Source organism: Poromitra crassiceps (assembly GCF_964638095.1).
Source record: "Poromitra crassiceps genome assembly, chromosome: 11".
Lineage (NCBI taxonomy): Eukaryota > Metazoa > Chordata > Actinopteri > Beryciformes > Melamphaidae > Poromitra > Poromitra crassiceps.
The window spans coordinates 31,378,679-31,522,857 of NC_139643.1; the positions used below are offsets into that span (position 1 = coordinate 31,378,679).

At 43.9% G+C, this 144,179-nt stretch overlaps 4 protein-coding genes and 1 pseudogene across 6 annotated transcripts in view; 1 reads left to right on the forward strand and 4 right to left on the reverse strand.

Annotated features, from left to right (window-relative positions):
- Positions 1-19,430: 19,430 nt before the first annotated feature.
- LOC310785400 (retinoic acid receptor beta-like) lies at positions 19,431-93,043 on the forward strand (the record flags this gene model as incomplete). Its single annotated transcript, XM_083646455.1, has 8 exons — positions 19,431-19,605; positions 29,778-29,926; positions 45,338-45,479; positions 66,286-66,446; positions 76,228-76,404; positions 82,988-83,192; positions 91,578-91,736; positions 92,646-93,043. 8 exons carry the CDS (start codon positions 19,431-19,433, stop codon positions 92,927-92,929), a joined length of 1,452 nt encoding a protein of 483 aa, XP_083502581.1. The 3' UTR covers positions 92,930-93,043.
- On the reverse strand, positions 55,017-55,229 carry LOC310785402 (26S proteasome complex subunit SEM1; the record flags this gene model as incomplete). The annotated part of the gene is made up of 1 exon (XM_083646457.1): positions 55,017-55,229. The coding sequence occupies one exon, from the start codon at positions 55,227-55,229 to the stop codon at positions 55,017-55,019; it is 213 nt and encodes a 70-aa protein (XP_083502583.1).
- Positions 93,044-98,197: 5,154 nt separating the features above from the next.
- top2b (DNA topoisomerase II beta) lies at positions 98,198-127,633 on the reverse strand. The gene is made up of 36 exons (XM_083646259.1): positions 127,131-127,633; positions 125,617-125,832; positions 122,700-122,793; positions 119,440-119,503; positions 118,415-118,560; positions 118,222-118,319; positions 117,437-117,649; positions 116,846-117,019; positions 116,174-116,275; positions 115,901-116,038; positions 115,650-115,788; positions 115,113-115,270; positions 114,847-114,972; positions 114,645-114,755; positions 114,022-114,127; positions 113,798-113,907; positions 113,143-113,235; positions 112,481-112,595; positions 111,760-111,881; positions 110,973-111,121; positions 109,516-109,747; positions 109,262-109,396; positions 108,829-109,029; positions 108,467-108,662; positions 108,263-108,354; positions 107,937-108,098; positions 107,731-107,814; positions 105,367-105,561; positions 105,119-105,245; positions 104,251-104,409; positions 103,260-103,485; positions 103,058-103,143; positions 100,786-100,881; positions 100,406-100,534; positions 100,221-100,309; positions 98,198-98,673 (listed from the first exon to the last, which is right to left on the reverse strand). Exons 1-36 carry the CDS (start codon positions 127,170-127,172, stop codon positions 98,500-98,502), a joined length of 4,899 nt encoding a protein of 1,632 aa, XP_083502385.1. The 5' UTR covers positions 127,173-127,633; the 3' UTR covers positions 98,198-98,499.
- Positions 127,634-127,904: 271 nt separating this feature from the next.
- The window catches only part of ngly1 (N-glycanase 1), an 18,365-nt gene continuing 2,090 nt past the window's right edge, over positions 127,905-144,179 (reverse strand). Inside the window, exons 2-12 of one of the 2 annotated variants that reach the window (XM_083645631.1) lie at positions 140,581-140,695; positions 139,769-139,984; positions 138,053-138,215; positions 137,683-137,902; positions 137,275-137,396; positions 135,844-135,989; positions 133,780-133,890; positions 132,530-132,715; positions 131,845-132,021; positions 129,898-130,075; positions 127,905-129,236 (exon numbers count right to left, since the gene is read on the reverse strand). In XM_083645631.1, the coding sequence (XP_083501757.1) occupies positions 129,007-129,236; positions 129,898-130,075; positions 131,845-132,021; positions 132,530-132,715; positions 133,780-133,890; positions 135,844-135,989; positions 137,275-137,396; positions 137,683-137,902; positions 138,053-138,215; positions 139,769-139,984; positions 140,581-140,695 (1,864 nt within the window). In that variant the 3' untranslated portion in view covers positions 127,905-129,006. Of the gene's footprint in view, positions 129,237-129,879; positions 130,076-131,844; positions 132,022-132,529; positions 132,716-133,779; positions 133,891-135,843; positions 135,990-137,274; positions 137,397-137,682; positions 137,903-138,052; positions 138,216-139,768; positions 139,985-140,580; positions 140,696-144,179 lie in introns of both variants that reach the window. The other variant, XM_083645632.1, reaches the window with a different exon arrangement.
- On the reverse strand, positions 142,844-143,794 carry LOC310785697 (aquaporin-3 pseudogene; annotated as a pseudogene). Its single transcript has one exon. The product of its transcript is annotated as an aquaporin-3 pseudogene (transcript).

Sequence of the window (144,179 nt, forward strand, 5' to 3'; positions counted from 1 at the left end):
TTCTATAATTCTGACAAAATCAAGATGCTTAACCGTGATGTAGTTAGCCGTGCTACGCCGCCCTAGGGCTTTCTGATTGAATTAGGCGTCTGTGTTCTGCCATTTGGTACCAGGCTGAAGTATTCCCAACACTTAATGGGGGGCAAAAGTTATTTACTGTTTTCAAGGCAGGGATTTAAAAAAATGAACACTGCCACCCGCTGTTCATAAATTCAGCAATTAGGAGTCCTCCCCGCTTTCTTACGGCCGGTCTAACTGTTTGCTTTTCCCCGAACATACAATGGCGTGTACACAAGACATCGTAAACATCAGTATTCAGAGTTTTTTTTAGGCGTACTGTATGCCTTGCTGTTTGACTGCTCCTTCACAGTGAGTTGATCTCTTCATTTGTAAGACTTGTACTCAAACCAACTGTTGTGGAAAAATAAATGAAATGCCTTGTCTGACACAACCAACAGGTTTAATATGGTAACGGCACAGACAAGGCTGGTATCGAACCCCGGGGTCTGCCATTTACAAGCGCAACACGGTCGTTAACCATCAGACCAAAGGGCCAATCCCGTTGGCCAAGGACCAACGTTCTCACTTTATACATCGAGACACTGGATCGCTACAATATGTACTGGTAACTTTACTTTTACAGTAAAGTGCATTGTGATGCATTACAAGCAGGCCAATAGAAGCGTAAATAATCTTTTATTGCAATATAGTCATCAGACAAACATTGAAAATTATATTCAATTATCAAGTGTGGTCTGCGTTGGCGAGAGACCGAATTTCAAGCATGAAGGCCTCCATATACTCATATCTGATCAGCTCGTGACGTCAGTCAAGTATGACGTCAGTTATGACGTCAGTTATGACGTCAGTTGACGTCAGTTCATCCTAGTACATATAGCGAGGGTTTTACGTCACCTTCCTCTTTGGCTGGATCATAGCAGCAGCTGGCATCACGGCTGTTCGTCTCCATTGAAGCTGTCGTTTTGCCCCACCCACCTCCCCAGTCCATCACCAACGAGTCTTGACTCCTGAAGAATTCCGCATGGGGGGGGGGGGATTCTCTATCCTAGCCTATACAGATGCCCTCCTCTCTCACCACAAGATGAGGGTCATCTTACAATGGAGTCATACGCCAAAGTAGTTGCCATGCCATTTGCTGAATAAAGCTGCTTGTTAAATCTTAACCAACTGGTCTCTCATGATTGACGTATAGTGTTGTCTTATAAAGTATCCAACATCCTAATTTTCTGAAAAGATTGTTTATTACATCATGCTTTGAGTATAATCTCACTACTATAATAAGGCGAGGGGTTCACACTAGGAATGAGTGTGTGAAGCACACGATATTTCTGGGTTAATAATGGCGATGTGCTTATAATGCGCTTATGAAATCTTATGAGCAACACTTCAAATAAAGTGTTATGTAGCACGCGATTGCCTGCTGTGTATCTTATGTCGTTCGTTCCTGTGTTTCGGTGTCCGTGTGAGAGTATGTTTGTCTGTCTGTGTGTGTGTGTGTGTGTGTGTGTGTGTGTGTGTGTGTGTGTGTGTGTGTGTGCGCACGTCTGAGATGGCCATCAATAGACTGAGAGTGCGGAGGGAGAGATTAGGCGACTTTGTGCACTAATCCCTGTGAAATCAGCGGCCCCGGGGGGTGAGGTGGGGAGATAACGGAGCACCTCTCTGATCAGACGGGCTGAGGCTCACCCTGCGAAGCCGCCTGAATGCCCGGTAATCCCTGCCCGAGCCACGGAGAAGCCCTGGCTGACTGATGGGCAGCTCAGCTCCGCCAGGCTCAGCTCCGGCAGGCTCTTCCCCTCTAAAACACAGCTCATCACAGCCAGGACTGCAAGAGACTACAGGTGGGTTAAGGAGGCGAGAGCCCAGGTGATGATTAGTGTGGGGAGCCGAGGAGAAAGTTGACTCTGCTGCCAGATAATCATTGTTATCGTAGCGTTTTGTCTCACAGTAGGCTGCTCCTCTCTTCCTGGATGGATGCTCGTTACCAGCTGCGACAGCATGTAGCTCGTCTGTTTTCACCTTGTGTGCGTGTGCGTGTCTGTGTGTGTGTTTGTGTGTGTGTGTGTTTGTGTGTGTGTGTGTGTGTGTGTGTGTGTGTGTGTGTGTGTCCTGGAGACACCTTATTGTAGCGGGAACTACCACATGAAGCGGTTTTGAGTAATTTTTTGCCAAGTGTTTATGTCTGTCTGTCTGGTTGTCTGTCTCTCTGTCTGTCTGTGGACAAATTTTGTCAACGCAATAGCGTCAAAACCGTGCAAGATGCAGTCATGACACTTTACGTGTGTGTAGTTGAGATCGCAATGAAGGCCAATTTCAAAGAGGGGTGTGGTCTGACCAAGGGGGCCGGAGGTAGGGGGGTAGGAAGCAGGGAAGGAGGCATCACCCCCCCCCCCCCCCCCCCCCCCCCCCCCTGCCATTTTATGCCCCTGTCTCACATTCATTTTATGTCGCGGATAAATGTATCCCAGTTTCAATGATTCCCGTCCGTCCACTGAACCAGTGCAATCTAAATAGCATTAAACCCAGGTGCCCATGTGCACAGATAGGCCCCAGATGGTGCTCAAGCACCTGCTCTTTTGGTCTCGGACTAGATAAGGGCCCTTTTTGCAAGACATGTTTTTCGAATGATTTTTTCTCATTTCATATTTTAGTTTTAAAATGTCGCCTGTGGCGTCAATTCTCAATTAAAAGTGTGTTGTAATGCCCGACAACTGCATTTGAGCTCTAGTCCTGCGAGACCGCATGAGCCCGTGCCCCTCCCTCTTCGACTGTCCTTGTCACATGACCACATGGTAACGATAGTGTTTGCCCTAAGCCTCGGCAGTGTTTGTCACTGTTGTGGAATTAAACCACTTTGAAAACATCTCAATACAGCCACAGCCTAACTGAGGCAATAGGCTAGTCAGCCATTAAGCGTATTAGCTTAAAGGCCCAGACAGACCAGACCGACGTTAAAGAACTAGCGACATTGAATGCCGACTATTGCGTCACCTCGCGTCGCCTGTGTCTGGGACTATGTAGACTATGTATTATTATTATGACATCATCAGGGTCTGTCATGAATCTCTGATTTCATCACAATTCTCCAGTGACATCACGGATGTCTATGATTGCTGATGCTGTCACAATGGCTCTATATGAGTGTGAAGGCATAAAAAACTCTTGGTGTAGTTGACCATGCGAGGATGGCTAGGCATATTGAATACATCTGGCACACTTAATCTGTTTGGCCAAACTCACTTCTCTTATGTCATGTGTTCCATTGCACCACACACACCATACACACACCGACGGCATCGCGGCTGGTGTGATCCTATCGCAAGATGGTCTCTAGTTTAAAGTGGTGATTAATTAGAGCTGGGCTAGCGATTTTATTTTAGTCACAAATAAATAAATGTCCATTCTGCTACGTTCTATCACTGATTACCATTACAATACTGATCTAACCTATATCCTGTGAATGTTCCTTTTGCTGTTCTAAATACATGTATCTTTGGTGGGGAAAATAATGAAGTGATGCATTTGACTTTCAAGTTTGTTTGGAAGAACTGGGTAGTTAGCATGAGCAGTGATAGCCAGCATGTATGGACAAAGAAAAGAGCGCCACCTACAGAAACTCAAACTCATCAACAGAAAAAATTTGATTGACAGGTGATCTCACTCTGGGAAGTGCAGTGCAGAAACACCACGGCAATGAGTGGAGACACTCAAAAATGGAGACAAAATACAAAGAAAACAGGCAAGAAGAAGTCTAGCAGATTACCACTGTAACTAATTGTGTTTGAGAGGAAAACGAGAGGACGTTGGGTATACTGTAGTGTAGACTAATGATAATATGTTTGTATTGTCTGCAGCATATGGCGATGAATACAAAAAAGCACACGCTCACACTCACTCACACTGTGGATATGATTGAAAATGAAAACGATCTGTCACACAATGTTTTGCAGGAGACAGAAAAGTAAACAATGGAGGCAGTCACATTAAAACACTTAGACTGAAGTGTAATTACTGCATCTCCATCGACCCAAATTTCCAGCAGGGGAGCCATCGCTGAAGGTACTTAGGCTGTTAACAGTAAATGAGCTCACTTTATTGCCTTCTACTTTGTAATGGGGCTCCCCTACGTACCTCTGGCCAACGCTACACGTCCTTAACCAATGGAGATCAACCTGCACAGTCAATGTTTATTAGATATTGTCTTCTGCAGAGCAGACAATCATGTGCACTTGGCTTGAAATGGTTGTTTATTACTTCTGCTGATCTGAGTCTCACGTCTTCCACAGGCCTGCCAAATACAGAATTTCATGAAGTTAGTTGGCTTCAATACAGTGCTGCTGTGGAGGGATCTGCAAAGCCATGTACAGTGGCAGCCATCTTCAGTTGGTACTCCCAGCTGAAGGCCTTTCAGCTGCCAGTCGGCTGCCAGCCGGCTGCCATACCAAAGAACTGAACTTTGTTACACCATGAGGGACATTGTTTTAGAGAAACTAATGCTACCTATTATTATTAGGAGGTTAAATTGGTTTAAGTTATGTTAAGTTTCTGTTTTATCTTTCTTTAATCTCGGCAGGCAGCCGAATGGTCATGCAGGTGCCAATTGAACATTGCTGCATCTGTATGGGGTTGATATTAGTCTTTTACTTTAACATTATTAAAGCATTACTACATTAAGTTTAGACATGGTATAATTACGGTAAACAAGCTCGAGGGATTAGCAGCCGCTAGCCTATAGGCTACTAGTCTTTGCACTGCATTTGACATTGCCACCATTTTGGATTTTGCAGGAAGGATAGGAACTTTTACTTTACAAGTAAGACGCAACTTTATTCCAGTTGTTGTTACTGTGTCGTTTCACTTCACATTAGCTTACGTGGTCAGAATGAATATTTGCTGCTCTCTTCCTCTTCAGAAGAAATGAGTTGGAGGATGGTATGTATGTGGGCATAGGAATAGTTCACCCAACAATATGTCATATGTAACATCAGTGAAGTTTTGGAACTGTAAAGAATCAGTTCCCAGAGTCCACTAAAGTTGTTTTGGAGATGGCTGTGATGGGGCTGTGCTACAGTAGCTAACTCAATGTGTTACAAACTTCAATATACTGTATAATACAAACAATATATAAACAAAGATATTTTTGCTGGTTAAACATTTTACATTTTTAATACATCTATATAGAGCTTGAAAAGTAGTTTTGCCTTACAAATGTGGAGTTTGGGCAATGCTAACGAAACATTTTGGCAGGTTGTATGCCTATGAACACATATAGTAGAGCGAGGCAGCCCCTCTTTTTATGGGGAAACACCGAAGGCTACTTGAAATGTTTTTCAAAGGCTATTGTGTTTTTGAGAGCTAAGAAACCACAATGTTACTTTATTGAATATAAGATAACGGAATGAGAAGTACAGTAAGTCAAGTTTATTATAGCACCTTTCACAGAGCAAAGTCACAAAGTGCTTCACAGAGAATTGCCACTTCTCTTCAGAATTTTGCAAAATGCCTTTGAGCAAGGCACTTGCTGGTAGCTGCTAGCTGCTCCTTGGCCGACCACAAAATATTGAGGCTGTACTCAGCAGCTCCTAGATGTAAGCATACTGTAATGTATTATGAAGGTATGTGGAAGCATGTTACAGACAAAAACACCATTTGCTCAGTCAGTCCGCCCTGCTGTGTAAAGGTGTAAAAGAAAACTTGAACATATATGAAAACTTTCAGTAAAGACTTCCTGTATTTCTACTCTATAGGACTGCACAGTTGAATAATGCATAAGTGTCCTACTTCTCTGCATCTATTTGAATGCTACTATCCTCAGCCAGTCCTTGTCCTGGATACAGCCTCATGAATTGCTCATTTTTTTCGTTGTATTTGCTAATTAACGAGAACATTTGCATTTGAATTTCGTGATTCATGGAACCGACGGCGGTTTGACCGGGTAAAAATGGCTGAGGATTGAAATTATCCATCTAGATTAACATTAATTCAAGAAAGCAGCTGGAAAGCCAGCCGCGGCACGGCCATAAATCATGCAATTCAAATGGTTACATGGTTAACAAGCAATTACAAGTGTAAACAACACAGAGTTGTTTTCGCATTACCACAGTTGCTATGGTTTCAAGTAGCTGCATTGTATGTCATTTCAATGTACAGTTTTCAGTGCAATGAATGGATGATCTCTGCTTTAATAAACTATATTCATGAGTGAATTGGATTGTCTGCGCATTCATAAGACCTTCACTATTCCCCCAAACCTGCATTATGAGCTCTTTCTAACATTCAACAGATATTTTCTATAGAATCATCAAACATCAGAAAATGAAATTCAGTTCAATATCATGTCATCAACTATACAGTTGCCTAGAGCTGCAACAATTAGTTCAAGGTTCAAGGTTCAAGGATATTTATTGTCATTCCAAAACATGAGACATGGAAGGGAACGAAATACGAACTCAAGGTCCTGGTGGATCAACTATACCTAGGATATAATAAAATCAGCTATCAGTACTAAAAGGAGAACAATATAAAAACAACATAGAAACAATATAAAAACAACATAGTACCTGATGTAAGAGCAAGGGAGACATTTAAGGTGCAATGTGTTGGCTCAACATAGGAGCCACTTGAAGTACATTTTGTTACGCTCACAGCTGGCGGCATTAAAGTGCAAAGAATGTGGCAGCAGTTCATTACACGAGCAGCAGTTTAGATATATACATATATAGATATAATACATACTATGTACTGTATATAAAAGATTCAAGATTTTTATTGTCACTCCGTAGTACAAGTATCACGTGTGAAATTCTTGTGCTGTAGGCTCCGTTACAACATAGTGCAAATAACAGTATAACAGTGCAAAAACAGGGCATATAGATGCAGTAAAACAAGAGAACAACAAGCAATAACAGTAAACTTTTCCTTTTCGATAGTATATGTATATAATTAGATACATGAAAATAAGGTAAAACATTATAAGAAGTAGCAGCAGTACATTACATGAGCAGCAGTTTAGATATATACATATATAGATATAATACATACTATTGTACTATATATAAAAAATAATATATATGTATATAATTAGATACGTGAAAACTCTCTGGGGGGAAACTCTCCAGCCTCTTAAACGTGAATATTCTCTGGTTTCTTTAGTCTTCTATGACAGTAAACTGATTCTCTTTGGGTTGTGGACTAGTTGGTCAGGACAAAATAAGACATTTGAGGATGTCATCTTGGGCTTTGGGGGAAAAGTGATCGACATTTTTCACCATTTTGTGACATTTTATAGACCAAACAACTAATGATTAGTCTGAAAAATAATCAACAGATTAATTGATAATGAAAATGATCGTTAGTTGCAGCTCTACAGGTGGGAAGGAACATGTATGGTGCCTTATGAGCACCACTAAAAAGATCTGTAAGGTTCCCATGTCTTTTCATATTCATACTACATAAGGCTGCCTTTTATGTGCTGGCTGCTTTGCTCAATCACAGTTTGCATCATTCCAAAAGCATCTGTAGTTTGGGGCGGAAATAGCTGCCCATAAGAGATCAGAGTGATATTGGGGGCGCTGAGTCTGTGTGCGCTATTATTGTTGAATTGTATTATTGTCTTGAGGTCCTTTGCTGAGTGAGAAGGAAGGGGACACAGAGAGCTCCCAGCGGGGTCAGGGGGTCACGGGGGAACTGGTGAATAGCAGGGCTGGAAACGGGCTTCCTATTTGAAATCAGTGACTAAAGCACGCAGACACAATCTGTAGAGACTTTACAACATAGTCTTATTGAATCTCAATGAGCAGCGACTCTGAAACACAGATTTTAAAATAGGTTTTGCTGCTGGCCCTTTCCACAGCAGTACATTGCTTTGCATCTGCGGCTGCTCTCTACTTCTCCAAACTGGGAGCGCGCTGTTGTAGGTAATACACATAGGTAATACTGTATCGATAAGTACCTCAACCCCACGTCAAATAATCCAAACTATCCCCCAAATATAGACCCTTGAGATGGGTCTGATGCACAGTTCAGTTCCTAATGCAACCCCAGTCAAGACCCCTCCACACACTGGTCACCGTGGAGATCAGAGTGATTCAGAGAAATGATAAGTAAGTAATAGACTAGTAGTAATGATAGTAATTATGTCATATTACAATAAATAATAAATGGTAAGTAAGTATGTATTCAGTTGAGCATGAAGAGCTTACACTTTGTCCATCCTTAAATTATAGATAATTTCATCTCTCTCTCTCTCTCTCTCTCTCTCTCTCTCTCTCTCTCTCTCTTCTCTCTCTCTCTCTCTCTCTCTAAAAAAAAGACAAAAATGTGGGCATAGCCGTAGGGAGCAAAGACAGTGACAGGTTAACCTGCACTTGACCCATGTGTGCCACAGTTTGATTGACAGCAAACACAGCCCCGTGATGACAAGCCTTCCCTGCTTTCTTCACAGCCATTGGATAAAAGCCAGATTTGAGAAACGCCTCCGTCCTGCAGTGGCTTGACTTTTGAAAACTAGAGCCAATCAAAATGCGGGACATCGTCTCAATGTGTGGGATGCGGGACAAGAGATAAAAATGCTGTCCAGTGCCACACAAAGCGGGACACCTGGTCACCTGGGTTAGTTGTAACAACACTTGGGGTAAAAAAGTAACACTTAAAATCATAAACTGGATCCAAACCATTCCAACTACAATTTTTTGTTTATTCATGGTGAACAAATAAAGCAACACACAGACCTTTTGGCACCATCTTCTATTAACTTACAGCTGTGTAATGGTGTTGGCAGCAGTCTCACCTGTGTGTGTGTGTGTGTGTGTGTGTGTGTGCGTGTGCGTGTGCGTGTGCGTGTGCATGCGTGCGTGCGAGTGTGAGTGAGAGAGAGAGAGCGAGAGAGAATGTGCATCTCTTCCTCTTGACAATAGGTTAGGTTAACACTATGGCTGTCCTGGTTATTCCAGGACTGCATCACGTCAACTTACAGCGATAGTTGAAGCTGCACAGCTAGCTGATGTGGAACTTATCAGCATACTTCTCTGTATGTGTTAGCAGCCGCGACAGCGTGTGGCGGGGATTGTTTCCACCTTGTGAGTCTGTGTGTCATCATGGCAAAATGTGGTCCTGGAGACACCTATTCTAGTCGGAACTACCACAGAAGCTGTTTTGAGTACTTTGCCAAGGCGGGTATTTATATGTCTGTGGACATCAGATTTTGTCAATGTGAGTGTCACAACTGTGCGAGATGCAGTCATGAATCTTTACACGTGTGTAGTTGAGATCATGACGACGGCTGAGCTCGAAAATTTTTGGGTGTGATCCGCGCAAGGGTAGGGGGTAGGAAGCAGGCTAGGGGCATTTGGTGCCACTCCACCCCCGCTACTCTCCCCGCCCCAATGTACGCCCCGGGAACCATGTGTATAATTCCGATCACATTGAAGGTGGAGTTTGAAAATGGGTGTGTTAATGTTCCTCCTTGGTGGCAACTAAGAGTTTGAGCTTAAAGGAACGCTCTGCCAATTTTCAACCAGCTTTGTATCATTACAAAATCAGTAGTATATTACAGAACAGTTTTGTAGACATTTATTTAGTTTGACAGTTATTGAGAGTTAATTTGAGTTAGGTTGATGGACCAGTGATGTCATTCATGCACAAATGACATCATTGGTCCACAACTTTATTCAAATCAACTCTCAATAACTCAAACTAAATGAATGTCTGCAAACTGTTTACTGTTTTCAGATATGTGTGAAATATGTGCAAAAATAAATCAGCATTGTTTTTCGGTGAAGTATCCCTTTAAGTTAAGGTTTGAGTCTTGTTAAATAAGAAAAACTTTCTCTGAAATTGAAAACTTCACTCCCAGTAGAAAACAGTTGGGAATTGAACCCGGGTCGTTGCAGTTGAAGGTAAATGTATCCGGCTGTTCTCTACTGCCTGTTTCTAGTTGTGTCTCCTTCATGTACAGTAATCCGTTCCTGGTGGGAAAACCACCAGGTAAAAGCTATACAGTATATTGTGTGGGAGGAAATGTACTGGAGCGATGATAAATAGATTTTTTCTTTCCGCCTTTTGGGTTTGTTTGGTTTGTGATTTTCAGAATAAAGTGTCATGTTTGTGTGCCTCTTCAGATGTAGTTCTCCCTTATTTAAGCTTTGTTCACCACCACCTTCTTCAAGTGTGAGGAAGAAGGGCCTCTTTTGAATGAGGCAGAGGCTGAGAATAATGCATAACACCTTATGAAAAGCCCTCTTTCTTCTATATTCTCTGCTACAGTTGGAGGGTAATATCACATTTGCACTCTCAAAGCAAAGCGCTTCATCCATCGTGAGGGAATCTTCATTTGACGATGACCGGGCGACTTTTTGTTGGCGGATTCATATGAGCCACTGATGAACGCTGGTTCTGCTTTCATACTGTGAAAGCTGTGAAAACACTTAAATACTGTTAAATAGGAACCGAAAGCAACAAGTTGATGATCCTCCGCCTGCTCACACCTCTCGATTAAGTGTTTATTCCATAGAAGCTTACACTATATAGTTTATATCTATACATTTCATTTTGTTTGATAAAAAAAGACTGAAATGGGCCGGTATTTAAATCCATAAAATCAGTTTTAAATATGATGATGCAAATGACGAAGTACAGAAATGAATCCTAATCTTAATTTGTTTCTCTGTGTATCGCGTTGCTGCACAAAGACATAATTCTGACACACGCTTTTTCTTGGCACAATGCACACACACAAAAAAAACGAGTGGAAAATAATATCTGCTTTCCTTTCGCCACGCGGCTTCAATTAAATTACCAATAGGCTAAGTGCAAGTGTAACTAAATATAGCGCTGTGAACGCGGTTTGACCCGCAGAGGAGCGCGGCGAGCACCAAATTCAGCGCTCCCCCTCATAAATATGCCATGGAAAGTTTGCTCATGAAAAAGAGATAGGGGATAAAAGGGGCACCTGAAGCCGCAGATTGTGAAGTCATGTGCCCGCGTCGAAGCGTTTTTAAGCTCCCCCCCCCCCACGTTCCCGCGGGCCCTAAAATATACTGGAGGGGGGGGGGGGGGGGGATGGAGCATAGCAGCGCTGCCTGTGTGGCGTTCTAGAACCTGTCAAGCTTTATCCGGCCTTATTAAATGATCAGCTGTACTGTGTATTGTCACAGCCCGGTGGGCCTTGGCAGCGGCGGGCCCAGAGCTAGCGGAGCACTGATGCCAAAAAGCGGCTTATCTTGATGGATGGGTTCATTATCACCTTCTAATTACAGGTGGATTTTCAGGTGGATTCATTACCTGTGCCGGCTGGCTTGTGTATGTGTGTGTATGTGTGTGTGTGTGTGTCTGTTTCTGTGTGTGTGTGTGTGTGTGTGTGTGTGTGTGTGTGTGTGTGTGTGTGTGTGTGTGTGTGTGTGTGTGTGTGTGTGTGTAGGTGTGTGTGTGTGTGTGTGTGTGTGTGTGTGTGTGTGTGTGAGGGGTTACTGTTACAGCGGGTGAACTGCAGGGGGTCAGGTGCTGTGTGCAGGGCGGGCGCGGGGGTGGGGGGGTCCAGGGGTTCCTTTTTCAGCTCGGCTGTAGGCTCCCTGCAATATTCATGAGCTCCATGGGGATCAGTCTCCTCTCCAGCTCTCCCTCTTAAACCGCCTCCCTCACTACATCAAACACAATCACAAGTGTCTGTCTAGCCGTGTTTCCGTCAATGAATTTTGATGCACATTTTGAAGTATCGCGTTAGGAAAGGTTGATGGAAATGGCAAAATTCGCGGGGGAAAGAGAAACAACTTCCTCTATTTTTGGAAACACCTTTTCCGAATACGTGATCAGCTGAACCCTGCAGCGTGTGCGGTCTGCTGCGCTGCAATGCAACCGACCCAAACGGCCTGATAATCCTGCAGCAGATCAAATGTTCTGGATCCTAAAGTGTTGCACCCAAAGGCTCTCACTCTGTCCCTTAAATGCCTTTTGCACTGACAGTAGCCCTGTTCGGAATGGGTCCCCATGACAGAAATAGTGGTTATTTTGATTCACTATATAGTCCATGATAAAATACCCACAATGCACAGCGATTTCTAGTGAACAGCGAATGTACCCTACATTTTCACCGGTATACCACAATGCAATGCGGTTGTCTTTTCAGAAGGATAAGAAGAAAGTCGCTAGCTCGTGAGCTAACAAGCTTGTGAGCTACTTGGCCAGCACAGCTTGCTATTAGGAGACAGCACCATAGTTGACAAAACCACACATTCACCTAATTTGAATTTTACACAATTTATTTGGGATTTAGCAGTCAAAACATGCAACATCAACACTACCTGAGGACATTTCAATCTGCTGAAGAGCTCGGTTTGTGTTTGTTTATGTGATACTAGCCTACTGGGCACGGATTGCAAGTTGCGTCACACGAATACCCGAAATACCCCTATACTAATTCTACGCGTACCCCAGTTTGGAAACTACTGCACTAGACGGACAGTTTTTCTTATCTTTTTGTTTGTTTCTTTGTTTGTTTTTTAAGCTGATACTGGGATTTTTACACTGAAGCTGTCAGTAGCTCATACTGTAGTTTGTGCTAAAAAGCCAATATCAGCCTGATATATCGCTCTAGCCCTTCTCTGTATCTCTGTACCTCCCACCCCCTTTCTGCTTCATCATATCTAAGTCACAAACATGCAACAACATGTAATCAGTGCCGAAGTCCCTTGGTACCATGTGCACACATAAAAGAGAAGAAGCGCTATAAAGGAATCCTTTTCATGGCTTAGGTACATATAGCATTAAACAGTGTTGTTCTCTGCACCATCACTGGATCTCTACAATTAAAGGAACTCGTGTCCTGTTTATTAGTGATCACACAGTCGGTGTACACCACTGTAACAAGATGTACTCCCTCCCTCAAACATTCATGGAAGTAGACGTAACTCAGCGGTAGCATGATAGCATGATAGCGGTAGCATGATAAATTGCTCCCCGAGCAACTCTGCCAACCAGGATGATCTTCTTCCTTTCTTTCTTGTTTAAAACATAATGAGCTCAAAACGCAGCATGGTGTTTGGCTCTGACTGTCTGATGTGTTACTAGATCCAAAGGTAAGTGTGGGTCGACCTGTTTGGGTTTTTGAAGGCCGATACAGATGTTTTTGGATTGAAGCTGCTGTTTTGTTTTTTAGAGGGACCTGGGCGCAGACGGGACCTCCGCTTGGAGGTGCCTCAGCACCGGAAGTTGGTCTTCTTTGTGGACAAGAAGATGATCAACTCCCGCTGCTGAGAGACCTTCGTGCGGAGGTTTTGTCTGCGCCCAGGTCTTCTTATTTTGTGTCTATTTAATTTTTTGCATTTTCATGCCAGAAAAAAATCCATAACATTTCAAGGATTCAGTGTTTTCCACCAGTTTTATAAAAGCCTCTGAAACAATATTTAGATCATCATGGGACACTTATGTTCATTCACACTAAGAATGAACATCGCGTTACTTGCTCGAGTTTGACCGTGCAAATTATTCACGAGTTGAAAAACTTCAACTCGAGCGAATGAGGCGAATTTCGCATAATTTGTGCTGCGAAATTTCACTTAATTTGCCTCTTTTGCGCCACCCACAGCCTGCTCGCATGTTTGCCTTGACTTTTTATGTAATCTCGCCGCACAACATTTGCGAAATTGTGTTTGGTGTGAACGCCCAATAAGACTCTCCATTGGGACACTAAAACTCTCCACTGAAACCCCATTGGTAGTTGAATGAAATGCTTGTATAATGGCTTCACTTCATAAAGCTCCAGTCTAGACTGTAGAGTGACAGTAGGAGAAAGAAAGTAGGGAAAGTAAAAGACTGACAGACAGAGAGAGAGAGAGAGAGAGAGACAGCGACGAAAGTGAGAAGGTGGAGGAGGGTTACATGAACCGCAGTCACTTTGGATTTTTTCTGAACTGAATTTCCACAGCCTTAAATCCATGGAACATTTGACTTTGCATATTTACATTTAAGGTTGTATGTGAACAAAGAGAACATGCATAGGCAGGTATTTCTTGAGGTTTCCTCAATATAATATTGATGTACTATTTATTTATTATGACCTTAAAGCTTCAGTTAAACATATTAAAATGTGTGTGTTCTTGTGTGTGCTCCTGCGTGTATGCGCGCACACACTGCTGATATACAATACGAGGCATCTCGCGCGCCTCGCCCACCCTGCAGCTCGCCAAGCTGGCCCTGCAGCTTGCATACGCAGCTCGGCTGCTGCACGGCCTCGCCCGCCCTGCAGCTCGACCACTGTGCAGGCTCACTTGCTCCCTCGACCGCCCTGCAGCTCGCCCGCTGTGCGGGCTCACTTGCTCTTATGACATCACTGATGACCACTGCACGTCGCAGCCTCGCCTGCTCTATGACATCGTAATTAGGGCAATCACCTAATTAAAAAATCCGGCTCCGTCAGGTCACCTGCACAGCACAGGGGCCCAAGCCATCGTCTCCGTCTGGTTCCTCCCGATTCTCCGTACTTATACTCCCATCACTTATATAGCCTCACACTGATGACATCACTGATGACATCATCACTGAACTATATCCTCAGCTTTAGGGCAGTCAGCCTTAGGGGAATTAGGGCAATAAATCTGCCATAATTAAAAAATCTGATCACCCACACGGGTGCTTTTTACACACCCTGAAGGTTGCATGTAAGATGGCATAGCTGTGGCCGAACACAGAACTTGAAACAAACAGTGGGCAGAGCCCACATACTCAATTTTATAGATAGATAGATAGATAGATAGATAGATAGATAGATAGATAGATAGATAGATAGATAGATAGATAGAGTGATAGATTGATAGATTGATAGATTGATAGATAGATAGATAGATAGATAGATAGATAGATAGATAGATAGATTTGGTCACAGGCTTTAAGATTTGAATCTAAGAGCTCAAAATGAACTCCAAACTACCTTAACTTGACTTTAAGTAGTGGATTATAATGATGAATTCATTGAGTTTGCAGCTCTAAAATAACAAGTCATTAGTAGCTTATGTCATTGTAGATTGGCATGCAATGTCAACACCATCAAATATGAAGTTTCCTCACACATTCCAATTTTTTCCCTGCAGCATCGGCAACTGAAGCTGCTAAGAATTCATTTTTCAGTTGCCTCCAAAGCCCTCCATATAAAGATATATTGAATAAAAAGTGTAGGAGTGACCACAGTTTGTTTTTAAGAGACATAAAACTGAGGCAGCATGCTTGAGAAGAATGCAGCTTCAGCAGCAGTTAACAGCAGTTGCCATGTGGGCTTCAACTATGAAGAGTTTGGGATGTAGCAATCTGGGAAGCCAGAGTCTATCAGTCTGACAAGTACAACTAATAAGACTCTGCAACAGACAGAAGATATTTCGGGGTTCTCGTGTTGAGCGGATATGTCCGCCCCAAGACTTCCGCTAACGTCATTGTTTACAGTCCGGCATCTCATATGCAGCTACTGTATATACGATCATTATTAGCCAAAACGCTGTCTGGACCTAAAACACCTATCTATCAGCTCCAACTCCGTTCTCACGTCAATTGTACTGTAAACAATCTACGTAAAAATGTAAAAACACACATGGAAGTGGAAGTCTTAGCATGGACATATCCGCTCAACTCTGTCCCAGACTCTTCTAGCCATCAGACTGATAGACACTGGGTACCCAGATTATGGATGGAGTCCAAGTGATGGCAGCTTTAGTAATACATGAAAGGTTCAAGTGAATACTAAGTAACAGATGGAAGTAGAGGTTAGTGAAAGGAGGTAGGAAATTATGCTTTGTTCTTTCCACTGGTGTGTCTGAACTAAACAAAAATACAGTAAACGTGAAGTCAAAGCACATGTGGACAGTTTTATGCATGTCGACATATATTATGGGAAAATTGTATATGGGAACATTTTAATTAATCTTGTTTCAATTTTGTGTCCTAGTTGTCCCCTCCCGGAAGTGATGTTGCACACACACACACACACACACACACACACACACACACACACACACACACACACACACACACACACACACACACACACACACACACACACACACACACACACACAAGGAGGCATTGTGACATCACTGATGATGTCATCAGTGATGTCATAAGACTGATGATCTCATCAGTGATGTCATAACGGGGCACCCCCCACGAATTATGTCATCAGTGATGTCATAAGGGGGCAGACACACACACACACACACACACACACACACACAAACACGCACAATGAGGCATTGTGTGTAAAGGTACGAATTGTGAAGCAATTTACATGTACTAGAAATTGACCGCGTGATGCGCGCTCCTCTCTACCCTACCGTGCGTCACCGTCTTCCTCCTTCCCCTCCTCCTCCTCGCTCATTTCTGCCATCCATCGTCATACGCAGCTTGGCGGCTGCGCCGCCTCGCAGTATATAAACAGCAGTGCTGTTGTCTGTGTGAGTTCCGACTTTGTTGAACTCACCATTACACTTATGGGTGCTTCTTCCGGTCCAACATTGTTGAGTTTTCGAGTCACTATATTGTCCGTTGTTGGTTTCTCCATGAGGGCTCGCCCGCTTCATGGTCTTGCAGACCCAACTCACGTGCTTCCCCAGCCACGCCCCCTTTTGGCTCACATACTGTACGCTGGCTCAGTCTGCTAACAACCAGGCACACACACATGCATGACGTTCAGGGGCGTAGTTTACGGTTAGAGTGCACCTATGGCACACACACACGTGACACCTACCATGACAATTCCAGCTCTAAAACAAAATTTAAGACGGTAGTCCAGCCTTAGCAATCCACTGAGCAAACAGCATGGAGTGACAGCCCCTGCACACCACAGCAAATTTTTTCGCATGTAGCTGCTGGGAGTCGCTGCTACCCATTCATTTTGTATTGATATGTCGCTCATCGCCTTTTAAATCATGCTGGGATACCTGGAGGCGGACGACAGCGACAAGTGGAGGGGCACAACGCTGAAGAAGTCCTCTTGACTGAAACGTCCGTTGCTTCTTTTTTTTTTTTTTTTCCCCCAGATTTTTTATCCCATTTTTATCCCCCTTAGTGCTAATTTACTTTTATTTATCCTGGTTGCTACTCCACCCTCTGCCGATCTGGGGAGAGCCGAAACTGGCTCCATGCTTCCTCCGAGACATGGGCAGTTAGCCAGCCGCTTCTTTTCACCTGACACGGGAAGCTTCACTGGTAGGACATAGCACGTGGGAGGTTCACGCTATTCCAACCGGTTCCCCTCCCTCCGAACAGGCGCCCTTAACGACCAGAGGAGGCACCACATTAGCAACCAGGATATTGCATGTTTTTGGTGAAGGGGGTTCCTATATGAAGGAAGCCCCCGGGAGGCACGGGGAGAACATGCAAACTCCACACAGAAAGGCCCTTTTGACGACCCCCACCCGGGCGGTGGGCACTCGAGGACATGCGGACGGGCACGCATTCCTTCAGCGTTCACAGCGTCCCAGGTGAGAATCGAACCCAAGACCTTCGAGCTGTGAGGCGACAGCGCTTACCACTGCACCACCGTACCCCCCTTAAAAAAGTCCGTTGCTGTCTGTCCCAGATGATTCATTAAAACTTATGAAAGGACATTTAGTGTACTGGCCTCCTTTCTTTTTCAATTATTAGTCTACTTTGGCACTGCACCTGAGTTTTTCTCATTGGAGGGAATGTGCTCGCTGTTGGTGAGTTTTGTAAGGGACAGGCAAGACTTTATTATTTATTTATTTATTTATTTATTTATTTATTTATTTATTTATTTATTTATTTATTTATTTATTTATTTATTTGGAAAGAAAAACAATGTTTTGCAATATTGAAGGTTTCTTGTCTTCTGCAACCCGTGTTTGCATCATACTGTCATTATGGAGTCAATAGTCAGATGTAGGCCAAAGTTACATGGCTGGCTGCCTTATCAGCTGCAGACTGGCTCAACTTGTATTGTCTTGAGTTTCCTCTGTGGTCTGATCCACAACACACACTGCAGCTCCTGGATCTAAAACCTATAGCATTCTTCCATTTATCATATATATATATATATATATATATATATATAATCACATGTTCAGAGTAGTTTTGATTTGCATGAACTTGAAAGGTACATAAACCCTCTATTTCACAAATAAAGAGATGCATCAAGTGAGTTTACAGTAGTTGGGTTTCCCCTGCCCAGAAGTGTCAGTTGCATGGCGCTGCTCTCTACACGTCCGAGCTTTGAGTCCAAATGTGATCTGGTATCTTTAATCATTATGAATGGAAAGAAAAGATAAAACACAAATTTGCAAACCATAAAAAGGGGTCAATGCTCCTCTAAGCTGACAGTTTGGTGAAATAATAAATTATTACACTGACCACTGCAATAATAATTAGTATAATAATCAGTTATATTCAGGCATTGCTCCACTTTATCCCCATGAAATGTTTTCTGTTCCTTCAAGCAAGTTTGCTGACTTTGTCATGGTTTAGTTTAGTTATGGTTTAGTATTACCATTAACAAACAAATAAATAAATAAATGAAATGATATTTGTAAACCCATGCCAGACCCATGCTCCTATATTGGGCATAGCACCTTGCGTAAATGCAGCAGGCAGTTGGAGCTGTAAGTTAACACTTCTCCACACAAACAGCATAGGGGGGAAAGGGCTTCAAATTCTGGCGAGCTGTCGTGTATTATGTTATTTCCATGGAGAAAAAGGAAAAAATTAAAACTCTATTTTATTCTTCTCTCTCTCCCTCTCCCTCTCTCTCTCTCTCTCCTCCTGTCCTGCGCTTCTTGCCTCCGCCTTGTTGCGCGCTGCGGAGCTGCAGTGATGTCAGCCCGCCTGGGTCATTTGAAGGTCAGCCGCCTCGGAAGGGTTCATACAAAGTTCACTCGCATATATTAGGGAATCCAATCTTTCATTCTCCGTGGCAAAACTAGTTGGAAATGAGCTGAGCAGGAGGAAGGATAGCCCATTCGTCATCGAGGAGGGGAACATGTGCTTTTAAACGCCTTGTCCGTGTTATTTTGTATTTTGTTAGATATTAGAAAGAGAGATACTCCAGATCAGGCGGGCTTCACCAGCTGAGGACTGCTCTCTCTGCTGCTGGTTATGGATATTATGGAGAAATCCCACACGAATACCAGCGCATTAAGTGGACACGGTGCGGGGAAATGGCAAGAAGCGACCGCTTGAGCGACGGAGCTGCGAGCGGTTTTGTCCCGACATAATTCACATGATTCCGGTGCGGGACGGCGGAGAAGAGGGAGACGCAGCAGAAGAGTGAGATCTCTGCCGTGCCAAGAAGGAGAGGAGGAGGGGGAGGCAGCGGGGGAGTTTGATGGAGTTGTGTGAAGCGCTTATGTCTTATGGCGATTCGGATCCATAACGCAGGACTATAGAGGCTATTTGGAGAGGGAGAAAATACCCACACCATGTTTGACTGTATGGACGTGCTGGCCGCCGTGAGCCCGGGACAGATGCTGGATTTCTACACGGTGTCCGGCAGCCCGAGCTCGTGCATGCTGCAGGAGAAAGCGCTCAAAGCCTGCATCTCCGGACTGCACGCGCACGCGCACCGGGACTGGCACCACCGCAGGAGCGCGCACTGTAAGGTCCCCACGCCGCTTCTCATTGCGTTTAAACCCGGTCTGTGTGTGTGTGTGTGCGTGTGTGTGTGTGTGTGTGTGTGTGTGTGAGAGAGAGAGAGAGAGAGAGAGATGAGTTCAGTGCCCCCACCCTCCCTCCCTCCAGGTCGGGCCAGCGCAGGTCCATGGTGTTGCATGTTCACAAAGTGTAACAGAGGGAAAGTGGCACGTTGTGCTCTGGCTCATTGGATCAGTATAATGTGTAATAAGCAGAGTATTAAAGGCAGCTAATTGGCCCATTAGACGCTTTACTTGTAGTGCTGCTCATAATAAGGCATCATAAGCGCTTTATAAGCACATTGTGACTGCATGCAAATTATTATAATCAGAGAAAACTGTGCAAAAGAGTGATTGGGTTGAATATTTTACAGGGCAACGTTAGGCTATTGGCTATTGACATCATATTAAATTGAATGTAGCTATATATTTTTTGATGGTGATGATTGGCTATATTGTACCAACGGTTTATCTCTGCCTTTATATGCGTTTAATCTGTAATGCCTCACAACTTCAGGTAATGTAGGCTATGCCTACAAGTTCAACAGCTCTTCCCACTTTACACCCTCAGTAGGCTGTGGAAGCATGCAGCCTCTAACCTTGTGAAACTCTCAAAAAAAAGTTCCCTCCAAAAGTCATAATTCATTCCTACTGTGGGGGTCATAAATCAGCAGCATGTGGAAACAGCCCTGGCCTGGCTGATATATGGGATCGTCAAATAGTGATTGTCTGCCAAAAAGCGATTGTCTGCCGAAAAGTGATTGCTGCTGTATCACCCAGTTTATATATGTATACAGCTGCATTACCTGGATCAAACAGTCATAACCATTGACATGATCAAATACTTCACTTTATATCCGTGGTAATAGCAAAGGTAAGCCTATGTCTTTGTGAAACTTTAACGTCTCTTGTAACACAATAATCACAATTGGGGCCAAAGAAGTGTTTGCAGTTTAGGCAATAGCCCCATAGATAGTTTAGCTCATTGTTTCCAATCTTTAGGTTTTGTCTGATAACCTTGTTTAGGCCTATCTGGAAACTAGACTATAATAAACATCATTTACGGATGGCTGGGTTATATAAAATAAAGGAATGATCTCTTTTGCAATTCTCCTTATGACTGCATTATTTTTCCTGCTCAGATGTGACATATAGATTATAACCAATCCAGTCCTCTTTTTTTTTACGAGTTTAAATATCTGAAATCTGACAGCAATCACTTTTTGGCGGACAATCACTTTCTGGCACTCCAGCGGCCTGGCTGGAGGAATGTGGAGGGGGCGGCTGCACATGACAGCGTGGGCGGCCTGTCCTGACGAGCTGCCTGGAGGCCAGCGCGCTCTGACACTCATTTAGATAAATGACCAGCGGACTTTTCAACAAGGTTAGCGCGGGCTGCAGTCGGAACATGTCAAACCCTCTGCCTTTTCAATTGCCATGCAGTGCCAAGGCTATTAGATCCACAGCTCTGAGCTCTCATATGTTTTTATAGTCCCCGCCGCCCCACCCCTCCAAGACTAATTGGCTTCACTGATGAGCTACAATCTTTGAAGGATTTGAAGCACTGTATCCATACGTTATCCATCAAATGCATTGTGATATACAGTATATTTACCATCAGCTTATAATTCCATTAGAAGCAGAGATAAATTTATCTGATCATCACTCAAACACCCCCAAAATTACACTTGAAATCCTGCTCATAAGAGATAATAAGAAATCAAAATATGCCAAAAACAAATGTGGTGCTTTATGGAGCAACTGTATGATTATGACATGATATTGAATTTAATGTAATCTTCTGGTGTTTGTCTTGTGATTATATTGTGAGCAAAGTTGATCTGTGCTTCCAATGGGGTTATAATCTGCTGGTAATGCCTTAAAATACCCTGCAATTTAATATCATGCCATTAACTCTACAGCTGCCCCCATAACACCCCCCCCCCCCCCCTACATTTATTGCATGCTCTGATTATAATAATGCCCTGACGCCGTGCGTATGATCGGAGGCCAGTGTCAGAGTCTTAACTGGGTGTAAATGCATAGCTTATGGAGATGGTGTGCGTGGAGGCAGGCTCGGTGTCAGAGGTGGAGGCAGGCTCGGTGTCAGAGGTGGAGGCAGGCTCGGTGTCAGAGGTGGAGGCAGGCTCGGTGTCAGAGGTGGAGGCAGGCTCGGTGTCAGAGGTGGAGGCAGGCTCGGTGTCAGAGGTGGAGGCAGGCTCGGTGTCAGAGGTGGAGGCAGGATCGGTGTCAGAGGTGGAGGCAGGCTCGGTGTCAGAGGTGGAGGCAGGCTCGGTGTCAGAGGTGGAGGCAGGCTCGGTGTCAGAGGTGGAGGCAGGCTCGGTGTCAGAGGTGGAGGCAGGCTCGGTGTCAGAGGTGGAGGCAGGCTCGGTGTCAGAGGTGGAGGCAGGCTCGGTGTCAGAGGTGCAGGCAGGCTCGGTGTCACAGGTGGAGGCAGGCTCGGTGTCAGAGGTGGAGGCAGGCTCGGTGTCAGAGGTGGAGGCAGGCTCGGTGTCAGAGGTGGAGTGTTTGTTTTGCCCCACGTCGCCCCGCCGCCTACATGATTTACTCTGATCCCATAATGAGCGTGCTCCGGCTCTCCTTTCCCTGCAAGTATTTGCTCAAAGGCACGCTGGCTGTCAAGTGGCTCTTATCAGCGGCAGAGGGGGAAGAGTGGAGACGCTGTACTGTAGCTGCTGTTCCCCTGGAACCTTTTAGCTTTCTGAAGCATTCCTCCATTAGCCTGTCAATCAGCTTTTATATAGGGAGACATCAGAGAACGACAATAGGTCCTGCAGTAGCAAGCATTTAGAATGTCATATATAACTTATAATAGTGTATATAGCCTATAGCAATATTATAATAGGCTAATTATGAGAGTAACAGTTATGAGTGAAACATTATTATGTAGACTATTATTAGTACCACTACCAAGTAAGATTACATTTTGCAACCTCTCTTTTGAAGTTTTCTATTTATATAGTATACTGACTTTATATGAAAAATTGCATTTTCACTATTTAAAAAAGCACTCAGTCAGCAGCACACATCATTTGTAAAAAAAAAAAATGGTATGAAAAAGTGTTTATGCCATTTCTTGATTAACCGTGTTCCTTGTCCATACCGATTTCAGTCGGGAGTTTTTAAAAGACCATTACGCCCTCGCTCACTGTAGAGATAGAGATCCTGAACGCCATCATGACCTTATTCCAGTCACTGTAGGATTCAATTAAAAATGCCCCTCGCTGCACCGGGTGAAGAAAGCCCACATCTTCCCAGGGCATTGAACAAAGTGTTTCATGTACATTGGTTAACCAACCAAAGGTAATGCGCTAATCTTCAGTATTAAAGCCACCCATCAAATTACATAATTAGCACACCAAGGTGCCTTTGATTTGCGGCGCAAATTAGGAAATCAGTGCCCTTTAACACATGTGCTCACATTGGCCTTATGAGATGGGATTCGTCAGCTGCTCAATGGATCGGAATAAGACACTGTTGATTTTCCTCACAGTTATTTGTAGCCAGGAAACTGCATGTCGGCCTTTTGCACCGTCACCCCAATCTCCCCCCTCGCCCCTTTCCCTGTTTGAATAAGGCACTGTTTAACTCCGCCTTTGATTTGAAAAGCCTCACCCAGGGTCATAGAAATGTTGCTTTATTCACTTATTTATTCGGGATAATGGAAGTCTCCGGGGTGCTAATTAGCCGCATTGACATTGAGCGCTCCGTTAAGGCACTTCCTCTTCTGGTTTTAGGTGTTAATTAAGAAGGATCGAGGACCTCCTTTTGTCGATGCTAAAATGGGCTTTGCAGCGGAGGAGTCGCTGTCCACGCCGCCCACGCCGTGCGATGATGATGATGCCATCTGAGGGAACAAATTGACACCATATTAAAAGCGAGAACAGCCTTCAATTCCTCTCTTCAAAAAACATCTAGAAACGGTGGAACAAACAAGCCCGAAGGTGATTGTGTTGTGAGTTGAAAAGGGAGCGCTTGATTCGTCAGCGTGATATGTGCAGGCGCTGTCTGTTATGGGATAATTGGGGGCCTTTTTTTTTTGTCTTCAAGGCTCAAGCGGCTGTGATATGGACATGAAAGACCATTAGCACAGCTTGCACAGCCAGATAATTTAGAAATGAAAGCAGGATGGGGGGAAATAAAAGCGATGTACAACATTGGATATGAAAGGGGCGCTGCGTGATGCCCGGCCCGCGCTTAACGGACATGATTAGGGGGGGGAGTGTTAGGGGGTCCGGCTCTGACCGAGCGGGGAAGAGATGGCCAGTGTCTCTCGTCCGTCTGATGTGACATTTGACTCAGTCATGTAATTGTTGAGTAATGCTGCCAGTGAATGACTTCTTCATTCAAAGCTAATGTATCCCGCAGTGTCACTCCTGGTGAATAGGTGAGGTGGGTCACCCTGCCTTAAAGGATGTCATTAGTCTGGCTTTCAATGGAAAGTTTGACTGTGTCCAGTCAGACTGATGGTCGACTCTCTAAACGCTGTCTCAGAGCAGCGAGGAGAATGTGGTCACGGTCACGTCCCCGCTCAGGAACCTCGAAAGCAAACGCAAACAGCCTTCCTCTGAGGGCTCGGCAATATGGTTGAAATCAATATCACATGTGGAAATATGGAAAAACCTGGTTGAACTGAATGGTAATGTTATGTAAGGTCAATGTAAAATTTCGGGTGTAACGGTTCACAAAATAAAGGGTTCAGTTCGATATAACACAGTGGTGTCATGCTTTGGTACATTTTTGATACAGCAAAAAAGTAGAAATGCCAGAGAAATTTCCTTGATTTTAAATATTTTAATGGATTTTTAAAAAGTGAAGTATGAAACATTTTTAGGGGCTGTTATTTTTTTATTTTGTTTTTCATTGTTTTCCCCCAGAATGTATTCTTGTCAGGGTGAAAAACCCTCTGAAATAGCATTTAGACGTGACGGGGTACTCTCCAGTCAGACGTTCTTGTAGGGTTAACAGTAAGAAGATCAAATGTCATGTCTGCTTTCCCAGACCTTTTTTTCAGCTTTTTTGTTTGTATCTGGTCAGGAAGGAACCTCATATCGGTGGACGACATGATAGGCTGACCAAAAACTTGGGGCAACATGTTATTTGGATAGTCCGCCCACAGAGTATTTGTAATACTTGTTGTTGACATTCGACAATTCAACTTTTTTGCTTTGTCTGTAGATGTTTCATTATCTATTGAGACAATGTGACAATTCATAAGCATACCTACATATTCCCAGAATAATTTAGTAGCTCCAGGTCATGAGAATCAGGTGTGTGGAACGAGACGCAAACAGAATCTGTTAAACATCTACAGACAAAGCGCAACAGTTTGAATTGTTGAATGTCAACTAATAAAGCTGTTAAAAATGTTACAAATACTTTGTAGACTCTCTGGAAGTGGACAAAGTGTTACCACATTTTGTGTCATCGTTAATTTCTCCACCTTGTCACCAGAATGTACTGGATCAATCAGCAGGTTTTGGATGTTTGAGTAGCAGATGATATTGGGTGAGGAGGACTTCTTGCCTTTCTGAAGCCATCATCTCCTGATGAGAAGCAGACCGCCGGGCCCTTCCCACCCGTCTCTGTCTACCGTTCCTACGCCAGACATGGAGTCCAACGACTGGACCTCATTGTTATTCCTTCCCTTTGGAGTGTTTAAAGGGCTTATAAATATCCTCCTCAATAAAACGAGTACGCGAGAGCGGGCCGCCAAGCTGGTTCTAATTTGCTGCACTTTGGGTGAACCTTGACCGTTTCCTATATGTGAGCTATGCCGCAGAGAACCTGGAGGGAAAACACTTCCAGACTGGGTGAAGCTTCAGCTGAGAAGTGGAGGGGGGGACTGGGAGTCATATTCTCCCATAATCCTCCCCGGCTATGCCCACCGCTCCACACCCAAACTACCAGAGCTTTTTTTTCCTTCTCTCGTAATGCAAACCAAATACACAAATACCCCAAGGGTCTTCAGGAAATGCCTCCCTCTCTCTCTCTCTCTCTCTCTCTCTCTCTCTCTCTCTCTCTCTGGCTCTCTCTCTCTCTCCCTCTCTCTCTCTCTATCTCTCTCTCTCTCTATCTCTCTCTCTCTCTCTCTCTGGCTCTCTCTCTCTCTCTCTCTGGCTCTCTCTCTCTCTCTCTCTCTCTCTGTCTCTCTCTCTGTGTCTTACTTCATTACTTACTTTTATCTCATTCCTCCTTTTTCTTGCCAACTGTAACAACTTGTCAGGTTTGATTTCAATTGACTTATGTGACTGGGGCTAACTTGATTGTTGGATTGAGTTGAATTGGCTGATTTAAATTGCTCGATTGATTTAATCTCTTGATTATGGCGCCAATCTAATTCGGTCAATTAAATATATCCTTCGTGCATTAAAACGATTGGAATCCAATTCATTTTCATTTAAATCGTTATGAGTAGAAGTCAGTCTGACTTTGAATTCACCTGTCTTTTTCGAAAGATTCAAAGCAAAGAAGCAGCTTTGTCCTAATTTGTGATGCTGTTGTGATATCATTGTGTTAAATTGCCTTTGTGCAGCAAAACAGATTTCGCTTCAGGTCCTTTGCCATCTGTGTGTCCTGCGGACCATGTGGGCAGAGGGAAAGGAGCTTTACATGTCACTGATTTTCAGACGGGGGTAACTGGATAGAAGGAGGCAGAGGGAACGGACAATTTGGTGGTGCAGCTCTGTATCGGCAACAGATAGCGCCTGTGTGTGCACTAGAATTTGACTGAGGAGCTGATATGTTGTCACCATATACTACAATAACTCTGCCATCTTGTGCCAGGAAATTACAGTATTCAGTGTGTCAGTGTCACCCCAAATTAAATTAAATTAAACACTGAAACAGAAATTTGCGGTGGTGGAGGGGGGGGGGGGGGGTCATGCGTACTTTAATTAGTAAAATTTGAATCAATTCATTAATTCAGGTTAAGGGCTTCCCAGAGCAGACCACTGTAGCATTCTACAGTAATGGAATATTATGTCATCAATCAAACTACATTATATCCAGCATATCAGAGGTAGATGATGTTCCAGGGTTCCCACGGGTCCTTGAAAGTTTGTGAATTTAAAAGTCCAGACAGTATCGGCCCTGTATATCGCTCTCACCCGGGGGTGTCTGTGAGTGAGCTCAGTCCTGGCGCACCGGGCCAATCAGCTCGGCCTGTGTTTTCTCTGGTCTTTCCCCCCTCTCAGTCAGACATCAGCCTCCAGCAGGGAGTGTGTGCTTTCCTGTTTGACCCCAGCAGCAGGTTCATCCAGAGGCTACGGGTTCAGCAGCCCCACAGCCAAAACCCCATCTTTCCCCCCACCGCCGGCTCTTCAGCCAGACTCGCCGCACGCTTGTCTGTCACCGGGCCTTTATTCCTCTAACGGGCCCGCCGCTGTGTATGTTAACATGCGGGGACGTCGACTCAAGGTTTAATCACGCAGAAAATGGAAAAAGGCTCCCGTGCACCCGATCGGGCCTATATGGCTCACGCAGGTGCACATCGTCGCCCCCCCCCCACGCTAAGGAGTGTAATGCATCTACGTTAATGCGTCCCCATCTGTCTGCAGGTGGTCACGCTGCCTCCCAGACGCAGCCATGAGTTTCAAATAGGCGGTGAGGCCGAAATGTTGGCGCTGCTGCCTCTCTCCACAATGTGCAGCTATCCAGCCGTCACAAATGCTCCGAAAGGCATATCAGCAACAAACGTATTTGTCTCTCTCGATGTGTATTAAAGTGTGCCGCGCCACCTGGGGAAGGGTAATACACATTGTTTTTGCGGCCCACTGGTCATACGTCCTCATCATGGTCGTACGGTGGAACACCTTGTCTCACTCGCGCCACGTTTTTCCATACATGAAATCCCTCCCTGTTATTGCGCGGTGTCCCTGGCGTGCTCGCGTGGGTATAGGGGAGGCAGGGGTACGTTGAGCCCCGCCCCGCGCGGGTAAGATGAGCCGCCCCTTGTGTCTAGGCAACCGTACGCACAAAATGAGTCACGTGATCACAGATTGAGGAAGAATAATTTACTTCCCGGAATCTGTGATGGAGGAGAGCACATGGTGCCAGGTCAAAAACATCGATTTATGCCGTTAGGTGATTTAATTGTAGTGAAGATATGATTTCTTGTATCGAAATGGAAGAGCAGTAGTAGATACGTTCAAGGCTGAGGTGAGTCATGAACGTAGCATAAATGTGGGCCTGATTAGCCATGTGAAGCAGCTGTCAATATGATGGTTATTAGGTCAAATGTTCAAGTTAAACCAAAAGATCAACTTTTTTCAATGTCTCATACTTCTGAAGTATACGTAGCAATGATTGTACTGTATCGTAAGTAAACGTGTATTTAAAAAGTGTCTCATTTGACCCCATCCTCCCCTATAAGATGGCTTTTCGTGCCACAGTGTCGGCATGCCTATCGTGTGGTATATGACCGTACACCTGCTTTATGCGTAAGCTGCTTCAGACTGTTTACTGCCAGACCATTTTGTGTATTTTTGGAGCAATGAGATGATGATGAGTGACCCGACTTAAACGGAAACAAATGGCTGTCTGTGCGCATCAATGAAACCAGGTTGCCCTGACGGGAAATAGTCGCTTGGAGAAAGGAGAAACAATCACAGCTGAATTCCCCTCCCTAAATGTGTTCACTCTCAAATGGAGGCCAGGAGCAGACCACTGACCAGTAACCAACTGACCACTAACTGACCAATGACCAGTAAACTCTCTAAATCCTAATACAGCTTCCATTATGTCAGCTTTATAGAGTGCTCAGCTCCAGTGACATGCCAGCTGCGTGTCTACTGTATGTGTCCATGTCTATTTAAACATTATGCATAGGTTTTAATCAATCAAATCAATACTGTCATCGTTGCGTAACCAGTCACAGATATTTCTTCTTGCTGCCCAAAAATGCTATTCAAAGACAGAATAGATTCATAAATCATCACATTATAATAATATAATTAACCTTGCCTTACTTCCTTGTAGAGGTTGCGTTCAGACTTTCTTGTCGTCTGTCATTTTGACAGACAGGGTCATACAAATTCTGTCATAATCTCTTATTACCTGTGTTAAAATGACAGACAGCGTTCAGATTTGTATGTCATTGTAAAAAAGAAAATCGCTGAAAGACGGAAAATATTTGGTTAACGCGACCACTGCTTCCTGGTCCCATTCTGGAGCGATAGTATTTATCTTCATGTGTGAAGTGGACTTCTTAAGCCTTCCCTTGAATTTGCCAAATGCAGTAGGGCAGATTCTACACACGCAAAATGTCATACCGGGTGAAACCTCCAGGCAGATTAGATTAAAGCACCAGGGAATTCCGTGCGAGGACGAGGGTCCAGTGATTATAAGAGCTTGTCCCTTAGCATCAGTAACTGAGTTTACTCTGATGAAGTACGGAAGAATGTAATCCAATCACAGGAGAGGCTGGAAAGACTGCTCGCCATTTTCTATGCAGATGGGTTGTGTGCATGCGGGTAATAATGGTCGGGCCTGCGGGTATATTGAAAGTTGAGTGCGTTTTCACTTAAAGGTGTTATGTGTTGCATTTTTAAACATTGTATATCATTGTGAAATTAGGTGTCATACCCTGGTGTAATTACTGAGAACAAATGACACCGTGGTTGAGGCGGTTGGCAACCTCTATCTAACACCAGTGGTGTTAGTGCTAGTGTTTTTCCAAATCAAGACTACATCTCCCATAAGCCCCATTGCTTCCTGCCCCCCCCCCCTCCCCACATAGGATCAACATGTTGGAAGAGATTTTTCCATCTGCCTTTCACTCCTTCCACCTACTGCCTTTGAAACTTTGAAAGCTATTAGCTCTGTTTACTCTGGATGAACAGCGCCCTCTTCCTGTTTTGTGCCATAAAGCAAGAACATTTCCCGCCAAATACGACCCGGTGGAGAAACAATGTAAAATGCATTATTGAGGCTGGTAGAAACCGCCAATCTTCTATCTAGGTGATGGTCCTATTTGTTTACAGTAATGATAGGGGCCTACTCATTTCTCAAAATGAAAATGGTAATTATTTATTCATGGTAAAAATCCTAGGTGGATTCTCAGAAATGCTTCTTGCTTGGTCCTCATCTTCTGATTCTCGTCTGCATTCCCTGCAGCCATCGAAACGCAGAGCACCAGTTCTGAAGAGCTGGTCCCGAGCCCGCCGTCCCCGCTGCCCCCTCCCAGAGTCTACAAGCCCTGCTTCGTCTGCCAGGACAAGTCCTCCGGGTACCACTATGGTGTCAGCGCCTGCGAGGGCTGCAAGGTAAGCCTCTTGTACCACGCCGGACAAAGTGACGCTGCGGCGTTTCCTCTCTGACACCGAGACAAAAGCTGTTTCCACTCCCAACATCGTTTAGAGCCGTTAGTGCTGAACCCCGGAGCGCTCGTTCCCCCTTCGTCGGGTTCATTTGGCCGAATGAGAACACGGCAGTCCAAACCGAGGGGGCCGAGACCTTGTAGAGAGGAATGTGTCTCGGTACATATCCAAACCAGGCCTAAGGCTTCGTCCGGACTGAGATTCCGATTTGCGCGTTGAGGATTCAACGTGCCGCGAGTTATGGGTTTAAGGTTTTAGCCTGGAAGTGAAGGAAATGCCTGCTGTTACGTGGTCTTTTGTTGATAAATGGTGGTTTTCTTGAAATCTTTGCCATGTGAAATGCAATTGAAGCATTGTGTGAAAATGCCGCAAAGCAACGATTCAGACCAAAGCAAACAGACTGGAGTTTTGAAAACGGCCTAATTCAACCACACGTCACACATGGTACCGTCCTGAAAGAACCAGATGTCAAAATCGGCCTTCCTCGCGGCCTTTTGAAATCCACCCTCTTCTCCGAAACACATCCTCCCCGGATTTCGTAACTACTAAACACCTTTTGTTTCCAGGGGAATTCTGGATCGCTGTGTTATCCCCCCCAGACGTATAATTCCCTCCCCAGCTCGCGGTCAGAGTTTTCTCACAGATAGACTCTGTCGGTCTGCGGGTTTGAGCTGATCGGCGATCCTCGCTACTCCCTGGCTCTGTAATTGAAGTGATGGTATGCCAGGAATCCTTTGGAGTTTTTTTTTGGCCCAGAGGGAGGTGGTGATCAGCTCACTCACTGGGGTTTGGGTCAAACTAAGTTCTCCACGGACTCCCAGGCTCACTATGCGCCAATATAAGCCTCATTTTAAAGGCCTGTCATGACCTCTGACCTCCCTGCTGTCGTCTCGGTTTTAAAGGAGGCGCGCTTTAAAATACCCAGTCAGACTTTAGGCTACATTATAATGTACGGAAAAGACTATGTTCAGAAATTCAGACAACATATCAAAATTGCGTTGTATCTACAGAGAGAGGGAAGTGGAGAATCATCGTCATGGTTTTATTACATGGCGATGGGACTAAACATCATAAGTGCAGATTGTGCTGCCTTAATGACAGATGCGGGGGATGAACAAATGAAATGACTATCTGAGTGATTCGGAGAACATGGGCAACGTGGCACCATTTAATTCCATATCTCCTCTCAGGCCGCAAAGTGCTGATGTAAAAATAGTTCAATTCATGGTAGAATAGCCTTGATTTTTCTGACATCTTGACTCAGGAGGATTAAGCGCCGGATTATAGTTTTTTTCCTGTGTTGTATTTCTGTCTCCATGGCGAAGGCATTGTCCTACGGTGTGAGGGGCAAGCCCCGTCTATTGGATAGATGCAGCCAAGCGTGCTCTACAGCTGTAGGCTTTTAGCCAGCAAGAAGAGCCTTTTACTGCCCAGTGAATGTGCCAATTACACCCGCAAATAGACTCATACTAGAGAGAGAGAGAGAGAGAGAGAGAGAGAGAGAGAGTGTGTGTGTGTGTGTGTGTGTGTGTGTGTGTGTGTGTGTGTGTGTGTGTGTGTGTGTGTGTGTGTGTGTGTGTGTGTGTGTGTATGTGTGTGTGTGTGCGTGCGTGCGTGTGTGTGTGTGTGTGTGTGTATGAATTGTTTTTGAAGGGTGCCTGGACGACCGTCTTAAGCGTCCATTCAAAAACGTAAACACTCGCACAATGCACGTTCACATGCGTGCTCACGTGCACGCTCACACACGAGCAAATCCATAAAATCACACTCCCAGATCCGGTTGCTCAGAGAAAATTAATGCTTTTTAACACTGGGATATTGTCATTGCTGTTGGGTGAACATTTTATTTATGGGATATTTAAATGTTCTCAAAGCACAAAGGAATGCGTGCGTGCCTGTCTCACAGGCTGGGAGCCGCCATGGCACCTTTTGTCTCCACTCTCACGTCCTTGCGTGTTAGAACCCGGGGGGGAGGGGCCTAGGCTAAATCTCCCCCACACATCTCCCCCACACACATCTCCCCCACACACATCTCGGTGCACACGTCCCGTGCTCAAACACACACAGCCACTGATAGAAGCGTCTGCACCGCTTAAAAAAAAGAAGAATGAAACTGTCCTTTCTTTTAATATATTCACTAGTGTTTACATATTCATATAACAAAATATTCTGGGGGTCTTGAAAGATTAGTGAAAATGAGATAGCTGTGATAGCCGATTGCGTTCTGCCGCAAACTGGCTGCCGTGCATCACTCAGGTGGGTGCTACACATGGTGGTGCATGAGTTGAGTTCCCTCCCCTGATATGTGAAGCGCTTTGAGTGTCTAGAAAGGCACTATATAAATCCAATCAATTATTATTATTATTATTATTATTATTATTATTATTATTATTATTATTATTATTATTATTATTATTATTATTATTATTATTATTATTATTATAAAATAAAAACTCTGGAGGTGAAAGAGTGTTTGATTGTTAGCGAAACTCCTGGTCTGTTCCATGACCCAGTATGAGTGAATTTGATACATGGGTAGAACTGATTTGAATTGGTAATATGGCAACATGACATATGGCCGTCCATAAGCACATGCATATGCAATGGATGACAGTTTCATCTGTGTCGAACCAAAGTCAAGAAACCTTCCAAAGTCAAGGCAGCCCAATGCCTCCCGTTCATTTGACGTCTTTCGCAGTGTCCTTCCTTCCTCAAAGAACGATAAAAACAACGCAACGTCTCCGGCACGGCGGGATCTTTTCAGAGATGTTCTCTTGTACAAACACGCAAGGGCAAATGTATCATATTTATTATGGCCTCTGGCGCTTGCAAAGAGCTTTTACATTCTTTTGAAACACGTTTTCTTGTTTTTTTACCATGACATTGATCAAAACAGTCGTCAGCAGGCAGCACCGGGCTGAGGTGAAGCTTGTTATGAAGGAGAAGCAGAGCTCTGATGTTCTGCCTTAGTTCCTGTCTGATAAAGCCAAACGATCCCAGCTGATCCTGAGAGGGCGTTTGAAAAGAGAAGAGGCACTCGGCTGCAGCCGGTCGGTCAGACCGAGTGGATGTTCAGGGTTCCCACGGGGTTCCTTTACAAAACAAGATATTTAAGAAATTTACAAAAATGAGTAAAGGCGCAAAATGAAATGGAGGAAGAAATAGGAAAGAAAGAGACATTTTGGTAGGCTACTTTTAACAGCATAGAAGGTAGATGAAATGATGGCTTGTCAAAATAACACTGATAAGACTTCATCCTCTATGTGTTTTGGAAAATGGTATCTTAACCCTGTTTTGCATAAGCCCAAAATGCCACTACATTGTCCGTAAAGAAAGACCGAAGGCTGGACCCATCAGCATGTCGTCACCAACTGACAGGCCTGTAGCACTGAGACAAAGCCCCTCCCCCTCCTCTCACTCGCTGGCTCCTGAGGCGCTGAGTCGCTGACACAGTGGGATTAGTTTGATAGAACTGGTTTGACAAGCGGGAGAGCACAACCTCTTTGAATAAAACGCAATTCAAAGCTCTCACATTGTGTTTACGGCCTGAGCAAAAGCCACTCCCCTTTTTTAACGCCTCCACCCCCCCCCAAATGCCTATACTCTCTCTGTCTATCACATACCTACACGCATCTAAACTTCAGTATCATAGATAGATATTTTGTGCAAAAATATAAATATAATTTGAAGTTATTTTGATACTTTTCGCTACGTTCCACTGTCTACATGTAGTCTGCCACCAACACAGCACAGTTGAGAAGTGTTCAGACATTCAAGCCTCTCTCTCTTTAATTGTTGTCTGTAAAGTCTGTTAGTTCTTATTATAAAAAAATATCAGTGTTGTAACAGTAATTAACATTGATCCATTGATCTCAAACTATGCCGTGTTGGGTCCTAGAATTTGAGAGAATTGGGCCTGGAAAGTCCTTGAAAAGTCATTGAATTTGATGTTTAAGAAGGTCTGGGAACCTTGGGTTGTTTGCCTTAGGATGATGCTTCGGATGACCATCACACTTTGTAGTTACCGCTCCAGGCACGTCAGACAAAGATCGCCCGGTCAGCTGCTTGGCCCAGCGCCATCCCATTCCCCCAGCCTCACATCGCATACGTTTTCTCTCGTGTGGCTTCAATAGCTTTATTTACCCCCCGCTGTCCGGCGGTGATGTAGGGCGATGATGAAGAGGCTGACAGTTTACCGCCGAGATAGCGAGAGCAGAGAGAGCGCGCCGCGCGCGCACACACACACGGCTCGGCCGGGGCCTTTCTCTGCCTCCGTTCTGCCTGTCACAGCGATGTATACAGCTCCCCCCCCCCGGTGCCAACGCGCCGGTCCAGAATGCCATTTGTCAACGTTGTACGACATGAAAGAAGCCCGTCCGCTAATAGAGAGAGAGGAAGCAAATGCAGAGGGGTCGGCGCCGCTCGCCCCTCGCAGAGGTGTGACGTGGAAATGGATATGATTGTTATGCCTCTGCATCCGTCTCCTCTTCCCTTTGGTGGAATCAACTGGTGGTGATGCTGTTTCATCTCTTTTTTTTCATTGATCGTTAGACGGCCAGTCGGGAAGGTGAAAAGTAAACGGTTGATTTGCGGGAGTGTCTGTTTGGACAGATCGCTAAAGTTTTCCGGGCGTTTGAAGCGAAGAGAATAGTGTGTGAAGTGTCCTTTCACATTTTGCAGTGGGAAGTGATTTGCTCTTAATGAGTGAAGCGTGTGTCAGGGGAGTTTGGAAACTCACCTGCTGAAACGTGCGCGCTGGCGCTAATCATGGCATCTTGTGCTAACGGTGGCAGGTGAGCCGTCACTAAGAGGGGTCTCAAATTAGGGTTCGGCGGGCGTATCGGCCCGTCGGTGTCATCCTTGCATTCCTTGTTTGTGTTTTGCACTTTGTCTGCTATTACGGTAGTGAATGTTGCCACAAAATATCAGCCTTCAAACAGACATATCCATCGTAACCCTGATTTAAAATATCGTACCTCACGCTTTACTTTACAGTGACTTACTTAGTAGATATTTCATTTTCCAGGCAAGATGTTGCATTTGTAGACCTCCCATAGATTTGTCCTAATGTAGTGATGACCGAAGTCATCGGATGGCTGCACTCTATTTGTTCTACTTCCCACCAAAAGAATGCAGTCAGACAAGAGTTTCTGACTGCTGTGTTGTTAGTGAGGTGGACGAAGAACAGACGTCTTCTGTCAGCCAGGTGACATTACACACACACACACACACACACACACACACACACACACACACACACACACACACACACACACACACACACACTCTCTCTCTCTCTCTCTCTCTCTCTCTCTCTCTCTCTCTCATCCACACATACTGCTACTACTACTACTACTACTACTACTACTAGGCTGCTACTATATGTATGAGGCCCTTGATTGGCTACAATGATTCCCTCACCATAACCCTTAAGGTCCTTACACATCAAGAGCGATGCGAATATACGGCACGAAATTGCGATGCGAGTTTTGACCCACCTGTCAATCACAGCCACAGATCTGTACACGTTGGAAGCGAATTTCTGAAAAATCGACCGTGGTTCGAAAAAATAAACACCGCAATAACACTCAGCGAAACTTCGCCGTTGGTATGCATGGTTGCATTGACTGATATAGGTTCGGAAAATATTATTGACTTGCGAATTAATCGCACGAAAAAAACGCTCCCGATGTGTAAGGACCTTTACCCTGAACTAATCTGAATGATAGAGCAATGGGCCTTCGGACTTCAAATGGCCGTTTGTTTTCAGGATAACAGGCTGTTGGACAAATGGGCTTTTTTTAACTGACTATTGGGGTTTTGGAATGATGGACCCGTCTCTCTCTCTCTCTCTCTCTCTCTCTCTCTCTCTCTCTCTCTCTCTCTCTCTCTCTCTCTCTCTCTCTCTATCTCTCTCTCTCTCTCTCAGGTGTTAAACGTGGTACATGCTAGTTATTACTGTATTTCAGCTGATGTTAGCTTATCTCTCTGGCAATCAACTTTGGGTTTCAATCAGAATCAGCTTTATTGGCCAAGCATGTATACATACAAGGAATTTGACTCCGGTTTGCATTGCTCTCAAAGTAGGGATGCATCCATAGATAGCTATTCCCCCTGTGTGAAATCGAAAAATAACTGACTAACCTTCACTTGACCCAGGTGTGCCACAGTTTGATTGACAGCAAACACAGCCCCGCCATGACAAGTCTTCCCCGCTTTCTTCACAGCCATTGGATAAAAGCCGGATTTGAGAAACGCCTCCGTCCTGCAGTGGCTTGACTTTTGAAAACTAGAGCCAATCAAAACGCGGGACATCGTCTCAATATGTGGGGCGCGGGACAAGAGATAAAAATGCTGTGCAGTGCCGCAGAAAGTGGGACACCTGGTCACCCTACGCTAGAAAGATTTGCGGCTCAGAAATAAACACAATTCAGCACAGTCAGACTGCTCAGGAGCAGGTCCGTAGCTGTGGTGCACGTGCGCTGTGTGTGTGTGTTGATGTGTGTGTGTATTGGTGTGCGTGTCAGCAGAACGGCAGGCTCTCATCGGACAGGCAGGGAGGGAGCTATCGGTGGCCGCCGATCGCCCCGGGGCCCCCGCCGGGTCCGGGGTCCGAAAGAAAGACGAGTGCTGAATGGCGAGCGGCAGACCCTGAAGAATAGGGCCACAGTGGGGCGTTTGTGGACGGCTGGGTGATCCGAAACCTCCTCATTCTCTCTCTCTCTCTCTCTCTCTCTCTCTCTCTCTCTCTCTCTCTCTCTCTCTCTCTCTCTCTCTCTCTCAGCTATTCAGAGCTGGTTGGGCGAGTCGCACAGCTCCCTCTTTAAGGCCTCTGACTCGCTATCTCTCCTTTTTCTTCCTCTTCTTGTTCTCTCCCTCCTTTTCCTTTTCCCCTGCCCTGTCCCCACATTCGCCTCTCAGCCTCTCGGGCCGGTCCATCTGTGCACTTCAGGTGCTTGGATGGACAGATAAGCACTGATTGAGTTTCTCTGCTGCTTGTTGTGGGGGTGGGGGGGGTTGGGTGGGTGGCCGGGGGGTTGGGTGGGTGGTTGTGGGGGGGGGGGGGGGGGGTGTCGGTGTAGAGACACGGAAAAAAGGGGGGAGAAAAAAGAGTGGAGGTCTGTAGGAGAGTTGGCTCTCATTATCCGTCTTGTAGCTGTTGACTGTGGCTCTGTGCGTCCGTCCCTGTTTGTGCCTTATCTGTTGCGGTTTCACGTTGCCGCGGTAACAAAGCGGGCCTTTGTGTGGCCACTGTTCCTTTCTTGTCCTGTTATTCTGCGTTCTCAATGGCGCCCAACCCCGGTTACAACAGGTGAGGCCAGGTGAGCTGCTGTCCCCGGTGAAAACCTTGTAGTTCCAAAATGCCAACTTTGCAGCAACTGAGAAAAGCAGCCCTGGTTTAACCTTCCATGAAATCAGATTGCACAGATACGCGGTCCCCGATGTGTCCGCTTCAGAAAGTGTGTAGACTGCAACATCGAAAACATTGTAAATATTTCAGGAGCTAAGAGAGGAGTCTTTTTTTTGTTGCTTTAGACACACATCCAAATGCCCTAGGATGGGTGCCGGATCAAAATGCTTACAAAGTTGAAAAGGGAAGGATCCGCACACCAAATAGGTCTTTGAAGGATTTTATTTGCTGCATGACGTTTTGAGCAAGGCTCCTCCTTAGACGCTCTCTCCTTCAACTTCCAAGCACTACAGTAAGGGTCATAACACAGATGAGATTATCTTGCTGAACATGAAGTTCGCAGTTTCGCGTTTACTGAGCTAACAACTCAAGTGAGAAGTAGGGTTATTTTCCCATTGAGTTATCTGCAATGATATTTCTTTTTGCAGCCATAGACTGTATAAACGGGTGAGTGATATAAGAATTCAGCCTCCTTACAGTTGTAATGAAGGCGGAAATGACAAATTAGTTATAGAGACCAAAACCGTTTTTGATCCAGGCTGTGCACACGTTTATTTCTGCTGTAAAGTCATTTTAACATGGGGGTAGTCTCGCTTGCCAGACTATCTCCCTGCACCGGGAGAGAGTCTGGCTGTTAATACCTCCACTCTGGGCTAGCAGGGAAAAAGGCTCTGTTACCTTTACAACCGTCCACCGAGAGTACCAAGCAGGCCTGCTTTATTGCACAATCCAAATCTTCATCAAAACTTGCCATTTTCAGCGTATAGCAACGAGCTAGCATTGTTGTTTTGTCACAGCGGCGGAGGCATTTAAGATCGGGAAATCCATAAATGGTCACAGCCGGAGCCGATCGGAGCAATCCGCTTGCTTACTGAAATAGTCGGCAAATGGCAGAGCTTATACCAGCAGCCTGCTTCAATGCAGTCAGACTAACATGGTGGGTGAATGGGGATTGACTCGCTTTTGCAGACAGCCTCAAGTGGCCATTTGAGGAACCGCAGTTTTTGGTACTTCCATGTTGGCCTCATTTTACCAACACCAACACAGGTTGTCACCTGGTCCCCCCCCCCCCCCCCCCCCTGCCGCTGATCTCTGTCCCGTCTCTCCAGTGAGCTGCAGGTGTAAGTAATAGCCTGGGCTGGATAAATATCAGCCCTCCTCCTACTCTCTACTCTCTACTCTACTGCTCCTGGTTTCTCTGGAACCCCCCAGGGTCTCCAGTGTCCTCTCCACTTTCCACGGCGGCGATAAGATGTCGACACGATTAAGAGCGAAAGCTAATCCACCTCTCTGCCTCTCTCTCCCCTCCCCTCGGCCGCGGTGAATGCCCGGGCAACACAAAACGTTGGCGGCGGGGTCGAGAGAGCCGGACGACCGGCCCATGGCAGCAACAGAAACAGGCAGAGAGAGAGAGAGAGAGAGAGAGAGAGAGAGGGGAGTGAGAAAGAGGAGGAGGCCGGGCGGACAAGGGGTTGGATTGTGGCTAAATAATTAATAGGCGGCACTTTCGTTTTTTAATCTGTAAATGAGACGGCCTAAGATGCCGGGGCCGTCGCGGTGACACCCTATCCCCGGCCCATTAAGATAACAAGATGGTGGATAATGATCTGGGTTAAGGTGCAGTTTATCAGTCCGGGGGGAAGTGGCCTGGTCTCCCAGGTGGCTGGCCCGATGTCCCCTGATGCCCCTACATTACATCTCAACACAGCCTTATCTACAGTGCAGGGCAACGGCATGCTGCAGAGAGGCTGCAGAGAGGCTGCAGAGAGGCGCAGCAAGAGCAGGCCTGCAGGGGGGGATAAAAAGGTGGATGAAGCGTGGCCGCCAGTCGGTGATCGTAATTCAAACAACCGCCTGAAAGAAGCAATACTGAACCCCCCCTCCCCCCCAGAAAAGTATGAATCTATGCTTTAAAAAACAAACTCTATCCTAATTTAACTTGCATCACTACTTGCTATGATGTATACTCTGAATTTCGGGCATACATTTTTAAATGAAAAAGTTCAGTAAACTCATTGTTTGATATATCACTTTGCAGATATTGGTCATTTATAAAAAAATGTAAAAATCAGATATCGGCCAGTCATTGTCGTCCACCTCTGATATGATGCAGTCTAGAGCTGAACAATTCATCGAGGGGGAAAATAAATCAAAATCACAATATGAACTACTGTATTTCCAAATAGCAGAGGATCTAATTAATTGCATAAGAGAGAGGCGTCCTTTACCTTAAACAATCATAAAAGTTCAAAAAAATTGATGACAAGAAAACTTGATATGAATTGCAGTTTAAATCGCCACTACAATATTCTGTCAAATAATCACAATGAAATAGTTTCTCAACATCTTTCAGCCCTAATGCAGTATGTTTGCTTACATTGTTATCATAGAATACTCAAGTGGTTGTCTATGGGAAGTCCTTAACCTGAATTGATTCTAATTTTGATTGGATTTCACACAAGTTTTGTTGATTATTATCAATTATTACGGTTTTTCAGAGGCTTTTGCATCTTACCAAGAGTCAAATTTAAAAGCAAAGTCTGAATTGTATTTTTTGGCATGAAAATGTTCAGCTTTAAAGATATTGAAATTCAGCACAAAATATCAGCCATCTGCAGCTTTGATGTAAACATTTCAGCATCAGTTGAACCCCACTCCATCCCCCAAACAGAAATGTGGCTAAATAGAGTTTAGGTGGGTTTACCCTCCGCTCCGCTGCGTGCCTGGGTATGCGGCCTGAATCCAGATTGATTCGCAGCATATCCCCAAAGCTAAAACATTATGATCCTATCATTTATTTAGTCCAGCAGCTCCCCCGCTGCACTGAGCCTAGGTAAACACCTTTGTACAACACTCAGCTCAAGGGTGTCCTTTGGTTGCACATTTATAAGCCTCGAATGAGTCGACCCGCAGGACAAGCACTGGAAAATATCACAGCCCTCTACAGTCTCAGGTCAAGAGGAGAGGAGATGAAGAGCTGAAGAAGGAGGGAGAGAGAGAGAGAGAGACACACACACACACACACACACACACACACACACACACAGGGATTTAAGGAAAACAGAGGATTTGCGAAGGGGGAAAGAGATGCGGGAATGACCCAGAGACGGCGATGGAGAGCAGATGCGGTAGTTGTGTGCGTGTGTCGCGGTGTCTTCTCAGACAGTGATGGCGTCTCCCTGGAGGCTCGTAGAGACGAAGCTCTCGGAGTCGCGGCATCTGTTCGCTGCTGCCGCTGACAAACGACTGGGGATGCTCAGTGTTACACAAACAGCCCTTTCCACACACACACACACACACACACACACACACACACACACACACACACACACACACACACGCATGCATGCATATTAGGTTGAAACCTTCCCCGCCAAGCTTTATTCCTATAGGAAGGGATAAGGAAGGAATTCCAAAGAAGAGCAACGTGGACAGCATTGTACGTTTCTGCAATCCATGCATACGTAGAATATCACGTTTCTGAACCAAAAATTTTGCATATGATGTTTTTAGATACATCTATATCAACGTTATACGTTAGTCTGCTGTTGAAATAGTGCTGTGGATGGAGGCCGTAAATACTTCTTGAGTCACATTTAAAGTTTTTGTTAGTTAAGCCGAACCCAAACTATAATCCTATAGGACGAATCAGCGTGACATCATTAGACACCCAGAAATGCGGAACCCCGCGGCAGTTAATAGTATGAGTTGTGCCAAACAAACGTTAATATCTCAAAAACTATACATGACATCGCTTATATTTTGACATTCTGAGTGAGAGCAGAAGTAGCTTAAGAGTTTGATGTATAATATATGCATGTCGTGTTAAAGTTGTGTGAACTGTCGCAGTTTTTAAAATGTAAACAGAGTTAACTGGCTAGAGTCAGACAATCAAGCCTCGCGCCACTTGGGCTCCATAGGGTTCCATTGCCTTTGCCACCCAGTGACGCGGTTTGTTTACCAAAATGCTGCTCGGCTGATCCCTCGTATAACCTTAACCAAGTTGTTTTACTTGCTTAAACATAACCAAAGTTGTTAAAGTTGTTTTATTTGCGTTTAACGTTGGAAAGGCAGCGATCCCAAATTTACGTTGAGATTGTAGGTTTGCAGAAACGTAACATTTTACAAACATAAAAAGCGACGTTTTGTTTAAAATTGACGTTGAGATTGTACATATCCATGGATTGCAGAAGCGTACAACGCTGACATTTTATTCTGGCGATTGGGTTGAGGTGGGCGGGCAAAGTGAATGAGCAACACTGTTCCCTCCCTCAACACCTAATGTCAAGATGCCCTTTAGCAAGGCACTGACCCTCCAACTGTTCCAGGAGAGCTGCTTAGTGACCAGCAGCAGAAGACTGTGGTGGTACTGGGCAGCTCCCAGTGTGAATATGCGTAACTTAACATGAAGCAGGAGGGTGCTGGAAAAGCGCATGGAGCTGGAGAAATAAATGCTTATGTATCTATAATGTGAGCGAGGAAAGTTTAAATGGGGGAGCGTTGAATTCTCCACAAACCTCTTGCAAAAAAAAATAGCTGAAGCTCACAAAATGTAAATCTGCCTCAGGAAACACTATGCAATAAATGCACAACACATCCTGTAGCACCACCACCCTCTCCTCCTACCACACACACACACACACACACACACACACAGACACACACAGACACACACACACACACACACACACACACACACGCACACGCACACGCACACACACACACACACACACGCACACACACACACACACGCACACACACACACAGAGCACAGCACCAACCGCCGCCCGCACACGGATTCCCAAGGCTAGCTGACCTCAGGCACGCTCTCAGGTTGGAATGGCGTAAGCACCACAGTAGCCTTGAGTTCTGCACCCAACCTGAACGCACTTATACACCGGCTGATGGCGGAGCGCGCCAGCCGCGCACACATCCATCACACCTCAGAGGTATAATGTCTAAGAACCCACTCGGCTTACATCAGCCAGGATAAAGGCCTCTATTAACAAAATGAATAATACCGAGCGAGGGGAGGTGACCTCGGGACCCGGTCACGTGCCGCCGAAGGCTGAGGCGCGATTGGCCGCTTCGGCTAGCAGCCGCGCTACCGAGGGGGGCGGTCCGGCGCTTGACGGATGCTCGAGGCCGAGGCGAGATGGGCTACAGAGTCAGCCGTTTCAGTTCTGTGATCTAATCTGTTAGCCATCACGCACCCTGCTCCGCTAATGAAAAGGCAAGGTCCCATCCGTCACAGGCGGCTATGGTAAATGGAATTTTAAACCCCCCCCCCCCCCCCCCCCTCTCGCTCTGAATGACGCTCCTCAGGCACGGAGGCAAACGCTCGCAAACACGCGCAGAGGGGATGGATGATGGACGATGATTGCGAAAGACCCCAGAGCAACAGCAAATTAATATCGAGAAAAGATCTGAGAAGACTCTCGCCTCCATCCCCACAAAACGCTTCTCCGCTTTCAGTCACTCTCAGATAGAAAATGTGGCGGGCGCTTGTCACAAACGCCTCCGCCTCTCCGTGCGAAGGCTTTCAAGGAGGATTCATTTTCTCGCTCAAGCAGGCAGGCCAGTGTCACGTCGTCACCGCGAGGTGTGCTTCAAGATTAAGTAGGCTTCTAACGGGTGCTTTCGAGGGGGTCATTTCTGGTTCCAATACTGTGGATACAATACTGTGCAGTGTACACACAGAGGTATTGAAGTAGTGATGACATTTCAAGCCCCCCTGACCTTTGCCCTCCTCATTTTGTGCTTGTAAATGCAGTGCTGCAGGAATGAGTCCTAGAACCAGGAAATGCGTTCCCTCGTCTTAAAGTCAACAGGTTTTTTTAATGGGTTTTTGCTTAGATGCCTGAAAGAAAAGGTTTGTGGTTAACAACACAACAGTTTATGGTACTTGAAGGTTTTGTTCAGCAAGATAATCTTCACAAATTAACACCACTTTTATTATTTTGTTGTTGTTGTGTGAAGCGTTTCTTGGCTATCGCGTTTTCTGATGATTGCATTTACACTTCGAAAATCAAAAACGTGGTGTTCATTTGTGAAGATTACCTTGCTGAACACAAAGATCTAAGTATCAAAAACCGCATAAAAGTATCACTAAACCACAGACCTTATTTCAGGGATCTAAACAGAACCCCGTTCAAAAATCCCATTGACTTTGAGACGAGGGAACCCGGCGCAATGCTAACTTCCAGGTTGACCTACAAAAATGCGTCATCCCTGCGGCACTCTATTGTAGTGATCTAGAAATTGCAGCTTATTTTACTGCACTCATTGTGAATCACCCTGCATAACAGCAGCAGCTTAACGTCTAAAATCTAAATGTCAGAGATCTTCCGCTGTCAATTCTTCCGCTGTCAAGAAGTTGCAACGTGTGAATGTGTAGCTACCTCTCTAGACACACTGCTCTGATTACAGTTAGTTAAGTGGCTCTGTTAACAATACAACATTGAATGAATCCAATTATGATCCTTCAGCGCTGTAGCGCTGAATTACAATGAAATGATTCTTTTGAATGAAAATAGATCAATAGAATCAAGTGGCTTTGGTGTATAAGGCTCAATGTCACCTTGTCAAATACAGACCTGGTATTCCCCATCGGCCATGGAACCAAAGCCTTCAGATATTCTTCTCCATACTACAGTAGCAGCTTCGTTCTTTGATACCCTGAGGTTCTTCACTGACTGTAGTGCTCCTGTAACCCACTGCTAAGCCTGTTTCTGAGCTTGAATCTAGCATTTGAAGATTCCACAGTGTTCCCAATAGGGACTTAGGGGGTCTCTCTCTCTCTCTCTCTCTCTCTCTCTCTCTCTCTCTCTCTCTCTCTCTCTCTCTCTCTCTCTCTCTCTCTCTCTCTCTCTCTCAGCCCTCTCTCAACAAAACATCTACCACATTGTTATACTGAATGTCGTGACATTATGATATCCAGCGGCAGGAGAGTTTCAATGTAGCAGTGCAAAATAGCCAGCTCCACAAGATTGCAGGCAAAGGTCGGCGGGAGGGCACTGTACAATGTTCAGCAGAAGACTAAAATGTGTCTTCCATTCTCTTCTGTTTCTCTTTTCATCATCCAACCCTCTCTAGGTGTGTTTCCATCCACCTGTTTTTATGCACATTTTGAAGTATTGCATTAGAAAAGTTTGATGGAAACTGCAAAATTAGAAAAAACGTTTCTCAATTTCGCAAAAAAGTTTTTACCCTTTGTTCTGCAGAGCTGCCAGCTTGTCCAGTCTGCTGCGATATGTTCTGCTGGTGGAAGCGACTGGCGCCGGGCCGGCCCAAGAAACGGCCCAAATCAATCCTGCTGCAGCAGATCATAAGTTGTTCTGGGGCCATATTACAGAAACGTCCCATGTTAAGTCCTAAGTTAGGATAGGACTAGTTTAAGATAGACTTTGGAAGTTAGGACGTTTCTGTAATATGGCCCCTGGATCCTAAAGTGTTGCACCCAAAGGCTCTGACTCGTCCCTAAAACGCCGTTTGCACGGCGACTCCCACAACATCTGTTTTGTGCGTCTCGTTTCTCAGATAAATGGCGACCGTCATACAATGGGCATTTCTCTTGTGAGATTGGCCGTAATATTTACTCATCAGTGCCAGAAAGAAAGAAGTAGGGCCACCAGCAGATTACATGACATAGTAATTACTACTTCTCTTATGGCAAGTAACCATTGCTCCCTCCATCTTGTTTTCAACCCCCCCAACACACACACACACACACACACACACACACACATACCTACGGTATGTAAACAGCTGTTTATGGAAACGCACCTAATTCGAATTTTAAGATTGTCGACTTTTCAAAAGTTCGCTTAGAAATTGCGCAAAACCTGAATGTAAAACCCAGCTAATGTGTCTTCCATTCTCTTCTGTTTCTCGTTTCATGATCTCGTTTCTCCCCCCCCCCCCCGTCTCTGTCTTCGTCTCCTCAGGGTTTTTTCCGCCGAAGCATCCAGAAGAACATGGTGTACACATGTCACCGGGACAAGAACTGCATTATCAACAAGGTGACAAGGAACCGCTGTCAGTACTGCCGCCTGCAGAAGTGCTTCGGAGTGGGAATGTCCAAAGAGTGTGAGTTTGGATCTGCATTTCTGTCATTAAATATTCTCTTGGAATTCAGTCTCCTACGATAGTCTAGATGCTGCAATTGTTTTGGCATGAAAAAATGAAGAACCTCTGCATCAGTTTCTTTCTTTCTTGTTTGGGTTTAAGATATACCACCTTTTGAGACACAAAAATCCAAAAACCTTCCCTCTCCAAAATCCATCCAGTGGTGTCCAGCAGTCTGATCTCCAAAAGAATTGTAAAATAGCAACGTTTTTGGACCAACGTTGCTTTGTTACAATTTCGGCTCCGAAATTGTTAAATGGTAACGTACGTTTATACAGGGGTGGGCGAGGTTTCCGGAGATTTTCGGTTTTCTAACCTCTCCCAGACCCTAACGCTAAACGTAAACCTCTCCCCAGACTCTAAACCTAACCTCTCCCCAGACCCTAACCTTAAACCTAAAATCTCCGGAAACCACGCCCGCCCCTGTATGAACTTACGTTACCATTTTACAATTTTGGAGCCGAAATTGTAACATAGCAACGTTGGTCCAAAAACGTTGCCATTTTACAATTGTCTGTGAGACTGTGTTGGTCTGAGACATCACTTATGACGAACGGATGAATAAACAAATTAAAGGACATGAATTAGAACATTCAAATCTCCCACCCACAATATGTTGTTGATCCCTATGATACCAGACACCGTGGACTTAGGAGAGTCTCTTGGTGCTGTCAAGGCGCTCATGTTGCCTCTGCTCCATTGTTATCCGTAGGAACCGTTTGCATTTCACAGGTTATTGGCGCCCTTTGATTGCATCAGCACTTATGTCTCAGGTCGGCTTCATGCTCCATTAACCCCTGAGGGGGGGAGGACCATTCCTTTTCCTTATGCTGTTTTACACCTCAGCAGTGGACTCATGGACAAGATGATGTCTTGATATCCTTGGGCTAACCCCCCCCATGCCGACCCCCGTCCCCCCCAGTGGGCCCCTGATGAGACGGGACAATTCACTTTCCTGTATTCATGGGTGGAGGTGATGAGGTTGTGTGTCTCTCTCTCTCTCTCTGTCTCTCTCTCTCTCTCTCTGTCTCTCTCTCTCTCTCTGTCTCTGTAAAGGCTATATAGAGCCTTTGCAGTTGCGTCACGAATCTCCTAGCAACCAGCTGACGCCATCATGGAAGTTCATTGAAGAATAGAGACTGTAATGCGTCCATTTCAGCCTCTTTACTAATAAGTTATTAGAACGAATGGGTTGCCAATTCGGCTGGCTGGAATGAGATTTTCATGTCAAGGGCTGTCAGGTGCATGTTCACCCAAATAATTGTTTATTTAGTCTATTCCCATGCAACTGATGATTGGCTGTTAATTCTGAAAGAGAGCATGGAAAAGTGAAATGTGTTCTTAGAGGTTATTATAGCCTACCCTCTAATCAAGAGAACATGCTCTGAATTTCCACAGAGAAGGAAACAAACAGCAGGGCTGTGTGACACAGTCTGTCCTGGCTGTCTATCAGCTAATCTGATCTCACCATGTAGGGGAAACATAGCGCCTCCTACTGGATGTGCTCTTTGTTCAGACTGAGTCTTGCTCTATTTTAAATGACCATTTAAACTGTGGCGTGACATTTGTCTGAACGAAGTAGGAAGCCTGAAAGTGTGTCTCACCTGTGTGAGAGTTGGTAGCCCTGGTGGTATAACAATGCATTGTCTTTATTCGTGCTTTGCCTGTTCTCCAATCAACAGTTTTATATCAGCCAAGGTTGTTCTTTTCAGGAAGAAAAGGGCTTATTTTAGTCCTCTCCAGAGTGTAGATCCATCCTGGCTTCACATTACAGCCTGTTGTTTTCTTAGTCAAACACCAGCCAGTCACGACCTGCTTGGCGCTGCTCATTAAATGTTTGTAGCGGTCACCTCTCACTGAGCACTTCAGAAATCCTAACCTGCCAAAGCAGCAGGTGGATGTCTGATTGACAGGTGTTCATTTCAAGCCCTGGTTACAGTGTGCATAGAGAGGCTGCGTGTGTTACACCTGGTTACAGCATGCATAGAGAGGCTGTGTGTTGTTGTGGTTGTTACAGTGTACATAGCCGCGACACGCAACTCTAAATGGATTCTCCTTTAGAGTTGCGCACGGCTTGCCCTTCTCCGTGGAAGTCAGACCCAAAACAAGCTCGTACGGGCTTCAAACATGCACGAATCACAAAGACAAAAGTACTCACACGTAGCCACGGGTGTCTTCCCTCATTACAGTTACAGTGTGCATAGAGATGCTGTGTATGTTGTTGTGGTTGTTACAGTGTGCTTAGAGATGCTGTGTATCTTGTTGTGGTTGTTACAGTGTGCTTAGAGATGCTGTGTATGTTGTTGTGGTTGTTACAGTGTGCTTAGATAGGCTGTGTATGTTGTTGTGGCTGTTACATGATTATGGGAGCACAGTGTGACAGTCAGAAGATAGAGGAAAGATCTGCTTGTGGACGCACGGGGAGACTCGTGCTATCATGTGCCTTGGAGATAACTAAGCCAACACAAAGGACGGATTGTTTTGTGTGTGTGTGTGTGTGTGTGTGTGTGTGTGTGTGTGTGTGTGTGAGAGAGAGAGCACGTGCGTGCATTCATGCGTGTGTGTGTGTGTGTGTGTGTGTGTGTGCGCGCGCACGCACGCGTGTGTGTGTGCGTGCTGCACCAGCAGGTGTGTGCCTGAATGCATTGTTACACAAGTTATCTCTCTGTATCTTCTCAGTGGTGAGCGATCATGAGGCTCATAACATCAGGGGTACTGATATCATGCAAAATGAAGCTGGTGAAACCGCACAGGAGGTGTGCTTAGGGACGGTTTAGCTGATCGTGTGTGTGTGTGTGTGTGTGTGTGTGTGTGTGTGGTCTTGTTCCATGGATCTCGGCCAGTAAGTGAAGTCATGAGAATCGGTAACACTTTATTTGTATAGTCCGACTCCGCCTACAGAGAGTCGACAGAGTATTTGCAACATTTCAACAGCTAATTATGGTGGTTGACATTAGTTAAATTGTAACTGTTTGGGTCTGTAGATGTTTTAAAAGCTTATTCATTGAGAGATTCAACAAACACATTCTGTTTGCTTCCCATGCCACACACCTGCACCTAGTGTAATTATATGAAGGGATGTTCATGAATTGTCATATATATTCTATAGCAGTGATTTCCAACCTGTGGTCCGCGGCCCCCTGGTGGGCCGCGAAGGTATTGCAAGTGGGCCGCCAAATCATTTCCAAAAAAGTATGATTTTTGAGAAGAAAAAAAAATCCAAAAAAAAAAAAATTTCAATTTTTTTTTTGAAAGATTTTGAAAAATCATACTTGAAAAAGTATGATTTTTGTTTCTTTGATGTTATTGCTTTTGCTTGAATTGAAGTTTCATCTTTACATCATCTTTATATTGGGTTTGTGTTTATTTGTAACCCTATCGATTTAATGGGCTTTCTTCTGATATTTGGATTTTGTTTGGATCTGATATTGGATGTCAAATTGTTATGAGAATGCATTTTTCCATTGTTGAAGGATACCGTTATTTATTAATCATTTGTTAATTAGCCTGTTACAGACAGCCCCTTGCTTGTCATTTCTGACATCTGTGTGGTGCTGATGGACAGCTCCTTGAATGATTGGTGTGTGTGTGTGTGTGTGTGTGTGTGTGTGTGTGTGTGTGTGTGTGTGTGTGTCTGTGTGTGTGTGTGTGTGCGTGTGTGTGTGTGTGTGTGTATGTGTGTGTGTGTGTGGACAGCTCCTTGAAAACTGTAATACTGAAGGTGTTGCAACATGTTACAGGTGCTGTGTTAGTGACTGTGGAGCTTCCAACATGTTTCTCCTGTATTCAGTTCAGTCCTTTATGTTCAATTTTCAATAAAAAAAGTGCTCTGAGAACGCATTATATGGCCTTTGTATTTATGGGGTCGGCGGTGGGCCGCGAACATTTTTGAGACATAAAAGTGGGCCCTGAGTTGGAAAAGGTTGGGAACCACTGTTCTATAGATAATCTGTTGAACATCTGTTAAACAGTTGAATTGTTGAATGTTAACTAATTAGCTGTTGAAATGTTACAAATACTGTAGATTCTCTGTAGGCGGGCTACATAAAGTACTACTCTACTCCTCTTTATACTGCCCCCCTGTGGGTCAAGTTTAAGCAGGCTAGCATTCAAAAGCTCCAGGTTGCTTATAATGACTGCCTGAGGATCCTTCTTAGGAAGCCAAGGTGTTGCAGCGCCAGTGAAATGTTTTGTGGAGCAGGAGTGAGCACCTTTCATGCCCTACTGAGAAACCTGATGTATACGTTTATCTGTCGTCTGAATATGTCTCAGAATATGCTGATTATGTTGCTGTCTCAACCCAATCTCAGTGACACGAGATACATGTCTTCCATCTGGAAACACTGGTACAGTGCCTTATTGTAGAATTGTTGAGTTGAGCTCTTATTGTGTTGTTTACCTGTTTTATATGTATTGTGTGTGTTTTTATTGGACCTTGTGTCTGACAAACAAAGTGATGATGATGATGATAAAGTTACCTGAGAATCATATGGAGCAAAGAAAAGAGTTTGACCAATATGGAGTTTGACCGATATGGGTTTTTGAAGGCCGATACCAATGCTGGGTTTTTTGTATTGAGGCTTATATATGAAATCTGACCATTGTCATGCTTATCATGAGCCATCATGATAAGAGTAGGCACAATAATGTTAATTCCACTACAGGAGAGACTTGATGTTGTCTGAAATTTGGTTGGGGCGAATTTACCCATGTATCAGTATCGGCATCAGCAATCGGCCAAAAGAGTTAGAAATGATATTCAATATCGGGGAAAAAAATCGGCACATACACACACACACACAAACAAACACACACACACACACACACACACACACACACCCCTGCAGACCGCAGCAGACATCCCTGTCCACAGTGATTAACTCTGGGCCGTTTTGCTCTGGTTGGGAAGCTTCCCACTCTGGCTGTGAGTTAAGTGTGTACCGCCATCGTTCCCCCCCTCCTGCTGCAAGGTCATATTTTCACAATGCAGGTGTCCCATCTGACAGCCGCCCCCCCCCCTTCCCCCTTCCCCCTCCCCCCTCCCCCCACCAGGACCCATTACGCTGAAGAGAATTATCGCTGTTGCCCGATACCCACCTGGATAGCGTTAGGCGCTGCCACGTTAAGTGCCGTGGAACGCAGCCCGGGCTGTTGCCACGTGGCTCCAGATAGATGCCGTTTATTTACCGCTGCATCTGTTTGCTCGCCGAGACGGCAGCGAGCCGGCGACACACAGATGGCGCGGGCGGTGAGTCCTCCTGAAAAACGCCCGGCGCCATTGGCAGCTTATACATGACGAGGGCCAGAGGCAGCAGCCGTGAGGAGAGAAACAGAGCGCGCGACAAAAGAGTCGATGGCGGGACATTGCTCATTGGCTAAATGAGGAGTCGCCGAGTGTTAAAGGGCGCTTGTTGTGATCCCCGCTCTGCAGAGCCTTCCTCCCTGGGCTGGACGCTCTGCAGAGCACTTCAGCATCGCTCCCTCCAGGCCACAGGAGCCGCCTGGGTGAACTGCTGTCATGCAGGGAATGCACTGGCCCCAGCTACAGCACAAGCCAGAGGTTTCAGCTGGGAGTTTGACATCGACATTGTGCAATCTTAGATGACGGACCAAAATTTTATGAAATCTAATCCCAGGGACCCATATTGGAGGATTCATGTTGACAAGGAAGTATCCTTGTTTCCTTGTTCGCAAGATATCTCAAAAAGCTGTGAATGGACTTGGCTGGACAGATAGTTCTTGGCCCACGAATCTGTTCATTCGATTTGGGTGGCGATTTTAGATTTATTTATTTTCTTCTTTTTTGCCGTAGCAATTATGTTGCAATCAAGTCCTGATTGAGAAAGTCAGACATCTGGGACTTCCAAGTCGGTTGCTAAACAGTTTGCTAAACAGCATTGTTTGTTTGGCGTTATTTGTTTAGAAATAGGGGTGGAATTTCTGGAATATAATGGAATTTGGAGAGGTGTACCGGTATGTATGTATTCCAGACAGGGAAAGTTGAGGAATTTGATCAATTCTCCGGGGAAATCGTGACATTTTACAGATGGGGTCACTTTCCAGGAATAGAGCAGAAGGTATTTTCCAATTTATTTCCCACGTTCTTTCCGTTCACTGATGGTTTTCAGGCCAAATGGAGTGGACACAAGACTGCTCGCCCCTTTAGCAAAAACAACAGGAACAAACCGGGAAGGAACCGCATTTATGTAGATCCGGGAAAGCGCTCCGGAGTTAGTTCTGGATAAGTCGTGGAATTTTGACACGCAACGCTGCGCATGGACGCACGCCCACCCACCGGCTGGGAGAACAGAACAGAAACATGTGTGGGTATATTTCATTTGGAAGTCGGGAGTAGTTATCTCAGCCACTACATTATGATGAGATAGAGTCCCTGCTCGGGATGGATTCCCTCCGCCCCTTTCGCGGGTATTAAAAACCCATCTATTTCCATGGCCTCTTGTCCGATGCATCATTTGGATGTATCTGCTCATGCTAGCAGTAATTTGCTTGGAGTGCAGGGTAATTGATTGCCCTGGGGGGTGGGGGGTGGGAGTAGGGCTGGACGGGGGGGGACAGTCACCATGTTCCTCTCTTCCTAAATCACATCTCCTGGCTCGCCGGCCTCCGGAAAGACCGCAACCCCCTTTGCCAGACACAGTTTGTCACCGCGCTGTGACAAATGACACACACACACACATACGCACGAACAGATTGCGGACCATCCCCCTTCTAAAATATTATGCGTACCACCCCCCCCTTACCGTGAAGTGGTGTTTGTGTGTTTGTGTGTGTCTACAGTGAGAGGATCACACGCTGCCTGGCTTAGCCCGGACTCCATCACCATGGCTGCTCTCTCACAGTGGAGCTGGACTTTTCTCTGTCTCAGTTCACTCTGCACCTCAAAGTGTCCCAATAGCCTGTATGCACGCAACACTTTTGTATTTGACAGGCCAGGCACCCCCCCACTTACGGTCCTATAGTAACGCTGGTCATATCGTAGCTAAAAAAAAATCACACCGATAAACGCCTAAGCGGTGCAGACGTCATCAGCCAATCAGTGTCTGTCATAAATCACTGATGACATCACAATTGCTTAAGTGACAGTATATGACAGCACTGATTATGTCACAATGTCTATGACATCATCAGTGGGACATCATCTGTTGGTATGACATCATCAGCCACCACTGGCGCCCACTTGATGTGGGGCATGACATCATCAGTGGGTATGACATCATCAGTCGGGGGTGTTTGCATGCTCAGTGAATGGATTGTGTTTGTTTGGCTGAGGCATGACATCAGTCATATCCACAGGACAGGCATACACATACATACATACAGACGGTGCTTGGCCACCAATCCACAATTGTGGGGCTGGGGCCCACAGGACAGATGGTCCGTGCCATAACGGAAGGATGGGGGGGGGGGACATTATTTTTTGTCTATTTTATTCCAATTTGTCGAGGGTTAATTACGTTATGTCATCATGAGCTCTAAAATCTTGAAGATCATCAACTTCAGATCAGATCTCCGAAATGACACTTTAAGACGTTTTGAGCTCATAGCATAACGCAATTAACCGTCAAAACACAGAATGCAGCTCAAAGTGCTAGTAGTGTAGTGTATGTAGTTTAGGCCTTTTTTTTTTAGCTGTGACCAGTCACTGTCTAGCTCTATAAGTCACTCTGTTGGTTGGTAGGTAGGTCGGTCGGTCGGTCCACAAAATCAATGTCCATCGATGTCACACTCTGATTGACATCACAACTTCAGTAGGGGTTTTGGGGCGGTGGGGGGGACACATTTCTCAATGGAGTGGATGACATCACAATGGAGTGGATGGTGTCACCACAAAAAGGGCATTTCATAAATTTGCATATCTGGTCACAGCTAAATTGCGAATTTGCGCTTGTTTAGTTACGATATGAGCAACCACTAAGTGGGGCGGCTGGCTTGGGCTAAACACGGAAGTGTTGCGTGCATAGAGCCAATTCAGATGTTTTCCGCCCTCACATTTGACACAGATCTGATGTTTTCCAATCAAGTGTGACTGTGAACAGCAAAAAGCTGCAGTCTTTTCAGTTCTGATTTGAGCCACATAGAAATGTGCTACATCTGATCCTGTGGCAGGTGACCTACATGTGACTTGTATTTGACTTGCATGTTCAGATTGTAATTGGTCACCGTTGCCATGACAATAAGTAAATCTTACATCATTCACCTGAGACTGAGTTGCTATCATTTAAACACTATGGCAGCTTTGCTGAGCCAGCATTAGCATCGAGGACAAGACAACAATGGGAAAAAAAGACAAATAGCGACTTGATTGGTTCTTAGGAGACACCTCAATTCAGTCAAAACTGCTGGCACACACTGTAACTGAGACTTGATGCGTTTTCTTATTGTTACTCTATGCACACGTCTTTCAACGTTGCTGTTCATTGCAGTTCTTTAATAACAATCAGATATGTTTCATCTAAGGTTCCGTTCGCACCAACTTAGATGGCAAAGTTAGATGGCAACGTTTTCTCTGGTGTTTCCACTGGTTTCCACTTTTACTTAATCCTAAGGAGGGTTTGATCCACAAGTGATGAGATGTATAGTTTTTGAGATATTAACATTGGTTTTAACCCTATAGAGAGCATTGCATAGGATAGGCTAAAAATATTTCCACCTTTCACAAAAGTGTCTTTTGAACAGAAAATGATATACATTCTGATTTCTGTTGAATTTAATAAATGAATGTATTTAAAACAGTTGTTAAAAATACAAATTACATAAAAATCCATACATAGTTTTAAAATTCTCGAGGAATAAAACACAATAAAGTTCATGACTTGTTTCCATTGTGGTCCTAAAAAGAAATTGCCCACACCATGCTGGGCAGCCAATACAGTTCTAAGTTTTTCTCTAATTTGAACATAAAATGGTGAAAAAGGTCTTTCTGAGAGAATAGTTTTTTCATAATTTTATAGGTTTTCTGTTCATTTGAAAGATTTACTAAAAGTAAGTATAACATGATTTATACTATCTGAAAGTACACATTATCCTTTCTAACATGATGATGTATAAACTTTTATTGTATGATATTGTCTGAGGACACAGCAATATTTCTTACAAACAAGCGCATATTCGCTATATGCCAGGTGTTACTGATGGCATCGTCATCTGTCATCTGGCTGCCTGGCAAAAATATTGCAGGCCACTGATGACGTCATTGTCCTCAGGGTTGTGTGAGTCACTCGAGCAATTGTGATGTCATTGATGTCATCAGTGAGTAATGTCATCAGTGAGTGATGTCTTTAGTGATGTCACTCAAGCATGTTGAGGGTTCTCAGGCAGTTCCCTTCCTTCAGACAGAGCCAGATGTACGCCGGCAGCCAGCTAGCTGCCTGGCAAAAAAATGAACGTCAATCTCTGTCTGCCATGTGTGGTCGGCCAATAATAGTCAAACGAACGTCCATCATCCAACATTGAATAATGAAAAGGCACCATCAGTTGCTATGACGTCTCCATTTTGTAACCGTGTTTTTCCAGCTCCGCTCTGAGTTGATTTGAGAAATCATCCTCTACATTGTCATCATCCCAGTTGTCTTCCCACACATGGGCATCCTCATCTTCATCCAGGCCCTTCCAGTCCTCGGCTGGGAATTCCTCAAACTCATCGTCCTCCTCCAGTAACCCCAGGTCCACTGTCTGTTTCCTGTCTGACATGCTGCTGCTGGCTTGGCTGTGTTCTGGCACAGGGGCATGGCTTAAGAAAGGTCAATCAGTGATGTCACTTGGGCAATTGTGATGTCATCAGTGATGTCACTCGAGCATTTGTAATGTAATCAGTGATGTCACTCAAGCAATTGTGATGTCATCAGTAAAAAAAAATCGAAAATTGATTCCCTCCCCCCACGTTGTTGTTGTTGTTGGGTTTTTTTTGCGGCAACTGAAATGTTTTATGATCACTCATGATTCAGTAGGTCACAGGTTGGCTTGGTTCCAGCCTTAAAACTTGTTATATAAGGATTTTTCGAAATGTCTAGTAGTGATCAAGTTTGGTTTGCTCTGAACAAGCGTAGTTTGCTAACAAACTATTAGTATTTAGTGATCCTAAAACACACCCGGCTCAGATGTAAATGTTTTGTTTCTCTGTACGAGAGATCTCTCAGCTTATCAATCACTAGTTCACCCTCTGCTTTATCGGCTGCTGCCTTCAGGCTTTGCAGCGTTTCTTTATCAAGCAGCTGATAGAGGAGTCCACCGGCTCTGTCCTGTGTTATTCAGAGCCCTCCCACTGCCCCCACACTCACATTATAAAGCCGTATGACACACCAGCCAAGGGTCAACTCATTTCTCCTTTCACCACTTTGACATCTTTTCAGATTGTTGTTGCCAGGCATGCAGCGTGGAATCCCATTCAAATTGTTTGCACCACTCAGAAAACATTCCATTCCTACTGAGCAGTGCTCATAAATGCTTTTTTCTCTATTTCACTAGTTAACAACTGCATCCCATTATAGGGCTGGGCAATATTATATTGATATCATAATATGAGACTAGATATCGTCTTAGATTTTGGAATGGTAATATCGTAATATAGATTTTGGATGGTAATATCGTGATATGGGATAAGTGTTGTCTTTTCCTGGTTTTGAAGGCTGCACCACAGTAGAGTGATGTAATTTTCTGAAATGTAATACCATACTTTTCTAGCTGTCTAGCTGTTCTATTATTTGCCTTTACAAACTTAGTCATTATATCCACATTACTGATGATTATTAATTTCATTGTGTAAATATTTTGTGAAAGCTCAGCACCAAAAGTCATCCATATAATCACAATATCAATAGAGGTATTTTGGTAATAATGATAATTTGATTTTGTTCATATCGCCCAGCCCTATCTTGTTAGTGCTTGTGACATCTCACTTGTGGCTTTGACATACAACTGAACACTTAGCCCACTTTGTAGAAAATAGCGAGATATATATAGTGTGTCTCCATTCAGCTAAATAAACAGAGATATGATTTTTGGTCCATATCGCCCCAGCACTACTAAGATATTAATTAACTCCATCACCTTTACTAAATATACAGTAGCTGATGTAGTGGAAGGTCTCTCCACACATCCGTTCAGAGACAAGTACTCACATGCGATGCACACACAGGTCAGGGATCTAGGTCAAAATACTATATGGAGTGATTAACGTCAGCACACGCCCCCCTGCTGCCCTTCGACAGCAACTAATCAGCATAAGGGCACCGCAGACCAAAACACCCAGTGTAATTCTCTGACATAGATAACCCTCTTGACCCTCCATTCATGGGGATTTGCCTGCATTTGGAGGTTTAATGCGAGTAGCTGGAGCATGGGACGTGGAGAGAGGATATTAACAGCAATGCAGACAAAATAAACTTGTATTTGTACAGCATTTGGCCTCGCTGGTTCACACTACTACACTAGACCAGGCTGTGTGCCTATTCTGTTCAGCCAGGAAAAGTGCAAATAGGATGTATTGACACTGGCCTTTATATATATATATATATTGTGTCAAATACTATGTCAAACATCACAGTATTTCCTCACGTTTCGCACCTATTTAAATTATTTTTATTGTTATTTTCTTCCTTTTTTATCTAACTTGTGCCCCTGTGATGTTGTTGCTTTTATTAATCTCCAGTATTTCAGACAAATTATTAGTTATAGGTAATCAGAGTCTTTTAACTGGTGGGTTACGCAACGCATCACATGTGATTTTTGATCACGCATTCCAAAGAAAGCAGTGATGTGCGTGCGTTACTAAAATAGGTCAAACTTATTGAGCTAGGCACAAGCTTTAAAAAGCAGAATGACCTAATGTCTCTGTTTTGGCCTATTCATATTACAAGATGAAAACTAAGTAGACCTATGTTATAAACTATTAACCAGGGAACCGCACTGGGAACCCAGAGCGGATTAAAAGACATTTAGTGTATATAATCAAATCAATTATGTAACACATCATCATGACATTCCAAGCATAAATAAGACCAGCACATTAACAAAATACACAATAAGCGTGTGTGTGTTGGGAAGGTTCCCGGTTTAGAGAATGTATTTGATATAAAGCTAAAAATAGTCAGCAGTGTGGAAGCAGGAGGACAATCCAGGCACTCCAAAAGGAAAAATCAAACCGAGGAAGGTTGTCGTTCCTTCCTTGGTTAGATTTTTTGCTTTGGACCAGCTCAAGCTTCGGTCATGTGCTGGCTTGTACTTTTATAGGATGCCTTGGAATCCAATCCAAAAATGTGATAGTGTAGCGTGTACAGTAGGTGATCCGATGTGCACCATCGTTTCACAACTAGATCGATTGTGCTAAGTCTACATTGGGTGGTTACGACATTATGGCCTATAGGAGGCAGTATATACAGTATTGCTCTGTAAGCCTCGGTTCACACCAGGCGCTCTTCAGAAGCAGCGCTTAACAGAAGCTGAGTGCCGTGCTAAACTGGTCACAGCAGAAGCACTCTCTTTTCCTCAGCGCCTCGCTCGGCGCTGCCCTCCACCCCGCTCACAACCTACATTGACTTCATGCCTGCAGCGTGCTACACGCTTGAAAAATAGAAGAGAAGCTGAAACTATTGCTGCAGCGTAGCTTCAGCGTGGCGTGGCGTGTGGCTGGTGTGAACAGTCTCGCCTGTTGACAAGGACGCTGAAATGAAACTGCCATAGCGATGCGTAGCTTCAGCGTGGCTTCGGTGTATGGTGTGAATGAGGGCTAAGGCAGTTTACCAGTCAGGGTAAAGACATTACATATTAACAAGAACACTTCACCCCATCAGGGATTGAACCAACACTCAGACTGTCAGGAGGTGAAGGATAAACCAGCTGCTTATTCTGCTGAGCTCCTATCATCTCATCTTCATCATCTTATTTCTACAAGGGTTCACACTACTGACAACACTAACTTGAGTGATGGGGTCAGAACCAGCAACCTTCTGCATGACAAGCATCCACTTATCTCTCTGCGCTATAGCCAAACACTTCTTCCATTTCGCTCACCAGAGCTCAAACTAATGATTGGCTGTATTATTGCATCTCTGAGCAACAACCACATTGCTTGTGCCTTACATCAGCTCATAATTGTTGTTGCATGATGTGAACATGAAACGACTTGAGGCTTGACATTCAGCTGTACAAACAATGTTTTTTTTCTGAACATGAATCCTTACAGTTAGCTTTGCCCTCTAAGCACTTGTGTGCTTTACATGCACTCTAGTTTCATAGCGAGTTTCCAGTAGGCTCAACACCAATCACAGTTGTAATACCTGCTGCTTTTATAGAAACTTCTGGAATTGCTGGACTAGAAAGACGACCACATAAGGACTCAAACCCTCTCCCCTGATCCAAAGTCAAGATTCAATATATCTATTATCACTCCGTTGTACAAGTACACACCTGTGCAATTCTTATGCTAGGGGCTCCATTACAAGAACAAGTGCAAAACACATCAGCGGCTGCAGGTATATTATGTGTCATGTGACGCCCCTCACACACATAGGAACCAATGTGTCCCACATAGGGACTCCTGTGAAATTAGGTGGAAGGCCAGTATGGTGGGTCTTTGGAACAGGCTGCTGGGTTTACCACCCAACAGGGTGGCTAGCCATATCTTCTTTTGGGATTTGTTTGTTGATGGGGAATGGGTCTCTGAACTGTATGACTTACTACAGGAATGTGGTCTGGAAGACCATTATTTCCAAAGAAAAACTGTGAATGTGGAGGAGTTTAAAAATCGAATCCGGGTTAAATGTCTACAATCCTGGGCTGAAGAAATTTGGCAAAAGCCAAAATTAAGAACATATTGTTTATTTAAAAAAGATTATAAATGTGAAAAATATGTTTTGTATAATTTGTCAAAAAGTCAGAGATCACTCTGTGCACAGATAAGATGTGGCATCCTACCATTACATATTGAAACAGGAAGATACAGAGGGGTAGCTGAGGAGGATAGAATATGTGAATATTGTGAGTTGAATGAGGTGGAAAATGAAATTCATTTCATTTTATATTGTCCTTTGTATCATGACTTGAGAGAAACAATGTTTAAAAGAGTCCATACTCCTGAGCTAAATATGATAGATAGTGAGAACGGAGTAATACTCGAATTTCTTTTTGATAATATTTTTGCATTCTCTGAATTTCTTTCTAAAGCATGGGACAGGAGGAGAAGGTTGACGTATAACTGATAAAGTAGAGTTTATTTTCTATTTATTTTTTCGTTTTATTTTCGTATTCAGTGCTGGTATGTATGAATGTATATGTATGTATATGTATAGGCATATTAATGGTCCCTATTCTCCCACAGGCCTTCGGCGCTAAAACGGGCCTTAAACGCAAAAAAACGTGCCTTGCGCCTGTTTCGGGAAAATAGCAATAGGCTTTAGGCTGCCAAATGCGCTTTAGGCCGAATGGGCGTGGCGGAGTCCCTGAATGCGCCGAAGTGGGCGTGGCGGCGCTAAATACCGGCGTACTACTATCTTCCAGCCATCTTCCGACCTGGCCGACTTTTAGCGCTTTGCGCTTTTGAAAAGCTGGCCTAAAGCAGGATTCTGTGCACCGGGGACAGGAAAGTGAATGGAGAATACAATATATAGAAAAAAATACTTTAGAATACAATAGAATATAAGATTGCAACCCTTCTCAGGCTTTTTGGGTGAAGCTGTAATGCAGTTTCATAAATTTAGTTTAGGCTATCATAATAATCCCCATTTATGTGTAATATAGCTCTACGTTTTATTACCCCCCCCCCCCCCCCCGAAATTAGCTAGGCTACTAATATTACTAATATTCCTAATTAATATGTATTATTATTTCATTCAGATAATTGACATTATAGGCATGTATATCGTTTAATGTGAGAGAAAGGGAGAGAGAAAGAAAGAGAGAGAGAAACTGGATCAACTGTTGTGTAGCGCTTCTTCAAACCCCACTCTTCATTACAGCTATTCATTACAGAATTGTCTGTTGTATTTATTTTTTCTGTGTGCAAAGCATAGAAAGTTATAATTATTTCCAAATGTTTCCCCCGTCTGTGGCAGCGGAGCTGTCCGAGGTGCTGAACAAGCGCAGCGCATAGACGGCCACCTGGGGCGGCTCGGTCCAGGACTGGGCGCGGGGTGTCGGCGGGGTAATTCTCCTCCCCAAACAGTGCGCGATGGTACATTTGAACCTGAATGGATAGATGAATAAACAACTTAAGTAAAGAGTTGTTTTGTAGCTATTCAAAATGAATGGTGGACAGATATATCACCTGATTCGCCAGCACCATCTTCTCCTCAGCTGTGAATTTAGTGGATCGGTTTTGGTCTGCCATATTGATCACACTGCGCCAGCTGCTGCCAATCTGGCTTTTAAAGCCCCTCTGATTGATTACTGAAGATTTTATTGAGAATGAACATATTTGTCAGAGCCTGTGGGCAGGGGGTGGGGGGGACGCATATATAGGCGAAATAAAATACTATTACTCAATAATAAAATCCTGTAAATTAAATAGAATTAAGTTATCAGATCCAGTAAAAGTGATAGGTGTCATTCAGAGGATGTTGCATCGTGCAGTGGGGGAGGAGAGATAAAACGATATCATTCTGGCCATCTAATCTCATGACATCCAGCCATAGGCAATATTTTTTTCTATCAGATGCATTTAGAAATTATTTTCACTTTGGTCTTGCTATAGTGTAGCGTATTTACATGCTTGCAGTATTTTAACTGCAGTTATTGGTTTGAGAAGCATAATAATATGGAATAATAGCCTATATATGGAGATAGACAGACCGGATGAAGGGAGGGGGGGGCGGCGGAGCCCTTGGCTTTGTCTGGTTTTACCGGATTTGTCCAGGAATTGGAGCTTAAAAGGCAAGCGTGTGTCTCTTCCCTGCAATTCTCCAATGAGCGGACAATGCATAATTTTACGCTTAAAAGGCGTGGTTATAATGGTTGAGGCTGAGTTTAGCGCCGATACCAAGATATCAAGTGCGCCTTTCCACGCCCACTGCTTTGCGCTGCGGCTGGCGTTCGGCCTAGAAACTGCGCGGCTGCAACGATAGAGCCCAATGTAAGTCTGCATGTATATATACTCTCTAATTTGGGCTGCACTGAAAGCTTCTGGTTGGGTAACATACCAGAATGTTATGTTTTGTTAAATATTGAATGTTGATGTGTCTGATAATCCCATGTGGGATGGGTCATGTAATTGTCCTGACACGAAAATAAAATATTCATTCATTCATTCATTCATAGGAAGTGTCGCGCTGCGGCTGCGTACACCACCCATGTGTTTTGCACTTTAGGCTACTGCAGTTGCATAACATGTGATATAGGCTATATGTACACATACAGTGTGACCTGTGCAAAAGTTTTTGTTTTATTTTTTGGAAAACAGCAAAATGGCACAGCATAAGAAAAAATGACGTCAGCCTTCTATTGAATACCTTACCTATGGATTCGTACCTTCTCCCACCAATGTGTTTACTGTGTGAGCGACCAAGCACAGGGCTCACACTAATTTTGAAAACAATTTAGCTTATTTCCATGGAAAGTAATCCTTCTGCTTTGTTCCAGTAGTCTCAGACTTTTTCTTAAGCTGCTGTTGTTTTCCATTGGAACAATTAGCCTATTTCTTGTTTGGCATTTCGGATTGGTTTGAATATCACATTTCTTACCGTCTCTGATTGGCTGCTCTTTGTGAGCAATAACGACATCTAATTAAAGTTTGAATGTCAAATTTGCATTTGTTTAACACTCATAAATGTAATTTCTATTCACATGGTTATTTTGCTACTTGGGAAACTAATGATATACCAACTGTCCAGTTCAAATCAATCTGTTATTTGGCATTCAGTGATATGCTTTTTAAGGATATAACACAGAATAATAATGATACTAATAATATTAATGAAAGGGCGTCCGGGTAGTGTAGCAGTAGCAGGTTCGTATCCACGTGTTACCTCCGGCTTGGCCGGGCGTCCATACAGGCACGATTGGCTGTGCCTAAGTGTGGGAAGCCGGATTGGGGGTATGTGTCCTGGTCGCTGCACTAGCGCCTCCTCTGGTCGGTCGGGGCGCCTGGTCGGGTTGGAAGGGAACTGGTGGGAATAGCATGAGCCTCCACGTGCTACGTCCTACCGGTGAAGCTCCCCCTGTCAGGTGAAAAGAAGCCGCTGGCTGCTGCACATGTGTCGGAGGAAGCATGGTGCTAGTCTACGGCTCTCCCCAGATCGGCAGAGGGTGGGGCAGCATGGGGATAAATTGACCAAGTATAATTGGGGAGAAAATGGGGAAAAATCAGGAAAATAAATAATAATAATGATAATATCATAAGAATATAAATATATACAGTATATATTATACATATATAGGCCTAATCTAAACATAATACATAATATAAATAATAGACCTAATAGTAATCATCATAATTATAATCATAATAATAAACAGGATAATGATCAACATTCATATTCAGTGAAGACAATTAGCCTTATCTTTGTTGGGGGCGGTAAGGGACCTGGATAATGGATGGGGGGGGGGGGGGGGGGGGGTACTGGCCCAAAAAAGGTTGGGAGCCACTGCTTTAGCTGAGGACTGAGCATCTTAGCCTCCTCTCTGTTTTCAAGCCCCCTCCCTCTGTCAGAGTTGGTGTGTCAATGCACTTTCTGCTGAGTTTCCATCCAGCCGCTCTGCAAACAGTGGTCAGCTTTGATAGACTACCTCTCCCAATGTGAGAGTCAAGACGAGGTGTCATAAGCTCCGACATGCTTCTCCATTCTTTAAGTAGGCCAGTGTTTACAAATCCTTCATTATATATGTATATATATATATATATATATATATATATATATATATATATATATATATATATATATATATATATATATATATATATATATATATATATATATATATCCCCCTCTATTTCTATATCTTCTTCAAAGGGGCTTTTTTGTAAACTAGGGCAGAGGATGTGACTGTTGTGTTGTCAGCCAATGAAGGTCCCATGGGTGTCTTGGCTCCTTATATGGTAAAGGGGGGCAGGTGATCAGAGACGTGTGATGCGGGGATGAACATGCTGCGTATTGAGTAATCAACCTGGTGGGCTCTGTTCGGAACCCCCGCCGCGACACACTTCAAAAATCTGCTCTTAACGAAGCGGAGGCCTCGGCGGGCGCGGGTCTCTCCAGGCACGCTCTGCACACAACAAACACAACAACAACCTGGGCTTTGTTTTAGCTCGGGCTCGGGCCTGCTCTGCACCTCCCTCCTCAGGGCTTATACACCTCTTCTTTTGGGATATGTGACGTTATTATTCACAGTCAAATATGGAACAGCTCATGTCTGTGCAATTTGGTGTATTTTAATAGGGTTAGTCTAGGGATGCACGATGATATTGACGTGTCATCTGTATCGGTCAATAAAGGCTTTAAAATGGATGAACATTTCTGTCGATATGACAGGCAGATCAAATGACACTTAACTGATGCTGCTAACCCTAACCCAGGGAGAGCATCATCTAATTCCAAGCCTACACCTGGTGTGGCTTTATCGCCTGGTTTGTAAACTAATCTATTTAAGATGGCGGCTCTCTGATCATTTCAGAAGCAGTCTTGAGGAAGAGCTGGTGCTCGAAACGTAAATTAAACTTCAAACAGGACCTCTTTTGGTGTGCGGATCCTTCTTTCTCTTTCACTGGAGAGTTCTCATGATCTACTGTAAATGCTGTTCCCAAGGTTTTTCCACCCTGACGACAAGGAAAAAACAAAAAACAAAAACAAGCAGAAACAATGAACGTCATTCTTTGGAATGTTTTGGCATGTAAAGTCAAATCTAAAAGTAAAGTGAAATATTGGCACTGGCCTTCAATGTCCTGACTTCCAAGAGAGGGAATAATGAGCCACTAGTCCTCTGTTGTTATGTTCCTCTGTCCTTCCTTCCTTCTTCTGTGGTGTTCTGCTCCACAACAGAAAGGAGACACCTTGACTTCTTCTGTGGTGTTCTGCTCCACAGAAAGGAGACACCTTGCTTGACTGCTTCTCTGGTGTTCTGCTCCACAGAAAGGAAAGGAGACACCTTGACTTCGTCTGTGGTGTTCTGCTCCACAGAAAGGAGACACCTTGACTTCTTCTGTGGTGTTCTGCTCCACAGATAGGAGACACCTTGACTTCTTCTGTGGTGCCCTACTCCACAGAAAGTGCGACTGTGGAGGCGACATCTTTAGTGCTCACCACTCATTGCTGTGGTGTCTCTCCACTGCACTTACCACATATCACCTGTCAATCAAACAGTGTGGGCGGAGCTTGTATTATCCGTTGATGCAGTTTGAGGTTCTGTACTGTCATTTATTTATGAAAATGTCTCCGATTATTATTACTTAAAGTTCACGCCTCAACTTTCCAACTTCTCCCAGCACTCAGAGGATCCATATTTAAAAAAGAAATATCCAAATAACGAGTGCCAAAATAGCCTTGAGAAGAGAAATTGATCACGATAACTCAGCTCGGTCCAAAACAGCCTGTGAGATGCATATAATATAAAACAAATGCTTTCTCATAGCCATGTTGTCAAGTGGAGCAAGGATTTCAAGATGTATCTGTCATGCGCACGCGCACACACACACACACGCACACGCACGCACACACACACACACACACACACACACACACACACGCACACACACACACACCGTAGATTGTGCAGATAGACGTGGTACAGGGTGTGAACACTGGGACTGGACTCTAAAAGATTGAACGTGGCTGGACTGGAGGGTCCTCAGGGTTTTGGGGAGCCCTCTCGTATGAAGCAAGATCTCCCGGCCGCAGTGAGGGAATGTCCCACCTTCCCCACTTTTAAACTCAAAATCAAGGAATGGCTCAAATCGACACAACAGTGCCCCCATAACTAATAGCCTTTTTATTATTTTATTATCTTATCTGTTTGTGAGTATTGCTTTTGTTTCTGTGTATGTATTGTTATCCCTTGTGTATGTATTTTTATCCCTTGTGCATTTTTACTATATTGCTTTTTTATTCCAGTTTTCTGTATTTATCTTGTAGTTTTTAGTTGTTTATGTCCCGAGGACTGCGGGTGAAAATTAGCTTCAGCTAACCCCGGCACTTTCACCGTTGTCCCGTATGGATGATTCTGTACGTGTATAACTGTCTTTTAATGTGCATTGTCCTGTCCAAATAAACAATAAAGTAAAGTAAGTAAAGTAAGATACAAATTATGTTTTTCTCCCTTTTGAGACTCATGGCGCTACACCTGTCAGAGAATGGCTCTAACATTTGACTTTCTCTCCTCATATCTAATTAGCTTGCCAAATGCTCTCTAGAGCAGTGCTATGCAACCTTGCCCCACTCGGCCACATTGACAAAAAAAATCTTTGCAAGAGCCACAATCCAAAAAAAGTCCCTTTCCTCCTTTTATTTGTTTAGATTTTTTATTTTATTTTATTTTATTTTATTTTATTTTATTTTATTTTAAGTAGGACTTAAAAGAGCCACAACTACCCATAAAGGGGCCACATGTGGCTCTAGAGCCTTGGGTTGAGTATCACTGCTCTAGGGTGTTCTATTAGAGACACTGCTCCACCTCTAGAAGATAAAGCGGAAGGACGCTTACGCCTTTTATTGTACTTCAGTCAAGCAACACCAGCATGTCCCGTGATGACGAATCCGTCCGTTTGAAATGGCCGTCATTGTTGACAGTGACACTAATCCTAATCCTCCCGTTTCTCCTCCTTCAGCTGTTCGGAATGACCGGAATAAGAAGAAAAAGGAGAGCCCAAAGCCGGAGCTGGCAGAGAGCTATGAGCTGACAGCTGAGCTGGAGGCCATCATCGAAAAGATCCGCAAGGCCCATCAGGAGACCTTCCCTTCCCTCTGCCAGCTTGGCAAATACACCACGGTGAGTCCACTGTCCTACGGCGCCAGTCAACCATCTTCGAATATCACGTGTGAGTCCTTTTGTCTCATAAACATAGATGAGCCACAGCGCTGCTTTGGCTCTGTGACCCCCTCGCTGCTCGTTTGATCCGGTCTTACAGGCTAGCTGTGAGCACAGAGTCCACAGATATAATCAATGTGCTGTACTGTACTGTAAATCCCCCTCTAATGCAGCTTGAGTGCTCAGATGACCATTGCTGGCTGTCCAGGCGAAGCCCCGCCCACAGGTCTTCTGTTTCCTCTCTCCATAGCTGTTGATTGGACATTAAGTGTGATGACAAGACAGTAGAAAAGCAGGCTTCATATGGTCATACCAGCTCCCTCCAGGATGTTGGCGGTATTTGTTTACCCCAGTGTTTTTTTACACGTTGCGACAGAGTGAGGGGAAATTAAAAGCAGGTGTCAGAAACGGAAGACGCCGCCGCCGCCAACATCAAAACCTTCATCAGGGAAATGTCTCCGAGTTGGAGGCAGCTGCCCATCAGTCTTGTGGGGGGAGCGGAGCGCGTGCGCCTACCTCCTCGATTTTTTGACATCTTTGAAAAGTGGAATAAATGCGGCTAATCCGACGTGCGTCATTATCTGCTTCTGCGACATCAATCAGAAGCGGCGGCGCCGATGTGCGACGGGAGCCGAGCTTAGCATTGTGAGCGCCCGTCACTGAGGGCTTTATTCCCCCCCTGTCATCTCTCAGTCAAGGCTGAGCTGGAAGCTCCAGCGCTCCCAAGTCCCCCAACTCCCCTCCAGCGGCCGGGCCCTATGCTAAACTAGCAACCGTGAAAGGCCAGACAGGCGGTGGCCCGATACTGTTAGCTCGGCTCAGGGCCTCCAACCAGAGATGCAGGACGGAGTCACTGAAGCCACTTGACATCAGCTGGACGCATCAGCGGCTCGCCTCTGCTCAGGCAGTCTCTAAAAGCACGAGCCTGTACTGAAGCACCTGCAGCGACAGCAGGTCTCCCCCCCCCCCCCCCACCCCCTCCCCCCATCTGTCCCGAGGGACGATCCCGCCCTCGTCACGTCTCGGTCTGAAAGTCAAAGGGAGAGTCTACTCTTGATCGCGTACGCCGATTGACACGCCGATGCTGGAAACGCACCTGGTTGAAGGTGAGTTCTGTGATGCTTTGACAGGCGAGGTGCTTATGTGAGAGAGAGAGAGAGAGAGCCGCGGGAGGGACGGCTGACGGCTTGATAGCAGGTTGCGATGGCGCCGCTTTGATTGACACGCAGGCGCGGCAGCATTGTGTGCAGGGAGCCAGCCGGCAGTGTTTCATGTGTTTGTTTATAAGCTGACTTATGTATAGATTACAGCCAGCGGGATGAGCCCTGATTGACACCTGCTCTCCACAAACAGTCGTCTATCCCATGAGCGTTTGAGAGTGGAGGGAGGCGGGGAGGAGCCGGAGAGGGGGGGACCCTCCACTTGTGTGGCGGATGGGGAAATCTCATGACACCTGTCAGTGTCAACCATGTTAGATGCTGCTTACAGTAGGGGAAAAACACACTAATATGGAATATGATCTCTCTTGTTGCGGTGATGGAAGTCGTTGGCTCACTCAGTAAACGGAGCTGAGATCCGTCAGCGATGCTAATACGGAACAAATTGGAGCAGCCATTAGCTAGCGATCCACTTTGCCGCTATCGTTTAAATGTAAGCTCGTGTCTCAGTTCCCTCAGAGCTCGCTGTTTTTCCCCTTTTCAGTCCCGACAAAAGCGCCCAATCACTGTGACCCCTTCCCCCACCTCGCCCTCCCTCCCTCCGCCCTCCCTCTCCCGCTAGATTTGACAAAATAAACATTTACGCTTGAAGCGCAAAGCCGCAGCTGAGAATAGTCGAACACACAACAACAAAAAATATTGCTCCCCGGTTCTGATATAAGCCACTGAGTGTTTGCTGTTTGTCGGAGTGGCAGTCAGGCCTGAGATAAAGGCTTAATCTGGATCAGTGGTAATTATGCTTGCTCACAGCCTGTGAGAAGTTCCTCATTATTACAGACGATTGGATCCTGATGTGCCTTTTGAGCCCTCCTCGTCAGGAACACAAGAGGAGCTCCCGCGCCCCTAGATTAGGTTAAAGCTCCAATTATGCGGTGAAATATTCAAATCCTAGTCTGCCGTGATTTAGGAGTTCATTGGCGGGTTAGCGGAAATAGCTCCGGGTGAGCGAGAGGGCTTAGCTCCGACAATGAATAACGCCTCATTGACAGTGATGGTGATGAAAAACGACGGCGGCACTTTAGCGAAAAGACAAAATAAAACATCGGGGCTCGGGCGGCCCTCGGCCCAAGGAGGCGGGGCCACCCGGAGGATCTGAGGCGCATTACGGCCGCGCTCCACCGCTGCCGCCATTTGTCACAGGTGCTGGCCAGTGTCGCTCCTTACTATGCATCTACACACACAGACACACACACACACACACACACACACACACACATGCTGATGTACTGCTCATTTCTACACTGGTAGCTTATTTCGTAGCTTATTTTCTAACGTTGCGACTTGTCTAATTTGTTTGGATAAATGTTCCTAAATGGAATTAGAATTCCCCGGCAACTTCCTTCTTTCGCTTTATTGAATTACGGGACTGGCATAATTGACTGAGATTGCAGTGTGTGTGTGTGTGTGTGTGTGGGGGATGGGGGGGGGGGGGGGGAGGGGGGCAGTCAAACTCCGAATTATCTCACCCTCCTCTCCCGACTCCCCCGTCTTCTCCCTCTCCCCTGCCTCTCTCTCTGCGCCCAGAGGGAAGAACAAGACAAGTGGCTTTAATATCAGCCATGCACTCACCCCACCCCCCAACATATGTGCAAACACACACACACACACACCTACACACACACACACGCACACGCACACACACACACACACACACACACACACACACACACACAGACTGCCGCCACCTCCTCCTCACCATCAAAACGGACGTCAATCAGCTGAATGTGCGTCCGTAGTGCCGTAGTGTCGACTGTGGCTCGTTGTCTGTGATTTAAGCACCGCCCTAATGTGCCTCTCACTTAACCCCGGATCATATTTAATGATCTCTCTCTCTCTCTCTGTCTGTGTCTCCCTATCTCTCTCTCTCTCTCTCTCTCTCTCTCTCTCTCTCTCTCTGTCTCTCTCTGCGTCCCCCTATGTCTCTCTCTCTCCCTGGTGGCCAGACAATAGATTGTTTGCTCCTGACAGTGTCCAGCAGCCCCGGCCGGCACTAACTGCTGAACAATAACAACCCTGCAGGATTGATGCTCTGTGAAGCAGACGGCTGGCCTGTCCGTCTCACACTCAGTTCAGCCAGCTGTCTGCGGCTGGAGGGAGCGCTCTCGACTGGCTTTAGTCTTTGATTGATGCAGAAGTTCGCCCATATATCGGGCTGCTATTGGGCTCTTTGTTTTTTCGTCAAACAATTGTCTTTCAGAGGCTTTTCCACCCTGATAACAATACAATTCTGGGGGAAAACCCGGAATACTTGCAATTGTTTTGGCATGAAAACAATCTATTTTTAAAGACTTGGTGTAAAACAGGATTGCCCTTGCCTCTTTGATCATAAAAGAGTTGGATGGTTTATACCTAAACATGGTCAAAGGATCAAAATGCACGCTCGCTAACTAAATCCAAAGCCAGCCTCTAAACGAGCCGTTTGGACTTCCATAACTCTGTGGCGTCACAAAGGTTCGCTCATTATCATTTTTGTAAGAATAAATATCAACTAACAACAACGATGACTAGCAAAGTGTTTGTTCAAAGAGGTTGAGCGGTTGTCATTGTTTATTACCGGAGAGTTTTCCCTACCTGTAGCTGCCATGCCGCGGTGTCTCACATTTCACTCTTGAAACTGTTAGCCAATCACAGAGTAATATAGAAGACATCAAGACAGAAGATAAAACACTGTGAAGTGGACAATATGGGACCTTTAAATAATATTGAACATCGGGACAAGATGTCAGCTCAGCTATCGGCAACTTCAAACCAAAAATATCATTAGTTTCTGGCTTTGAAAACCCATACAGGGGAGAGTGTATTGCGAAATAAATATAGATAAAGAAAGTGTCTGTTGGCCCACACTGGTTGCTTCGGGGGACTGAACTCATTACAGGAGTGTTTAGCTGAGGACCACGAGTTTGTTTGGAGAGCAGGAGACACAATGCAGTCTGTGTCATTTTTGCACTTATGATCTGGGAGAAAAGCACACACACACACACACACACACACACACACACACACACACACACACACACACACACACACACACACACACACACACACACACACACACACACACACACACACACACACACACACACACACACACACACACACACAGGCTATGGAACAGTCAATTCCAGTTGCACAGAGGCCTTGTTTGCCACTCTCCTGAGGCTTGTGAATGCTAGTGTGTACGCTCTTAACAAAAAGGCTTCTGTGTAGGACTAGAAAATAGCTTGTACCATAGCAAACAAAAATAAATTAAAGGAATTAATGTATGCTTTTCATGCACATCTTTATATAACTAGCTTCAATTAGATTCTACTTAACTGTGATGTTTATCTGAGAAAGATTCATTTCGGCTTAAAAAAGCAAATAAAAAGGTGGATAAACCAAATTAAGACTCAACTCAACTTCACCCCTGCATAACCTCTGTGGTACTGTAAGAAATTACGTTTTAAAGGCCCTTTTTAAGAACCACATGGGCTTATTCTGATTCATCAGAATCTTCATTGTGGTTCTATTTTTATAATCTTTTTTCTGATTGCCCACTTGGTCAATTCCCCGTGCTGTCAACCGCCTCTACACTACCCAGGCTGTTTCTCACTCAACTAGCCAATCAAAGTTGTGAAACTATAAATGGCAGATTTAGAAAAAGAATAGCAGGTTTCTGTGTTAGGTGGAAGACTAGTGGATCCACGCGCAGACACTTGCCAGGCTTGACACACTTGACACTTGTAGGCTGTTGCTGATCTTAAGCTGAACTTAAAGGAACACTCCACCCATTTTCAACCAGCTTTGTATCATTAGAACATCAGTAGTATATCAGAAAACTGTATATGGTTTTGAAGTCTGTCATTTAATTTGACAGTTATTGAGTGTTAAAGTGTGAACCAGTGATGTCACTGGTCCACACTTTAACACTCAATAACTGTCAAATTAAATGACAGACTTCAAAACCGTTTACAAGTCTGTCATTTAATTTGACAGTTATTGAGTGTTAAAGTGTGGACCAGTCACTGGTCCACACTTTAACACTCAATAACTGTCAAATTAAATGACAGACTTCAAAACCATTTACAGTTTTCTGATATACTACTGATGTTCTAATGATACAAAGCTGGTTGAAAATGGGCGGAGTGTTCCTTTAAGGTCTGACAGCGGGAAGCTGGCAGAACTCTTCTTTATAGTCTTCGATAGTGACATCACCTTCCAGTGTAACATCATCAGTGACATCATAAGTAATGTGTGACATCATCAATGATGACATCGTCTTCAATGATGACAACATCACTGTGGCATCCTTGACATCAGCAGCAGCAGCAGCAGCAGCAGCAGCAACAGCAGCCGTGACATCATCTAACATTCTGCTGGCTAAATTGATGATGACAATCCAATTTTACTTCAAATCTCAGTTTTCCTTGACATCACACCTAACATTACCTTCCGGGTCAATGAGATGAACATTCATTTGACTATTTAACATGATTTTGCAGACATGAACCAAATCGTGAGATATATTGATATAGAGAAAATCCTTATGATTATCATGATATTGATTCAACCATATCGCCCAGCCTTAATATTTCCTTCTTACAACACTTTCCTAAGGACCCGTGGATTCACTCCCCTGACCGAAACAGCCTCCTTTTTCAATGTGTAGTAGGGCTTCAGCTATGTGTTGGTGTGTAACATCTCCTCTGTGAGTGAGTGTTTTCAGCGTGTGGTAGGGCTTCAGCTATGTGTTGGTGTGTAACATCTCCTCTGTGAGTGAGTGTTTTCAGTGTGTGGTAGGGCTTCAGCTATGTGTTGGTGTGTAACATCTCCTCTGTGAGTGAGTGTTTTCAGCGTGTGGTAGGGCTTCAGCTATGTGTTGGTGTGTAACATCTCCTCTGTGAGTGAGTGTTTTCAGCGTGTGGTAGGGCTTCAGCTATGTGTTGGTGTGTAACATCTCCTCTGTGAGTGAGTGTTTTCAGTGTGTAGTAGGGCTTCAGCTATGTGTTGATGTGTAACATCTCCTCTGTGAGTGAGTGTTTTCAGTGTGTAGTAGGGCTTCAGCTATGTGTTGGTGTGTAACATCTCCTCTGTGAGTGAGTGTTTTCAGCGTGTGGTAGGGCTTCAGCTATGTGTTGTTGTGTAACATCTCCTCTGTGAGTGAGTGTTTTCAGCGTGTGGTAGGGCTTCAGCTATGTGTTGGTGTGTAACATCTCCTCTGTGAGTGAGTGTTTTCAGCGTGTAGTATGGCTTCAGCTATGTGTTGGTGTGTAACATCTCCTCTGTGAGTGAGTGTTTTCAGCGTGTAGTAGGGCTTCAGCTATGTGTTGGTGTGTAACATCTCCTCTGTGAGTGAGTGTTTTCAGCGTGTGGTAGGGCTTCAGCTATGTGTTGGTGTGTAACGTCTCCTCTGTGAGTGAGTGTTTTCAGCGTGTGGTAGGGCTTCAGCTATGTGTTGGTGTGTAACATCTCCTCTGTGAGTGAGTGTTTTCAGCGTGTGGTAGGGCTTCAGCTATGTGTTGGTGTGTAACATCTCCTCTGTGAGTGAGTGTTTTCAGCGTGTGGTAGGGCTTCAGCTATGTGTTGGTGTGTAACATCTCCTCTGTGAGTGAGTGTTTTCAGCGTGTGGTAGGGCTTCAGCTATGTGTTGGTGTGTAACATCTCCTCTGTGAGTGAGTGTTTTCAGCGTGTGGTAGGGCTTCAGCTATGTGTTGGTGTGTAACATCTCCTCTGTGAGTGAGTGTTTTCAGCGTGTAGTAGGGCTTCAGCTATGTGTTGGTGTGTAACATCTCCTCTGTGAGTGAGTGTTTTCACCGTGTGGTAGGGCTTCAGCTATGTGTTGGTGTGTAACATCTCCTCTGTGAGTGAGTGTTTTCAGCGTGTGGTAGGGCTTCAGCTATGTGTTGGTGTGTAACATCTCCTCTGTGAGTGAGTGAGTGTGTGTGTGTCATGTCCTGGCCACATGGGGAGGCCCTCTCATCCACAACAGATGGGCCATTCCATGTAAACCATTGGAAAACAAACAAATGATCATGAGATGTTCCATCCCTGGTATCAGCGAGTGCACCGTGGCCCACACAATCTCCTGTTACATCCACCCAATTCCCCAACTGCTGCTCATTCTCCCTCTCTCTCTATCTGCCTCTATCTCTCTCTATCACGCAATCTCTTACTCTGATGACCCTCTTCTTCTCCTGGCTGCTGCTTTTGTTTTCAAGCTTAAAGCTGCTCAGTATTCTTGCACCACTAAAACGATTTTTAGTTACAAATAGGCTATATCATTTTGTTACAGATAGGCTATATCATTTTGTTACAGATAGGCTATATCATTTTGTTACAGATAGGCTATATCATTTTGTTACAGATAGGCTATTTAATTTAGTTACAGATAGGCTATATCATTTAGTTACAGATAGGCTATAGCATTTTGTTACAGATAGGCTATATCATTTTGTTACAGATAGGCTATATCATTTTGTTACAGATAGGCTATATCATTTTGTTACAGATAGGCTATTTAATTTAGTTACAGATAGGCTATATCATTTTGTCGATATATCTGGCCAATATCTGCCTTTTATTAAAGGGGACCTATTATGCTTTTTCATATTCAATGTGGCCAAAGTTTCAAATAATGAGGTCATTATGTGGACGTTATCCCCATTAGCAAAGATTGCGGGATTTAGACTGCTCAGTCTGAACCTGAGGTTATGAGAGTTGAACCACACCCAAGGAACCAATGGGATCCTATGGAGCCAGGCTTGAGTGCGTGATGTCACAATTCACTCTCCCAGACTTTACAGGCTGCACTTTTGACTAGATTCACACATTTTAAAACTATGACAGTTCCTGCAACTTTAACGCTAGATACATATATTATACATCAAACCCTTCAGCTGCTTCTGCTCTCACTCACAATGTGAAAATATAGGGGATGAGATGTATAGTTTTTGAGAGTCAATTCTGGGGGAAACACTGAATACCTGCATCAGGCGTGTTCAAAACAACCCATACATCCCTTTAAATAGCGTTACACGTGATTTGCATACTGAAACAGCAGCATCCAAATTCAACATGGGTTGAATACTTCCATCTGCATCAATATTCACAAAACAGACATTGGCCAGACATTAAAACATACTTTCTTAGTGTCACAATAACCGGAATATTGCAATAACGCACTATAGACAAGCCAACCGCAGTGGACGACAAGCAACCACCACAACCATACTATATATATATATATATATTATTTTTTTTCCCCCACAACGCAGCCGAGTGCATCACATGCCGAATTCAGGTCATAAACATGGCAAACTCCACTCAACCGGGACGCCGGGTGACTTTAAACAAACGCACATCCAAATGACAAGCACAGACTCTGAGCCACGGAGCTGATACGTTGTGTTGTGAAAACATCGATAAAGAAGAAACTACACACTTCCTTTCCTATTTGTGAGTGAGTGTGTTCAAGTGAATTCAACTTGTTTGTCTCTATGAAGTAGCTCCCTTATGAGCAAAGCTATCCTGCTGTGTTTCTACCTCTCCACCATGGTGACTTTTTCTGACCATGGGGAACAATGTGTTGAATCCCAAAGCCACCCCTCCCCCCCCCACTGCGAGTGGAAATTGTAGGTTATATTGATATGCAAATTGGCATGCCATGTGTGATAAGTTATTTGCATATGTGCTACCCCTGCTTGGTTCTTGACATTGGGTTAACCTGCTGATGATGGATGGCTAAAAAACAACAGAGTACATTAGCATCATAGTTAAGAGATGATGCGTCTGTCTGTCAATATATGAGAGATCAGAGGTGAATGCGTTTTTTAAATAAAAGCCCCACATATCCGCAAACTGATATAGACCTATCGGTCTAACCACGACTCTTCCTCCCACAATGCCTCACTGCTCTCGTACACTTAACTTCCCCTCCTTTCATCTGTCGCTTCCCCTCTCTCTCCTCTCTCCCCGATGACTTGTCGCTCTGCCTTTCCTGCACATCGCCATGTCCTTCTGTGTCTTTATCGCTCCCTGGGCCCCGCCCCCATCCCCGGTCCCCCTCCACTCTTTGTGTAGGTTCTGGTTCTGGACCGTATAGCTCTATTAATGGCACCTCTGGCTTCAAAGTGCTCTATGCTATCTGTCACCGCTCCATTACTGCGTCCCATCACCGGCAGAACATCCCACTGACACTCTCACGCTCATTACCGCAGAGCCCGGGCCGAGCGGCTCCACTCGCTTATTCACAACAACAATCCCCACACTGTTTTTCAGCGCCGCGGTCCTTATGGAGCCTATTTATATACTGTGAGTGTGACACACACAGAGAGAGACACACACACACACACACACACACACACACACACAGACACACACACAGACACATATAGAGCAGAGTGGAGGAGAGCTGACATGATCATTAGTGCAGTCACTGTGCACTGACGAAAGTGCCTGCCTTTTCGCCTGACGTGCACAACTCTGTGTGTGTGTGTGCGCGTGTGTGTGCGTGTGCGTGTGTGTGTGTGTGTGTGTATGTGTTGCAGAACTCGAGTGCAGACCACCGAGTGAGGCTGGACCTGGGCCTGTGGGACAAGTTCAGCGAGCTGGCCACTAAGTGCATTATCAAGATCGTGGAATTTGCCAAACGAGTGCCTGGCTTCACGGGGCTGACCATCGCTGACCAGATCACGCTCCTGAAAGCTGCTTGCCTGGACATTCTGGTATGTGTTTGTGTGTTGGCGCGTTTTATTTTGTAGGAGCGACTGTCTGACGTCAAGGATTAAAATGAGGAGTTCTTAGAGATTGGTTCTTAGAGTTGACATTTTTGAATTTGAGTGGGAAATTTGCCCCTAGTAACACAAGGCGAAGATTTGCTTTGCGTTTGGTGCACAAGCTGTCTCAAATATGCACACAAACACACACACACACACACTGAGCTATGGTAGCTATAATCAAGTTGACATAGTGAATTAATGGACATGATAAGCTTAACGTTACGTTAGAAGACCTCTCTATCACTGTTTTGCTGCCAATGTCTGCACCAAGAGCTGCAACAGTTGTCCTCAGTCCATAGAGAGCCAAAGTGAACGTCACTTCCTGCTTCAGCACTGTACCAGAGATTTTCATCCGCCATTTATTTTCCCATAGACTTCATAAAATGCTTATAAAATAGTTTTACTTGGTCAAACCAAACGGTTCAGATATAATTAGAATCAGGAGAGACCATACAGTATTTCACTCAGACCAAAACTTAAAAAACAACATAGAAACAATTATTTATTTTCTTCCGTTTTGGTCAGAGTGAAATGTTATGCAGTCTCTCCTGTTTCTAAATATATCTGAACCGTTTGGTTTGAACAAGTAAAACTATTTTTTATAAGCATTTTACGAAATGTCTATGGGAAAATAAATGGAAGGATGTACATCTCTGGTACAGTGCTGAAGCAGGAAGTGACATTCACTTTAGCTCTATTGTTTTTGTGCGTCTTTAAAATCCCTCTGTGGCGAGTGAGTCATGGGCTACAGGTGAGGACGTCTCCTCTGTTCTGCCAGTCTCTCCTCAAAATCATCCATTACAACTTACAATACTACTTCTACCAATATTATTCCCCTCGGCCAAAGCGAGTACTTAGACAGCTGTTTGCATCTCCAGGGCAAAGCTAGAACGGCAATTAAAATGTAAGACAGATCAATGATGGCGTCTGCGACCTTACCAATTTCGACAGGTGCAAGACACTGTCGTAACGACACATACTTCTGTCTTTTTTATGTCATTTTTAAGCGGTGCAACCGCTTCTATACATGACATTTGTGTCCATCTGTCCATGTGTAGCATGAGAGGATGTAGCCTAGGCCCCTTCCCCCGGCTCCACAAGAGAGAGAGAGAAGGCAGTTTGGTGTTCGGGCGAGGTCGAAAATGAATGGAGAGAGAGAGCGGCTCAAAGCCGGTCACACACGCACGCACACACACACACACACACACACACACACACACACACACACACACACACACACACACACACACACACACACACACACACACACACAGAGGAGGTGGCTCGGCAACACACACACTGATTAGATGACTAACCCTAACCCATTAGCTTGCTAAGCTTAGCTAACGCGTTTAAACACATCCATTTCCGCAACCGAACAACGGATTTCCATGTGGTTATTACACCATTGGAATCAGCGTGACTTGTACTTTTTAACGAAGCTCAGTCGCGTATATTGAGCCTGTAGTTGCTTACATACGTAGTCTAGTGTAGCTACTAAACCTGCAGCGCTAACTTCAACACCTGGCTGTGATTTTTGTGTTAAGACACTGTCGGCAGACACTTGTCACCATGCATCTTCAGTCTGAACTCCCCCAAATATTCAGATACTCAAAAACCTTCTAAGAACCATTGTTCACAGCACAGGAATGAAAACTAATGGGGGGAAAACAACATATAAAAATGTAGGCTACCCCTTTACTGGTTTGGCTGTTATCTATAGGCTATTATTAATTTATTTTTTCCATCAGTTTCATTGTTGCTCTTCAGTGTGTAAGAGTCTCTGTTAAATTGGTTTAGGCTCTGTGGTCAGTCAATACCCTCAGGTCTCATGGGGTTTGGTGGGTTTAACCTCAAGTCCAGCTCCCATTAGTCCACCCCTCAGACCTTATTGGATGACCTACCCAGCCAGCCAATGGGAGTCCGGGAAATCAGATTAATTGATCGTCCCAGTCAATTCAATTCTTTATGTAGAATAGCTGTCTGTGGCGGAGATTAGATTACACACACTGGGACATTTTTCAGTCTCTAATCTTTTTTGGGACGGTCATCTGTTTTTTTTTTTTTTAATATTCCACAGTCAGCTGCTCTGCGTTTGTTAACGATGCCACGTGTTCTTTATGGAGTGCAGATGCGGAAACGTCTGCGCTGTCAGCCGGCCGCCGGTGGCTCGGGTGTTTGTTTGTTATTTAGGAGTTGTTAAGTGAAGCGATGCAGTGTACTAATGTAGCCTCTGTAATGAGATGGAAAGAGCCAAACGGCTCTCTCTCTTCCTCTCTCTCTCTCTCTTCCTCTCACTCTCTCTCTCTCTGTCTTCCTCATCTCTCTCTCTCTCTCTCTCTCTATCTCTCTCTCTCTGGAGGGGTGGAGGTGGGGGCAGTGATTGGATTAGGAGTCGTTGCTCAGAGGGACAGATGCAAGGAGAGAGGGAGGAAGGAAGGAAGGAAGGAAGAGAAAGTGGGAAGTGAGGAGGCAAGGCTTGTCTTCTTGAGTCATGTGTGACTTCATTCATTTCTAAACTAGTATTTATCTTGCATCAGTATCAGTATAGAGTACCACAGGAATAAGTCAGGAAGACCTGGACGTTAGCACTTCTGGCTCCTATGTGTAAAAGGCAATGAGATTTTTGTATGGGAATTTTGGTTAAATGAATGAAATAAAATGTGGTTAATAAAATGTTATGAAAAAACAAAGTTTGTGTTCAGCAAGATAATCTTCACAAAGGACCACTTTTATTATTTTCAAAGGGTAATTTGTTTTAACGTGATTTGCAGAAAATGCTTCAAAAGTCATAAAAGTGGTCCTCATTTATGAAGATTATCATGCTGAACACAAACTTTGCTGTCCCATACAAAAAGACCATTGTCTTATGTGGACATTTTAATTTGATCCAACAAGGAAAACATATAAATCAAAGAGGCAACATGCAGCTGAGATAGTAATGACAGATTGTCAGGATACTCATAGAGGCCATTTACACCTGGCATTAACATGCATTTTTGTTGATCAGATTGCAATCAGATTGTATTTTATCACTTGAAAGTACAGGTGTAAACACCCCCAAAACGCATTGAAGAAGGATTGCAATCTGATCAGCCAAACCACCTCCGGAGGTGGTCAGCGTTATGTTAAATTTATGTTTTTTATGTTTATGTTTTTTAAACATTTATGTTTAAATGTTATGACAACATTTAACACAAGTGTAAATGCAATGCGTCCTCTCAAAACGCATACAGCAACTGTCATACGGAAATACATAATCTTCATCTTCTTTGCAGTTTTATGGCGGTTGGCATCCTTAAATGTTGCCTTACCGCCACCTACTGGATTGCTAAAACTACATTGCAAATTACGGAAATACGTCCTCGCGCGCGAGTGTTTATCTAGTTAGCACAAAGAAAGAACAACACAGCCAGAGCTAGCGTTACGCGCTAACATAACAGCAAGAAAGGAGAACTAACGCTATGGATGATATTGACACTCGTGGATGGAGTCACGAGGAGACCAAGTGCCTGCTTTCAATTTGGTCTGACGAAAGTATACAAGCTAAACTTGACAGTGCATATCGAAACCGACCCATTTATGAAGTAGTGGCTAAGAAACTGGCAGAGAATGGCCACAACAGGACCTGGCTACAATATCAGTGAAAAATGAAAACACCTGAAACTGGCTTACAGACAGGCCAAGGACAAGAAAAGTGGCAGGGCAACGTGTCCTTTTATAAAGAAATAGATGCAGTGCTGGGTGATCGGCCATCGTTTTGTCGAGGTGAAGGGGACGTTCACTGTGCATGCATTTGAGCTTAACAATAACCTCTATTTCTATCTCTAACCTCTATTTTAAGGAACCCCCTTCACAAAAACATGCAATATCCTGGTTGCTAGTGTGGTTCCTCCTCTGATCGTTAAGGGCGCCTGTTCAGAGGGAGGGGAACTGGTTGGAATAGCGTGAACCTCCCACGTGCTATGTCCTACCGGTGAAGCTTCCTCTGTCAGGTGAAAAGAAGCGGCTGGCTGACTGCCCATGTCTCGGAGGAAGCATGGAGCCAGTCTCGGCTCTCCCCAGATCGGCAGAGGATGGAGTAGCAACCAGGATTGAGAAATCAAATGAGCACTAATGGGGGATAAAATGGGATAAAAAATCGGAAAAAAAAAAAAAGAAAAAAAAAAACTCTATTTCCCTGTGCATGCATGCAAACATGCATGCACACGTTCAGGGGGCGCGCGCGTGATGACGTTCGAGCTGGAGAGCAATCGGATTGCAATCTGTTCACCCAAAATGCATGTTAGTGCCAGGTGTAAATGGCCTCATAGTCTGACTCACTAGTGGAAGCAGGCTGCGGGTATACAGTACTGTACTGTACTGTACTGTAAGCTCTGCCATTGGCTCTGACCATTTCATTCGGAGCAAAGGGAAACCTCTTTCCGCTCCCTGCGTGTCGCTCTCAAATGCCTACGCCACTGTGAAACAACAACATCAGCGCTGAAAATGGCAAGTTTTGACGAAGATTTGGATTGTGCAATAAAGCAGTCCTGCTTGGTACTTTGGGTGGACGGTTGTAAAGATAACAGAGCCTGTTTTCCGCTGTAGCAAAGTGAGAGTGAGAGGAGCCAGACTCTCCCCTGAGCTGGTACAGCGTGAAACGGAGATACCATCTGGGAAGAGAGGGAGACGAGGATACTCATGAATGAATATCAAAATCATGGATGCCAGGTGAAAAGGGGGCCTAGGTGGCAAACAGTGTGTGTGCTGCTGTTTAGCGGCAGTTATGTTCAATGACACCGCCGTGTGGACAGAGATGGATCTGCTTGTGTTGACTAAGTAGTGATTGTCAAATGTGACAAAGCTGTACGCTGAACACCCAGGGACACGAGGTGAGGAGTTGAAGGCCGGCCCTGATGACTTTCTGACTCCTGCTCAGCGAGCGAGCGACACCCGCTCACCAGCACCGCTCCACGGTGAAGGGCGTAGATACTGTGCAGAGGGGCGGAGGCAAGATCAAACAGTGTGTGTGTGCGTGCGTGCGTGCGTGCGCGCGCCCGCGCGCGCGCGTGTGTGTGTGTGTGTGTGTGTGTGTGTGTGTGTGCGCAGGCCTGGCCAGCCGGTGCGAGTCACCACCAGTAGCCATGTTTTATTCCGTTTCATGTTGCAGACACGCCTGCCACTCACTGTCAGAGCCAGCCCACTCAAATAGCTTCAAAGGCTACTATAGGCTTCACATCCACCAGCCTAGGCACTTTATTAGGCGTACGCTCACGCATGCACATGCACACGCACACGCACACACACACACACACACACACACACACACACACACACACACACACACACACACACACACACACACACACACACACACACACACACACACACACACACACACACACACACACACACACACACACACACACACACACACACACACACACACACACTTTTTCAGTGTGTGGAAGGTTGTTTTGGTATGGCTTGTGTTCTCTCTGCTTCTCTTCCTGAGATTTCAAACTTGTTAGACTTGATTCATACTGTTGGCACCAGCAAATCTGTGTACAAATAACACAAACTGCATGCAGTGGATACGCCAAAGAGTCAGGAGCTACACAGGAAGTAGTGTGACATTGAAATAATCCAGGCGCCATGTAGGGTGTAATGGTCAGGGTGTATGGGGGGGGGTTAAAACCCTTGTCTTTCACACCGGAGGTCACGTCACGGCGTGTTCAAAGTCTACATACATACATCAACCAGAAGTCGCATTTAATGTTTTTGTTATTTGAGCCTAACCTTTACTACGTTGTTTTACTTGACTAAAGCCAACTGTTTTCATATAGTCATGTTGCAGGTGCTTTTATTGTGAAAGTTATTATGACCGTAAAACAAATGTTCTCATTCTGGCTAGCTTTAAGTTGACTATTCCCCTGATTAGAGTCTGTCTTTGTCTACAATAGTCTGCAGTTGCTGCAGGCAGTTGTTGTGGCCAGTTAGTTGGCACCAGAATCTGAAGGTTTTTACAGAGGGGTTTGTTCATATATCATTCATAGTCTGATTCATATAACATTTTGTTTTTTATTTATTTATGGTTTTTTAATGACTGTTAACAGTTTTTTTTTCCGGATTTATGGAGTGATAAAAGAGATCTCAAAATCTTTATCCAAGGTTCAGATTTCTGTTCTGTAAATGTATGCAAATTAGTGCATATCTAATTAGATAATGTCTCATTTGCATTTTAAACATGGTTTCATGGTGATATTTATTTGTTAAACCCTATTCATCTGTATTGTCCTGCCTCAAGAAAAAGTGTAAATGGGGAAATGTCTCAAACTTTTTGGGGCTTACAATTAGTCACATAAGACCCTAAATTACATAGTTAGAAGGTTTTTGTGGATTTCGGTTTCCAGGGTCTTTAAAGATATTCAATAGCAGTATCGGTCTTCAGAACCCCTATCCATCTGTCCCTACTTGTGTGTCACTTAAAAGTTTCCTCTCCACTGAGTCCCTGACTGTCTTTGCCCTTGGCTCCTCCCGCCGTCAGATCCTGCGTATCTGCACGCGGTACACCCCCGACCAGGACACCATGACCTTCTCAGACGGCCTGACCCTCAACCGGACGCAGATGCACAACGCCGGCTTCGGCCCGCTCACAGAGTTGGTGTTCACCTTTGCCAACCAGCTGCTGCCCATCGAGATGGACGACACGGAGACAGGCCTCCTCAGCGCCATCTGTCTCATCTCCGGAGGTGGGCAACCTGGGCAGACTGCTGGGCGTACGGGGGGGAGGGGAGGGGGTCAACGGGGACAAGGGACAAGACGAGGAATACGCCTCAGGAAGGAGGTAGAGGACATTCAGCGTAGGCTTAGATTGATATACGGGGCCGATATTGGCCTTTTATGAAACAGTGGAGATCAGTCAATCAGGGGGGTTCCACCTCTGATATGCTGGATATGGTGCAGTTTAATAGATTAATACTACACTGTCTTTCTATGGAAAAAACTTGGAAGAACTGATTTCGAAAAATGCATGCAAAAACTAAGTATGTTTGTTGTTGTTGTTGTTGTTAGTAGTAGTAGTAGTAGTAGTCGTCATAATCTTTTCATGTAATATCAACACAAAATATTGGCACACAATATCGTCTATCAGCAACTTCAATCATCCAAAAAATATCGGTATCAGTATCTGATACTGATACAGATTTTTTTTTTTTATAACCTATATCGGTCCCTTACTCAATAAGACAGATAATTTTAATCATCATGTGCTTTTTGCATTCAGATTATGTATTACATTTAGAATTTCTTATTCAAAACAATATGAATGGTCTTGGTACTGTAGCCGTGGACTAATTCCACTTGGAGTGGGACAGATAAACCAATCCGATCCGATCCATGATACCCAATCACAGTCAACTTCTTTCCATTCAGCATGGCCAGCCGCTATTGATTCCTCCTGTTAAATATTGAGTCGAGCTGCAGCCCGATTTGGGATGAAAGCATGTCAGCCTCCACAGGAGTCTGCAAGCAGGTCACCCACAGGTCGCTCTCAGTGAGGCAGCACTATCCTGACGGCCAAGCATGGGAGAGGAGCGCGTGAGAGAGAGAGAGAGAGACAGACAGAGAGAGAGAGAGAGAGATGATGTATGTCTCAATGTCAGTGAGCTGAGTGGAATGTTTGAAACTCCCCTCCCATAGGAAATGAGTCTGCTCTGTGGTTGTTTTCCACCAGGATACCTGAGGCATGCGTAACTCCCCCATGTCAGGTTACACAGACGTTAACACACAGATTGCGCACGCCGCACGCACGCATACACACACACACACACACACACACACACACACACACACACACACACACACACACACACACACACACTCAATCTTCGCCCAGCTAAGTACCTGACTTCAAAGTCTCGTCATTTTCCACTTTCTCCCTACCCGTCATTTTCATTGTCAGGGTTCTAGACAGCGTATCACATGTGCATCAGTGCTGGGTTTCAATTCAAACAGTATATATTATATCCCCAGAGCCTTAGCAAATATTGCAGGCTGTTGCATAATCCATCGAAAGCTCACGGCGCCTCTGATTGCCTCAGTAATCTCACACTTGACTGGGAGGGCTCAAAAGTCCAGCAGCAGGAGGATGTTGATTTCAATGCACACACTGCCACCTTATGGCCTGATGTAGTACTGCATGTTAAAGAATGGGAGTTTTAACAAGAGAAGGTCTTTCTAGACTCGTCTTGCTGAGCCTTGAAATAGTAGGGAGTAGACTTATATAATGGAATAAATCTATATTCAGAGGGCAGATACCCTCACATCTAATTTTTTCCATAATTATGCGATTATGCCGGTCTCCGTAATCTCTCCTCGACAGCAAATGAGTGGAAATAATGAAATAAACTCTCCTTAATCAAACTAGAATTCACACCACTTCAGTGATACATATATTAGCCCAGAGCCTGTCTGCATCAGATATAACCAACACTGGAATTATTAGGTTCCTAGGGAACCTATTACTGCTAGAATTCCTATCATTATACATTTTACTGTATTTTGCTCAATAACTTGATCAGTTAAATTTGTCTATTTCAGCACATAGACATGGTAGACCCTTCGCTATATATATATATATATATATGTGTGTGTGTGTGTGTGTGTGTGTGTGTGTGTGTGTGTGTGTGTGCTAGAAAAATTGGTAACACTTTACAATAACATACACAAATAATGTAGTAGTTACTAGTAAACTAATCATTAACTAATAGTTAATGAGTAGCTAATGAATAATTCATCATTAGTCAATCACTAGTTAATCATAGTTAATGAGTAGATAGTCATTAGTTAATCATTAGTATCTAAGTTCCTGAGTAGAGTAGTTAATCATTACTTAATGACTAAATGTCAGCTCGTGAATATAGTAGTTAATCATTAGTTACTGATTAGTCTGTCAGTTCCATGAGTAGAGTAGTTAATCGTAAATATATAGCTATAATACTACAAGTGACCACAAGGCAATGGCAGAAACTTTCACATGCAAAGGTTTAGGCATGAGGAGTGATGATTGGTTAGGTTTAGGCATGATGAGTGATGATTGGTTAGGTTTAGGCATGAGGAGTGATGATTGGTTAGGTTAATATCAGGATAAGAAGTAGTCCACAATTGAAATAAGCCTTTTGATTGATTCGTTGATTGGTTGAATGTATTTGATAATTGATAAAAAGATACGTATACAACTGCCCAGCAGGAATACATACAGTACATTTAAAAAATCATCGAGGTTGAGAACACAAGAGAACACAATAAAACATCAGGGACCATGTTGGAAATAAGTGTTTACACTTTTACATGTTATCCCTTGGATCTTTTATTGTCTCTATATCCATGAATAAAGTCAATCAAAAGGTTTCTTTTCATTGTGGACTTTTTCTTACCCTGATATTAACCTAACAAATCATCACTCCTCATGCCTAAACCCAGAGATGGGAAGTAACTAAGTACAAATACTTTGTTACTGTACTTGAGTAGGATTTTCAGGTATCTGTACTTTACAGAGTATTTATTTTGAGTAACTTTTAACTTTTACTCGCTACAATTTAACACAAATATCTGTACTTTCTACTCCTTATCTCCTTATCTTATCTCCTGATCTTCGAAGGTTGTTTGTTCAATCCCTGCCTCAGGCGCCACCCGTGATGCTCTTTTTTTTTATCATCAGGAGTAGTTTGAACACTGATAGAAATAAGCTGATGTAGGAGTCTAGTCAGTATCTGAGTCTAGCTCAGTCAGATAAACAGCTGCTCACTCGTTCAATTCCAACCTATCTCACTCTTTATGCTCTGTGTTGTTGTCAGTGTGAACACAGTGTGTAGAATTCAGAAGGTGAACTCTTAACAGTTCATAGCTCGTCAGGATGAGTCACTGTGTCTGTGTTGCTACCTGACCTGGTGGATTATTGGTTCTATTCCCAATGGAGGAGATATATTACAGCAGAGATGGGAAAAGTACACACTTTCTTTACTTAAGTAGTTAATTGTGTAAAAAAGATTCTGGTAAAATTACTGATTCAACTAAATTACTCAAGTAAAAGTAAAAAAGTACAGGCTCTGAAATGTACTCAAGTATAAAAGTATTTTCTGTGGAAGGTGAATAGAACCTCATATAATTCAAATACTATTAAATTTAAAAAATATTTTAAGATGCATAAAGACTATACTTTGATTCATAATTTGTGTATGTTTCCCCCCCCACAAAAAAGGTGCACATAATGCATGAAAGCTGAGTCAATTTTGAAGTCGTGGGTTCGAGCCTCTGTCAGTTTTGAATGGCGACAACCAGAGCAGAGGAAAGAGTCCTTTAAAGCCCTGAGAAAGCCTACCTTCAGAAGTCTGGCCTGGTGGCACAGAGAGTTGGCTTGCTGCCTAGTATTATTGAGACCTCAGTCACGTTTGAGGTCGTGGGTTCGATCCTCTGTCTTTTTTGAATGTCGACAGCCAGAGGAAAGAGTAATTTAAAGCCCTGAGAAAACATGCATTAAGAGCACAGGTGGCACAGAGAGTTGGCCTGCTGCCCTGCATCATTGAGGCCTCAGTCACCCTTGAGGTCGTGGGTTAGACCCTCAAGTCATTTTTGAATGGTGACAGCCAGAGGAAAGACAAAAGTGCCCAGAGAAGAGTTGTGAGTATGAACCATGAACATCACACACATGGACTTAGACTCTTAGATCAGCTTACTAAGTTAACTAGAAGCTCAATTATATTACAGACATTTCTGGTGATTAATTGCTCAAATTGTCCAACAACAGAGGAGAAACACAGCAGCAGTGGCAGTGTCTTGGTGGCACACTGTGTATGTCAGTTGCCTACTGAGGTAAGGTTTGTGAGGTCCAAGATGTCCACATACCTTTGGGTAGCAAAAAGATTTGTATTTAAATAAAAGTGGCAATAGGCATACAGCAACAACCAATTTTTTGTTTTTATTACACTTCTAATTAATTGAAGATATTGAAGTTTTAAAATAAAAGTTCTTCAATATGTGCAAAGGACAGTTCCCATGCACAGCAGGTTTTGACCCCTGGTCTACCAGAATACACTGCACTGACTGCACTGATCATACAGACAAACCCACAGACCTGCCTGTCTGCTATTGGAGGATTGGTTCTGATTGGCTGTTTGCGAATTTTGGACATGTTTTTTGTCCCGCATTGTGAGATTCGTGATGATTTTGGTCAGTAATGATGTCACTGATGATGTCATAAGGTCCATGACATCTTCAGTCATGTCACTCGAGCAATTGTGATGTCATCGGTGTTGTGAAGTTGGGCAAATTGTGTGCTGCACATGCCAATAGAGCAGGCGAGGCCACGCAGCAGCTGAGCTGCGGGTGAGGCCACGCTCGGGGCTGGAACTCTAGTCTAAAACAATCTCAATAAGACTGCATGATTCTCAGTTTCTAAATTCAAAGCTACTGCAATCATTTGGACCTTGATTTATCTTACATTGTTTCATGTAGGCGAATGGTAACAGAATCCATGGCCATTTTTCCACGTGTTTGCATACCATCAAGGTCCAATGTGTAAGATTCCTCCACAACAATACACAAACACAAAGCCACACAGTTTTGGTACAACTGTTGCTCAAAGATTGTTTAAATAATCAGACTGCATCCATCTTTAAGTCAGTGGGCCACACCTTATAGAATAACTGTGTTTATCTCTATGGGATATAGACGGTATAGAGATAAGCACTGTGCCTATCTCTATGGGATTTAGATTGCATAGAGATGAACGGATGGTTATGATGTAACCCAGGTTTCCTGAGGGGAGACTTCTCTCCCTCATCAATTCCATTACCTAATCCAGCGCAGCTGTTGTGGATGACCACTTTAAGACACTTAATTATCACCACCTGGGTGTGATTGTTCAGGTGTAGCTGGTTGAACTTTTCACGTTGCACTATGAAAAGTTCGACTTGTCTGGTTTAACTTTTTACAGTGGGCTATTCAGCAAAACCTCTCTCTCTCTCCTTATCACTCTCTATGTCTCTCACCCAATTTCAGCTCTCTTACCCAATTTCAGCTGTAAAGCAACATACATCTGCCAAAAAAGTATACAATGGCTGAAAATATATTTTATAAATACTGGATGGAAGACAAAAAAGCACAAGTTAAAGGAAGATAACATAAAGAATGTGATGAAAGCACCTGACTTCAGTGTAAATATAATTTAACTTAATTTATTATTTAGTGTTATTAACACATTGACTGCCAGCCGTTTTTTTTTGCTGTAGGTAGCTTTTGCCAAGCCGTTTTTTTGAGGATTCTGGCTCATTTTACAAGAGCCGAGGATTCTTTTCTGCTTGGAGTTTGTCAACACAAAGTTCACAAAAGTACTAATAGAATGTGTGCTTTCTCTGTCTAAAAGAGTTAGTTTGTAGAGTTAGTAGTTATGTAGATATTAGCCGTTGAGTACAGCATGGTTTTAGCGTGTGAGACAGGAAGCTGAGATAATCGCAGTTTTGTGAAATTCAATCAAACACGCAGAACAGTCACTTTAACCATTTATTTTTGGCATCAGTGAGAGATCAGACATCCAAACAATATAGTTCCGAACGCCCTCTCCTTCAACTCCTCCCTCCGTGGGCGTGTCTAGTGGCTTTCAGCCTGCGTTTGTCACAAGTGAGTGCTCTGCTGCTGGGAGCCTGGCAGCGAGTTTGAGCAGCCTGCCTCCCTGGCAGCGAGTGTGGGTACTGTAGGTCTCACTCGTCTCTTGGGTTTGAGAGCCCCGATGAAGCCCCGTGCGACTCTAGGCTTTATGCTGCCCACCATGGACAGTAGCCACACAGTCCATTTCTGGAACCCCCCACCGCAGCAGCGCGAAAGCGTCCCCGCCTACAGTATGAGAATGAGGCTCGTTCGTTTCTGACTGTAAAATCGCCAAGCCATTTCCTTGATTTCCTTCCTTGGAGGAAGCAGCCGCGGGAGGCGGCTGCTTTTGGTTGACTTTATATCTGTCGGGAGAGGACCGTCGCCACCTAGCTGGTCGGTAAAATAGATTATACACATTCAATACTTCCAATATCTCCATAGGAGACGCGGGGGGCATTGATCCACGTAGCACCGTCAAAAAAAAAAATATTTTTTTTTTGACGACTCAACTCGTCGGTGGCAGTGAACAGCTGGATTGTGTTTGACGACTCAACTCGTTGTTGGCAATTAACGTGTTAAAAAAAAACTATGATTATCTGCACTGTCAAAAATATTATTTATTTATTATTATTATTATTATTATTATTATTATTATTATTATTATGACTCTAATTAGAAGTGAAATAAAAACTAAAAGAAGATTGTTACGCCTATTTCCACTTTTATTCAAATACAAATAACTTTGCTGCCTCAAAAAGGATAGATGAAAGTTCAGTCTGTGCACATCCCAGGTTAGAACTCACAACCTCTCTTCTGAAGGCAGATGACATACACAGTGAACCACAAAGGCACTGCCACTGATGCTGTATTTCTCTCTGTATACAGTTAGCGATTTTTTCCCCCCATGATGGCGAAGGCATGACCCGCCCCTCTCTGCCTCTGATTGGCTGACTGTACTCGGCTGCTCCCACCTTCTTTCCAGGCGAGCCAGAAGTATCTCAAACGTGAGCAGCAGGTGCAAAACAATCATTAAATCAACAAGAAAAGTTATAAATACTTAGAATACTTATATATACTTATCATACTTATATGCCCCTAACATCTCTCCTTGTACTTTGGGAACTGATATGCCCCTAACCCTTATTAACTGTAAGTACAGTTATTTGTGTAAAAGAAAGACTGGTAAAGCAGAAGTACTGATTCAACTTAATTACTCAAGTAAAAGGAAAAAAGTACAGGCTCTGAAATGTATAAAAGTATAAAAGCAAAAGGTTTTCTGTGCAAGGCGAATAGAAACTCACGTCATATTAAGATAATTCAAATATTGTTCAACTTAAAAGGTCCCTTCAAAACATATTTTAAGATGCATAAAGACTATACTTTAATCTTCTAGTCTTATCACTATGACCCACTAGCTCAGAGAGTTGCATTGCTGTTTAGCAGTTTGGAGCTTGTGGGTTTGAGCCTTAGTGACTTTTGAGGTTGTGGGTTTGATCCTCAGTCAGTTTTGAATGTCGACAGCCAGAGGAAAGAGTCATTTAAAGCCCTGAGAAAACCTCATTCAATCAGTCTGATTTGGTGGCACAGAGAGTAGGCTTGCTGCCCGGCAATATCGAGACCTCAGTCACTTTTGTGGTCGTGGGTTCGAGCCTCAGTCAGTTTTGAATGGTGACAGGCAGAGGAAAGAGAGAAGAGAGAAGAGCTGTGAGTGTGAAGGGCAGCTGGTGGTGTGAAGGAATAATACACACAGAGACACCGGGGCCAGAGGTTGTGGGTTCGATTCCCGCTCCGCTGCCACCACCTGGAGCTAAGGGGGGGGGCTGTTCTCCCCCCTGACCTCTGCAGAGACATGCGCTGAGGGTTATGAGACAGAAAACCACAGAGAGCTGAAATTTTACTGACATCGGATGTAAGTTTTATGTGGTTGTGTCTGCCGCCAAAAATAACTTTTTGAAAAACTGCTGCTCTAGACTCAGTATATGACATGTCTGGATCTCTTTGCAGTCTGTCCACAGTGTCCATTTCTGTGGATCTGTAGGAGGCGCTACGCTGGTGATGTTAAAGACAGGGCAGTGCTGTAATATGTCTCCTCCATCAGGAATCGAACCAACAGTCTACCTGTCAGACAGAGACAGTGACACAGCTGCTCATCCCGCTGAGGTGTTCCTCAGTGTGGGTCTTGGTTGGGAGTATCTAATATATTGTCAATTATGCTCAGAATGTCCTATCAATACCAAACTTAGCACAAGCATCAACATTATGACTTGGTAACAGCCTACCATGTATGACATTGATGGCTTTAAAAATGAAGCAGTTAGAATCAATTAATATTTGCAGTGGAAATCGGTTCATTGAATCCGAGCTGTGCATTGGCGCACTGCCTCAAGCCTTACTTACTGTGTGTGTGTGTGTGTGTGTGTGTGTGTGTGTGTGTGTGTGTGTCTGCGCGCGTGCATGTGTGTATGTGCGTGTGTGTGTATGTATGTCAGACCGTCAGGACCTTGAGGAGCCCTCGAAGGTGGACCAGCTGCAGGAGCCTCTGCTAGAGGCTCTGAAGATCTACGTGAGGAAGCGTCGGCCCAGCAAACCACACATGTTCCCCAAGACCCTCATGAAGATCACTGACCTGCGCAGCATCAGCGCTAAAGGTGTGACAGACACATCATCAATCATAAATACACACATGAAAAGGATGCATATGAATTTACCACAAATGTGCATGGTGTGCCAAATAACAGAAGCATAACATGTTAGCGCAAAGAAAAATGACTGAAATATATATAGATATGAAATAAAAATATATACTCAGAAACCAAAACATATGCAATATACTGTATAACAAATGATAAAACATTTACAGCACATATACAGGATGCTGTATTCATATTAACAGGTCTGCAGAAGGCCATACATACGAACATGGTCCAATGGTCAAATATATACTCAATTTACAGATGTAGATAACATAGGTATGGAACATGCACTGTATAGTTTATGTAGATATGACTGACACTTAGTGTTAGGGAAGGATTAGGCCAATAGACCCTTTTTATGTTTGTAAACAGCGATTACGTATTTTGTGGGTGGAGCCGACCTGGTTGTAGAAAGTGACAGCTAGCGGTTAAGCTGTCATAGAAATATGGATGGTCCGGATGCCTCTTCCAAGTATTTTAAAGCTTTGCCAGCAACAGACAGGTTATCTCACACAGATAAGCTAACTATTTTAATGGGGTGAGGTTTCCTGACCCGTACTCACTGTGAGGATGGGTCTAGGATCCAACTACATCGCCAAAGTTGCAGTGCCGAACATCGTCATTTTATTTACATCAGATATCAGCCAGTCCGCTTGGTCCACCACTTGATATGAAGCAGGTTCCGCCCTGACCACAACTAGTGTTTTAATATCGGCACATTTTTGTATTGTGAATCTGTTATTGAATTGAAACACTGAATCTTTGTCATGAGATCCAAAATGTCGGCCTTCAAAAGCCCATATCAGTGTAAAATGTGAGCGAGCAGTTTCTTGATGCGTCTTTCCTCTCGGCCCCGCCTGGCAGGAGCCGAGCGAGTCATCTCTCTGAAGATGGAGATCCCGGGCTGCATGCCGCCGCTCATCCAGGAGATGCTGGAGAACTCGGAGGGCCAGGACGGCCAGAGCAACAGCTCGGCCCAGGGCGAGGGCAAGGGCAAGGGCAAGGGCAAGGGCAAGGGGGATGAGGGGGAGGGGGACGAGGGGGAGGCCAGCCCCAAGGAGGAGCCCACCGGCCCCCCGGAGTCCCCCGAGTCCTCGGACACCGAGGGGGCCGCGGGCTTGGCCACGCCGCCCAGCGACGAGCCCTAGAGACCCTAGACTCTCTCTCTGACATTCCTTTGCACAAAAAAAGAGAAAATGGACAGCCAGGCAAGGCTCCCCCTCCTCTCCCCTTCACTTATTACCAGTTTTTTTCCCTAGACCTCCCCCTCCCCCTTGAAAAGAAAACTACAACACGGAGGCCTCAAAGGACCAGTGTTTTGTGTATAATTCTGAATTGAGCTCTTACTCGGTGTGGTGTCTCTGGGACGGGGACCGTGACGCTAAAAGGGCGTGGCCCTCACAACCGCCCGAACACACAGATCATACTCCTCAGGTCTCCTGTGTAAATTCTTAACCTGCATGACGGGAGTTTGATAAGTGGTTTTACTCCTCTCTCTCTCCATCTCTCGTATTGTTGGCATACATTGTACATACCATTGTATGGTTAGATCTCTGTTTCTATGATGAATTTTGTGGTGCTTTTTTCATTGTCTTAAATACTATCTTTGAGGCGATACATCAAGGTCGAAAGCGGGGGCTACTTGTAAGTCCTTAAAAAACAGTTATCTAGAATGTTATTGCATATAGACATTATGGAAGTCTTATTACTTAGTATTTTATATTTGTTCATATATTTAAAAGCTGTTTTTTTTTTGTCTTTTGTCTTTTATAACTCTTATGTTCATGTCTCTACATGAATGAGTGTACATCCGCGCCGCCAGAATGCAAAGCTTCCCTCCGCACCGACGGCCGAGTCTCGTCCTCGGCCCGTCTCCTCAAAGGAGGGAAGCGCCACAGCCGAAGCCTTCGATGCGCGACGCCCCGTCGGATTGAACGCGTCCTCAGAATGAACCGCGAAAGAAGAGGCTGGAACCGGGAGATTTGATTTAGCAAAAGCAAGTCTATGAAGTCAACACGCTTTGATGGATAGCTCTGCTGTAAATCAACTTACCGTGCTATGAAAACAAATCGCCCGAAATTAGATTGTTCTTGTCAGATGCCAGTGAGTATTCTGCAACAGGCCGTGATCACATAGGACAGTCCCCCCCAAGCCCCCCTTCCCCTAGTTCTTCTCAGTGGTTTGGCTGCAGTAGGTGTGCGTCTCCTTCCGAACCGGTTTTGTTTTTGGTCGTCGGAGCGGTTTCACAAGCCGGTGTTATGCCAAAACGTGTTCCCCTAAAATGTCTGCTGCCCCTGGCATCGTATCCCTTTGCTCAGGTTCACCCCAGGGACTTTTCACAGGATTTTACAAAGAATGAAAAGAGCCTACTGAAAATAGCCAACCTAGTTATTATACAGAGATAACGTGTATCATCTCAAACTACACGTCTATTGATTCTACAAGGAAGTTGTAAGACAATATGTTGGTCTATTTGTCACTTATGACCAAATGTCCCCTATGACAGTTTCGACAGGACAAAACAAGAGGGTAACACATATTTACTAGGGAATGATTTTGGCACAACACCCTGGCGAATCGCTCTGATGTCAACAGCCACTATCTAGAAAATGGACATTATCGTCTACAGTACAGTATCTATCATGAGCCATGTGCCTACATCCGTCCATTTTTATTTTCAGCAAACCCCCTTGTTCCTAGCTGCACTTTATGTTTAAAAGCAGGAAAGAGGGGGGGAAGCCTTCTATCTGATCACTGGCCTTGGGCGTTTCAACGACGGCTCCATCCGCGGCTCACAGCACGTACTAGCGACTGAGTTCCAAACAAAACGCACATGGGTTCTGTGATGGCCTTATGAGCAGAGCCCCCTCCCTCCCTCCCTCCAGTTCCCCTGCGCAAGTGTCTTTGTTTGAAACACACAGGGGCATTGCAATCCTTTAAAAAAAATGCATTTCGATGACCGAACCGGAAGATTGTACACTTTTAATGTAGAAAGCACACAGGGTGGGGGACCATGGAATCCGCTCTGACGTTACAGTGATGCAAAAGGAGATTTCCAGATGACCTTTGACCCCCCCTCTCTCCAGAGAAGCGCAGTCGAGTAAAGAATCCTCTCTCTGAACAGTAGATCCAGCTGAGCTGTTAATCTCATGTATGTGTGTGTGTGTGGGGGGGGGGAGACGGGCCGTGTGTCTTACATTGGGATGCGCCGGCCCTGCGGATATTAAGAGATAATCTTAGAAAGCCGCTTTTCTCTGCAGCCGAGGTCGCAGAAGATATTGAACAATAGGGAGAACGTTAACTCCATTACTCCAGATATCCTCTTGTAAGACCCAGATCCCTTCACTCACTCATTCATTACCTTGGCCTCGCCTTGTGGACAACACAGCCCATTCAGTGCGATAGCAAGCAGTTACTCATACAATATCAAGCGGTTACTCTTACGATAGCAAGCGGTTACTCTTACGATAGCAAGCGGTTACTCTTACGATAGCACATGGGAAAAACTGACTGTAGCACTTAAACATGTCAAGGGCCTTGAAAAGCAGGTAAGGTACTGAGACTGGACACTATAAGGACTAATTCTCTAGGGATGCACGGTATTGGATTTTTTTAATGGCGATATCCGATATTTTCCAACTGTTTTGGCCACATTATTATGCCTTCTCTTATTGTGATGGTACACTGGCAGATGCAGACATAAATACAATGCTTTTCAAAATGTACACGTCCACTGGGCAAAATAAGAAAACTACTTTGACTTAGGTTATGTAAAACATGCCATATTTTTTTATGTAACATTTTCTTTCAAACAAAACTAAGTATTTGGTTACGCATTTAGTCAAGCATCGAGCAAGTGTGATTTTATCGGCCTGTCATATCGGCAAAAATGTTCGTTAAGTTGTTCAGCTGATATTTCATTTTATCGGCCGATACCGTCGTGCATCCCTAAAGCGAAGGATTCTGGGTCTCTTCAGGACGCCACAACATCCCCCCTCATGCCCCATCAGCATTTCAATCCTGCCTGGAAATACATATCATAAGGGAAAACAGAGCTGTTTTAAGTTTTTTTTCTTCTTCTTCTTTTTAAACATGTTTGAATGTGAATAATGTCATTGAGTTCTATTGGAATGATATGCAGTGTTAAGGAAATACTTCTTCTATCTCACTGTAACATAGGACATGCTCTCTCAGTTGTCTCTGTGTCTTGCTCTCCTGGTGAGAGACATAAGGGAGGCATATTGTTTTTTGGAAGCTGGAAAACCTTCACAGCTGAAGAATGTCCACATCCACCACAGGGACACTTTATCTATTCCTTTAGGAAGGACAACTCGCAATGCTGAACTACTCTCGTTTCTTTCCGTTGAATGTTGTACCGACGTAACTGTAATAATCTACTATCTAGCTCACTGCGGAGATGTTATATAAATGGTGTGTGCTTTGCATTCCAATTGGCAGCTCTGTGGGGAAAGAAAAAAAGCAACGCTCTTGTTATTCTGTCCTTGGGAACATCCAGTCAGGAGGTGTGACTCTCAAAGGTCACGACCCCCTCCTCCACACACCAATCAGGACAATGAGAAGCCGGTGGGAGAAAGGGATGACCGCATCACCTCAGCGTCCGATATCGTCGATATGTTTCATGTCAAACAACAGAGCTGCCCGCCCCACCCCACGCCTCTTTCTCTCAAGCCAGGAAGCCAATCAGCTGTCATCAATCAATCAACCCCAATCAATTGACAGCTATTTGGTTACGATAACGGATTAACTGATGAACTAGGGTTCGACCGATAAGGGATATTTGATATTTATTTATATGAGATTTTTTGGATTAAAGCTAAAATTGTTACTTGTACCCTAATCTCAATTTATGATGTTCAGTGCATTCCAGGTTGTCCAAAAATTGCCAACTAGTCATGGAATTGTATTCTTGTCTGGGCCACAATAAAACATACAGTAGCTAGCATCATATAACAGGGTGACAACACTGACAGAAGCAGCATATCGAAGGCCATTATCGGCCCCATATATCGGTCTAACCCTAGATCAAACAGCTTAACTAGGAGCCAGAGAACAAGTGAACTGTGAACCTCAATATCAGTCATGAACAGCGGCTCTGTTGTCGCGTCTGTCCTGAAGGCGTTGTTGGTATGACATCACACATTTTTCCCACGGTCGCCTTTTTTCAGCCCCTTCTATCAGTGTCAGAGGACCTCACCACCAATCATGCAGTGTTGTATAGTTGTCGTGTTTAATACGGGACGTGATGATCTCGTCTTACTGGACATGAGGGTTGGGGCCGGCCTGTAGGGTGAAGACGACCCGACAGGCGCTCCAAGGTTTGAGCTTCGATCTGTTTTTCGCTCTCCATTTTAAATATCGTCTTTGTTTGTACATTAACAATGCTTTTTATGTTCATATACTGTTTAACTTTACCATGAACTGTCCTGGCAAAGTAATAAAATATATTTATTTTAAAATACTATTGTGTACGTTGTTTTCGGATTGACGTTTCCTGGGCGTTTTACCTTGTGTTTATGTTACATTATGACTATGTGGGCTATTATGTTGCCAGATACAAGTGTCTCTAGGTACTTCCAACACCAACAAGTTCAATGTATATAATTTTAGTACGATAATGATTAACCTGTATTATTTTTTAGATGCGGCAGATATTGGTTGTGGATGTCTGGATTTGGTAGTTATAAGGTGCTTGGGGCAGAGCTGTTTGCTGGCTGTAACGTACAGGCATAGAGGCAGCTGAGGGAGTGTGCGTTCAGTCAAATGCCATACTTCTTGCCTTGCTTTTTTTTCTGTTACCAACCATGAAAAACACTCTGCTTGTATGATCAATTTAGTTTTAGAAATTCTGAATTTTATATTTCAGAAAACAGTAAGGGTAATAGTCTGGAAACATATTTTTCCATACTCTTCTTTTTCGATACTTATCCAGACCTGGAAATTGCTGAAATCTAATTCCATACTGCGTGCGAGATGAGGAGGCATTTGAGAGCGGACACGCAGGGAGTAGAAAGGGATTTCCCTTGGCTCCAACTGAACTTGTAGGAGCCAATAGCAGAGCTTATACCAGCAGCCTGCTTCTGTTGAGTCAGACTATAGTTTAGCCTCCTGTATTTAGCACTGCATCACTGTAACTAAATCACTGTCTAAGCACTACATCACTGTCTGTAACTAAATCACTATCTAAGCACTACATCACTGTCTGTAACTAAACTAAATCACTGTCTGTAGCTACATCACTGTCTAAGCACTACATCACTGTCTGTAACTAAATCACTGTCTAAGCACTACATCACTGTCTGTAACTAAACTAAATCACTGTCTGTAGCTACATCACTGTTTAAGTTCAGTCATGAAAGAGTCCCAGGGCAGCCACAACATTTACATTTCATCGTTTACTTTCAACATCATGTTCAAAAAGGTACACCGTTTTTTAACAATTGAAATGTGCTAAAGCACGGCATTCTAAACTTCTAAAAGCCGCTTCGGACAAATACATAACATATTAATAATGAGAATTAAAAAAACAACTGTATATGTATAAGAAAAAGTGTAAAACACCTACACATTAAAAAATCATTGAACGTCACCATTAAAGTAAATAAAATGAAAGGGAAGAAATGTACAAAAGTCTGTGGGAACACACAGAAGGGGAGAAACTTTCCATATGAGCGGAGTGTGTGTGAAGGGGATGGTAGCTTTAGTCGAACATCATGTCGTCGTCATCGTCTTCCTCGTTGTCTGACTCGGCGAAGTACTTGACCTCCTTCTTGGCCCGGCCCGGACGGTCACGGGATGCTTTGTCCATCATGCTGAGGCTCAGGCTGTTGCTGTCCATGTCGTCGTCATCGTCTGATGGGGCCTTCTTCGGCTTCTACACAGGGTGAGAAGAAACCACTTAGTTATTACCAGAGTGATTGAAGAGAGAGGTGGCGCCAGCGTGACTCAGCTATAGTATATGCGGGGGGATAGTTCCAGGAAGGACGTTTGAATGCATCAAACAATGCTAATAATAATAATAATACAATTTGATTATTTTAAAGTACATCACAAACGGTCCATTCTGCTGCAACTCTACAGTGCTGCTTAATCCAGAACCTTACTTCCGGGAACTATTGTGGTGGGGGGGGGGGGGGGAACTGGTCCATTGGAGTGAATGGAGATGACACAACTCTTATAGCTCTATGACTGGTCATTACTATTTACATTACTGCATTTAAGCTGCGTTAGGCCATTTTGTGCCTTGGCGGCCATAAGTGCCAGCGAGGGGTAACTGCTTGGGACTTTGAGCACTCCAATACCCAGAAATCCTGTCAGGTGACATCAGTACACACATCAAGCTCATGCTTACCAACCAGTCCAGTGTGTGATGCTTTTGCGTTTACAGTATAGCTGGTCTTCTCAAACTCCGGATTGCTGCCCAGATCTGGACAGAACTACAAATCCATCTGGACCGGACCTTGAGTGTCACACTAGTGTCTGAGGCGTTGTGTGATTGAAAACGTGGATTTACTTGTGTGCGGGAGGCTGTGGGTGCATGTGTAACATACACTGCAGAGCGCAAGTTAACCATCCTTGATTTTTACTTTCACAGAGCCACTTGTGTGTGCTGCGTGCCCGTCTGCTCAAACTGCCACTATTTTCCTATTGAATATTGAAGGGGTGCAGAGTCCGCGCTCACCGTGCGGTGGATCACAGATTTTTCTGCAGTGGTTGATTGCGCAAAGAGTTCAGAATAGTTAAACTTGTGCGGATTCTGAACAACTGAACTCCGCACTACTTTGGTTGCCTGGCAACAAACGACACATTACCGCTCCACTTCTTGTGCTCACCATGTTTGGTTCCACATATCGATTGTAAATCTGGATTTTCCAAGATGTACATTGTTAAAAACTCCTACAGCAGCGGTTTGACCAGTGAATATTTGGTCAGTGCCCAGGTGCAAGGCATTGTTATACTGTAGGCAAACATTTCTCCACTGATTCAAGCCACTATACTGTAGTATTGAATGTCTGTACTTAAATTGTGTTATGGACAAGTTATGGACATTGATTTATGTCGGTGCGTTTTACTGGCATTGTTCAGGACCTTTGAACTTTGAGAGAGAGGAAAAGATCTAATGGTGCATCCATCTCAAAGGCTGCACCATCAGTATTCAAGGCCTTCATTTCAGATAGCTCAACTAAAGACATTTCAAGACTGGTTAAGGACCTTCACTCATCCTGTTCTCAATCTTTCCCACTCTCCGATGCCCATGGTGGTGGATGAGTTGAGTTCCCTCCCCCTCCCTCCCCTGATATGTGAAGCGCTTTGAGTGTCAATTATATTAATTATCAATTATTATTATTATTATTATTATCATGCATTAATAGAAGCAGGGCCACAGCAACACTGCACATCCAAAAAGAAAAGCAAACTCACTCTGCTGGCAGGCTTTACCGGCTTCTTCATGGGACTGTAGTCTTCTTCCTCAGAGCCGGACGGCTTCCTCTTCCTCGGCCTGGATTTACCTGCAGAGTTCACACAAAACAATCTGTCATCAGAAACACCGTTTACCACCACAAGGATGTGCCGGGAGGGGCGGGGTCCATAAGAGCTGGCAGTACCTTTAAGAGCTGGTGCGGGCTTCTTGGACCCAGTATCCGAGTCGGAGTCGAAGATGGACTTATCTGGTTTCTTTGCTTTGGGTGCTGGTGGTTTCTTAGGTTTTGGAGCTGCATCGGAGGGCTTCTTGGCTGTTCGGATACACACAGAAAAACCGACCTATTAAAAAACGGCTTATGCATAAAAAATAAAATGATTACATTTGTGGTAAGACTTAACAGGTTTGGGTTGCTTGAAGCACATTGTAAGCCCATTGGAAAAATAAACGTTTCTTACAACACAATCATCAGACACTGACACCATGGACATTGTCCATAGTGTCAGTCGTGTTTGCTGTTAAGTTGCATTAGAGCTCCCTCTGGTGGAGGTGACGAGGCATTACCTTTCTTTGCTGGCGATGGTTTGTCGAATGCAGAGCTGCTGGAGTAAGAGGAGAAGACCGGGCCGTTGTCCTCGTCGCTGTCAGACTTGGACCCGTCTGCAAGACAAAGTCAGCCCACTGTTAACGTGCTGCCATCAGGCTGTCACTGTTCTCTACCATATGGTGCCTCCATCTGGATTAGGGGTGTCACTGTTCTCTACCATATGGTGCCTCCATCTGGATTAGGGGTGTCACTGTTCTCTACCATATGGTGCCTCCATCTGGATTAGGGCTGTCACTGTTCTCTACCATATGGTGCCTCCATCTGGATTAGGGGTGTCACGGTACACAAAAGTCACAGTTCGGTACGTACCTCGGTTTTGGGGTCACGGTTCGGTACGAATACGGTACAACGGGGGAAAAAAGCAACAAATCCCAAATTCTGTTTTTTTCCCTTTGAATTTTTCTGAATTCTGTGTTTTGCTTTTTACGCTCAATTTACCATCAGAAATAGTGTCTAATAAGTGGGAATTAATAAATGTCCACTATTTAATAAGATCTAGGCAATCCATACAAAAAGGTTTTACTCTAGAGCAGAGATTTTCAAAGTGTGGGGTGCGCCTCCCTCTCAGATGTCTGTATTCCAGCTGTTTGACAGGGCAAAGGCATTTCACCCACCTTAAATCTTTATTGTACACAAGTTTGTAAACAGAGCGCATGTGTGGAGTAGCCTAATACTCCCACCAACCCCTCCCCCACTGTCTGACAGACAGCGGGGTGGGTTTCACTTTCCCAGTAAGTACGGGAAAGAACCCTGTCAGCGCCTTAACGTTATTGGAGGCGAGTTTTGTTTACCATAATGATTACGTTCGGTCATGACAAGGAGTCATCCCCTCTTCCTCACCGCATCTTGCTTGTCATCCCACGCGATGTAAGTTGCTTGTTTACAAGTTAACAGCTTTGTCAGTGTCATGTAACATTTAGCCGCAACGTGCAACTATAAAGGACTTTGTCGCGGCTACGTAACGTTACATTAGCAAGCTTACCTCGTTGGCTTGATGTTGACAGAATTAGCAAAACAGCTTATCGCCTGAGTCATAAAAGTCATTAGGATACTGCTCTGCACTTTTTTGACGACGGTAATGGGAGAGCAGCTGGACGCTTCAATATTGTTGTGGTTTGTTCTGTCTGTTCTGGAGCGACCCCCGGTAATGTTTCCTCTCCACAAAACGTTCCATTCAGTGAACGTGGATTTCTATGGCCCTTGGGTTGTTTTGGTGTGTCTTCTTCTGTGGCGTACAATTCAATTCAATTCAATGGCGTTTAAATATCGTTTAGGTGCTTTACTACCACCTTCTGGATTTGACGTATTCGTCGTGTCGCTTCACGTACCGAACCGTGATGCCCGTACCGTGAACTCACGGGATGAATACATGTACCGCGACACCCCTAATCTGGATGCTTCTGATAAGCTGAACAGCTAGTCAAATCTGCAGGTTCTGCACATGTCCTCTGCAGCTGGAAACAATGTATTTGATGAGGTGACACCTTCTGTACATTTGTATGATCTTTTGCTAATGTAAATATAATTGACATTTCTAACATATCTAATATGTCTCATTGACTATGTTTACATGTTCTGCAATATTCTGATATTAACCCATTTAAGACAATACTCTGAATAAGACAATGCCATGTAAACAGCATTTTCTGATTACCTTAACCTGAATAAGGTCATAGTGGGAGTAAGAAATATTCCGATCTTATAGTCATTATTGAAGTGCATTGTAGACATGTAAACACCTTAATCGCACTATGACCTCCTATCGGCGTTTTCGCCGCATCTTGCGACATGTACGGCAGTCAAACTGCTTCATGACGCATGCTCTAGCTTCCAGCGAGTGTTGCGCCACGTGTTTACAGAAGAAAAGATGACTGCCGCAAGAAGTACCGACATCTTGCGCCTAACACGATGACATAACACATGACAGAAAGGGTTTCAGGTTCAATTCAGGAAGGAAACTTGGATGTAGGACGTAGGGATGTCATGTGGACGTGCATCTTCAGTCATGAATCGGACTATGCTCTATGGCATGTAAAGAGGAATACAGTATGAATGGACTATTTTATATCTCATGTAAACAGCTTAATCAAAATATTGTCTTATTTAGAATAAGGTCCATAGTTGATTATTGCCGTCCATGAAAAACTTGCAGTTGCGGTTTTGCACACGCTCATGATGATGTCAATCTTATTATTTTGCTGCTGCGACAACCCGGTTTCCCTAACTCACCACTGTCATTGCTTTTTTCAGAGAAGGCCGATTTGGAGGAGGAGAAGATGCTGGCCGACTCTTTCTTCTTAGCTGCTGGTGCGGACCTTCAGAGAAAGAACAGCAGGGGGAGTCACAAAGTATTCACGATTCAACATACAACTTAAAAAAAAAAAAAAAGTCCCCCACGTGTTCCAGTGACTTCCTGGACTTTAAGACTTACGTGGTCGTCTGTTTGGGAGGAGGATAGCTGTCGTCCTCCTCTTCTTCATCCTCATCGTCGTGGTCATTGTAGGTTGGTCTCTTGGTCTCTGAGGCGGGTAAGTCGTCCTTGTAGGACCTCACCGGAGAGGAGGCCACATCGGCCACATCGTCCTCATCGCCGTTCTCCTCTTCATTGTCCTCCTCCTCCTCCTCGGAGAAATCAAACGTGTATTTGGCTTTGGAAGCTGAAAGACAAGACAGGAGCGCAGTTTATTTTAAGACGTTTGCCTGTCAAATCATATTTTGTTTTTTCTATAATCATTCCTATTGCAGATGGGTTGCATCAGACTGCGTGCAACCTCAGACTCATCTTGGCAACGGCAGCCAATCAGACTCAGAAAATGTAGAGGGAGTTCAGACATTCTATTCACCCGCAGGTGGCAGGAGGACAGTCACATTGTATGCTAGGCATAAGATCATCTTACATCGTCATCGGGTACATTTTGGTCACGATTTGTCTTCACAGGGAGATTGTGACATCATAATAATAATAATAGTCAACAATCCACGTTTAATTTCCATTCAAAACTTCCACCATAGCCATCTGCATTCACATTCACGTTAATGACTATATTTAATATGTTACGGGAAAGTCCCACAGATTTTTTTTTCTGTTAGAGGTAGTCAGAAACACAAAATGTGGAAACCGTCAAGACATGTGGCTACACATGACAAAATCAAATATTTTGATTTCACATATTAAGCATTGCCATAAGCCTCATACTTACCTATTGCAATGCAATTTTCATGAATTTGTGCTTAGCTCAGATAGTACTTTAAGTAACACTTTCTTGTACTATCCTATGGGGTCAAATATACAGGAATTGCCTTTTTTATGTAGTTTTCCATTTCCCAAATCAACATGAATCAAAATTCAAACCCCAAAAGAATGAGGCTCATGACACATATTGCAAATATTGTGATATGTTGTTGATATCTCCCAGGCCTACCTGATGCCCTCTGAGACTTGGTGTCTCTGGGGATGACGGGTTTGTCCTCCTCCATGTCGTCCTCCGATTTGGAGTCTTCATCAGACCAGGGGTTTCGCTTCTTCACCTTCTTAGCAGCGGGAGCTTTGGGTTCCCGGGGCTTTCTTACTCGAGGAGCCCCTGCAAAACAGTTCAACACATTATCAACAGAGTTCAACACATTATCAACAGAGTTCAACACATTATCAACAGTGTTCAACACATTCTCAGCCTTTTGCTTCATCCTAACTCACTGCCATGCTGAGCATCTCAGTATGTAAGGGCTGACAAGCTCCTGGTTGCCAGGATTTTCTCACTGCATCGTCATACAGTTATTATTATTACTATGTTTCCATCCAAACTATCAACTGAAATTTCATCAAACTTTTGAAATGTTGCCAAGTTGGTTGAGGTGAATATATAGGCTTACTAAACACATTTTCCAATTTTTCAAGAATTAGTATTGAGGGAGTTGTTGTTTTGGTGTCAGTTAATGGCAGCCATATCGCAGACTGTCCAAAGATGAAAATAAATAAATATAATTACTATATAGCACTTATTCTAATACACCAACAAATAGTCATATAACCACAGACCGAGTCATGGGAGAAACAGCACTATGGCGTTTCTGGAAGGTTATGGTGTACGGATATTTTACAGCATTGCACAACGTCCAGAGACACTTTTCAACAATTTTCAATTCTCACATACCACATCAAACAATCCTAAAAACTTTCTAACTCAATACACCATAACTCTGATAAACACAGCTTGATGAAAAGCTAGCTTGACGTATTAGTGAGACTCAAGTGAAACACTAAAGGTTTGGGCTGAGGAAAGGCGTACTGACCGGGCTCTTTCTTCTCTTTCTTCACACGTGGAGTCTTGGCTTTGACCGGAGAGTCTCCCATGGCTCCTCCCTCCCCACCCAGACCATCCTCATCCAGCTCCAGCTTCACTGCAATGTCACCGTCACCCTGAGAGCAAAACACGCCATGTGATTTCATATCATTTTGTATGGATTCATCTCCAAAAAAAGATGAAAATTATAGTTTAGTTTTCTGAGATAAAAAACAAAGGAAAAAGAAGAGTTACTACCTTCTTCTTTTTGGGTAGTTTCTTGGTGGAGTCGGATTTCATGGGCTGAGTCGGTGGCTCCACCCTGCGGCCATATGGCGAGGGCAAGGTCTCCTCGAGTTGCAGCTTCTTCACCTTGGGCTTGCCCACCTTGCCCTTCACCAGTTTGGTGCCCTTTCCTACACTCTGGTCCGCACGCTCCTGGGCTTCTACTTTCTGACAAACAAAATAAAGGAGCACATTAGTTGAAGCCACTATCAGGCTCTGGTTATAGTACAAGTACATGGACAGCTGTGGACACCACGGACGAGTAGTGGTTCCGTTTAGACTCGTTTTTGGAGTCGGCTTGGACTTGGAGGATGCGTGGAGAGAGAGAGAGGGAGGATGCGTGGAGAGAGAGAGGGAGGATGAGGGGAGAGAGAGAGAGAGAGAGAGGGAGGGAGGATGCGTGGAGAGAGAGAGAGAGAGAGAGGGAGGGAGGATGAGGGGAGAGAGGGAGGGAGGATGCGTGGAGAGAGAGAGAGGGAGGATGCATGGAGAGAGAGAGAGAGAGAGGGAGGGAGGATGAGGGGAGAGAGGGAGGGAGGATGCGTGGAGAGAGAGAGAGAGAGAGAGGGAGGGAGGGAGGATGAGGGGAGAGAGGGAGGGAGGATGCGTGGAGAGAGAGAGAGAGGGAGGATGCATGGAGAGAGAGAGAGAGAGAGGGAGGGAGGGAGGATGCGTGGAGAGAGAGAGAGAGAGGGAGGGAGGGAGGATGAGGGGAGAGAGGGAGGGAGGATGCGTGGAGAGAGAGAGAGAGAGAGAGGGAGGGAGGGAGGATGAGGGGAGAGAGGGAGGGAGGTTGTGAGAGATGCCAATTAGCCTAAATAGCACATCTGAAAAGCAGGTAAACAACTGTGGGATTAGCAAAAAAGTTGCTACAAGAAGGGGAGAGCTATGAGTGCTTGAGCTGAACTATTGCAAAAATGAATGACCATGGTGAAATAAGTTTTAGGTTGGATATTCAACAGATAATCACTCCGATGTACTGTACAGTATTGTCAAATATCCAACCTAAGATTGACTTTGCGGTACAAAAACACACAGAGCCTTCGCGTAAGCCCTCTGATGACAAAATCTGTCATGCAGACTGCAGAAGACCCCGCGGACATGGAGCCTATAACTGCCGCTTTAGACTTTACTGATGCCCTGACAGCCGAAAAGTGTGTGACAGTCTCATCTCTTAATCCAGTACTCAGCCACCTACAGGGCATGCTCAGTGGGAAAGTGCGCGACAAAGCTCTGACTAAACGGATTAAATGGGCCATAAAAGATGATCTCTTAACCAGACATAGTGATCTTGAGGTGAGAGCAGCCCTTGACATTTTATGCTTCATTGATCCCACATTCAAAGGAAGTCTCTGAGGATGTGGAGAGCACAGTTCAAGCATGTGAACAGGAAGTACTCGGGCTCCTCCCTAAACCATTCAGGTTAGTGTGGCTGTGATGGCGAGAAGGAAAGTGAGGGCAGCACGGAGACGCCTTTCCTCTAGTGCGGCAAGAACGGAGTGCCCCTCTGCTGGAGACGTTGAAAATATTCGACCCTTTCAGAAACAGAACCCGACCAGCACACTCCGGTGGCCAATCACGTAGCCGGCGATTGTGATGAGTTGGCCAGAGCTGTACAACCCTGCCCTGTACAAAAACATACAAATTGCCGTGCAGCAGCTTGGCTACTGTCGCTCTTCAAATTGGGATTTCGGGTTAGTAACATTATTTCTACTCGTGCTACAATTAGCATGGCGATCAAATGCCAGCAGCATGAATGACCAAAACACAACGGAGGGTTAAAGTACACAACATGACGTCACACAAACGGACCAAGTAGTGACATTCCCACACAGACGTACAACACTGCGGTGAATTGCCTGATCGTCTGACCCAATGTGAATGCAGCCTTATGCATTCAAGCAACAAGTGTTCCCTCAGGGAGCTGCAACAAACAGATCCGCTCTCCTCATTACTCTAAATTGACTCCACAATGTCACAGTAATTCTGCACCCAGTTTGAGCTTCCCTCAGTCTACTGCGCAATTTTTAAAAATGTCCTTGAACAAAGCTGCATCTCCAAATGAACGGCAGTTGCTCATTCTAACCACTGGAGGGTGTACTGAGCCATATTTAGTGAAATAGATCTGCCACACTTGCACATTTGGACTCGCGTTGTTGGACATTTGTTGCCAAGCTCTACTCACAGTCTGTTCCCTTGTTTTGAAATTGTATGGCAGCTTCAGTTATAACAAAAGAGGAACACACAGCTATATTGCTTCGGCGCTCTGAGGAAGTTCACTCTGATGCTATGACAGTGTGAAGCACTGATTACAGCAATGAAAGAACGAGTATTTACATCCAGCTCCTCGGCGAAGACTGCAAGGTCCTCCTTCCACAGGTCCTCAGAAGATTTCTGCTGAAGGTCGTGCAGCTCTCCTCTCTGCACATCAACACACATTCACATTGTTAATGAATGCCGGTCAAATGTGGATCTTCTTGCACTATAAAATCTGAATTTTCATCTAAAACAATGAGGAAGCTGGTGAGTACACACTACAGTACCTTGTGGTCCCTCTGTTTAAGCAGCTCGTCCACCTTCTCCTTGCTCAGGCACCACAGAGGCATGTTGAGGATGTAGTTAAAGTTGGGCCCCGATGACGAGCCGGAGTCTATCGAGCTGTCGCTGTCGCTGCCGCTGCCATCGCGGTCTACTTCATCCTGAGCCTGTCAGACAAAGAAACAAAATGAAATCATCCAATCACAGCACAGAAAATACATTGACTGAGCACAAAATATCGGCTCTTAAATCCAAAAATATCAGTCAAACTATTATAGCACTCTATTTGTGTGTAAATGTCAATCTAAATCTAAATGACAGATATCTGTACCTTTTCCTGGGCCTTTGCCCAGGCCAACACTGGGTCTGACTCGAAGCCTTTCTGGGCCAGCATCCGGATCAGTTCTCGCTTGGACTTGTTCTCTGTACAAAGGTTAGGTGTAGTCACCAATTAATGCAAAATATCCATCTCTACTCACTGCAACATAAGAAGCTGAAACTTAAGGCGATGCTTAAATATCTTCAGTATTCTTACCAATCGTGATCTTTCCTTCGATCTTCTCCAGGACAAATCGGGCCTGGTTGGACAGTTTGGACGCCTCGGCTCCCAGGCTGCCCAGCAACCAGTCCTTCCTCAGTTTGTAGTAGTGCAACCGGAGCTCAAAGAACTCCTTGAGAATGTCTTGGACTGAATCGTACCTCTTCAGGCAACCCATGTGGTCAAACAACACCTAATAAAAGAGGTGAATATATTGGTAATAGTTTAACAAACAGACAACTACACATTATTTACAACTACACACAGAACCAAGGCAAGAGTAAACATTTCGTCCATCAAGAATGATAGATTCACTCATGGGCCAACAACACACTTTCCATGCGTTACAAGCGATTTACCATGGAGTTGCACGTGAGGCTGGACTGCAGCTTGAAGACTTTGTGGAGTCCTGCTGCCTCGGCCTGCGCTAGTTTATCCTCAGACATGCGAACCACAAACTTGACGGTGGAATCGGTGTGGTATTCCTTATAGTCGTTGATGAGAGCCGGCGTTTTGTCTGTGCCCTGCAGCATGGGCTCCAGCACAGACTCCTTATAGGCCTAGACCAAAGAGTTATCCACGTTAATAACATGGTATGTAAGCATCGAGAACACCAACACGGGGAGAACATGCCAACTCCACACAGGAAAGGACCAGGACCAAGATTTGGACCAGGACCTCTTTGCTGTGAGGCAACAGTGCGAACCGCTGAGCCACTGTGCCGCCGGGTAAAATCTAAATGTTATCTTAAAACATGCCAATATAATCCATTATCAAGTGTGCAGCCAGTACCTGTGTCCATGTGCGAACTGGCAGCTCAGTGATCTCGATGGTGTTCTTGTCTAAGACCATCACCTCCCCACTGATCAGATACTGGTTCTGACCTAGTTCGTGGATAATCCCATTGAAGCCTTTGTAGCTGGGAAGCTGTTTAGGGAAGGAATTGCACAGAGAGATTTTTTTTATTTTAATTGCTTAACTACACAAAATGTACAAAAGGAAAGTAGTTTCTCATTTCAAGTCTGAAAGTCCTCATGAATCTTTACCATGGGCAGGGGTTCCTGGTGGCTGAGCAATCGGTTGATATTGTTGACAATCTCTCGCGTGTCATAGTTGGCGATTTTACAGGCCCAGCCCGTCCCAATGCCCTCAGCACCGTTCACCAGCACCATAGGAATGATGGGAATGTACCACTCAGGCTCCACCTTCTGGTTATCATCATACAGGAACTTGAGCAGGTTGGAATCCACCCCTGGGTATAGCAACTTAGCTAGCGGACTGCGGGAATGAGAAAAGAAGATTACAATGATTTCCATTATAACACTTTCATCCAATTTGGACGAGTATGATTGCCAATATTGGCCTTTTATTACAAAAACCATCAAGAAAACATCATGCACCTTCGATATGACGGATATGATGCAGTTTGATTACATAATTATTGTATAATTGATAAATACTAAACTGGTTGTCTACAGGAAGCCCTTAACCTGAACTGATTGTCATGAAACCTATAGACCCTTTTCACGGGGGCCATTTTGTGTCGAAAAGACAGCATAAACACAGGTGCAAGCAAAACACTAATGAGGGTTTCCAAATTCCAATCATGGAAGGTGGAAACCCTCATTAGTGTTCTGCTTGCACCTGTGTTTACCCTGCCTTTTCGACACAAAATGGCCCCCGTGAGAAGGGTCTATTGTTATCTGATCATGCATGATTATGATATATTCATATCATCCTGGGTTTCAATGGAGTGTTAGTGTCCCATGCCGTTTCAGACTTTTCTACCCCGACAAGAATAATATTTTCACGCAAACACACATTTGTCATAAAAAAGCAATTGGCCGTCACATTTAAAAACACTGAATATTGGTATGACCCAAACATATTACTATCAGTCTTCAAAAAACCCTATCGTTCAAATCCTATTTTAACCGCTACATAGTTGAACAACACAAATCTACCCAACTGCCAATAACTACATCAAGCAAATACTGGTGTCGCTTGGCTAAACCCATTGCATCAGTGCTGTACCAGCGCAGGGGAAAGCTCTGTCAGAACCCATTATGGTTACTCGTCTGAAGTGGTGCGTTAAGGACAATTCCTATGGGATTTGAGTTTCTGGCTCTTTGTTTACATTTTGCATTTCTTTCATGTGAATTGCGACAGTTGTTATAGACATGTGCCATGATTTAAAGATCATTTTAACTTAAGTTTTGCCATCCCTGCTGTTTGGGATGGGGATAAGTGAAGACCAAGAACGTTCTGTTTTTTGTTTCGCCATATGTGGCTTTGCAGAATGTTAACGTTGGGGACAGATGGGGATGAAAAGAGCCACAGAAAGTGGGATGAGCATTCTGCCCAAAACTTGGTGGAGGATTTCCCAACAGCCGAATTCCTGTAAGTTACACTAAGCAAATACTGGTACCGGTATATGTTTTTCTATGGCCCATGTAGACCAGATGTAAACAAAAGAATAAAATATTTCCCATCATTGCCTTACCTGAGCATGGTGAAAATGTAACGAGGGCTAGCAGCATCCTTGCCTCCATTGATGCGAGTACCGAACTGACCCAGCGGCTGCAGGAGGTTCACGTTGTTACTGCCCACAAAGTTCTGGGCCAAGTTCACGATGGTCTGCATGAGGGCTTGCTAGATGGACAACAGAAACACAAGCAATTTTGACAACTTCAGCACTTTAAGCAATGCAATGTTTTGGTCATTGGCAAGTAGTAAGCAAAATCGGTGCAATACCGCTACAGGCCAGCTAGCTAGGTTGGCAGCCGGCCATCATTAAAAAGGTCTATAAAACATCCACTCCTCAATTATGATTGGCTGAGTCAAAATAGCCAATAAACACACACCTTTAACTGCATAACAATTGAAATCGTAATGCACTAACCCCAAAAACACCACTCATAACACTAACGTGTTGCTTAAACACATTATTTAGCTTGTGCTCGAAGACTGTATTAGCACAAGAATATTTTATTGATTAAGAAATTGAACACATTTGCATGCAACATCTGCAAGTTGTCCTGAAAAATAACTATATCACAGCCTACGTGGTTTATTGCATAAGTAATACTGTAGTCAATAAAACACCTGTCACAAAGCCAACACAAAAGAAACACAAATCAATAGCAAATGAGCAACAAATCTACCTTGCTTGCCTGCTAACTGCTTATGTTCCCCATTGTTAAGATGGATCTCAACACACTGTCACACGTCTGGAAGACTGCAGAATGAAGGAGTTGGATATGGAAAGGTGTGATGTAATATCGCTGTACCTCTCCATGATGGTAGGCGGACATCTCTGCCACTGAACCAGCCAGCTGAGCCACTTTCACCTCCCTCTTGTCGTTTCTCTTCATGCAGGTGAACAGCACCTTCCTCTGGCCTGGCTTCAGGCCTGGAAGAACACACAGCATCACAAGGGACCACACGTCACATGGGCTGCATGAAAACAATCAACAACACCCCTACCTCCTGTTCAAACTCATTCTCAAAGTCTTCATACCGATACTTGTAACCCCTGTTGTCAGCTGATTGGGTGCATTTTCTGATAAAGGAGCAACAGAAGCTCTATAAAAGTAACATTATCTGCAAGTGTGCAAATTCTGTGGTAATATAAACAATTTACACAAAACAAGCTACATTCAATTTGCCTCTTGGAAATATTCCAATAGTCTTTGCCTCAATTCATCCCCTAATCCATATCAACAATGCACATCAATATAACATAACACTAAAATAAACACTGTATCAACACAAAGTTCAGTTACTGTATATAATTAGATACTATGTCAAGTATCATATTATCCCATAGTATTAAAATGCAATGGTATCGTGAGATGCTTGAAGTCTTACATCTCAAGCTCAGAAAGAGGCCTTCAACGGGAGCTCAACAAATACCAACAAAGTTCCCAGCCTCCTCATTTTCGTACTCAAACGTCAAAACAGCAGAACAAACAGTTCACAGAGAAGCATCCTGGGAGTTGGTGTACGAACCGTCGACCAAGGAAGGAATGGATCTCTCATTGTCGGAGTTGGAGAAGAGGATCAGCTCTTTGTTGATGAAGTCGTTGTAGGAGAGGTGCCTTGCTTGGGTCCCGTACAGGTATTGCTGGAAGATGAAAAATTAAATTAGGAAAAAAAAATGTTTAAAAAAGAGAGAGACCAGTGGTATAAATGGTAAATGGCCTGCATTTATATAGCGCTGCAGGGTGCCTACACACCATCGGGAGCAAGGAGGATTAAGTGTCTTGCCCAAGGACACAACGACAGCAGCTGGGAGGGAGCGGGGATCGAACCGCCAACCCTTGCGTCATTGGCCGACCCGCTCTACCTCCTGAGCTAAAGCCATTTTATCATTTTATCATTTTATCAGGGCAACAAACTAGAGGGATTTTCAAAATATCAACAAATCTAGGCCGACTTTGTCTTTTAGTGCATCATTTCAATTTCAAGAAAATATCTGGGGAGCACCACACAAAATACCAGCTAATCAAAGGGTACAATGCTTAATTGAACAGAGTTTGTGGTGTTCATTCCAAAAAATTCTCATAGTGGGAGAACACAAAACCAAAACATCTAACACAAACATCTTGACTTTCTTCTTCTCATCATTGCCTACAGTGGCAGATTTTCTCTCTCTCAGCAAAGCCACAAACCTCGGGGAGGCCATGCATCCTCCTCTGGCGTCTGTCCTCCATGAAGTTCGTCAGCCACTCCTTCCTGTCGTCTGTCTTCTTCTTACTGAAGGCCTGGCGCACAACAACAAAAAGACACTGCAATTCAACGTCTACTTACTCATTTGGACTTTAATACACGTAGGACACAAAACTCTTCACTGATAATTAGAAAAAATATTCATATACTTGTATGGAATCCAATAAAAAAAACGTGCATTAAAATCAATTTGTGTTAAGGGTTTCCCATAGACAACCGATCTGGCAAGATCCGAATTGAATAGGTGTTCAATGCATTGTTGTTGCAATGTTGTCAATGTTTCAATTAACATCAGTTGCCAGTGTCACAATGTTAGCATGCTGATTTCAATCGGAAATGCTGATTTTAATGTCACATTTTTTTATTTGCCGTGTTTGTCCCTGGGAAAATGTGGCTACCGTAATTAGATTTCTGCCAGCTAAGTTTCACAATCACATGAAAAAAGAGGTGACATACATTTCCAGGCCTTTTCGAAAGGTTTTTAAGATATTTTGTTCTGAACATGACATCAGTCCTAAAGTACACAATTAGTCTAGTTTAGTCTAGTCTAGTTTGTCAGATAGCCTGCCATCAGTACAGAAGTAGCTTCACACTCACCAGCGTGATGGCAGCATCGTCTTCTGCACCGCTGTATCTGAACGTGATCCGGTGCTTTTCCATGTCAGCAAAGTACTCCTTTGCTTCTTTGCTTGTACTTGTACCCAAACCTAGACCACAAATTTAAAAGGATTTATTGAAACAAATATTTTTCCAACAACAGCAGCGGCTGGCATGAGCCATCTTTTTGAGTTTGGGTGGTTGAATATATCTGATTAACAAACCTTTGTAGTACTTTATATGCCAGGTTTTGTAGTTCTCTGTCTGTTTCTTCCACTCATCAAACTCTGGAATGCTGTAGAAGGCCAGCTCTTGCTTGTTCTTGTTCACCTACAGATACAGAATCAGCACCAGTGAGGTCCAGATGAACCAAGATGGCACTTTTGAACCTCAGATTATCGCACCACAGATTTTGCACACCTAAAACACTGTTACTGCTGGCCTATTCGTGAACATCCTTATTAGTGAGTGCACAATCAAACTGTTACTGTTATTGCCACTGATTCTGTGATAGCTGTCTTTTATTCTGTTTCTGCACTTTGCGATGTGCCTGTGTCAGATATGACCAAAAATATTATTTTTATTTCAAAAGTGAAACAATAAACATTGCTATTATGCTGGAGTATTAATTTGCACTGCGTTGCCTGCATGCCCACATTCAGTTTATGAAATAAATACTTTATCTTAGCCTCATGTCTTGATCAGAGTTGTGATTAAAGGGTTGGGTGGGCCACAGAAGACTTTCCGTTTTCCAAATGGGCCGCAGCATTCGTAAGTTTTGGAATGGCTGATATAGGCAATCAGGTGTATTGGTAGGTAAATGTGTGTGTGTATTTGACTGCCTTACTTTGACAATGGGTGTGATAAACTCCTCTAGGAATGTATGTTTCAGCAGAGACGGCCAGTTGTGGTGGAAGAAGTTGATCAGTAGCCCTTTGATATGGGATCCATCTTGATCCTGAGAGAAGACCAGAATGCAAAAAAAAGGTCATCACTTCAACTGGCCAAACAGCACTAAATGAAAACAAAGTTATGAAGCTGTAGGTCACCTGATCGGTCATGATCATGATCCTGCCGTAGCGCAGGGACCTCAGTGACTCTGGGTCTTCATAGCTCTTCTTATATTGGAGGCCAACGATTTTGATGATGTTGTTAATCTCAGCGTTCTCCATGATCTGTTGACAAAAGGGGTTGAATGTTAGATGGCAGATAGAAAATACAAAGTGGGCCTATTATTTATTTAGGAATTTAGGTTAGTTAGCCTCTACCATCTTGACTGACTTGTGGGAAGATACGCTAAGATCCGGTGACATACCTGCTTGTGTGTTGCCTCTCGTACGTTTAGGATCTTGCCTCTTAGTGGAAACACTCCGTAACGATCTCGCCCTATGACCCCCAGCCCGGAGACAGCCAGAGACTTGGCCGAGTCTCCCTCAGTGAGGATGAGAGTGCATTCAGAGGAGTGCTTGCCACCTAGGACACACACACGAGTTAAAGACAGATGTTATCAGTGTGTATTGATGTATAGTGTGTTAGTCTTCAATAGCATCTTTCAGGACATTACAGCCACAAAGTGCTTCACAGAAACAAGGACGGGCACACAACAGATGATGGCTTGTAATTCCCTATGAGCACCATTTCAAGAGTTACTAAATTCACAAATGAATAGCTAAAACGAATCAAATGTTCCCGTAAAACCCCTTCGCATCAACATCAACATTTATGATTTAGTTTATGGGGCAACAACCCTGCATATATTCACTGACATACAAGAAACCACAAATGGCCATGGTTACTTCTTCTCAAAGCCTTACTCATCATTAGTAAAAAAATAAGCACAATGTTACTGCACCCGCATCGTTGGCGTCATCTAGCTTGGGGATGCCTTTGATCTTGCTGTACTTCACAGATGAGCACTTCTTATTCAGCTGAGTCTGAGCCTTGAACTTCACCCAGTTGAGTATACTCTCAACGATCCCGCAATTGGTCGCCTGTGGGTGATTAGAAGAGACAAACCCTTGATGATCGATGCCTAGTTGTTTTTACTTGACACGAGAAGAGATGCAACGAAAACAGATCACAGACGACATGAACCGTCCTTACCGCCCTGATGAACTTCTCGGAAAAAAGGCACTTGGACCCGAAGCTCTTGGTCTGGAGTGTCATGTTCTCCTTGGTCTGGGAGTCAAAGGTGGGATTCTCAATCAGAGCATTCACAAACACCCAGATGTGGTTCTTCACCTGAAGTAGAAATGGCAGGAAGGCGATTCAACGAGCGGAAAGTGATTCAACTTGTGACACACAATACACACAAAATACAATCAGCACAGTAACCAGAAACATTTGAAATGTTGCACAGGTCATTTGCCGTGTTACCTGGAAGGGTTTGACTGAGACTCCGGCCTTGTTCTTCTTCTTCACCACCTCAATGAGTTTGGACACTATCTGGTCCACCACATAGTCAATGTGTCTGCCACCCTGAAATGAACACACCCTCGGTGTTACAAGTCCACATCCATGTTCTTGACTGCGTAAACACTAGACTAGAGATGCACCAATAATAATTATTCTGAATACCAAGTACATTATGAGGTAGATCAGCGGATACAAGTACCAACCAAAGTACTACTCTACTCAACTTAGTCATTTACGGACAAGTGCAATACTTATTTAATAATTTGATCTAGTTATAAATAACAATCCTCAATCAAAAATGTCATTATAATCACAAATTAATAGAAAATAGGCTACATAACAAGCTAGCGGATGTACAATAACTTCTCTTTTCTTAATTGGTTGAGCACAGTTTACTAATGGACCCTCAAAAACAGAGAGAACTTCATCCTCATCATCACCCCTCTCTCTCTCTCCCACTCTTTACTGTCTTTCTCAACTGTGAACTCTCAAATAAAGCCCATAACAGTATGGCTACTGGCTATGGTGACAGCTTTGTTTCTCAGTGCGTGGGAGATGGATCAAGGTTCTTCAGATTCTCTTGGTCCATCTCTCATATGGACTGTTGCTGACGTTCAGACTCTGTGAGGATACCTTGGTGGTGGCGATGCTGTTTACAAAGCTGATTTGCTGGAAGCCCTTCTCGCTCATGGTGAGGCAGACCTCCCACCGCTCATTCACAGACTCGTTCACCACCTTCAGGGCCACGCCCGTCTCGTCCAGCTTGTCCTTCACATACATATCCACGTAGCTGCGAAACCCAGTCACCTTCAGTGGCAGAAAGGAGAGAGCAAACGAGGTGAAGAGAGAGAGAGGAGAGGAGAGAGACGGAGAAGTGCGTCTGTGTGTGTGTATGTGCGGGTGTTTGGTCTGTGTGTGTGGATGGATGAGTGGCTGGGTGTGTATGGTGTAACTGTATTGGCTGTTTTGCCGTTTTTATGTCTTGGGAAGCATTTCTTGCTTCTTTGGGGTCTCCATTTCATGTGCCCTACATTGTGTACTGTATTCAACTGTGAATCTGCATGTGCCTTTTGGATGCATGAACAAAATAAATACAATACAATACAATACAGAATATTCAAGCGTGTGCTACCATTTTAATATTGGTCAAACACGAATACAAATAGACTAATACAGTATAACAGAGACAAACTTTTGACTTCAAAGTATGGACATAGTACTTACAGGTAATTTCTTCCCATTGAGCATGACTTTAACACCCTTGCAGGAGCCGGCTATATCGTATGCTCTGCGGGTGAGCAGCGCTACAATATCCTTGTCCAGTTTCTCCATGTTGAACTTGGACAGGTCTGGCTGGAACGTCACACACGTGAAATCGTCCCCGTCAAAAAACTTGATCTTGGGATCAGCAGTCTTGTTCATGTTGTTTTGCCAGGTCTGAGGGCAGAAAGTGTACAGCATGAGTAACATAAAGGAATGGCTGCTGTCGCTGAAAACCTTATGTCCAATTTTAGATTATTTATTTTTGCCATTGAATTGAATACAATATTTCCAAGTTGCTTGGTGCCACAAACATGTACTTTACAGAAGTTTAACAAAATCATAATAACACCCTAGCTGTATCAGGTGGAATTAGGCCATATCCCAAACATCCGTGAGTCTGACAAAACAACACCCTGTGACAATTAGAAAAATTAATGAAAACCCACGTGGAGGCAACCATACCAAAGACTGAAAAGACACCGCTAATGGTGTAATTAACACAAACTTACCTCAAATATGATGTCACACAGACACACCCTATAAAACAGCAACTATTTGATTGCAATTCTAAAGATGTCACTAAAATTGGAAATGTCATTTTGAAACATTAGTATGATTACTGTAAACAAATGTCACCATCACAGAGAAGATTGGAAGCCTCTACGAGCCTATCCAAACCCCATGCAATGAAGTATTGCTTTAAAAATGCTATCCTGTAGCACCATTAAATAGAGAGGCTTCCTCACCTGTTTGAAACTATGTTTGTACTCCTTGCAGGCGGTTTCCACTGTGAACTTGGTACTGAAGATATTGCAGAGTTTAGCACCGTACCCGTTCCTTCCACCTGGTGCCAAACAACAAAAATAAATAATTTGCCGGGGTTAAAATTCAGCAAACCGGGAACTGAATGTGAAAACACATCAACGTGGTTTCTCTTACCTGTGACCTTTTTTTCCTCGTCATCGTAGTTGCTGGAGGTGAGAAGGTGGCCGAAGATGAGAGCCGGGACGTACATCTTCTCATCCTTGTGCTCCACCACAGGGATTCCTTTGCCGTTGTTCCAGATAGTGATGGTGTTGGACTCACTGGGGGAGACAGAATAGAGCAGATGAATGTACGGGGGGGGGGTGATATCCGCCATTGGGAAAAATATGATTCAACACAAAGACCTTAACTTATAAAACTGTTTTTGAGGATGTAATGGTCCATAGTACTTTGGAAATTTGGGACAATAACACCGGTCACAACACCGGTCACATAATCAAAAAGGCCAATCAAAGACTTTTTCACCTCCGGCAGCTCAAAAAATTCAAAGTAAAATCCAATCTGCTCCTCCAGTTCTATACAGCCATACTAGAAAGCATCCTCACCTCATCCATAACCATCTGGTACGGCAACCTGGACAGTAACTCACGCAACAAACTCCAACTAATAATAAAAAAAGCTTCAAAAATTATAGGTACCCCACTCCCATCACTGGACACTCTCTACCACAAACGGACAATCACACGAGCACAAAAAATAGTTTCTGACCCATCTCACCCAGCCAATCACCTGTTCCAACTGTTGCCCTCTGGGCGGCGCTTCAGATCACTCCCCACCAAAACAACACGATTCAAAAACAGTTTTTTCCCCACTGACATCAGGTTTCTGAACTCCACTCACCTCTGAAATCTCACTGCATACCTCTCCAGCAATGTATATGTTTGAATGTTCTGTATTTATGTTGTCATATGTCTGTCTATGTACTGTAATGTCTCATGCTGACACATATTCATGTGCTTAACAATTGCTGTACCGAAAGCAAATTCTGCCGACTTGTTGTGCAGTCCTTAATAAATGAATCTGAATCTGAATCTGAAATATTGAACCATTAAAATCAGATGAAATCATATTACCGAGCACGGATGGGAAAAAAAAAACCTTACATAATTAGTATACACTTTATACAGCATTGTACTCACGGATCAATGGTGATCTTAATGGTATTCATCCCTTTGTCCCTTTGTTTGTTGTCTGCTGCGTTGACTGTAGGAGAGAAATGCGTCAAAATAAAACGGCATACACTGAAAAATAGCAGATTCATAAGTCTTATTGGACATTTTCAGAAGAGTTTCCTGTGTCAAAAATGTTGTCCAAGATACAGAGTGCTGCAATCAATTTAGGATAGAGTCCTAAATTATGAGTATGATGACCTATGAGTATGACCTATACAATCACTTATAATATAAACTGGTCGTTTGCAGGTGCCACTGTTATAAAACCTATTGAACAGCTTTATCACAGAGCCATCAAGGCATTTGCTAGAAAACCATTGTCATACCACTACTGTAACATTCTGGAACAAAATCTCTTTCTGATCTTTGAAAATCTCAAGGTCTTAAAGAGTGCTTGTTTTTTCTACAAATGCCTACATGGACTAGCTCCCCCTCCTTTACAGGAAGTCATCCATAAAAACAGAATCACTGGACTTGGCACCAGGTCAGACACCAGAGGTGACTGCAAGGTCCAACGTAGACTGACCACGTTTGGTCAGAACGTCCTGTCTATAAAAGGCAGCCAAACGTGGAATAGTCTCCCCGTCTCCATAAGGGACAGCCCCACCCTTGCTACTTTTAAAGGTAGACTTAAACAATGGCTGAAATCCAACCAGTCATGTGTCCACAGGTAATATGCTTTCTTCTCTTTTTTTGTGTATTGCTACTATGTATTTTTATTTTTTGTAAGTGTAATTGCTGCTATGTATTTTTAGAGTGTATTGCTGCTACTTATGTTTTACGGATTTTTGAACGTATTGCTGCTACCTATGTTTTACGTTTTATGTTTCTTGTGTTTTATGTCTTTCGGGGACAACGGATGGAAATTAGCCTCGTGCTAAATCCGGCAATTTTTACACTTTTATTATGCTCCAGGTTTTATTATCTGTTCCATGGTTTCTGTGTTCATTGATTTTGCACTGTCCCATCCAAATAAACAAATAAATATTTGTTAAGCTTTGTCGATAGTTTCTCTCTAGGCTGCTGTAGTATAGCAGGAACAGTTAAGTCAGATTACTACTGTAAGGACAGACAGCAAAAGAGAGGAAACTGGTGTCATTGCTGAATTACTGCTATAAATAGATAAATCAACCAAGTGCACAGAGAGGAAAACGATTACAAACATCAATCCCTTGTGATGAGCCGTGTTCAACAGCATCAATTTGAACCTACCGGTAATTACACTGTTGTACCCAGGGTTGCTATTCTTTTGTAATGATAGATTTCAATCACTTTTCAAGGACAAATTATCATGGTTCCCACACGTTCTTAAACATCAAATTCAAGGACTATTAAGGACTTCCAGGCCCAATACCCTCAAATTCAAGGAGCCAACGTGGCATAGTTTGAGACACGGATCAAGGTTAATTATTGTTACAACACTGAGAATGTTTATAATGAGAACTAGCAGGCTTTACAGAAGCTCACAGATAACAATTACAAAGAGAGGCTTAAATGTGTGAACACTTCTCAACTGTGCAGTGTTACACATTAAGCAAAGGAAAATATATATATACACACACACACAGTATATAAAAATAACATTTATTTATATTCTTGCACAAAATACATGAATTCAAGCATTTTCAAAGACCCATGTCTATTTTCGAAAACTTTCAAGGCCTTGATCTAGGGATGGGCATTTTGAATAAATTGCCATAATCGAAATTCAGGAAAATTAACGATCAATTATTGAAGATAATAATTATATATATATATATATACAGTATATATATATATATATATATATATATATATATATATATATATATATATATATTGTATATATATATATATATATATATATATATATATATATATATATATATATATATATATATATATATATATACAATATATATATATATATATATATATATATATTTTTTTTTACAAAATGCCTATGGCAGAAAATACTAAAGACGCCAAAAGATGGTGCTGCGGCTCTACACTACAGGATTGGGGATTCAAAAGCAGGTACCGTACATTAGACGTCTGTTCAGATGTGTGTGTTTACTGCGGGGGTTAAATCGACAATCCTTCCCCCGTGCCCACGCGTCTATGACGAGACAGAATGTATGAATGCATGAATCTATGATGAGACAGAATGTATGAATGCATGCCTATTAAACTTAGAGCCTCATAAAACAAATAACAGTGACTCACATACTGTATTAAGGCGGTGGTGAGTCGTGACTACTAGTGTCCACTCATAAACAACAAAGTGAAGTTAACTCCAGCGTCCAGCCTTGTTTAGGAAGATGAGCACTCAGGGCAGGGTGAGACAAGAACGCACGTTAACCAGGCTCAGATGTATGCTGTTGGCTCCAAATGGCAGAGGTGAGCGACTGTGAACTTCAAAACCGACAAATCAATCAAGATGATGTCTGTAAACTGAACACAACACCACCAGGTCTGCCTGCAATGCTTTATTATAGCAAAGGATACTACAGAGGTGCCAGGTGAGAACAACTCACAATTCTCCTATATTCAATTATTGTACTGTACATAATAAATCTGAATATAATTTCCCCATGATTAATCACATGGATACAAGGTTTGCAATGCATGTCATTCCAAAACATGTTTCTTGTTTAGGATAAAGTTTTGAATGTCACTTTCAAGTGGAGAAATAGGGTAAATCTATGGCCTCTCAATGTGCACGAAATGGGACACTCCTCTGCTGCAGGCCTACTTTGTTTTCACATAAGGGAAGCCAAATCCACTGGAATGATTTGTCAAACAGATTTTAAATTCTCACAAATGTCTCTATTCAGGCTGCAGTGCAAACAGTGCACACATGGACAAGCGCTTAGAGGGCAACTAATCTTCACAGTGCCAGTCCTATATCACTGCTACTGAGCAGCACCAACCAGCAGACTCATTCACTAAATGACCGTAACATTTGAATCATAATAATAAGCCTTGAATCACCGACGCCTAGTTAGATGGACAGGCTCAACTGACAAGTGAATAATTATTAGGTCAACTGTGCACATCATTCAAGATTCATTTTAATAGCCACGGTGAGTAATCAGATTACAAACGAGGAATTTGACTTAGTGCAAGTATGCAGCGCAGCGATCACAGCAATAGCAGAAGATGGAGCAAACAGAAAACAACCTCTAAACTGCAAAGTAAAAGTCCTTTAAAGGGACATATAATAGTGTCGAAGCCAAACCACTCACCGAGAATTTCATCGAAGATTTTGTATAATCCAGGAACATAGGTGATTTCCCTCAGATTCATTCCTATGTCTTCGTCGTCAAAAACCCACAGTTGCTGAAAAAAAGAAAGGAAGAATAACAAGAGATTTAACTCCAGGGGTGGACAACCTTGATGGTAGTGATGGCCATAAAAATGTTGCGGTCATTACAAGACGGCTGAAAGAGTGTGTAAATTATATCAGGTATTGCACAGTTATATACCGTACCGGTCAATGTAAACAAGGCTTTGGGTCAGGTATTGCAGTTATTTCACAGTAAACATATACAGTATCAAGGTGTGTGTGTGTGTGTGTCGTGTGTGTGTGTGTGTGTAGGACAGTTACATAAATACAAATTTGACCCTTTCCATGCCCAAGAGAAGCCTCTGAATCAATATTTTCACCACGGGTCACTGAAATTGACTGATGAAATTATTTTCAGAGTAGAACCCCTTAATAATAACAATAATTATATTATACAGTATGTATATCTATTTTATATATATATATATATATATATATATATATATATATATATATATATTAGGGCTGCACGATATATCGTTTACACATCGACATTGCGATGTGCGCATGCGCGATAGTCACATCGCAGGACGTGCGATGTTAAAAGCAAATGAACTCGTCATTTTGCTTGATAAACTCTCACTTTAGGGGTAGCCTACTGAGTGAAATGCAGGCTCTCTCAAAGGAGAGAGACGCCCCGCTACTGTACTCACTCATTTAATGCTTAGCTTCAACACAACAAACATGCACAGAGAGCAAAATTGAATTGTTTTTGCTTATGTTGCGTTGCTGACAGTAGCCTGTCTGTAAACGATGTGGTTGCGGAGGCGGACTTGTCCACAGCTTGCAGCGCACTCGCATACAGCAGGCTGGCTGCTGTAACTCAACATGTCCGTGGAGTGGAGATATTTACTCTTGAAACACCAAAAAGCAAGACCGCAACTTATGACACGAAGGCTAAAGTGATTACTGAGAAGTTGTCCGTGTATCACCGCAGCTCTCTCTCCCCCTCAGTCTGATGATGCATCAGATGATAGCAGTAACGTTACGGTAGAGGTAATCATACATAGCGACTCATTTACACAAAACATGTCGGTGAAAATAAAAAGACAATAGACATAGCTGGGCAATTAAATGTATATTTATTACTTTTCACGAATGAATTGTTTGTCACCGGTCGGCTGCATGTGAATCCTCGTCTCTGTACTGCCCTGCGTGCGCTCAAAAACCGGAACTCCCCAAATGCGGAGCGTACCACTTGGTAGTTTCTGGAGGGGGGTCAGACCAAGTGTGTGAAGTAACCGTGTGAAGTGGCAGCGGTGTTTCATTGTTGATTTATTGAAACGTTAGAAGAACGAAAGAAGTTGAAAGCAGTGATTATAATCAATTAAATCTAATGTTTTTCTGCAAATAGCATCATTGGGAGGTAGATTCTGGCACTCAATATTAGGGGTGGGCAATATATCAAATTTATATCCATATTGTATTGTGATTTGAGACTATGGTCTTAGATGTTGGATGGTAATATGGTGATACAGCATACATGTTGTCTTTCCCTGGTTTTAAAGGCTGCATTACACAAAGTGAAGTGTAGGCTAGTGACATTTTAAAGTAGAATGTCATAACTTACCGTACTCACTTTTTCATGTATGTAAGTCATGGAAATCCATTGGTCAAAATGTTTATGCACCCTGATAGATGACGCTCTGAGGCCTACCAGTAGGTCACAGCCCAGTGGTTGAGAAACATTAAAATACCTAATTTCCCCTCCAAAATCAGATGGACTCCTCTACAAAATCATCCCAATCATTCTAGAAATATTATTTTCTTTCAAATAGAGCTAACCTGGTGAAAATCTGTATTTTTTCATATCGCAATATATATCGCATGGGCGGGGAATATCGCAATGTCAGTTTTTTCCAATATCGTGCAGCCCTAATATATATATATATATATATATATATATATATATATATTACAAAATGCCCATGTCAGAAAATACTAAAGACAGACAGCACTGTGATTGAAGGGGCTAATGAGTTTGCCAGCAGCAGAGATGACCCGGTGCAGGTATAGTGTAAATCCATCATTGATGGCCAACTGCAGGGTGTGTGCAAATCAGGCAACAGAAAGCCAGTTGACTCTGGTGGGATTGTTGGCGGCGTTGTCGTGGACGCATGCTTGAACCCTGCCTTCAATTCCTCACTGCTCCACAGCTTCATTCAGCTTCTCTGCAAGGTGGTCGGCTGGTTCCTTCTTGTTGTTAACCAGGCTCGGATGTACGCTGTTCAAGTGGTACATCATTGGCGTTGTGGCTGTATTGTACTTATACTGTACATGGCATCGCAGTGTTTAGACTGAGCTACGTCATCTTTTAACTCGAAATGATCCCACACAAAACTTCGCTTTGCTCTCTTCATGTTTGCTTCAGTGACTGGCTGTAGTTTCGATTACCATGGCAGCTCCACGATCCATGATCGGCATGATGCTTAACGATCAATTATCGATTTTTTAACCCCTACTTTTGCGAAGAGTGACGATAGGGTCTTTAATGACCACAGAGCGTCAGGACCTCGGTTTAACGTCTCATCCGAAGGATGGTGCTCACTCACAGGACAGAGTCCCTGTCTCTGCCCAGAGTCCCCTGTCTCTGCCCTGGGGCATAGCTAGGGGATGTCTTTAAAGGCGGAGTGAACCACAACACCTATTCAACGGCAGCAGAAACTCTGGGTTGCATTACTGCCTTTAAATGAAGAATTGTGGGCGAGATCTTACCACCTTTTTTGTGATCAAGGTGGAACCTCGATATCGGCGGTGGATTACATAAAAGCCAACATCAGCCAGCTATAGCAGTCTAACCTCTCCTCTGGACTCACCTGAGTGACGGGCTCCACGGAGCCAATGTACGTGTCCGGACGGAGTAGGATGTGCTCTAGCTGGGTCTTCTTCTGGTAGACTCGCTCCACCGACATCTTCTTGGAGCCGTCCATCTTCTTAGAGCTGGTCTTCTCTTTCTTGTCCCCATCCATCCTGCTATCGCCCCTGCCATTTGCTTCCTCCTTTTTGGCGGCATTGTTTTTTTCAAAGAGGGTCTGTTATTAGACACATGCGCATAACTTTGTTAAAAACCCCAGCCTTGCGATAAAATGATTGTGCTGCGTTGCTGACAGTTGATTATCAGTGCTCACCACCAAAAGGGAACACGCCCCTCTCCTCTCTATGACTTGGGTCACTTGGGTGACAAAGAGAGGTTACTCTGTGATATTTAACAGAGGCAAACCACAGCCATTATAACAGGAAGGCTGGGGTTGTGCTTGTATCAAAAACATTGACGTGAGCTTTAAATGTAATGTCTCTCCATTTCAAGTCATGGTGATTTTTTTGCAAGATAAATAACTTCTTGGTGTTGTAAACAGTGTTTCCCATTAATTACCTATGGTGGCCCAGGCCCACCATAATTTAATTTGTCCCACCCTAGTCTAAGATAATTTTGCTCAGTGCACCAGATTGATGCATTTAACTTTGAAATGTTCTTCCAGGGAGCATGCCCCTAAACACCCGTAGAGGTCTGAGGTCCACCCACCACAGTCTCACTAAATCCTGTGGGAAACACCGTGTACAGCATATCTATTCCCAATTCCTCAAGATCCCGATACTCTCTTGTATGGAGAGAACGGCACGCCAAACTCCACTCAGAAAACTGTCAATTTAATCCCTCCTTGCCTTCTGGAAATCACACCTCGTATACCATGATTCTAGAGTCTAGACTTTATATGAAAAGTCAGAATATGGTAAATGTGGCTAAGAAGCACCCTGTTTCAACAACAAACAAAAAATTGTTGGTTCCCACTGCTCACAAGCATCCACAAATCCACACAGGGTGCATTTTAGTGAGAAATGAGTGGGGATAGCAGGAAACCAACTCTAAAAGTTGTAATTACATTGGAATAAGAGCTGGGCATAATTTAACAGTGGGTCGTAATGATTCATAAAGGTTTTGGGCTTACCGATTAGCAGGTCAACTTTAAATCGCCAGGTTTTTAAATGAAGTTTGGCGTGCAGTTGTAACGTTATTTATCTGTAATTCTGTATTAAAGGATTGATTGTATTTGGGCCTGGTCTACTGTAGCCCGACATAACAGTGACTGGCCTTTCTCTAAACCGGTCGGCCTGAATTGAGATGGAGACTGCATGCAGCTGGCTGTGGTCTTTAACACAGGGTATGCGTGGATAGGCAAATAGCCACTTTGGCTAACGCTAGACTAGTTTGGAGATTTAAAGCTCAAATGCCCGGTGCACGGGGCATTCACACTGATTTATAAAAAGCATTCAAATTGACTTGGCTATGCCATAGTTACCAAAATTGTACTTGTATTGGAAACTAACTTACCACCCAAGTCAGACCCCCGCTCCCCGCTGCGCCGTTGGACATCTTTCTTCCTTTGTGATCCTAGTTAGATTTTCGTGATGCAGCTCGCAAAAATGTCTTCAAACCCAGTGAAATTAAAAGGCCATCAACACAAAAATCGTCCCAGTCGCTCTAAGCCATTAATACGCGTTTACTGCCCATATTATAATTTTTTATCCAGTTCGGGTCTAAAATAATCCTCCAAAAGGTATCAAAACAACCACAGTGAAGGGGAGTGTAGCGCGGCTATTGTTAAAATCGACAAGCGGTGGCACACTAGGCCTAAACTTCCAACAAAGATGCTAACCGGGCTACTCGCTAAAATATAAATACTGTACAAAACGCCAAGATTAAATAGTTTGGTAGTTTCATGTGTAATAAAAAAAACAACGAACAAATTCAAATCATGTTTCACTAAAATACTCAGAAAACGCTGCTACACTTAAATAGTTTTCATTCAGAAATAAAGCCTATAATCTGCTAGCTGCAACCTCCGTCCGGCTCCTCCGCCATCTGCAACATACGGCGAAGCGTCACGGGGACGTCAACCAATCGTGTGCTTGCTTTGAAAGACACCGGTACTTGAACCAATAGAAAGAGTCAACCTGTAGTGTACTTACAGTTTGTAACCGCTAGGTGGCAGTGATTCACAGAAGACATCATTGTATAATGTGCTGCATGTGGCCAAAATGGCAATTAAACCACAAAACAAAACTGAAGAAAAATATCTTTATTATACACCATATCTTTATTAACATTCAACTTTCCATCACACCAACATTACTTTCATCCATTTATAATTAAACACATGGATGTCAACTGGGTATGGCGAGGTGTGACAGACAACCGCTATACAGTCCTGTAATAAGCATTACTTTTCCTCATTGTATTATTAACAAGAGGGCAGCTCCAATCTGAACTGGCCTGGGTATCAGCCCTGGTTCCCTGTGTGGAAAATGAAACTTCTTCATGTTTCACAAATATGGACACTTTCACAAGAACTCTATGGCCCAATCCAAATGTCCACCTCTGGACTTGTGGACTGAGCCCTCGAGGACTTCAGTCGTACATGCCGCGATGTGTTCAATGTCATCACGTCAAGTCTGCGAGGGCGAGCGACTACAAGGTTATAAATAATAAGACCGGCCTAAAGACTACAATGATAAAATACATTTACCTCTATGGCCTGTACTTCTACATATTTCTGTCAATGGTGTGGTTGAATATTATTTCTGGCTACAGGTACAGGACTCAAATAACTTTTTAATAAATTAATTGTTTTGCACACTCGTAAGTTATTTTTGTTTTGTTTTTTATTTGGCAAATGGAAAAACTACATCATGTCCATATTACAATGAATTGTGGATCAATAAATTAGTGAGGTGTGGTGAAGTCTGCACCATGGATGCATTAAAGAACGTCTGCACCCCGAGCAGACTCTGGTAGTCTGCAGCAAGTCCACTTGAGGCCCCTTGTGGACTGGATGGATTGTGGATATGGATAGCCTTCATAACTCACAGACTTCCTGGGAACAGTCCCACAAAATCTGCGAGCCTACAAGTGCACTGAAGTCCGGACATTTGGATTTGGCATCTAGCTTTATGGAGGTTACACTCTTTACAGATATCATTCATATTGCATGTCTCATACCTTGCGCTTTCAGATCATTTGGCCCCTAGTCAAATCGAAGTTTTGGAAAATGTATGAGAACACAGACATCTCGGGTACAAAATACAGATCTGCATTCACCTACCATTAGGCCATGCATCATTTACCACTGGGAATTACAATTGTAGAATAATTGAAACAAACTTAATTATTGCACAGTTCTTTATAATAGATCAAACGCAGAGCCAAATTAGCCCTGACCTTCAGAGTGCTCGACGGTCAAAGATAATCCCTCTGCCTCCTCTTGATGAGCATCTTCTAGGACCACAAGGATTTCAAATGAGTATTCCTCCGTCTCCTTCAAACTCTGCCTGAACAGCTGAGAGTGTTGCCATGACGACTCCCCTTCCCCGCCGCCAAGCTCTGCCTCGATGACGAACTCCGAAGAGCCAGAAAGCTTCGGGAACCACCTCCCATCACCTAACATACAAATAAGGGTTGTCAATAAATAATAATATTAATAACAATAATAATAATAATAAAAAAGTCAGCAGGACATAGTGCATGGAAGGATCCTGCTATTCACCCAAGATCCCCTTACCCCTAAACAGGCACCCCAACCGACCAGAGGCGGCACTAGCTCAGCGACAGCGATTGTGCCTGTATGGACGCCTGACCAACACAGGGGTTTGAACCTGCGACGTGGGACCCTCGTGTTGGTAGGGCAGGGAATATACTGCTGCACTACCCGGGAACCCAATATTTTTTTAATTATGAATTTGTCATTTATAAGAATGAGTCAGCAATCAAGCAATATTCTATTAATCACTTTTTTGTCTCTGTTCTTCTACTGCATTTTGCATCATTCATATATATTTTACACATATTGGAACTATATCAGTTGTGTTTAATACACCCCCATTTGCTATACCGGTATTCTTATTAATATTATATTTTTCTTTCTGTATTATATATTCTTTTCCTACTATTTTCCCACATGGATCATTAAAGTTGAATCTAATCTCAGAAAAAATAAAGTATGTAATTCCATAGCTTCTCCTGAAAGTTGAAAATTGTTATAGCATTGTTTTTACACAGTTGTATTTTGATGACAGTTTCTCACACTATTAGGTAATCGTACCTCCAGAGAACTCTTCCGTTTTCTGGCCCGACCGCATGCGCCAGCAGACTGTCCCAGAGTGAAAGGTCTGGGTCTTGGACTTGACAGATACGGTCGTAATCTTCATTCCCGCTGGAGCAAAGTCAAACTTCCAGCTGATTCTTCCTGAAGCGGAGCCTTCTGTCCGAGCTATGTACACCTGAACACATCAACAAATTTTTGCTTTAGTTTTGGGATTACAGCTGTATCTTTATCTACTACTTTAACTACTACTAACGACAAATGTTTACTATAAAGAGAATATTAATATATTCCATTATAATTAGGGATGGGACAATATATCGAAATCCAATATATCGCAATACATAAATGTGATGATGCGCATCGTGGGGCATAAAAATGAATAGCTCAATAGCTGATAACATCTCAATTTTATTCTGCTGGAGTAATCACAAATGAGATGCTTGACCATCAAGTTCTCCATCCAAATTATATTATTGTCACTTTGTTAATGACAACTTTAAATTGTGGTTTACATTCTAGCATGCAAATGTTAAGAAGATGTGTGGCTTACAACTCTAAGCCCTACAAAATAACCCTACAGCTGGAGGCAGAACTCGCCATCTTCAGCTGCTCGGATTCCTCACTGAACCTCCCTATAGCTGTGCAACAATCTCTGACACCGGGGACAGCTGTTGCCAAAAAGCTCATTTTGAAGGAATGGAGGTCCTCCTCTTCACCTTCTTTTCAGGTGTGGCTGATGGACATGATCTCGGTTATACAGATGGGGAGACTCGGGTCCCTGATAACCAACTCACTTAAAAGGTTCTCTACTATCTGGGACCCGTTTCTGGCCTACTTTGACAAGGTCAAGAATGATAAGTGACTGAGGCTAGGGGTGACGGATGGCTCGCCTGGCTGGTATCTCATGGACCCCTTACATGGGATCCCATCCTATACACGTCTCTTGTAAACTCATGGGCACTTTGTGCGGCTGGTAGCACATGTTTGTTTGTTTTATTTTTTTATTTTCATTTCCTGTGTCTGAGCCTGTTTGTCTTGTATAATTTGTTCTATATTGTTTTATAAAAAAATAAAAATAAAAAAAATATATAAAAAAAAAGATGTGTGGCTCAGAAATAAACATAATTCTGTTATACTTTGTTGTCATTGAATTGTATGTTTGGTTGTATTGTGTTGAATCGTGAATCCCATATTGCACATCAAATCATATCTTGCAGTAAGCATATTGTCCCATGCCTAATGATAAGAAATCAAATTTCACTCCATTTGTATATTAATAAATACAATTTGGGGTCACATTTAAAGTTTTAGCTGTTTCAAAAATCGGACTCCAGGAAGTCAGACATTTGGACACATCTGGAACTCTCTCCCCCTTGGTATTGAGTGGCAGTCGGTTGCGTCACAAAGGACCAGTAGCAGGTGGGGCACTGAGGTGACACCGGGCTATAAAGTGCAAGAGCTCTGCGAGCCACTTCCCTCTCATCACATCCTGTTGATGGCAGCTGATGCCTGCACTGCATGATGCATCATATCAGATTGAGGCAAACGGCACGCTTTTTCTTAATATTGCTAGCATGTTTGTTTCAGAGCCTTATAGGGAAGACTGGCTGAATGCATTATAAAACAGTATTAAAACATAAATAAAAACCCAATTTAAACTAATGGCACAATTGAGGGGTTGTTACTCTTTTCATTTGATATCAACTTTGTATCGTAAATTATATTGTGTTGTTTTAATCAAGTTTCCCTTTTTATATTTTCATAGTCATAGCAGTCCAATGAAAATAGTGCAATTCCAATCCATGTTATTTTACATATTTTTTTCCACCAAAATAATTCTAACAAGAAGACGAGCAGACAGGGGCCAAAACACAACCTCCTTCCAGCTTTGCTGACCGAAGTTATCGTGTGAAAATGGAATATTATGGGATGTAGTAAACAAACCATCTGCCAGTCGTCCTCCACCTTCCTGAAGACGGAGTCCTTCCTCCACACACACTGGTCCCAGCCCTGAACCACCTCGTAGCTGCGGAAGTACTGGTCTGTGCTGGCTCTGTACTGCACCTGGATTAACCGCATATCCTTCTCTTCCTCAGTAGGAATGAACACATAACCTGCAACCTTGAGACACATTACAAAACATTATACATGGTCCTTCAGTAGAGTCAAAATCAGATCTGGTACATATTTATTTTTGAATTGATCAACACTACACTGGTTGGGAAGAAATTGATTGATTCTGATGCAACATTTTGATCGAATTCCATGCATGAAGGTGTCCCAATGCCGTTTCAGAGGCTTTTCCACCCTGACTAGAATATCATTATGGGGGAAAAGACTGAATACTTTGATTTTTTTGTTTTGTTTTTATAATATCAAATATCAAAATAACAGTATTGGCACCGATATATGGTCATTTGGTCAATGGTAAAATCCTAGTGCTGATCCACAGCAGAGCAAAACATAACATAAATGGAATTCAATGCTTTTTGTGTCATTTCTATATTGGTGGTAAAAGAAGGGTAGCGCGTAGCAACAGCTAAAGAAAGGATCCAATGCAGTATAGTAGTTTAGCCATGCTACAGAGAGACGTAAGCTCCACTGTAGCTCCATAGGTGGTATTCTGTACCTGTGGGGACGTCCCTGCGTCAGCGCCCCCCGTCTCCCCCCTCGCTCTTCTCCACGCCAGGGATCCAGAGTTGCGTCCGCCCAGCTCGCCCGCTTTTGGCTTCTTGGGGGAAATGAACTCCACCAGCTCGACGAGCAGTCTCTCCGTCAGCTCCTTCTTCCTGTCGGGACCCAGCGCCTGCTGCCTCTGCAGCACGCCAAGAGTCAGAGGAGGGAGCATGTTTCCGTCATCCTCACCACGTCACACACTGCTCTTATTTTGCAATCACTGGAATTACTTGACTTTACTCTGATTACTTTGGACACCTTGCAAGCTTGAACACCCAACGTGCAGTAACCTGTATCACCCCTGTGTATATAACCCCCCCCCCCGTGCAATACCTGACCTGATTGTCTATACATTTAGCTTATTTATACATGTAAATAACTGTGCAATACCTTACCTGATTGTCTCTACATTTAGCTTATTTATACACATAAATAACTGCGCAATACCTTACCTGATTGTCTATACATTTAGCTTATTCATACACATAAATAACTGTGCAATACCTGACCTGATTGTCTATACATTTAGCTTATTTATACACATAAATAACTGTGCAATACCTGACCTGATTGTATATACATTTAGCTTATTTATACACATAAATAACTGTGCAATACCTGACCTGATTGTCTATACATTTAGCTTATTTATACACATAAATAACTGTGCAATACCTTACCTGATTGTCTCTACATTTAGCTTATTTATACACGTAAATAACTGTGCAATACCTGACCTGATTGTCTCTACATTTAGCTTATTTATACACGTAAATAACTGTGCAATACCTGACCTGATTGCTTATACATGATGCTTATTTAAACATGTAAATAACTGTATTCATGTAATGTATTAATACTGCCTATATCAATAACTGCATATAACTGCATATATCCATATAAAGTGTACATACTGTATATTCCCTTCATACACACACCTTCAATATAGACGCTCTTTCATACACTTATTATTATTGCATTGTATATAGTAGTTAATGCTCATGTTTAATTATCCTTTGTGATTCTTGTTTGTTTTAGCCTGAGCCTACTTTTTCTTTCCTTTTCTTTTTGTACATTGAGTACATTGAGAGAACCGGAGTCAATTTCCTTGTATGTGTACATACTTGTATGTGTACATACTTGGCCAATAAAGCTGATTCTGATTATTTGCATGGGGGATGTAAAGAAAAGGCAAAGACGCACCGCGGCATTGAGCCTGTTGATGGTGTGCAGCAGCCAGGGCTCTTGGACCGTGGTGCGTCTCGTCAGGACGTCTGGATGTTTGCAGGAATACCTCCAGGTCACATCCACCACCTGCGGCGTGGAGACACAAGCTGGCTTTGAGCTGTAGTGCATCGACTATCTGTCTGAGCCCGCAGGAAAACCCATGCTTAAAACAGACTGAAGGCTTCGATGTGTTTCTTTAGAACTGCGCATGATAACAGAACTAAGTAGGACGGCCGGATTGACTTTGCCTATTATAGTTCCCCAGAACTGGTCGATATGGGGAGGTACTCGATTATTGGAGGCTGTCCATCAACATAGGGGTGCAGAGAGAAAAACAAAACAAGAAATAGCCCAGGTCCAGTAGATGGTGGTAATCTGACTATTGATGGTTGCTGACTGCCGTTAAACTACCGTAAACAGAAGAAGCTGCTAGTTTTATTTTTATTATTATTTTTTATATCTTTTATCTTGCTGCCCTCAGCCTCTGGTGAGATAAGTCACTCTCCTTGCATAGCCTTAAAAGAGACAGCTGTTTTCAGTTGTTTTTGGGATAAAATAAAGGCTCCTCTTCCTGCTAGGCCGGCTGCTGAGCTGCAGCATTTCCTTGGTGGCAGACAGTGTAGGAACCCACAAATATATATTTTGAGGGCAACTTTTGCCCCCATTGTCTAAAAAATTGGGGAATTTACAACATTTTGGGGGCACTTAAAAAACTAGTAATTACTGCATACATTTTCTAAAGTGTAGTGTGAATAACAGCAGTTTGTGTGAGGGTGTTGTTCTTTGTCGTCTTCTGGCAACCAGCTTGCCGGTGCGGAGTGTGTGAATAAATTAATTGAATGAGAAGAAAATGATTGAAATCTTGGGGGCAATTTTTGCCCCTGGATCATGTTTTTTTTGGGGCATTCTGAGATTTCATGGGGCATTTCCTGCCCCTGGCTAAATTCCTACACTGGCGGCAGCGCGGACAAAGCTTCCGTGGCGCATACTGTACTCCCGCTGTACTGAACCGTGCACAGGCATTCAGAATAACTATACACATAGAATTAGACAATCTTCTCACTGATGGTGTCATTTGCTGATGTAGTTCATATCGAGGCGTCCATATTTCATAACAAGTTACAAGTTCGATGGAGGGGCATTCATTGTACATGTATAACGTTAGGGCTGCTGTGACTATTACACAGCTTCACTTTTACAGCTTGTGACAGCTTGTGAATGCTCGTGACATGAGGGATCTAGCGGAGATCTCGCTGCGTCTTAATACCCCACTAGTCTAGCGCTCGCTGGGACCCGGGGCTTACTAACAACTGTCTTTTTGTGAATACATATCTATTAGGGGTGTCACGATACACTCAGTTCACGATACGATACACGATATTGCGTTCACGATAACGATACGATATTTTAACAACATTTTTTTGCGATCGATTTGTAAGTTGAGGGGGCATCCTCCACGAGTAATTTCACCATTTTCATCCTCCGTGTCTGTAACGTCCCTCGTCTGTTCAAACAAAGCAATGAAAAGGAGAGTGAGCGTGCAATCAGATGCAGATCAGTGCCACCATGTTCAGCTTCTTTTTCTCGGGATATGAGATTTCATCTCAACGACACATATTGTCACTCTTTGATATCGCGATATATTGTGGGACGATATATTGTGACATCCCTAATATCTATTGCTGACTCGATATTGATTGTCCCTCATGATCAAACTGGCAGATACATGTGACACCAGGCACTACTGAGGGTTTTTGATCAAATCTTGGGGAAGTCTCACAACTGTCTTCTTGCATTTTTCAAAATTATTACAGTAACTGGTCCAAGGGGGCGCTAAATTACAGGTACAAATTAAAAATATTAACCAATCATATATCTCACACCGGCCCTAAATGCCAAAGAGGAAAAGCAATGCGTCAATGTGAATGGCCCTACAAAAAAAAAAATCTTAAACCCACTGCACAAGTCTTTGGTGAAATCTGTGCTTATCTACATTGACAGTAGGCAGCAACACAGGATAGCATTGTGCCTTTCCCTCACCTGGTCCTTGGAGAAAGCCAGGACATAGGCCAGTTTCTTCCCCCAGCCAACCTCGTACAGCAGAGGCTTATCACAGGCATTCTCACAGGAGTCACAGTGGAGCCAGCGGCGCTGGGAGACGGAGTAAACCTCCGTCCACACGTGGTCTGGAACAGCACAGAGAGGAGGCGGGGCTTTCAAAGTCTGAAACTGTGGGCCTCCCCCCCCCAGACAAAGATTGGAAAAAGGAGCCTGCCTCGCTCAATTCCTCATTGCCTATGGGATCATGATTATGCTGTTGGACCCCATAAGGCACTCAACAATTGAGCCAAGATAGCCTGATATTGCTGTTTGACATGCTTCAGAACGACAGCAAATGCATAAAAAGGTCTGTCTGAAGGCATTTATTTAATCTGGGAAAGTGGGAAACACTGTCAAATTCCCCGAAACTAATGTATCTTGAACTATCTCTTGAACCAAATCACACACATTTAGGCTATTCTATGAGATCCGATTTTTTCACTTGCATTCACTGAACCTCCTGTCAAACTGCTTGGAGCCCCGCCTCCCACTTTGAAAACCTCTGCACTACCTGATACTGTGTTACAGTTACACTGACTGAATATGATCCATATGGGTGTTTGAAGGCCAATGCCGATATGTTTGCATTGAATTGGTCAATATCTTCAAAATGTCACCATTTTCATGCCAACATTTAAAATAAAATAAAATGTTTTATGCTTGTCAGGGTGGAAAAGCCTCTAAAACACTGCATGAAAACCATCATAAAACTCCATTGAAACCCAGCCCGCCACACCACACTGGAAAGATTTCTCTGGTCAGACATCTGACATGACAATCATAATAATCATATTGACTAGCTGTGATCAGGGAGGAACCTTCGTCATATCAGAGGTGGATGACATTGGGTTAATATTAATTAATATTTTTAATTATTTTGAATAAAACGCCAATATCAGTCCAATGTAGCAGCAAATAATATAATGTATAGCTCTAACTAGAGTTGGGTCAATTACCATAAACACTGCAGGAAAAAAAGTCACGGCAAAATGTGCTACACTCTCTTCTTCTTGTGCTTATTTAGTGTTTAGGTATATTGGCATTTGGCAAACCCGTTTAGAAGTAAAGTAACTGGACTGTTATGATCCACTCAGGAGAAGCTGCTGCAACACCGGGGTGGTAAAATTCAGGATTTCTGTTTATTTGTTTGTAAAATTCAGTATATCGGTCCAGTTCGGTGTTAGGCGTAATAAAATCTTCAAAATCTTAAGGCCTCTAGGTCTAGCCCGAGATACTTTTAAGAACCACATGCTCTGAATTTGTCCAAATGAGATTTTGGTAATAAGATACTGCTTTTCCTACTTATTCAGCACAGGCAAGCAAATGAGCAATCTAAGACCCACATCTGTCCTCTGTGTCCGTACTCCGTACCTGTGCTGTCCCAGATGTACCTGGCGTCAAGGCCAAGGGCTCTGCAGCACAGGGTGAAACAGTTGGCCCACTCCCCACAGCGCCCCCTCCTGGTTTCCAGCAGTTTCTCTGGATTGTTGTACCTGAAGAGAGAAGGCAAACAACATGAACACAAATTAGCACTCCTCATATCCATTGTTGAGAGAGAGAGCAATCTCTTTCCCTCTTTGTACCACTCTTAAAATGTTTGTCACTGAATAAAAGTTAAATGACAACAAAGTATGCACAGACTTATAATCATTTCTGAGCCAAAGATAATGTAATCTAATATTGTGATCAACTTTTCTGTATTTATGTATTGTCATATTTTCATATTGTGACACACATATTTCGATATATCATCCCGCACGCGTGCGCGCACACACACACCTTGGGAATCTGGTGGAGAGCTTGCAGGTCTGACAGTAGTGGTTCTCCACTCGCTGGGCTCCCCAGCGGAGGTCGTCGTTGGCGGGGCTCACAGAGCCAGCGTTCTGGGTCTTGCCTCCACAGCGGCTGCAGGGCAGCTTGTCCACCCAGGAGAAGAAGTCCTGTTTGAACCAGCGGAGCAGCTCCAGCGCCAGGAAGTCTTCCATTCCAAGTTTGCTTTCTACAAACAGCAAAAATAAATCATTCCACCACCTCAGCTGATGAATACCCCGGACATAAGAGAGAGACACTGCTCCAAAGAGGAAAGCAACGAATGCAATGAAGACATTCGACTCGACTCTTATGAATGCATGGTGGAACGTGGCTGTACCTGGGTCAGCCTCTTTGGCCTGCTGTAGCTGGTGCTGGGCAGCAGTGGACAGGTCCTGGTGAGGGATGTGGAGCCTGGCTTTCTGCTGCAGCGCGGGGTTTTCGTACAGCATCACGTGCTGGAAGTTGGACTGGAGCGTCACAAAGAAGCTCATGCTGTGTTCCTGACAGACACAAGGGCAATTCATCCAAACTTTAACCAAAGACAGCCAAGAGAAATAAAAAGAAATGGCAGTGCAACAATACACTACATCTGCATTTAAAATGGCAGATAGATATACAGATATTATGCAGTGATGTTAGTAGGAAGAAGGATAAGTTCACCCAAAAGTGAAAATTCAGTCATACTCACCCCCATGCCGATGGAAGGACCAGTGGTGTTTTTTTAGCCAACAAAACACTCTTGGAGTTTTCCAGGGAAACAGAGTTACTTACAGCATTCTCCTAAACGATCTCACTACTAAAATAAGGCAGAGAGGTGCCTTTTACCACCAGGTTTACACCAGGCACTGATGACATCACAATTGCTCGAGCGACATCACTGGTGAATCAATTGCTCGAGCGACATCACTGACGACATTGCAACTGCTCGAGTGACAGCTTCGTTCACAGCAACATCTCATCACCTCAACCAGTTTCTCCACCCTAGAAATTGAGTGCGCGAAGAAGCGTGTGCGAAGTTTCTAGCGTGAATGTTGACCAATGTCATTTCCACTACAGTGAAGATTTCGGCTAAAAACAGGGTGGAGATTACATCGTTTGAAGACTTCGATTATGCCAGCCTGCTATGGAGCCATTTTATGACTTTTCCCCTCCCTTGTTATTGTTTTGAAAGTTGGTCACCATTCACTTAAATTGTTTAAGGAGAATGTTGCAACGGTGTTTTGCTGTGAAACTACAGGACTGTTTTGTGGACAAAAAAACATCACGCATCCTTCCATTGGCACGGGGGTGAGTAGATAATGACTGAATTTTCATTTTTGGGTGAACATGTCCTTTAAACTATGACCTCCCTGTAGGGTGAATAATAAAATAATGGTTAGTCTCTCCCATCCAAATCGATGACAAGCAAATGCAATATTAACCCGATTAAGACAATATACTCTGAATAAGTAAATAAATAGTAAACAGTACTGATGAACTTAACCTGAATAAGGTCATAGCAATAGTCGAATTAAGAGATGGACTATTCCAATCTTAATCGCATTATTGCAGTGCATTGTAGACATGAAACACCTTAATCGCACTATGTGACCTATCGGAGTATACGCAGCATTTTGCACCATGTACGGCTCGTCAAACTGCTTGACGACGCATGCGCTAGCTTCCCGCGAGTGTTGCGCTGCTTGCTACCTCCGCGGAGGTTATGTTTTCGGTGCCGTTTGTCTGTTTTTGGTCTGTGAGCAGGATTACGGTAAAACTACTGAGGCAATTTTCATGAAACTTCGTGGAATGGTGTAGCATGGGCCAAGGAAGAACCCATTAAATATAGTCGCGGATCCGATCCACGAAATTTGCATATCATAGCAGACTGGACTATATAGTCGGTCTCAAAACTATTTTAATTGCATTTTATGGTGTTTGTATCCTTTTTTTCCTGTAAAAATAAATAAACTGAAACTGAATTCTATAAGAAATTCATGCAAACACAGTCATCAAAATGTTCAGAATAAGTCAATGCAGTCCATGTAAATGTAGTCAGTGATAACATCTTTACCAAGGATGAGGCTGGTGCTGGAGCTGTTGTGGCTGGCTGGCTGGAGGTAGCAGGGTGCTCCTGTGCTGAAGCTGAGGCAGTGGCGGTGGCTATTTGAGGAGGCTGGACGGGCTGCCCTCCACGGAGCCTCTGGTCCCGCTCTGCTGCAATGGATTCCCTGACGAGCTTCAGCTGTACCACGGATGCGGACTCGGGGAACACCAGGTGGGTTTCAGCCTGAGAAGAGGGGAATTGATGTTTCTGACTTTGTAAACAAACGAGACCATCCAGGGTTCAGCATAACTGGTGTCACTGGTGACATCATCACTGATGACATCACTTCTACCTCTGCAGGGAAGGATTTACGATACTCTCGATGATAATGTCATCAGTGATGTCATAAATCCTTCCCTGCAGAGGTGATCATGTCATCATCAGTGATGTCAGAAATCCTTCCCTGCAGAGAGGTAGGCCCGGTGGAACTCGGGCAACTCGAGATCTCTCTCTGGACCAGGTCACCGTTTGGTCCTGCATGCGGCAGAAGGGACACGTACTCGCGAAGTGCGCAGCATGCTAAGCGCATGTAGTTGCCATGAGTTTAGTCACACCCCAAACCCAAACCAAAACCCCCAACTCCCACCCCTCTACCGGCCTCTTCACTGAATTTTACACTGTGTGCCACCAGGTCACATTTGGCAGGAAATCGGGGACGTGGGCAGATGGATTATACCATACCATATTACCAATCTCTCAACCACAGTCTCATTTGTTCAATGGTACTTACCAAGGTATCACAATGAATGGAAAAAGCTACAGTAGCTACGTAACGTTACCTCCTCAAACCCCATCTCGAAGAGGCATTCCACTGCACCTTTGATGGGCAGCAGTTTGGTGGAGAATGTGGGGTTGCCTATGCGGATAGATCTGTACTTTTCCTCATTTGGATACCTGTTGAGAAATAACATCATATGAAGCCACGTCATGCATTCTTCAAAAGTAAAAGGAACTGATGGCAATGACTGTACTAACTAGCCCTGGTATGTGCCGTTCTGTCTCGTCTCGCACAAACCTTAAACCTTAAAGCGGAGCGGAACCACATTGTACAATCTGCTTTGCTCTTCGGCAAACGTACATACCAGGATAGAACATGACTTAAGACCGTTTATGAATCTCTCTTAAAAGCGGCATACATCTCATACACTAAGTAGCACTTACTTCATTGTTTCAAGTTTGTGAATTGGTTCCTCTGTTCCCACAACTTTTTCCACCAATATACAACGTGGGACTATGGACCAGTTTCCGTCTTGTTAGTTTTCGTAGTCACACTGTAACATTGAATTTGTGCTGCTAGGAGGTGCCATTGGCAATGAATGAGGGCTGTGTGGTAAAGCAATGCAGTTAAAAGTTATCTTACCACAGTTATCTATCTTACCTCACTCATTTCAGCTAGGGATGCACCGATCCACTTTTTTCACTTCCGATCCGATTCTGATACCTGAATTTGGATATCTGCCGATACCAATATTATGCCGATACCAATATTTTTCTTGAATATACAGTATAGGCAAAGATTTGGCCAATAATTTTTTTTTTTTTTTTTTTTTAATATACCTTGCAAAAAGCAGACAAAATTAAGAAAATTTACAAGGCAAAGAAGGATACTATTATACATGGGCAAATTACGGCCAGCGCCCCCTGTGTGCACTGGAATTGCAAAAAAAAAAAAAAAAAAAAATCCCATTCCGATCCGATCCGTGAATTAGTGCCAATATCGGCACCCGATACCGATATTGGATCGGATCGGCCCCATCCCTAATTTCAGCAAAAGCCAAGGTATGGCAAGGTACATACGTGGTGGGGAGGGATTAGCCCCCTTCGTGGAGATTTTGTGAAATCAGTTGTGCAATAGTCAATTTTGGTGAGTTGTTTCAATATGGAATTCAGTTATATGACATGTGTATAGTAAATTACTTTATCTTATTTCGCTTATTTAAATTACCCTTCAGGCTTTATGTTGCTAAATTCATAGCTTTTATTTATGATGATTGATCACTGTAAAGTTTTGATGCATTTCAGGATCACTGTTTAAAAACTTTTTATACTGTTGTACCCTGCCTAGTCAAATTTTAATAAATGAAACTTAACATATTTTTTAATTCCAGTGAATGATATAGCGTACATGTAGTTACCTTTTGATTTTATTTTTTAGTGATAAAGCACTACAGGAACTCACAGGCTGTGCACAAAAACGAATGCTGTAAATTGTACCCTCTAACCTTAATGTTTCATCAGTGATTTGTGCTGCCAATCGGGACATCATCAGTGATGTCATACAGTAAATCCCACAAGATGTGCCCATAGAGGCGGGCAGTGTTTTTTTTCTTTCAATGTGTACTACATTATAAATGGCATTTCCAATGTGTACTACATTAAATGGCATTTAATTTATATACTCCCCATGCCAAACACTGACTAGACCCTTTTACACAGCCTGTGAAAGCCGTGATCCTTGTGGGATTAATACGCCTCACCCCCTGTGTAAAAGTCACAAGGACGGAATCGACTCGAGTCTCATTTTGTTACGCCTTTCGTTCCGCCAGTGGGGGTTGTAGTATCAGCACCAAATTGACGTCTGTCTAAAAGGGTAAGCCGCAGGAAGACGGGAATCTCAGCTCATTCATAAAAAAATGACAGGACTGAGGGAAAACCACCTCCAGATTGAAGTTCTACTATCAGAAATAAGTTAACCAAAGCATATCTGCTGTCAGTCTCGCCTGTTGTGCGTTCCCTTACGAAAAACAACTAACGTTATAGTATTCAGACTGTGCTCCTACTATAGCCTATATCGCAACTCTGTGCCGGATTGCTTCCCCGCGCCGTGTAAAAGCATTTTCTGTGGCAACGCTGCGGGGCCTCGTAACGGCAAGATTGCGGGATCTCTGTGTAAAAGTGGCTTAACCTTGGGAAGTTGCTAAAGCGTAGTGTAAACAACAGCACCGTTTGTTCTTCATCATCATCATCTTCTGGCACCCAGCTTGCTGGTATCGAGTGTGTGTTAGAGATGGAAATTAAATTAATTGAATGAAAATAAAATGATCAAAACATTGGGGCAATTTTTGTCCCTGGATGATGGTTTTTAGGGGCATTGTGAGATTTCTTGTGAGCATGTTTGCCCTTGACCCTGGGTAAATTCCTACCATGGTCTGCCTGCACTCCTTCCAGCTCATAACCCAGGGGGGCCTGCAGCTGAGACGGACTCTCAGGGTGGTGCACCTCAATCAGCAGCTCGTAGAGCAGTGATCCCAGCAGCGCCCCGACACAGGTGGCCACTAATGGCACCCACCACCACGTCCCACCAACAGGTCCGTCCTCGAAAACTACAACCCCCCAGCCAGCGATGCACGAGAACAAGCGAGGCCCAAAATCCCTGGCAGGGTTGATGGCGTAGCCGCTGTTGGATCCCATAGAGACACCGATCACCATCACCGCTGCTCCAACCAGCACGGGCTGCAGCCAGGGAGGAGACATGCAGTTCTTACTGTCGCCCAGAGCCAGGATGCACACCAGAAGGGCAGCGGTGCCAATCACCTGGTCTACGAAGCCCCCCCACAGACTCAGGTAGTCAGCAGGATAGGTGGAGAAGATGGCCGCTGTGGACACCTTGGTGCCGTTCTGTTTGCGCTCATAGTACTGGATGGCATCATAGTACTGCAGGCCAACAGTGGCTGCAGCCAGAAAGGCTCCAAGGACTTGGAAGAAGACGTAGAAAGGCAGCTTTAGCCAAGGATGTCGGCCCAGAAAGCACAGGCTCAGAGAGACAGCGGGGTTCAGATGAGCTCCTGAAACGCCACGGGACACAAAGATCCCAAAGGTTGTTCCCAGAGCAAAGCCCAGGTTGATTGACAGGTATTGCCCTTTCTCACCTACCGTTACCTGGGCAACAGAGCCGCATCCAAAGAGAATCATGATGTACACTCCCAGGCATTCGGCCATGCACTCCCTGACCAGCTGGTTTTTGATGTGACACTTTCTCAGAAGCTTCTCCATCCCGGCGGGCGCTGTTAGTCACGATTTTGCAAGTGGGCGGTGTTAGTCGTAAATCGTCACATCATCAATGACATCATCAGTGATTTGTGACGCAAATCGTGACATCATCAAGTGATGTCATAAATCCCACAACATGTTGCGTTGCGCCTAGTCTGGGGCCAAAAGCGTAGCACCACGTCATCCAGCGGAAACACACCACTACTCTGCTCTGAAAACAGGACGTCATAGTAACGTAAATAAATGTGATGCGCGTTATCTAGCTATGTATCTATAAAAATAAAATGAACACCATATAAAACCATTTCTACGGGGGACAAAGTGGAAAGACCACCGGAACACACAACTGGGGGGCGGGTCTTAGGGCGGATGATCATTCTCTGTAGTA

Coding starts and splice junctions, on each gene's coding strand:
- top2b (XM_083646259.1), bottom strand. CDS start 127,172: ATGTCCAACGGCGCAGCGGGGAGCGGGGGTCTGACTTGGGTG. Junction 113,236..113,797: donor ACGATGCTGCCATCACGCTG/GTGAGTGTGAAG, acceptor GTTGTGCGCCAG/GCCTTCAGTAAGAAGAAGAC. Junction 100,535..100,785: donor ACCATCGCCAGCAAAGAAAG/GTAATGCCTCGT, acceptor GTATCCGAACAG/CCAAGAAGCCCTCCGATGCA.